This window comes from Macrosteles quadrilineatus, unplaced genomic scaffold (assembly GCF_028750875.1).
Source record: "Macrosteles quadrilineatus isolate MER2022 unplaced genomic scaffold, UCM_ALF_1.0 Scaffold_3__2_contigs__length_128488019, whole genome shotgun sequence".
Taxonomy (NCBI): Eukaryota; Metazoa; Arthropoda; class Insecta; order Hemiptera; family Cicadellidae; genus Macrosteles; species Macrosteles quadrilineatus.
Genome location: NW_026542596.1, coordinates 80308974 through 80435355, shown reverse-complemented (window position 1 = coordinate 80435355; position 126382 = coordinate 80308974). Strand labels below are relative to the sequence as shown.

General features: G+C 34.0%; 7 protein-coding genes and 1 long non-coding RNA gene across 10 annotated transcripts; 4 read left to right on the top strand and 4 right to left on the bottom strand.

The window, feature by feature from the left end:
• The first annotated feature begins 9437 nt into the window (after nucleotides 1-9437).
• On the top strand, nucleotides 9438-17564 carry LOC128990364 (proteasome assembly chaperone 2-like). The gene is made up of 7 exons (XM_054412711.1): nucleotides 9438-9854; nucleotides 11443-11605; nucleotides 12006-12064; nucleotides 12728-12906; nucleotides 14626-14745; nucleotides 16216-16324; nucleotides 17436-17564. Exons 1-7 carry the CDS (start codon nucleotides 9795-9797, stop codon nucleotides 17529-17531), a joined length of 786 nt encoding a protein of 261 aa, XP_054268686.1. The 5' UTR covers nucleotides 9438-9794; the 3' UTR covers nucleotides 17532-17564.
• Nucleotides 17565-18871: 1307 nt separating this feature from the next.
• Nucleotides 18872-22797, bottom strand: LOC128991032 (uncharacterized). Its single transcript, XR_008490585.1, has 2 exons — nucleotides 22537-22797; nucleotides 18872-19164 (listed from the first exon to the last, which is right to left on the bottom strand). It is a non-coding gene; the product is annotated as an uncharacterized LOC128991032 (long non-coding RNA).
• Nucleotides 22798-26915: 4118 nt separating this feature from the next.
• On the top strand, nucleotides 26916-39898 carry LOC128990668 (dihydrolipoyllysine-residue acetyltransferase component of pyruvate dehydrogenase complex, mitochondrial-like). Of its 2 annotated transcripts, none has more exons than XM_054413169.1 (9): nucleotides 26916-27109; nucleotides 29194-29357; nucleotides 33167-33303; nucleotides 34502-34774; nucleotides 35601-35777; nucleotides 36596-36789; nucleotides 38218-38380; nucleotides 38904-39043; nucleotides 39553-39898. In XM_054413169.1, exons 1-9 carry the CDS (start codon nucleotides 27006-27008, stop codon nucleotides 39677-39679), a joined length of 1479 nt encoding a protein of 492 aa, XP_054269144.1. In that variant the 5' UTR covers nucleotides 26916-27005; the 3' UTR covers nucleotides 39680-39898. The 2 variants fall into 2 exon arrangements, with proteins under 2 accessions (XP_054269144.1, XP_054269143.1); XM_054413168.1 differs by having other exon boundaries at nucleotides 29191-29357.
• A 1516-nt stretch (nucleotides 39899-41414) lies between these two features.
• Nucleotides 41415-61041, bottom strand: LOC128990911 (zinc finger-containing ubiquitin peptidase 1-like). Its single transcript, XM_054413561.1, has 11 exons — nucleotides 60952-61041; nucleotides 58598-59266; nucleotides 57375-57492; nucleotides 50996-51111; nucleotides 50127-50295; nucleotides 49299-49422; nucleotides 47909-48089; nucleotides 45888-45979; nucleotides 44957-45084; nucleotides 43902-44125; nucleotides 41415-41968 (listed from the first exon to the last, which is right to left on the bottom strand). The coding sequence occupies exons 2-11, from the start codon at nucleotides 59258-59260 to the stop codon at nucleotides 41924-41926; spliced, it is 1860 nt and encodes a 619-aa protein (XP_054269536.1). The 5' UTR covers nucleotides 59261-59266; nucleotides 60952-61041; the 3' UTR covers nucleotides 41415-41923.
• A 462-nt stretch (nucleotides 61042-61503) lies between these two features.
• Nucleotides 61504-84544, top strand: LOC128989636 (lysophospholipid acyltransferase 5-like). Its single transcript, XM_054411585.1, has 11 exons — nucleotides 61504-61597; nucleotides 69299-69387; nucleotides 69669-69776; nucleotides 71649-71771; nucleotides 72568-72683; nucleotides 73421-73579; nucleotides 73922-74050; nucleotides 75104-75212; nucleotides 76747-76891; nucleotides 79103-79250; nucleotides 80653-84544. Exons 2-11 carry the CDS (start codon nucleotides 69300-69302, stop codon nucleotides 80917-80919), a joined length of 1392 nt encoding a protein of 463 aa, XP_054267560.1. The 5' UTR covers nucleotides 61504-61597; nucleotide 69299; the 3' UTR covers nucleotides 80920-84544.
• A 9890-nt stretch (nucleotides 84545-94434) lies between these two features.
• LOC128990904 (uncharacterized) lies at nucleotides 94435-104147 on the bottom strand. The gene is made up of 4 exons (XM_054413555.1): nucleotides 103840-104147; nucleotides 100280-100388; nucleotides 99340-99485; nucleotides 94435-97097 (listed from the first exon to the last, which is right to left on the bottom strand). Exons 1-4 carry the CDS (start codon nucleotides 103858-103860, stop codon nucleotides 96921-96923), a joined length of 453 nt encoding a protein of 150 aa, XP_054269530.1. The 5' UTR covers nucleotides 103861-104147; the 3' UTR covers nucleotides 94435-96920.
• A 1637-nt stretch (nucleotides 104148-105784) lies between these two features.
• LOC128988766 (FUN14 domain-containing protein 1B-like) lies at nucleotides 105785-126055 on the top strand. Of its 2 annotated transcripts, none has more exons than XM_054410383.1 (3): nucleotides 105785-106176; nucleotides 116422-116623; nucleotides 125618-126055. In XM_054410383.1, exons 1-3 carry the CDS (start codon nucleotides 106007-106009, stop codon nucleotides 125807-125809), a joined length of 564 nt encoding a protein of 187 aa, XP_054266358.1. In that variant the 5' UTR covers nucleotides 105785-106006; the 3' UTR covers nucleotides 125810-126055. The 2 variants fall into 2 exon arrangements, with proteins under 2 accessions (XP_054266358.1, XP_054266359.1); XM_054410384.1 differs by lacking the exon at nucleotides 125618-126055 and adding an exon at nucleotides 122262-122547.
• Nucleotides 114786-119996, bottom strand: LOC128988765 (UMP-CMP kinase-like). Its single transcript, XM_054410382.1, has one exon. The coding sequence runs from the start codon at nucleotides 119772-119774 to the stop codon at nucleotides 119139-119141; it is 636 nt and encodes a 211-aa protein (XP_054266357.1). The 5' UTR covers nucleotides 119775-119996; the 3' UTR covers nucleotides 114786-119138.
• Nucleotides 126056-126382: the final 327 nt, after the last annotated feature.

The following is a 126382-nucleotide window of genomic DNA, read 5'->3' as shown; positions in this document are numbered from 1 at the left end:
ATAGATGAAACAAACTCCCTAATAAGGGAGTATGTTTAATCTACAGTATGATAATACTTTTTCACCAAAGCAGTTTCTTTAAACTGCACTTTGGGCTTGTGTCATTAAAGCAGGATCAGGGAGTTGGTTTATGCATGGAAACTTTGGTCCAAGGTCATAAGACAGGTTTGAGAAAATCCACTAAAAGGATGGATAAATCTGTCCAAATTCTGTGATGTATAATCAAAGAAAGAATGTATTTCAATTTATTACTAAAACCAGCAATATTGCTAGAAAATGCTAAGTAATATAGGTTTGTCAATCTATAACATCTCCAACATTATTATTTGTGATGATTCATTGCTGTACAACATTCAGAAATAAACAGAATTATGTACAACAGTGTGTAAGAACATCTCCTACATGACCCATAAGAAGAATTATAATCATCACAAGACATGAGAATTTAAACCTTGTGTGGTGTGGTGGTGGAGAAAACACTATTTTGAACCAGCAGATACTGCTGATTTTGTTGTGCGAGTGATCAAACAAATGTTTTTAAGTTTTAAAACTTCATATATTTAGATTCATATATTAAGTCATTATCATAAGATAGTTTTAAATGCAAAATTACTATGAAGGAGTAAATATTTTCTAAATATCAAGCAAAGCATTCTTTTCTCCTACTACTTCACACCCAATTGGAGAGTACTGTCGTTCGACTCTCTAGAGGACGAGATCCTAAACATCGATGGTGAGGTGACTGTTTGGAGGGATTTCAATGCTAGCGTGGTGGAATGTGAAACAAAGACTGTATGTTTTAGAGATGGCAGCCAGGCTAGCTCTCTATATCCTAATCACAGGTGACGTTTCCACCATTCAGTATTCCACCATCCGTCACCCCCGGCATGGAAAGATGGTCCCTGACATCTCTCTGGCATCTGAGGCCCTAGCCCACCGGTCACTGACAGGAGAGTCTCTGAGGACTACTCTGCAAGCGACTTATCAGGCAATTGTCTTCAAGGAAATTCCTGAACTTTCCTGAGCTGGGCATATACACGATATGCCAGCTCAGTTCATCCGTCTCAATGTACCTCAGTTGTCTTTGCCAGGGCACATTTCAGGGTTACATAAAAAATTAGCCTGTTGGGGACATTGGAAGTGCCGAATTTCAAGCTACGTTGACAATGCGCCCCACCATCTTCGGCATTTGATCGTTCCATGCCTAAGATTTTCGCCACCGCAGAAAGAAGCCAGTTAACTGGTGGAAACCCAAGATTGTAGAACCCCGGAGAATATGCGTTGAGCTCCAACGAGCAGCGCAGCATGCCAGAAACTGGCCTGAAGCTAATGCTAAATCGGCAGAGCACAAGGCCGCCATGCAAGATCCCCATGTTGCTATCAATTGGAGTAACGTCAGGTGCTGGAAGCAACTGTCAGGACATCCAGAATAATTCTTGAGTGATGGGCTACAAGATTGTAACCCAAAAGCTAGGGACTTGATCACCAACTACAGTCATGGAACCTGTCACCTGTCACACCGTGGCTACTATCATTGTAGCGTTATTTCCAAAGCACCCACCGCTACCAGCGAGGGAATTTGGAGATTAGAGCGCATTACCAGTCTTTCGGGAAGAGGGACTTTTCTCCGCTGTCCCATTCCTTAGAAATGGAAGAGCACCTGGCCCTGATGGCATTCCTGCAGAATTTCTACAGCTTGTTGGTGATCATTAGACTGTTACTTGAGATACAAGTCACTAACTAATACCTGAAGAATTCAGTACTCAATACAGAACTTGTAGTCATGGATTCTGCTATGCTGTAAGTTAGTTGAAACCAATCTTAAAACTTATATTACCATATTATAAACATTGTATATAAATTCGTTTTTTGGACGGATATATAGGCCTATCCATCTTTGTCCCAGAAAAGAAATTTCTCGGGACGGATATATCCGTTTTTAGCCCGGAAAGTAAACAAAGATTGACGGATATATCCGTCCATAGCCCTGGAAGGGTAAATATCTTTAGAGAGTCCCCAATTTCAAGTTTTACATCGAAGTTGTTTTTTTTTATATGGGACTCTTTTTATCTAAAGCATTCAGTAAATCCCAATTTTCATTATATGGCTCTAAAAAATTACCTCCACCTCAGCAAACCTGCCGACCAAGCCAATTTCTACGTGCCTTATTTGATTTTCACTTAAATGTATTTTAATAACATTAGGTTTATCGAGTACCTAGGTTTGCTAATACAGGGAGGGTAATAATAAAGTGTAATTTTTGGTAAAATACTTAATAGCTTAGAATAAAATCAAACAAAAAGAATAACAGGGGAATTTCTATTAAAATATTTTTATTTTCTCTGTATTAAATAATCGCACGAAAACATTTCAATGTATTAATTTTTTTGTGTTTTAAGCTGTTTAACAAAATAGTTTAGAGAGAAAATATTTAATTTTTATTTAGTCCAAAATGAGAAAAACCAAATTTTACCCATAAATCCCTGTTCCCGTAGTTCGATCATGCTCCTGTGCTAACTCGTCCGAACAGGTTTGTATGAAATTTCATTGAAATTGGATTGTTTTTACTCGAGTTATCGTGCTATGAACACATGGACCTATGGACACACACACACACACATATATATATATATTTATATTTTAATCTGAACATAAAAATTAAATATTAAAGTGGTTCCAGGTCCAGGTCTTACCCAGACCTGAGACAGTAATAGCTTATTCTCTATATATGAGAAATTCGCTAAATAGTAGCTAAAAACCAAACTAAAAAGTCATAGGCCTATCACTATTTTAAATAATCCATAAACTTAAAACAATAAGGGATTTCGTGTAACAACCCTTTTCCAGCCTATCAAATTGAAAACTTTGATTTTAATAGTTAGGTGTCTAATAGGTGTCATTTTAATGCTAATGATTGCAAATAGTAATTTTTCTTAAAGAAATCTTTATTTTTTCTATACAACGTAAAAAAAAAAACAATAACCACCTTAGGCTTAAAACCCTTTGTCGGTGGATTTATACACTTTCTTAATTTCCTTTAGGGCTTTGCCCCCTCTAAGTTTAATTTATTTCTAGAGTCCATTATCAAAGATCCTCAATCTTAAGGTCAGAATATCTGGTATGCTGAGGAACTTTAATTGATTGATTTATAATTGAAACTTTCTTTTTTTAAATTGATATGTGAATTGTTATTTACAGTGGCGGTTCTAGGGGCCTTGTTATGGGGGGCTGCCGGGGTGTTCCTCAACAGTAGGGGGTCCAAGAGCTCCTCGCCCGGACAGTTTGCTATTTTTAAAGTCACATTTAAGGTCTATAAACTATGTTCAAAAACCACTGTTACGTATTTATAACAAATATTATGTTTGAATTTATACTTCCAGGTCCAATATAAAAACTACTGGGAGTGGCTTCAGCCTCTGTGCCCCCCCCCCCCCTTAGAATCGCCACTGGTAATTTAACAGCTGTAACTTAAGGTGAATGTTTAGCCACAGTCAGAATGTAAACAAGAGACTAAGCAGTTTACTTGGTCATGATGATTAGTGGCATCATGTAGTAGTTGGCTAAACAGTTTTTTTTTCTTTGCTGCATCACTAGTCCATGGTCTTTTGAGTATTGTGAACCAAAAGACACCAGCTCTAGATGTATAATATTAAATTTATACCTCGGTTTGTGACGATGACCGCAGCGTCACATATACGAGTTAGTTAAGTTCGGAAAGTAAGATTCCCCTACTCTCAGGGGGAGCACTGCGATCGCATGTTAGAGCATGCACGACAGTAGTTACTCTGTGTCATCCAGAAGGAAATGACGCCATTTGGAACTCGCTTTTTTTGTCGTACGCTTCGTAATGCTTGTTCGTAATGCTTGTTCGTAATGCCTGCGTTGGTTGAAAATCCAGCCGATTGTGAAATTTGATCAGTGATTTGTTGTTTTAATACTGTACAAAAAGTTATAGCAATTGACATTTACCGACAAATCTATTATGGGGACAATGTAATGAGTAATTCAATGGTGAGAAGATGTGTTTGAAAGTTCAAAGAAGGGCGAGATACAGTGCATGATGAGGAACAAAGTGGACGTCCATCTGTGGTAAACAATGAAATGATTAATGCAATTAGTCAATGTGAAGATTAAAGAAAACTTTAATTTTACGATACGAGCTCTTGCACGTGAATTTCCTCAAGTTTCAAGAATTGTAATTTATGAGATTGTTACTGAAAAATTTGACTTTTATAAACTTCGCTCACGTTGGGTGCCTAACATCCTTTCTGAACGGGGAAAAACCACTAAATGGGCAGTGCACTTAATTTCTTGACTTAATAAATTATGACAAGAATGGTACATAATTATATACATATATATATATAGCCTATAGCCTATATACATAAATACATTTTCATTGCAGATAGTCATGAGAGACGAATCTTATCATGGGTTGCTTATGATACCTCTGAAACCAAGCATCAATCAATGGAATGAAGGCACACTAACTTACGTTTTTGCAAAAATCAAACCAAAGTAATTCTTGCTATCTCGAAATGCTATGTGCAAAGTTTTCTGGGACAGAAAAGGATTTTGCTTAGGCCTACTGATTTTTTGCCACGAGGCCAAACAATCAATAAAGATGTTTATTGCGAGACTCTCAGGAAATTGCTTCGCGCAATACAGAATAAGCGCCAAGGAATGCTTACGGAGTGGTTTTCTTTCATGACAATGCTTGATCACACACAGCAAATATGACAAGACACTTCTTCAGGGCTTTGGCTGGGATGTTTTTACCATCCTCTGTACAGCCCTGACCTCGATCCAAGCGATTTTAATTTGTTTCACAATCTAAAGTCTTTTCTTGCCGGTCAGCGGTTTAACTGCGATGATGAGCTGAAAGAACGTGTTACCTCGGTTGACTACACAGGCCGCAACATTCTACGAGGAGGGTATACTCAAACTTGTACCACACTATGACAAATGTCTTGAAAATTGCGGGAATTATCTTGAAAAATAGTGTAAGAGTTGTAGATTTTGTAAACATAAATATATTTCGTGTATCTGTACTCGTTATTCTTTTATTTCAAAACCTTATTTTATAAAGCTTGCTGTAGGCCTAAGCATGAAACCACTAAGTGTCTTACAGAGTACCTAGAATATATTATCGCATGAAATGTTTGTTCGATATAAATATTGATTCAAATATTTCATTCGTTATATTAATTTTCTGTTGTTATTACCAACCGGTATATCTAAGAAAGCCCTGCTACTACCGGCATTATCTATGGTACCCTTTACTATGCTATAAGTAATAAGTACCTATTAGGTAATGGTAGGCCTAACTTAATAGGTGACACTTTACTTTAGTAAAAGTATCCTGTTACATATCCCATGCGTTAAATACCCACCACAACCACTATGCTATGTAAAGGTAAATTGCAAAGATATTTTATTTCTTAATTGCTTAATATACCGGTAACTTAAGTTAGGAATTTCTTTTACCTTAGTTATGCCTAAGTGTGAGACCTGTGGGCTAGGAAAGGTCACAAGTTAAGTATGAAATATTTTTTTAAATTTTTGCTTAATAGCCTACCTAAGGCATGTTAGAAGCACAATTAATTGAACATATCTAGGTATTACCATTTATTCTACGTAATTCAAGATGGCCTTGGCCTACGCAATAATCATAGACTTAACTTCATTACGTTAACAATAGGCTATTATTAAAAAAAGGCACTGCATTAGAGTTGCTTATTTGGATAAATCCAAGCAAAAAATTTCCCACTACGACTCATGGCTTATTTTCTCACTCTGTCAACCATTAGTATAAGCCTTTTAAGCCTAACTCGGTGTAATATTAGAATCAAGCTTAATATGTACGGTATAAAACATTTATTCGTGGTGATACTTGAAGCCAATTCAAAACCTAGAAGTATGCCTAGGGGTACAGTTCCGCAGAGAACCTGCAATATCTTATCGATTTAAATATCAATATGGTAAGGCTATATAGTTTTTGGTTCGGTTAGATATAAGCTATTGTTTCTAAAATATATTTTTGTTGTTTAAACGTGGAATTGAGTTATTATTGATTTTGAACTCAACCAAAATCATAATTTATTTTATGAAAGTTAAAAACAAAACAAACAATAACTATCATAATTCAACTTAAATCTTATTAATATAACTTAAGTCAATTACCGCATACAGTTAGAAAATTTATAATTTCTTAACCGTTTTAGTCGCTCAAATTTAAAATAATACCTCCCCTGCAGCAAACCTGCAGATTTCCATTTGCCTGATTGTGTATGTACACTTAAATGTCTCCTTAAAAATATCATATTTAGGCTATGTAGGCCTAAACTTACCTATTTAAATTTGATTAGTTTAACGAGTAGGCTACTTAGGTTTGCTGCAACAGGGAGGGTATGAAAGTGTTTTTTTATTGTAAAATGTTAGTAGTTTAAGAAACGAATGTACTTTCGGCTTTGATCAAAATATGTTCAAAAACATGAAACTACAACAGTTGAATTATTTCCCGTAAAAATAATATAAGAATTTTAAATTTACAATTTTTTGGAATTTTCTCCATGCACAGTAACCATTAGGCGAATAATAACGCTTCATTAAGAAATTATTTGTTTTTTTAAGCTCTACAAAATGGTTTTGGAAAGACGTTTTAAAATTTTGTGTTTGTAAGGTTAAAAAGGGAAAACTTATTTTTATCTTATAAAACCCCCATAAACCCCATAGTTCCCATAGTCCGATCATGCTGGTTTGCGAAGTCATTAGAATAAATTTTTAGGTTGACACGTTTAGCTAACACCAAATTTCATCAAAATTGGATCATTTTTGCTTGTTATTATTTTTAGGCTAGACCTAAGTAAGTTTAAGTTAAGTTATTAAAATTCATCGAACCGAACCATAATTGATATATTATTAATTTGATAAAATATTGCAGGTTTTACCGGAACTGCACCCATGCCTAGGCCTAACTTACTAAATGAGAAATTCTGAGGTTAACTGGCTTTTAAGTTAGATCAATAGTCACATGAATAGCCTACATTTTTATAGATTCTGTTGAGCTATGAATGCTTTAAGCCTAACTTAGACTTTGGTACAGTAATTATGGAAACTTGACTGCAAACTGATAAACCTAACTCACCCTGTAGGCCTACTTAAGCCGAAGTTTCCTAAGTTAGGCACAGAAACGGAGTGCAAAACACAGACTCCTCTACATGTTGTAAGTTAATTTGTTTTTCTGTTATCACTGATGATAAAATATATAGCCTATAGGTAAGGTTACATTACCTTGATCGCCAAGTAATCCATGTAAGTCCAAAAATAGGATTACGCGCGTTTCGACGTCAAAGCGTCATTGTCAAATCGTACAAAAACTTTCTAAACCATAATATGGTCACGTCACAGTCTTTCGGACACACACAAAAAACACATTACCGGTACATAAACTTAAATACATTTAAAAGTAGGCCTACTAAGTAACTAATTTGTGGTAGGCTAACGCGACAGATCTGCTCGCATGCCGAGACTCGACTGCCGAGCAACAAAAATGCATTTAAAAGTAGGCCTACTAACTAATATGTGGTAACGCGACAGATCTGCTCGCATGCCGAGACTCGGCAAGATAGATAATGGTAATGGATGGATAATGGTAGATTAATGTGTTTTATGTGTGTCGGAAAGACTGTGACGTGACCATATGGTTTAGAAAGTTTTTGTAACTTACGATTTGACTATGACCCTTTGACGTCAAAACGCGAGTACTCCTATTTTTGAATTACATAGATCACTTGGCGATCAAGGTAAGGTAGGCCCTAACCTTATATATAGACTTCTCTTGCATTAGGTAAGTTAGGCCTCTTACAGTCATTTAAGTTAAGTTTAAGTCAATGTTAACTTAACTGTTAACCTAGAAGTGCATCGGAATGCGTTGTTAATCGCTTTTCCGCACTCCGCGCCTAGGAAAACCAGGCTTAAGGCCACAGATAGGCTAACTTAGTTAAAGTTTAGAAGAAATTTATCTATTAACTTAGGCCTAGGTCCTTTAACTTACATTTAAGACTGTAGAAAAGGCCAAGGTAGGCTATTACCTTTGATTGCATGCTTCCCTAACTTGATAGGGAACACTCTGTCAGTTACACTTGATAACTTAGGCCTAATTTGTTAGTGGAGGCCTATCTAAGTTTACTTAGCTTATAGGCCTACCGGATAACGTTAAGTTATAGGCCTAGTTTGGTAATCCTTGCTTAGTCTAACCAATCAATTGCCATGCCTCCCTAATCCCTGAGTTCATCTAGCCTAGATCCTAGATCTGACATGGGTGAAAAAATCGCATGAAGGTTTACTAATCGAATCGATAGGTAGTTTCAATCAATATTAGCGTAGCCCAGTTAAGAAACTGTACCCCAAAAACGAAAACCTTTCACTATTTTATATTACAGCATCCAATAACCAACAGGAGACAACACTCACACTGACTGACAAGTGACAACACAACAGAAAACACAACAAACGCGAACCGACGACGACGGACGACGACGTTACGACGATAAGAAAAAAGACACTATGTTTGAAAAAATGTCTCTTAAAAAAAAATCAGATTGGCATAGGCATTATTAATAGTATGCTATAACAATAATATTGAAAATTAATAATATAAAAAGCTCAAGACAATGTTAAAACCAAAACCACTTATTTTTAGAAATCCATCATGCCACCCAAGTGATGAACATTCATACTACATACATACATATAAACATTCATACTAAACAAACATGTAAAAAGTTAAAACATGTAACTATTTAAAATATTTTTATCGATTGTAATACATTTCAGTAGATATTTTTAAATCCCATATTTATTTCCTCAGATGAATATTTTTTTTATAATTATAATTTAGATTTATTATGCATAAAACCATTGACTAATATAATATACCTACACTGTTTACTCCATGGATGAAAGAAATAATAGAATTCACGTCAGTCCCTAGAATTCACAACAAAGTTGTTGCTCGTAAAATGTAAACAAAAAAAAAAGAAGAAGGTAGCTCCTAATGTTATTCTTATGGGGGAAAATTAAAATGGTTTTTTTAGGATTAAATAATAATTACTGAACAAATATGCTTCAACAACGATCCCCGGCATGATATTATACTATAGAATCTTTGTGCAAAACATCAAGTTGATAGATGTAATCGTTCTCGAGTTATTGTAATCCATAGAGATGCTTTTCGTACCAGTATGAGAATTCACTTCGTTCATTCAATTAACCAAAATCAACAAAGAACTATGAAACTGCATGTTTAAAAAAACCTGCAGAGTGCTTATAGCAAGCAAAAGTAAAAACAAAAATAGCATGAGACTGTAAAACATGACATGCCGCACGCAAACGGAAACCAAACAACAAACAAACATGACGTTTTGGTTTTTATTTTGAATAAGGTAGAAGGTAGAAGAATGATCGAGGTTATGTTATGCTATGCAGGTTGTATGTAATGTTCATGAATTTGAGATAGAGAGAGATACCATATTTTGAATTGAATGACTAATGACTAGGATTAATGACTTGAATGATTAAAATAGTCAGAGTCACATATTACACTATCTGTAGACTATACAAGAAATTTTTGTGTGAGTGAGGTTAGATTATCCTCAACCCTGATGAATTTTGTTCCTTGTTATTTTATCTAAATGGAATTCATTTTGGCCTATACTAATTTTATAACTAAATAGCCTATCACTGAAATTAGGGTCTACATCACAAACATTGGTAAACTTAGAGAAATAGAAATGGAATCCGTGGATTTAAGTAAGATAGAAGGTATATGCACCAATTCTACAGTTATACTGGTAAGTAGCCTAGGTATGTGTTGTTATGGCCTTTTTAGGCCCTAAGGATTATTCACATTTTAGTAGGGATGCCTCTTCTTTTAAAGTTTTCCTCAACTTGTGAAGAGTAGACTTTCATATCTATGGTCAAAAACAACCGAATGAAAATATCGATGAATATTTTTTTTTCGATTAATTTATTTCATTTCATAATATTGTTTGGTGTTAAACTAACCTAGGCTAACTAACCAAACTATATACCGAATAAAATAATCGGTTGCACTTTACTTTAGGTCCTACACTCATTTGAATGAAAATATCGATTATTCGATTGTTTCATTCGATATATCGTTTGGTTAGTTAGGTTAGGTTAACCTTACCTAACTAACCAAACGCTATATCGAATGAAACAATCGATATATCGATCGATATTTTCATTCGAATGAGTGTAGGACCTAAAGTAAAGTGCAGCCAAATAATCTATATATCGAATAATCAAATAAATGGACCGATATTTTCATTCGGTTGTTTTTGACAACAGATAAGTGAACTTAAAATGTTGCTACTACACACTTGGGAAGGAAGTTTATCAAGTAGGCTGTGGCAAAAATCTGATCAGAAATCGTGCAGCTTGTAATAAGTCCATCCATGACGTCAATTTCCATCTGAGCTGTCCCCAACAGTGTATCCACGACCACAAAAATGATCCCGCTTATTGGTTCGAAAAAATTTCTGTTTTATCCCGCTTTTAGTTCATGAAAAATTCTCCTTTATCCTGCATGACTTTTTTGTTCAATTCAGAGTGTTACCGGTAGGCTATAAGTTATTTGACGTACGGTCTCTTTTTTTTAAACATTGCATTATAAGTTATTTTGCTACATTCATAATAATCAATTGTGTTTAGCTTTTCTATAAAATTAAGTATACAAGTTAAAAGCAGATGTTCAGTTAACTTTAAGCGTAAAATCCTGTTTTATCCTGCATCCCGCTTTAACCCCGCTCATGGTCTATAAATCAAATTTTTCGGGATAATAATCCCGCTTATAGAAAGACTGGTCCCTGGCAGTGTCTTAATTTTAATCCAGCTTACTGAATAGCGAAAATCAAGTTTTATCTTGCTGTAGGCCCTGGGCCTACTGTAATGAGATCCCATTCACCCTGCATGAATTTTCCAAATTCTTCCTGTGCAATTTTTAAGATAGGCCCAAAACTTACATCATGTCTAAATAGCTTTTCAAATCTTGCTATCATAATCCAGGCAATCATGATTCGTCTTTTCTGAGAAGCGGGAAGCTTATGAATAAGAAAATTAATCGTCATAGTACATCTTGTCATTGCTCTTTTCTTGATGTTTATGGCAACTTACACTTCTAAACTTTCATCAGACCTCCATTCTGCTGCTTGATAACAACACAGGTAACTTCTAATGAACAACGTAGCGCTATATTTGCCTCTTAGGTTGCAATAACGTACTTGTAATCTTAAAAACAGCTTTCAGCTTTTAGCATTATTTTTGTATATAGGTAACAGTGCAGTTAATTAACTTAAAAAACAATCCATATTTTAGTAAAAATATTGGTTATTTCCTCTACTATTTTTATATTTACAGCCAGCAATATCCGTTTCTAATGCTGGACAACTAGCCATGGATTTACTGATTCAGTCAACAAAAGCACAAAAGCTGGGAAACATTTGGCATCAAGCATTTATTCCCTTAATCGGAAGCCATCCCTATAAGGAGGATATTACAGAATTATGCACAGAATTTGAAGGTAAGTTAAGTTCGCCTAGAGTTGAGTTGATACTATTATGTCAGGTTGCTGTTAAATTGATTGGCCTACATTTTCCAATGTAACATTAGTACTATGTTAGTCTCATTTAAGACAAGTCTTTTCCTGTTGAGCTACAGGCTTTATAAAAACTCTAAGGTTAATCATATATTTTCAAAGAGAAATTCTGATAGATTATTTTTATGTAGGCTATTTTATTTGAGCCTTCATTTTAGATGACAGTTTAGTTTTATTCAAAGTCAAGGTACCTAACTTATACATGCAAATGAATTTGTTTTAAAATAACATGTCATTTTAATATAATATATTGAAATTAAATTTTATCATAACTTATAACTAAGTTATATTATAACTTATTAAGTCCAATTCCTTTGTATTCCAGTGTACTACTTGAAGGAACCCAAAGTCATTTTTGCTCAGTTCAGATCACCAGTTTGGGAGGTAAGTCTTTAAGTCAAACTTAGTTTACTCAAATCATAGTACAGTATACCATCTTTTTAGTACTAACTATATAATTCCAATCTAGGAAAAATATTTTTTTAAACCTAATACCCGTAGTCTACCATTACTTATATTGACTCAACCTGATGCCTTACTAACAATGCGTACTTGTACATATTTAAGGTGAATGATTTAGTATGACAGCTTATTTCCTGTGTTGATATTCTATAGGCTTCATAGTTGCTTCATTATACCACACTAATTGATAGGGGGACACAGCTGGGCACATTATAACTTGCATGTGAGTGAAGGATGTAGTGTTGAATGGAGTGAGATACGTTACCTTGTGTAACATTTTTACTTACGGTACTAAGATTAAGACCTGTGTTCACAAAATCTTTTACCTATGGCTAAGCACTAAAAATTAAACACATTTTGCTTGGAGTGTAAAATTATAACCAGAAAAAAACACCAAGAACACCAATATTGTAATTCGAGTATAATATCTGTTAGTATATTGTATATTTATATATTGCAGTCAGGCTAGATCTACTGTAGTTGTGTTGAGTCTTCCACACTAATTTCACATCATCAATAGTTTTGTGATCATAAATAACTTGTGTTTTCTTATAAGAGATTTTACAACAGTAATACTGTTTACAGAACAAGGAAGATGTATTTTTGGATGATTTGATCAAGTGGTTTGAGAGTATTAAAGCTAGCAAGATAGTAATCATATCTAGTTTGTATGACTACGAACGCAACGACAGTCAGATCCGTTCTCCACATGTAAGATGTTGTGTTTGTCCTCACACAACAGGTTTATTGGATTCTGTCTTTGTGTAAGTATATTGCTTATACCACGTTGTGTTTCTGTGTAATATAAACCAAAACTGATTATACTATTACTATTGGGAGTCCTTGGAGGCTGCACAATTTTTATTTCAGCTACGGTTTTTCGATACGACGAAATGAGAGCATTCTATTGGCTGCCATGGCGTGACGTCACTCTCTTCTCTTGAGGGTTGAGATGTCATAGTTTGTTGTTTGTTGACTCAGTTGGATTTAAATAATCAATATTTGTATCTATATCAATTATAAAATTAAACTGTCATAACCTAGAAGAGAGTGACGTCACGCCATGACAGCCAATAGAATGCTTTCATTTCGTCCGTATCGAAAAACCGCTGCTGAAATAAAAATTGTGCTTGGAGGCTAGCTTGCCATCTTGCATTAAATTTCAAACAGCTGCACTGAAGAGTAATATACCATCTCAAAATAGGTAAATTTTTTTATCAAATAGGCCTACCAAAGTGATCATAATTTAAATATATGGGGCACTGTGAGATTAGAAATATTTGTAGTTTTGTAACTGTTTTATAAGCTAGCACAGCTAGGCTCCTAGGACTCTTGAATAACAGATTACTCTACTGTCAAACCTTCTGACAGGTATACATTTGTTTGGAATGGAAATTCATTTGCTAATATTTTTGAGGTTCACTTTGGAAGACAATGTTTGCACAGTATGAACCCTATATTTTCCAAATTTAAGACCAATGATCATGCAGTGGTAGGACCATAAATAAGGTGGGATATGAAATCAGAGCTTGAAACTCGAGCCGGAGCAAAAAACAAAGAATTAGAAAACAACCAACTCACTTCCGTGCAAAACAATATTTACAATTAAAACATAAACAATTTTGTATGTTGCAGATTTTTAAAAATATATTGCACAATCATGTTTCATCATAAGCCTAATTCATCTATACAATAAAATAGCTTAGTTATTCCCTATATAGGAAATTCGCTAAAAGAGGCGGTACCAGGTAATTAAAAATTAAAACAGGTTTCATAGTTTAATTTTGTTAAATGTTTTCTAAGTGAGTTACTTAAGTAAATCATATCAGACCCATCCAAGAGCAAAAGCTTGGCCTGGATCCATCATATCTCTGAATATTTATTTATTCAGTAGAACTACAATCATCCGAATCAATTGGGACCAAACCATTCGGATATTTGGATTTTTACCAAAATTCAGAGTCTTTTAAAGAAAATAGGTAAGTCATGCCGAGCTTTTACTACCGCTATTGCAGAACGTGTCTGCGACAATTTCACAATCGAAAATTTTACGCTTTTGTCACGATTGCGGAGTACAATTTTGATTTTCTGTGACTGGGAGACAATGATGGTGTCCACACGACTGTGGGATATGTTTAACATTTTGCCGCGGTTGTAAAAATTGATGATGATGTTACCGTGACCACGGGAGACGATGATGGTGTCAACACGACCGTGGGATATATTTATCACTTTGCCACAATCGCAAAAACTGATGACGATGTATCCATGACCACCGGAGACGATGTACCGTAATACAATCGCCAGACAGGTTTTGGATTTTTCCACGATCAAGGCTTCTTATGATGCTATTCACTGGGGTTTAAAATTTTAAAATTATTTCTGTAAGCAATTCAGGTAGTTGGAGTTTGAATAATTGGAGTTCTACTGAAATAACATTTATAACCCTTATGCAACAAACTTCTATGGCTTAATATTTGCAGGTCATTAGGAGTGAAGCCTCTGGAGTTAAAGGCAACCGCTGATACAATGACCTCTGGTGTCATGACAGAGACGATGCATCTCCCTGGCGCTGGGTTCACAAAGAATCTACACCTTAAGTGGTATGACTAAGTTAGTTTAAAGATATGCTTACATTTGACAAACTTGTCTTCATTCTTTCATTGTTTTAGTTTGTAGATGTTTTATTTACATAGTAGAGTCTTAATTATTTTTTTTAACCAAATGTTTTTAAGGGTTATGGCTAAAAAATTAACAGAAAAATTGAAAAAAAAACATACAGTTTGGTAATTAAATGGATACGACCAAGAACAATTTTTGAAGTTTTTAGGGCAACCAGTAGGTGTCCGAGACGAACTAGAAAGAAATGGCGTTCAGCGAGGGATTTTGAAGATGGAGCTGGTACTCCATTTTTTGTGCAAAAATTAATTGTTGAATTTTGATTGTACTCTGTAAAATTCCCATTGTAATAAACTTTGTTCCTATTTTGAAAAAAATATATAAAAAAATGTTCACCTCTAAACCGGCTTGGAAAGGTCAGATAAGCAAAATGTTGATTAACACTATAAAAATAATTTTAAAAACCATTGTAAACATGTCAAATCTCATGAAATTGAACATGTTTTTCCGTTGTCAAACCTACGTTATTGAAAGGTTTAAATTTGTCTTCCATTCAAATCACTTAGTAAATATAATGTTCTTAATCTATCATCATGTATGACAAAAAATGTAAATACACCACTATATTAAGCGATATAATGTAAGTTCCCTCACCCGTAGGTACTCTGTTTAATAAGTGAGTGGTAGAGGAGAGTTATGTAGGTATTTTTATTTTACTTTCTGTGTTCCTACAACTATTGCCATTTTTTGGTTTCTTGTAAGTGAATAGTCTACTCTAATCCCTTTCCTATATAGTGTATGTCGACCTTTTGATAGATTACTCGATTGGCCCAAAACCAGCAACTTTGAGTTTTGAAGGCGAGCAGTGCATCCACTCAGACCGTTAAAGACATATTGGAACCATTAGAACCCTCACAATGATAAGTTGATGAACTGTGGGGCATGCAGCCCGCTAAAATGATGAGAAAGTAACACCAAGTGCAAATGCCTAAAGCCTGGAGCACATTTTTCGAGCACAGTCTCAAAAATAGGCAGTAAAAGAAGTGGTCTCAAGGAACACGCTATGGTAAACATCTACCGGTAGTCTGTACGGAAAGAGCTCATGATTTCATCGCACTCGATCGTCTACAGAATTTTAAGTAGCCTAATATGGAACTTTGGATAACCAATGATTGGATAATTGAGTACTAAATGAAGTTCTGCAATAGGAACTCTAAGAGACCTCAATTAGGTGAACAAAAACAAGATTAGATTGTGTGTATTAGATTGTTCAACCATGTTGCAAAGAATTCGCCATACAAAAAGTGTCTAAATTTTCATTTTATATTTTGTCTCCCCTCCGTAGGTATGTCTTAGCAATCAACCGGTAAGGTTAGTAATAGCATTTTCAAAAGATAGAATCAAAGTTTCGTTTTGCTTATAGTTTAAAGCAAATCATTTTGCTTTTGTTCCAGTATTCAAAAGGGGTTTCCTGTCGTTTCACTTTTCAAGTTCTGCTATGATGGAGACAACACACCAGAAGCTACAGAACTGGCCAGTACAGTCGATGGGTGGCTGAATATCGTAAGTGATTTTGGGGTTTTAATTCACAAGCTTGTATGTTCTAAATTTAATTGCAAATACAATTTGCCCTGAAACTTTTGCTTAACGATAGGCCTACAATATCATCTGTTTGGAAAATAACATAATGATAATGAAGGATAAGTAAAACCGATGAGAGTGGGCTTCTTGTTTTGAAAAATAAGGTTAAATCTTCATCGACTATTTAAAATATCATTTTCTTCAGCATGAATAATCATCTGTTTTATATTAGGTAGTATATGCATTGGAAGAATTTGAATAAAATCAGTTCCACCCCTAAATTTTTATCTAATAAATTGCTCTATAAATATGTAGCCTAAACCTCGTGAAGTTTAAAGTTGGGTAAAGATATGTTCTTGTCTAATTTTTGTTATTCTTGAGTAATATATTATTGTAACTGAAATTACATTTGGGTTTTATTTGTAATGAAACATTAGGCCTAGGGTTTTCTTTTTCTAATGGCTATATTGGCTTTTACAAACAATCAATTTTGTGAATATTTCATATAATCTGATTGGCAAGCTCTTTGTAGACTAAATTTTCAAGCAAGCAATTTCCTCTGGATCAGTTGCATGATTATAACTTGGCAGATTCTTGAAGTGTCACCAAAATCAATCACAACTTACCATCTTTTATTTATTTACCGTCTTGTGAGTGAGCATTATAAGTATAAATACATGTTTCACATGTTATGAGCAAATTTGTATTTACTTTAAGTCAATTTGATTACATGTAAAATGCTGGTCAAGAAGTTAGTTAATTTATTAAATTTATTATTTTCAAACCAATGCTTCAGTTTAAGTTAGCATGTATGAAAATACTAGGCTTGAAAACATTAGAGCAATTTGAAGGGGGTATTGAGAACAATGGTTTTTGATTTACTATTCTATGACTCGACAAGTACAAGAATTTACAGTGACTATCCCTTGCAAAAAAAAAAAAAAAAAAAAAAACTGTTTACCCGCTCAAATATTTTTGCTGGCTTCAGCACCTTTTCAAAATTAGATTTTTTCCCATCTAAAACTTTTAATTTGGTCTTATCAATCACAACGATCATTGTCCTCATTCTCTAACTAATTGTTTGTTTCCACAGGTACCGACTGTCAAAGATAAAGCTAAGACTCTAATTCAGCCTCCTTCATGGAAATACATTTTTGGAGGACCCTCGCCACAAGAACTGTTTCCATAAACTATTGTACAATATATTTTTATTATTCCATAACTTTTGTCTTTTTATCCATACACAATGCCGACAATTTAATTGAAATGCCATACAACATGCTGAAAACACTACATACCAGGCACTTGTAACATTTTATATTTCTTGTACCATAATTTGCATCGGCTATCATTTAGCTGCTATTTGGCTAAGGATTATTACAATACATCCTGCAGAGTGAATTTCTATTTGTCTTATTGGAGCTTTAATAAATATTTTCTTAAACATGTCAGATCTATTCCATATTTAAATAACATTAGGGTTAAATAACAACTGAGCTACTAACACGAAGACTTGCAAAGAACCGGTATGGATCATAAAGCATAAAAAATGGCGTTGCTGGCCCGAAAATAAACATTATTTAACATTGCTTAAATCTTAAATGGAATTGTCGAAATCATATGTTAATGCCATTAGTTTAGGATTCGGACCAGCGACGTCATTTGTTTATGATCAATACAGTTTATGTTCAAGTATTTGTGGCTTTTACTAAGTTTGCAGCGGGAAGGAAAAAAGTAATCTTATGAAAAATGTGCATTGCTTAGCATGAAATAGATTTGCCAAATGTTATCAAAATATAGGCCTAGGCAAACCAATAGGTAAGCCATTAAGAAGCAAATTACTTTATCTGACTTACTCACCATAAGAGAATAAAATGGAAATGTTAAGTTTACAACTGTTTGGAACTGAACCATTAAGTTTAAAACTTAGGTATACAGTAGACTCCCTCTTATCCGGACATCGGTTTAACCGGACTACACTCCACGGAAATGACATCTCTTTAACTGGACAATTTTTATCAGTGCATTGGTTTAACTGGACTAAATCGGCAGGAAGTGGGCGGGACTGTAACGACTGTTCTCGTGGGAAAGATTTGAGACCAGTGATCATATGTCTAAATACAATGCTCTCCTAAATTTAAGTAGAATAACACCGTAAACGGTCCGTTTTAGGGGACGTCGGTTTAACCGGAAAAACCGTTATCTGGACTGGCCTTGGTCCTGAGGAGTCCGGTCTGGATAAGAGGGAGTCTACTGTATACACATAGGCCTACTTGTGTAACATTTTGTTTCTATATAGATTCCAACAGATTGTTTTTTGTTTTAATATAAAAATGAAAAAGGAATTTGGTTCTGGGTCTACGTCTAGGTCGTGCCACCAACGCTGATAGCTCTTCCCTATAGGAGAAATTTGCCATACAAGGTAATAAAGTTTACTATTTCTATTATTTCACTGGCATTGAAATTATTCATACGGTAATTGCTTTTTTCATTATACACAGGGTCAAAAATAACGAATTAAACCCTCTCTTCAATAATTTATGTTTTAATATCACACAAAAATTATAGGTAATTTAAACTACAAATCTACAATATCACAACATAACAGATATTAGGACCTAACAGGTACCGGGAAGGATGATGTACATCGAAACAAATAATACTCATTATTAAGTTTTAACTTAACAAAGTTACATTGTGGTAATGTAGCCTAAACCAAATACAAGTTAACAATGTTTCAGATATGAAAGCCCATCTTTCTCATACATTCTTTGTGGGCTTCTATGTAGCTTTGACATGCTGCTTGTCCATTCTTGAGAACACTGAAACAAAAATAAAATTTTGACAATCTTTTAACAATGTACAGTACATGCTAATGCAATTTTGCTTTTCACCATTTTAATGTTTACTTTCTCCCCCTATACATAGTATAATATAAGGAGAAACTAAATTATTTTTGTCAAATTGTTTGAATTTTGGGAGGAAATACCAGTTAATACGTTTAATACTTTCTTATGAAATGGCAACCATACAATGTAGGTATTTGAAGCCAAGTATGAATGGAGATGCCTAAAAGCCTGGAGCACATTTTCTGAGCAAAGTCTCAAGGAAACCCGTCCCAGTCAGTGTTGGGCTCCCCCTCCCCCTAGCCTAAGAAAAGTTGTTTTTAGAGTATGATGTCAATAACACCATCAAATTCCGATGGGGCAAAATAAAAAGATGAGGAACTGGTAATAAGGTGTGTTAGTGTGTCTGGATGCGTACTACACATGCGGTTTAGTTTTAATACAATTTGGCATCAGGGTACTAATTTATATTGGTGTTTTAAAGTTATTTTATGTGATTTTACCATTAAAGCCAATTAAACAAGGGAAAAATCTGATTTTCACTAAGACGGCTCTTGCAGTAAGAATGTATGTTAAGGTGTTTTCATTCCAAACAAAATGGCATCACAGCCAACACTGATTTTCTGCCAACAACCATAGGCTATAAAAATAAAATGTTTAATGGGTGAGGATATAATTTAGTCAACCTTTGTCAAAAAGGCATGTGCTACACGCAGTAATGTTATCAAACTTTTGATTTTTGACCGGCCTTGTCTCAAAATTAAGCTTAGATGTGGCAGATAACAGTTAGTTAATACACTCGCTAAGTTACTAAACTCAGCCTCGAGTGTGACAGTTGGAAATAAACTTATCAATATAATATTATGGGCTTCAGTGTTAGTACCGGTTAGGCAAGGTTAATTAAAAAATAACATAGCCTATTTGATAAAAATACCACAAGATTTTGAATCACATGTATCGGAGAAAGTTTAAATTGTAGTTTCCAAAAGTTTCAGCAAGTTTAGTCACTGCGCTCTGTGTAGATTAGGCTTAGGCTTAATTTTTGGAAAGGGGGAACTATAACTATATAGACTAACAAACAACCCCTACAGTGAACCAGAACTAACAATAAAACTGTTTTTTTTCATAAATCAACAAAATAAACGTGACTTTGCTTCAACAGAATATTGTACGGTGAACAATTTCCTCTAACAATAATAAAAGAAATGGAAAAATAGTAGCTTTTAGGACCTCTAACAAATTAGATAGGCTTATCTAGCTTATATATATCTTTAAAATTTAAAAGGAACAGGTGATGATGTTACCAAGAGAACCGGAGTATATATATTATCCTGTAACAACTGCGATACATTTTGCATCTACAGACACAGAGAAGAAGATATACAGAAGAAACATGCTTCTGGAACAACCATGCACTTTTATTTAGCTCAGGAATGGTGGGGCGCAAATATACTAGTACCGAGTCAGGAAGAGCTCGAACAGCTTTTGTGTACAGCAACAGTTGTACTGTACTGCACAGGCTCTTCCTGTGGCGTGAGCGCTATAGGCTAGTACGTGATGGTGATGGGGGAGAGGAGAGCGGAAAGGGACGACCAATAGAATTTTAAGTAGACACAAGCGACTTTGGTCCTAGACACGACTTAAGTGTACCATTGAATGTTTCCTCCGTAACTTCTCTGTGGCCTAGGTCAAACAGGGCGGCCCGAGAAAATATTTAAAGGGCACATTCCAAAAGCCGCCAAATTGCAAAAATTTAACCGGAAGCCAAATATCTGGTAGGTACCGGTAGTAAGTTAAACCACAACCATACAAATCTAGAAACAAACTTGAAGCTAATAACAGGGTGTCCACAAAAAATTTGTCATTAATTTCCATGACTTTCCATGACTATCCATGACCATTTACCATTAATTTCCATGACTCACGAGCTTTACACGCAAATTATAATATAACATACACACACAAATATAACTGCCTGAACATGTTATTTTGCAGAAAATACTGAAATATGTAATAACAGATAACAATGGAGTACAATAGGTACAACAATGAACTAAAACAAACTGAAAACTCATAAAATAATACAACCGTAATAAATTGAATTGTTGAACATTTGTGAAAAATCCTGAAAAATGCTACAACAGTCCGGGTTACAGCTGACTAGAGCATTGAATGGTCCCCTCAAATCCCTCCATAATTGGAAATTTCCATGACTTTCCATGACTTCTTGCCCATTTCCCTGACTTTCAATGACCAAAATTTTTTTCCATGACTATCCCTGACTTTCCAGAATGTGGACACCCTGTAATAACCATTTGGTCAGTAAAGGTAGAACTAGGATTATGACAGCTCTGGAACAATTATTAAGCAACAATTAAGTTATAAACTTATACCTAACAATAAATTAAACTTCCAAAAAATCCCCAGGACAATAGTTTAAATTTCTTGAAGCTGAGACATGATGATGATGCATGCATTAAACGCGTATTAGTCAAAAACTTATTGGAACAGAAGAATCAGGAAGCTGTTAGGCCTAAATTGCGTCTCAGGGGGCTGGTCAAGAAACTATGAGAACCTCTTCAGCGAAGAAGTGGGGGATTGCGAGAGAGCCCCTCATGTCGATTTAAAAAAAAATATAGCCTAACCTAACCAACCAAACTAGCTGATAATATAAAAAGATATAGGCCTAAGTTATAAAATAAAAATCGAAAGAAGGTCAACTAATCGGAATAATAGCTCTGTTAATTAACTTAGAGCCTATAAAATTATATGCCTCAAATGCTAACAAAAGATGTACAGTAAACAAAAGAAGTAATCACTTTCCAAGCAAAATATTTAACAAGAAGTTAGTGTCACCGGTGGGATTCGATCTGGTGGTTACCTCATGGACATCAGCCGAGTTCTCTATCCACTACGCCACGAAAACCGATTGTAGGTGATTTGTTTAAACTTAACAATAACCACTGATGGTTGCATACCGTATCGTTGCGGTAATGGTGTTCCATCAAGAGAAGAGAGTGACGTCACTTCCCCTACTCCTTCGCAAAAGAGGTTCTCATTGGTTTCTGACCAGGACCCCCGAGACACTAGTATTAGGCCTACAGGTATTTTAAACCTTTTTACAATAATACAATTTTTGTCCAGCTGATCCAAGGGAATGAGAAAGTTTTATGTTTTACCTATGATGAAACTAAAGAGCAATGTATGATTTTGGTTGTAAGACCCCACGTTATATAATTCAGTTACGTAACATAAACTGTTATGGACTTTAAGTTTATTACTGTGTGTTGTAGATTATTGTGTGGTAATTATTTAATCCTCAGCATAATATCCCACAATCTTACATACCATTCATCTCTGGCCATTTTCGTTTCCTTGCAAACACAACAAGGTCTAAGCTTTTCTTTTTTGGCTGGACGACTTCCTGTCGTAATAAATTGGGCCTCTGCTGATGCAATTGCCGACATATTCATTGACATCATTTTGAGAGGAAAATAATATAACTAATGTATGGGTTTATTGAATTGAAAAAGATACACGGAAATATTGACTCAAATCTTTGACAGACGACAAACAAACAGGAACACGAACGACCCACACTGGGCCACACTCCACCCTACTACAAAACAACCAAACCCTAAAAAAAAAAACAGACGACGAACAAACGAAGGTGAAAACGAAAACTCGACGTTCTGTACCCACGAGCACCTCAGCTTCCACAAGCACAGAAGGCCTTGGAACAGTTCCTGGGATAACAGCTATTTGTGTAATAGCTTCACTGTATATCTTTATTGGACCGGTTTAGATAGTTGTTTCTTTCAACAGTTACAGTTGCGAACTATGCATTCGCATTGTGATTTGGTGTTTATTCTTTACTGTTTGTTTGCTTTTGACTTGAGCTGTTTGAAAAGGTGTTTTATGATTATGAAAATTAAAGTGTTGTAAGTGTGCTGAAGCTGATTATTTGTTATTAGGTACGGTATTGACAATTAAATATTTTACGTGCATCAAGTTATGAAGTTTTAAGTTCACTTAACCTATATTTTTCGGATTCCTCAAGAAAGAGTGATTATTAAGCTGGGTTTTCCTAGGCGCGGAGTCGGCTGGCGGAGAGAGGAACGCGGAGAGCGGACTCCACTTGTCTTAGGCAATTTAATGTTACTGTTTTCCTAGAAGCGGAGCGGAATGCCATGTTAATTTCAATTCCGCTCTCCGCGTTCCTCTCTCCGCTAGCCGACTACGCGCCTAGGAAAACCACTGAGCTAAAATTATAACTGGAGGTAGCACTGCCATGGCAGAAGTCTGTCAAAAGCGAGTCGCTGATTTTGTTAGGTTGGTATTGCAGTAAGTTTTCTTATCATAGCAATGACATGGCTTCTTATAACTAGGTTGGTATAGCAGTGAGTATTTTTGTCATACTTGAATACTTTTAATACTTTAATAATTTTCTTTGAAATGGCGACCATACAAAGTAGGTATTTTAAGCCAAGTATAATAATAGTTATAGCAATAATATGGCTTCTTATGACACCAGACTCACGCAAACATGGCGGCTGGCGACACGCATCTTTGACATTCAGTGCTACCTCCAGTTAGAATTATAGCTCAGTGAGGAAAACCCTGCTTTAGGTTAGGTTAGGTGTTTGTGTGTGAATTTGTTAGATTGCAGTTTTGGTAGTGGTAGGTCTAAGTTAACCTCTAAGGTAAACTTAGGACTACTCTTAAAAATAGATAAGTTATTAATTTAACTTTTTTAAAGGCAATAACTTATAAACCTAAACTCCACTGAAAGGCCCAACTAACAATCAAAATAAACCTAGACCTTTGACTATTAATACATCCAATAGTCAATGCCTAGTCGACCTACCACTACCAAAACTCCAATCTAACAAATTCATACACAAACACAACTCAACCTAACCAACAATCATTTCTTGAGGGATCCGAAAAATATAGGTTAAGTGAACGTTTAAAATTTAACAAATAATTCATGCACGAAAAATATTTAATTGTCAATACCGTACCTAATAACAAATAATCAGCTTCAGCACACTCACAACACTTTAATTTTCATAATCATAAACATAAAACACCTTTTCAAGCAGCTCAAGTCAAAAATAAACAAACGAAACAGTAAAGAATAAACACCTTCAAATCACAATGCACAGTTCGCGACTGCAACTGTTGAAACAACTATCTAAACAGGTCCAATAAAGATATGCAGTGAAGCTATTAAACAAATAGCTGTTATCGCAGGAGCTGTTCCAAGGCCTTATGTGCATGTGGAAGCTAAGGTGCTCGTGGGTACAGAACGTCGAGTGAAAAACGAAAGGCAGTGGCTATTCGCACGTCAGACGTGCGCCGCTACCACGCACCCACGCACGTCTGTTCCAAATGACGTCACATTACGTTCCTATTCTAGTAACTGTTATAGCTGTTTGGGAACAGGTTACACACAAAGATAACCTAGTATTAGGAACGGTAACGGTAGTACAGTACCTCATATTGGCCAAAATGGATGGGATCTGGCCAGGGGTGCCCACAGGGGGGTTTGTCGCAAAATGCGACATCAGAAATTTATTTGGGGGGGATTTTATGATTTTGGGGGGATTCAAACTAGTGGTTGGTTAAAAGCACATAAAAGATTAATCAGATAATTTTTACGACCTCCTTAATTTATTACTGGGGTAATTATGCAATCAAAATCCCGTTTGACATTTTATCTTGATTAATAAATCATTTTATAATTGCTATAAAATATATAGATACTTTTATGTGGATATCCACTTTCTGACTCGTATCATGTTTGACAGTGAGAACAACTCCATGCCAACTGCTGTCAAAGGATTATGGTTGGCTTATTAAATTGTATCTGCAATTTGAGTTTGTTTTTACCTTTCATTATGAACTCATTCTCAAATAGTCTCATTGCCTTGAGGACCTATTGATGGTTTTTTAGGTTTGTTTATTATAATATATACTTGATTCATAAAAAAACCAGTATTTATAATGATTTTGCTATTTTTACAACATGAACAAAAACATGAAAGCTTGTGATAATATTTTGGCTCTCCCAAATAGTTATGCCTGTGTCATTTATTCATTGGAAGAAATTGACATACAGTACTGTGACAATTTAATTAAGGTTTTCGATAGGCTATTTTGTTTACGTTAACTTCAAGAATTGAAACACATGATTCTGGATTAATTAAATTGTATTTGTTATTGTCTTTTCTTGAATCTAGAAAGAGCTTAAACCAAATTTTACTAGTCTTAGAATAGATATATAATTATTTTTTATGCCACACTACACTATTTTGACGAACTTCACATGCAAGGATTTTAGTCCAGAAAACAGCTGTTTGTCCCCAGCTTAATCAAATGGGGTTTCATACAGTAGGCCTACTACTGTACTGCCTATATACCACTGTGTAGGCTATGGATCTGTAGGTCAATTCATAACTTTATTATTTCAAATTATCATTTAGGCCTGTGATGTGTTTTAATAACTTTCTTTCTGGCTTCATCGATTGTTCTTGAACGTTCAATCCATAACTTCCTCGTAATCATTTTTTGAAATAAATTCTTCTAATGCTTCAAGTCTTCAAGATCACAGTGTTAGTCATTAAAAATAAATGGCTTCAGTGACACAGTGACAGTGATGGTGACAGTAACTGGAACTGGACATTCTGTTCTGAAAGTTCCCTTTGCATTATGTAATACTGGAACTGGAGCTGGAACGGGAACGGGAAGTGGAGCATTTTGACGTGCGAATAGTCACTTCGAAAACGGCAACACAACACAACATGTGTTATCCGTGGGGATAGGAGGATCTAAAAAAGATAAAAATGATCAAACTAGCGCCAGCTGGACCTGGAGATGATGTAAATACATAGTTATAGAAACTGCGAAAGAAAAAGCTCAGATTAGATACTCAGACATTGAATAAGCTATATTAATTTTTTACCATTATGTACTGAAATTAGAAAAGTTCAATCTATGATATCTTTCGGTATACAGCATAACACAGATCAAAACTATGCCATTGTGTTGGTTAGTCTGTGGTAGACCACAGAGAAGTAATCTAAATTATATTTATTTTTTATATTTATATTTGTTATTTATTTATATTACTTCTCTGTAGGTAGACCTTTCGCCCAGGTCTTAAATCTTAAGCACAATTTTTACTTTCTCCCTCAATACCATAATTGTAAAGAACTTATTATTTTCCTAAAAATTTTCGAATTTGAGTTTTGGGTGGATATTACCGTTTTGGGTCTCCCTGAACCCCAAAACAGTGGTTTTCGAAGTGATTTCTGTCTGAGTATGCTCTAGTGGGGCCTTGGAGTATGTCCGTATGTGTATTGTGTGGATACAGAACTACAGACCACACCTGTTAAATTATTAAATTTTGTATCTAGGTTTTGCTGGTGTCTCCGGAGTTTTTTTCCATTTTTAGAAATAATGGGAATTTTTCCATAAAAACCCATTAAATATCTGTAAAAATTACGGTCAAAAGTTATCGTAACTTTTGTGATTTTCCCCATGAAAGGCTATTAATTAACGAAACAATCGGATTGAAAGCAAGACCATGCAAGACATACTGACTACTGAGGTATCCCTGTGCAGTATCTATTTTTGATTGAGCATTAAAGGGAAATTTAGTGGTAGGACCTACGTAGCAGCTTTGGTCAACCTGTATCACAATCTTCTTGACCCGAGCAGACGATGATTGACCGCCTCTTTCTGCTGTCGAGTCTAGCGAGGGGAGTGGGAGTGTAGTTGATTGAAACTTGTATGGATATTTTGTTGTGACAATGTGGAGGAACGTAGTTGTTAGAAGTCTTATTCGAAAAGATTTTGTTAAACTATCTCGGAATTTACAAGTGCATCTTACACCTGCATTTTTTTCTCAGAGCTGGTAAGCAAAGATATAGGCCTACCTATTTCATAAAACTAAGTTTGATTAACCATAGGGCTAGGTTATGAAGGTCGTTATTGAAGGTTATAAACGAAGTAACTTTCATGAGATAAAATTATTATATTTTTTTGTTGAATTACTAGTTTGTTAATTATACATTTTAAGGTGACTATTTTCCACTGCAGTAACTACACTTCAATGCATACAATAGGCCTAACCCCTAAATAAACTACATAAGTTAAACAATAATTTATAACTGGTAGGTAATTATTTAGTATAGGTGCCTCCAAACGAATTTTTAAATTTCAATGTAAGTTTATAACTGATGTTTTTTTACCTCCTGAATCTAAATATAACTTACCATTATTTGTCACCGCTAATGAATATCGTAAACACATACAACATTACAATAAACAAGGTAAACTTAGGACATTTTCAAGTGGAATGAACTGTGGTCAGTAACATTTTTGAAATAGACTAGTAATTTGAAATGTTTTTCTCAGAATTTTAATTTTACAAAAACAGTATGCAGGCGACATATACTAACAACTCGATTCATTATAGGCTAACCTAAACTTTACCTTCCTAATCTCACCTAACTTCAAAACACTTCAAATGCAGGCACAAATTCACATAAAGCACGACCCACCACCCAGACATACCTAAATAAGAACTACATGTAATTAGTCCACCAGTCAATCTATATCTCCATAATGTGACGAAAACTCCCTTGATAGAAAACATTAATGACTACAGAATAACTTTAAATGTTTCTACAGTCGATGATGCTGTTTAATCAACGATGTTATTCTTCTCATCAACCATGTTACTCTCTTCACTTAACCTGAACTTCTGACGGCGTAGCAAACTATCAATAAGTACCTAACCAACGAGAAGACAGCTAACGCCAGCTAACGGCTAGTGAGAAATTCGACATCCCCACTTCTCCTCCACAGTGCAGTCCCGTACAGTCTGTTAAATTGAAAAGTGACCTCACTATTAAAATCATATCACAAACATAGGCCTAATAAACGATAAGGATGTACGCGAAACACCATGTTAACCACATTTAAATTTAAAAAATGTGAGGAAATAAAAGTGGTGGTAAATTATCAAAACTCACCCTAATCATTGACATACCGCCCACTCCAAATAGATAAGACAATTTTCGACAGGTAATTAAATTAGGCCTATATTTCAAACCAATTTCCCACGTTTTTATTGCTGAAATTAGTTGAGGTAACCTACATGTACACTTAAATTTTATATATATTATAAGAAAATAAAGTTGGCAGAAAATGATCAAAACTCACCCTATTCATTAACATCCCGCTCACTCTGCAGGGACTAGACAACTTTCGACAGGTAATAAAATGATATTGCAAACCAATTCCCCATGTTTTTATTGCTGAAATTAGTTGAGATACATGTAAACTTAAATTGTATATATATTACTCGCCTTTGGCTCGCTGGAGGCTTGCCCCCAGGCCCCTAGGGTGGTTGGTGGATTGTTGGAATTATCCTCGGAGAAAATCTGTTAATGAGTAAAATAATACAATAATAAGTTGGTGAAATACTAAGCACTGTAGTCTAATGCAACTAATGCGTTTTTAATACAGAACAATTAGAGTGGGGGGGAAGGGGGTGTTAATCAGACTTTCCTCGTTTTGTTATGAATCGAACGATACCTGATGAGTCATACTTTTGCCCGCCAAATCCCCTCCAAGTAGACCAAGGTAGGTTGGTCAGGTCGTTGACTAAAGCTCACACATCACCTGTCACCGCCTGTATCTGGATCAGTGTCCTGAGTGATGACTCATCTAGTATCGTTTAATTCGTATCGAAACAAGGAAAGCCTTACAAACATATTTATAATAACCAACCTAACATAACCGCCGCAGCGCACTATACCTACTTGGTGGAGTACGTGTGGCAGCGACACATTCAACTCAATCCTCACGAACATCGCTGCCTTTTGGGAGGCAGAATTCAAAGGCCGCTAAATGTAATCATGCTGCATGCTAGTTGCCTAGTTGGTCTAAAATATGTTTGTAATATTTTCATTAATTATTGTTTTTCAGTAGTTCAACTACTTCACGTCAACTTAAAAGTGCATTAGCTCAGCAACATAATGATTCCCGAAGATTTTATTCATCAAAAGAATACCCTAGCCACAATAGAGTATTGCTTCCTGCGCTTTCCCCAACCATGGAGATGGGTACCATCGTATCATGGGCCAAAAAAGAAGGTGAGCTTAGTAGGAGACTGATAGCCATCTAATAAGCTTGACAGATCTAAATTTAGCTAGATATTTTATGTAGTATCAGGACCAACTTAGTTGGCTCATTTTTTTAAATTTTGCTTTATCTTAGTTCCCTGGTTTTGAAATACATATACAAAAACTTACTTTTACTTATTAATTGTTATAGGAGAACGTGACCATGGGAACCTGTATTGATTTATATTATATCACAAGAAACACAATTTTTAAGCTGAAAATAACAGTGCAATAAATTTCTCCGAGATCAAAAATATTAACTGAATCTATCTTATGGTCATTTAACGTTTTGATTAATTTTTTTTACATTCTGGTCTGCTTGCCAGGTACAAATACGCCAGGTTCTCGTACTACTTAATCTCTTGTCTCTTGCCAGGTACTCGTACAAATACGAGTCACCTTTAGATTTAGGTATACTAAACATAAGCCGGAATGAACATTTGAAAACTGATGAGAAGGAAATGGGCCTATCGAATGATTTTAAGTTAATGCAAAGGCATTAAAAGTACAAATGTTAACAAAAATCTGAGGCATCTAAAAACACAACTGAAGCACTGAAAATTGCAGACCAATATCAGATCTTATTTAGTCATATGTGTGGGGGGTTACAGTTCCCCAAAAACCCTGCAGTATATATTATCAGATTATACATCAAAATATTGATTTTGATTCTGTTCAATATTAATATTGCATCGTTCGAATTTAATTTCAATATTTAAATAAAAACAATAACAAGACATTACTAAAGTTGTTTGTTTATTTTATCCTAAATTTGTTCATCTAAAAATGGTTCAAAGGAGTCAATAAAAAGTGTTGTAACATATCTGACAATCTCACGAATCACATTTGTCACCTCTACAGACTTGAAGTTAAGTTGTCAGGTCAAGATTCGTTTCTCCATTTTATAAAGGAAATTACTAAATTATTCCCTAGATTGCAGGTTTTTTGGTTAAGTTTTTTGCTTGTTTTAATTTTGATTGCTGTTTAGTTTATTTGTTAATTTTTTTTGTTTTTTGGTTAAATAGTTTCAAACACCAGTAAAAATTTAAACCGATACTCAATTTTATGTTTACATTTATTTAACATCAATAAAATATAAACAGATCACAACTCAACCGAATCAAAATCAATGTATATTGATAGTTATTTGATCCGTTAGTATATTACAGGTTCTCTACGGAATTGTATTCTTGTGGGGAAGGCGGGTTGGGCTTTAAGCAGATTTGTAGCTGTATTAAGTGTTTTGAAATTGGTTGGATTAGGAAGGGTAAGTGTAGGTTCACTAACCTATATTTCAACTTCAATAACGTGTAGTAGGCCTACTTATTTTGTAAGGTTAAATTAGCCATTCATCTTCTATCTTTACACCTTCACTCATTGCATTTAGTCCATATACTGAACAGTTCTGGATAAATAACTGCGACCAATTACATTTTTGCAGTTATAAATCTTATTACAGTTCATACCCCACACTTGGTACGAATGGTGGGATTTTCTATTGTGTCCCATATTTTTGAGACACAGTAAAATCGAATGTGATCAAATGGGGAAATTTTCCGAACAATCCTGGTTTTGTCTACATAATATGTTTTTTAATAAGTTATATGTCTACGTAATAACATATTATGGATACTGAAAAAATAAAATGCTGAATAACAATTGAACCTTTATTACAATTTGTATAATGATGCGTGCCTCTTGAAATTTTATTAGGCCCCTATCTGAAACTTTGTTTGATGAAAAGAGATGCTTATTGTGTGACCTTATAATATAAAAGTAATTTGTCAAACCATATACAGTTAAATTCAAGACAGATTATGGTCTTAAACTCTATTAGTGAGAGTTTGTTGTCCATTATAATAAAATAGATATTTCCGCCAACAATAACATAGCCTATACAGAAGGTTAAATACAGAAGGCAATGGTAAAATAAAAAAAAAATTGATAGTAATTCCCTCATCACTTTTGCTTTTTGTACCCAATTTACTTATTTTGTAATTTATGAATAATCTATTTTTGGAATGAAGTCAACTGCAAATGATATTTTAACTAGGCCTATCGTAAACAATGAAATACAACATTTGAATTGAAATGTGATAATTCAATGTACAGTATTTCATTACAAATAAGTGTAAACACCCCACAGTAGAAAACATTTGCCTAGCAAAATCTAATAATTGTTTGTGCTTATAACGATAATATATATTTTAGTTATAAAAATTGTTCCCGCCACTGTTTTTCCTGTGGTATTCGTTCACTAAATTGGACTTATATTTTATGCACCTCTATTTCAAATTTTTCCTATCAGTGGATTTATTTAATACAACTATCCTTCAAATAGCAATGAATTATTTCTCTAAATTTCATAGTACATATTTGCATACTTTATTAAAAAATAAATTTCATGTTTAATTTAAGACTTAAAAGTGCAATTTTCTCTTAAAAACATACAAGCGTCAATGATTTTCCTGAAGGTTGAATATTATCTCCCTAGATGAAATGGCGACCTTGAACTGTAAGACAGTCTCTTGGCTTATTTTGCTAATTATGGCCAGTGATAATCAAGACTGTTCACAGTTTATCAGTTTTAATATTTCTTTTTGAATGCATCAAAAATAAAATGTTTAAATAGTTTCAATGTAATCAATATGATTTTACATCAAGCATCAATTCATTAAAGTTAAATTTTATTTTTTACATTATATTTGTTACATATGTTGTAGGCCTGACCTATTGGTTATTACAATTTTCATCAGTCTACTTTTTCTTGCTCTATGTACCATTCATAGGGCCAGGATGTACGTTGTTAACCTGAATAATACCATACTCGCTAGTTTGTAGGCTATACATGTGAAAAAGTCATCAAGTAACCGGATATCTAGTGGAGAGTGACTTCAGCCGGTTAGAAAGCGACCTGCGCGAAATTTTTAGGGCATGTATATTGAAGCGTTGTTATATGCCCAACGGTTAGGGACATAATTCAAAAAAATTTTAATTTAAAATTCCCATGTTATTCTTATAGAGAATAAATACACTGTTGTAGTTTGCTTGTTTGTGGATATATTTTAATCAATTTGGCAATTTTGTTTATTTCATACTACAGTAGACTCCCCCTTATCCGGACACCTTTTAACCGGACAACACTCAGCGGAAATGACATCTCTTTAACGGACAATTTTTATCAGCACATCGGTTTAACCGGACTAGATCGGCAGGAAGTGGGCGGTACTGAATCGACTGTTCTCGTGGGAAAGATTTGAGACCAGTGATCACTTGTCTAAATAGAATGCTCTCCTAAATTCAAGTCAAATATGTGTACAGTATGAATTTATAGGGTCTGTTTTAACATGTTTTTTGGGTGCGTCTGTTTAAACAGAAACCTTATTATCCGGACTGACCTTGGTCCCGAGGAGTCCGGATAAGAGGGAGTCTACTGTAAGCTATAAACATTCAATAAAACACACCTCAATACCTTCCCTGTAGCAGCAGACCTAAGTACTCACTAAAATTAATTTAACTTAAATCAGAAAAGTCTGACAATTTTAATGGACTGTGTTAGTAGAAATCCAACAGGTAAATTGAAATTCGCTTAGTCTGCAGGTTTGCTGCGGTGGGTATTTTACTAATTGCCTTAGGTACTGGAATAAACTGTTGTTACTTGATATATCACATGCTATATCCCAAGGCCAATCACTCACCTTGTAGGGAGGTGGTTATCTTCCAGAAGCAAAGGAACTTAATTGAATTTTTAAAGGATTTAGAGTATTTGTATTTTGCAGGGGACAAACTCAATGAAGGAGATCTGCTAGCAGAGATTGAGACGGACAAGGCAACAATGGGTTTTGAAACACCAGAGGAAGGATATCTGGCAAAAATATTGGTTGCTGCAGGGGCAAAGGATGTCCCTATAGGCAGGGTAATTCAATTTAACCATTTAGCTTATACCTTCGACATTTACAGTTCACACAGCTAATTTATTCATGTAATTTGTAGGCCTTAATAATCTTGAATATGATTCAATTCAAAGTGGTGTTTTTGTTTTACAATTTCATCCAAAATGTCATTATAAAATACATTAGTTACAGTATTTTGTTATTAAATTAATCCTTTTATATTTATAAGTATTTACCTTTTGGTCTTCAAAATGTCGGAAAAACTTGTTTCTGCATAGAACTTGATGTATTTTGGTAAAATAAAATATTTCTTCGGCTGTCAATCAACTTTTAGGATTGAGATTTTGTTGCAAAATTCATGAACGTAAACTTACTTCAACCTATAAATTGCCAGTGTTTACATTTTTAGCAATGCTTTAAACAGTAAATTTTAACAAATAAAATTAATAAAAAGTTTAAAATACCTAATTGCCACCTTGTGGTCCAAAGTTTGTCCTATTGGATTTAGTGGTGGGCGTTATATAACGTAATAGGATAAATAACACTATTACTGAAGATTCACCTATTACCTTGGTAACAGGTTACTGAGAGTACCCTATTATTTTTTTGTACGTTTCCTGAACCGTTAGAACAAGCTGGTGAAATAACGCCGACCTATTAATCCTAATAATTAATAGCGAGCGCTTGGTAATAGTTGACTGAGAATCATATTATTTTTATAGAGTCCTAGTACCCGAACAAGTGAAATAACGCTAGAAGGAGAAATAATAGGTGTTTAATAGTGTTATTTCACCTATTACAAAAAAAAAAACAACTAAGGAATGTTCCTGACTATTACTGAAAAGTAACGGTATTTCCCATCTCTAATTGGCTTATGTAAATTATATGGATATTGGATAGGACAAACTTTAGACCACAAGGCGTCATCAGGTATTTTAACCTTTTTAATTATTTGTCAATCAATTAGTCCGGAAACACCACAACAAAAAATGAAGTAATTTTTAACTTTTCCACAGTCAATTTGACAAATACATTATTTTGGCTGGATATTTTACTAAAACAATCTCACGCCATTTTATATAGGTAGCACTAAAGGCAATAAAATTTTAAAAGTAGAGCAAAGACCTCATAGTTATCCTATTTGCATCTTAGTTAGATTTATATTTATATTACTATCACAACTAATATGCACTTTTGGAATGTAAATTTTTCCTTTTACAGCTGGTGTGTATTATTGTAGAGAATGAAAGTGACGTAGAAGCATTTAAAGATTTCAAGGACGATGGATCAGTTGCTGCCCCCAGTAAACCTACGACCACATCAGCTCCCCCTCCCCCGCCTCCCCCCGCTGCTTCTACCCCTCCTCCATCTGCCCCTTCCTTTGCTCCCCCCTCCACCCCTTCCTTTGCTCCCCCTTCTGCCTCGTCTGGTTCTAGGGTCTACGCCAGCCCTCTAGCCAAGAAGCTGGCTGCTGAAAAAGGACTCAGTTTGGAGGTAAGTTTCTCATGTTTTGCAATGTTGATTTGTTGGTCTACATTAACTTTACTGAAATTAAACATCACCTACTGAATTAGACCCATCTACAGGGACAAGCTGTCGCCACGTTTTTATTAAAAAAGAACGTAGTTGTGTAGAAGAAGAACGTAGCCAGTTACAGAGCACTAGTGTCAAAAAAACTATTTTATACCTTATTTTTTGTTGCTGACCAGGTTGATGGGTCATAACAGTTGCTATAACTCATCATAAGTCATTCCTTAGGTTTGACTTGGTAAACAAGTTTGTGTATTGACAGAATTTAGTAATTTAGATCAGTACAATCTATAGGTGGCTCACATCAACTACAACAATTTTGATAATAAAATCTGACTACAAATTTTTCTAGTAGACTGGGGATGGAATGTCAGGTTGTGTTAATAATCGAAGCTGAAATAAAACGTTTTGCCACTGCACCAATAGTTGCTCATAGTTTTTCATACTATGATAGTAACTGGTTTGTTCTCTCTCAGCATAGCTGGAAAAATAAAACATAACTGATAAAATATTAAACATAGAAAAAAAAGTATAGGTATGTATTCATATTATAACCTTTTAATTCCAATTTTTCCTATTATTATCCCCTAACTTTGAATATTTCTCAATCTGGCATGCATTTAGTCTCGTACATTCCAGATTAAATGAATTTCACTGTAACTATTAAAATTGAGTATAGTAAATTTTTTTACAATGAGTTATGTTTTGTTAAGAATTTTAAGTTATATATTAACTCTAAGAGCTGTAGTTAAAGTTGTCTGCTCATTTCTGTATTGCTCTGTGTGTCTAGAGCCTGAGTGGGGGCTCAGGGCTATTTGGCTCAGTCAAGGCGGGGGACCTGAGCAAGGCGGGGCCTGCATCAGGGCCTTCACCAGCTGTAGGGGCTGCTCCTGGGGCCCTTCACACAGACAAGCCCATTTCCAACATCCGTTCTGTCATTGCTAAACGCCTACTCCAGTCCAAACAGGTGAGCTTAGATCTTTTTGAAAATTTTTTTATGCATGATTACAGGTAAATTTTAGTATGTAGAAGGGAACATGAAAATTTAGAGCTCATACCTCGATTCAAGCTAATTATTTTTTACTTAGAAATAAAAAGAACTATTTAGCCTTGCAACACATGAATTGAAAACATCAGTTTTTGCTGCAGTTTTGCTGTTTTTTGTTTTATTTTGAAAATTAAAAACTCCCTGGTTAATTACAGGGGTGGATCCAGAAAATTTGTAATTTGTAAGGGGGCGTACAGGCTTTCTCACCCCAAAAATGTTTTAAATAAAATATAGGTACTAATTACTACAGGTTTAGGCTTTGCAGAGCACTTTTAAAATGTATAAACGTTTAAAACCAATAATTAAATATACATTTTCACCCAAATCTTTAGTGAGGGAGGTACAAACCCCCTATGTCTTCCTTGGGTCCACCCCTGGTTGGTTATTTATAACTTCAATAGTTATACTTTATTTGACCGATTTTCTATTTTAAGGAGATGAGAGAGAGACTATATATTTTGCAGTTACATTTGGACGTCGTGGCACTTGAAAAATCGTGCAACAGTCTAAAATTTTATATTGGATGTCGTGCAACAGCTCAAAAATTATATTTTGGACGTCGTGACACTGAAAAATATTATTGGACGTTGTGCAATGCATCCCAAATAAAATTACCTATAACTGATAACTCAAACGAAAGTCACTTGTTTAGGCAGAATATTATTCAGTAAAATAAATCCCCAGGATAGTTTTAATGATATTTACACTGCTTTCTCATGTTTTTTGTGATTCTGCAGACAATACCCCACTACTACCTCACAGTGGACATAAATGTTGATGAAGTCCTGAAGATTAGAACGAAGATCAACAGTTTGCTGGAGAAGCAAGGAGTGAAGCTGAGTGTGAATGACTTTGTTATCAAAGCCACAGCTCTTGCATCAAAAAAAGTTCCTGAAGCCAACTCGCACTGGATGGACTCGGTCATTAGAGAGTTAGTATTGCTTTTCAGATCAGCATAGTACATTCTTTATATAAAGATGTTATCCATATATAAATAGGCAAGCTTTCTTTAAAATCTTTTTTTCTCAGCTCGTGTGCATTGTAGGGAAAATCTACGCATATTTTTGGAAAGATATTTGCCTGTATATGTGCAGAATACCTTTATAAATTGAAATAGGCTAAAAAAAGCTCAAAAAATAATTTTAAAATAAAAAAAATTAACATGGGCTTTGTGGGTTGTCATCACCAACATAATATGAAATAACAACGAAATATAAACAGAAATTCAAAACAAACGGAAGAAATTCCAAATACATGTTTTATTTACAGTGTGGGGTGAAATTATAGTGTCGAGTTTTCGACCACTGGACAAACATTATGCATTTTAGATTTAGGAACCTTCAATACAAAACATAGGCTATTTGATTTGAAAGGGAAATGAAAAGGTGGTTATTAGTTTTTAGACGGGTAGAGTTTGGTGATTCAGCTAAGTTAAGCTATTTCCTGGAATTAATAGATAAAAAATGCATACAGTCATACAGTAAAAATTCATAAAACATAACACGAATATTCAATCCCAATACAAGACTTCTTTAAAGAGTTCCTAATATATTTTTCATAAATTTTCCTTAATCTTTTCTATAAGAAGTCCTAAATTTAGGATGAAATGTCAGTGTGATGTGTTGTCACCTTTTATTATTTATCTATTAGCCTCAGGGCTATATTTTTCTAAGGTAAGCTAGCTAAAATCTATCTCTTTTTTTTGTATAAACATGTTTTGACATCTAATAATGTAATCCTTCATGGGATTAACATCGCTTAGAAGATGAAAATTTGTCTTCAATTGTTTGAAATTGTGATTTAATAAATCCATGTCAAAATGTATTGTCTCGGTAGCAGCGTTTAAGTGCTCGCCTTCAAATTTGATGGTGGCTGGTTTGATTCCAAGCAAGATTGTTTCTAGACCAAGATACAATGAGTTAGCTATCAGTTAGTGATGCTATCGAACAAAAGGTTGGCGTTGCGTTGGATAGTAACAAGACCAGGGATTGGACATTCCCTTACAAAAAACTTTTAAAAATGGTGTCAATGGTGTTGAAACACAAAACATTCAAATGATGATAAAAGTAATCATTTATGCTATTTGAATGTTCCTTTGCTTGACATATTTTGAAGATAAGTTCAAATTTTGAACGGCTATACTATCACGGCAAATATAGGAGTTGGTGACCTCTAAAAGTATAATATCCCTGATAGGCTAGCTTAAGTTTGACGATTGACTAAACAAATATTTATGTTTTGCCTTGACATTTTGTTAAATTTATTGTAGCTTTTTTCAATACAAGCCATCACAAACATTAACTAATAATAAACGTTCAAGAAATGATTAATTTTTCTTGATGTAAGTGTGATTTTGCAGATATCACTCTGTTGACGTGAGTGTGGCAGTGAGTACAGACACTGGGCTTATCACGCCGATCGTGTTCGAAGCAGACAAGAAAGGACTCGTAGAGATTAGCAATGATGTGAAAAGGTTAGCCAACAAAGCCAAGGAAGGTAAACTACAGCCTCAGGAGTTCCAGGTAAGATTTAAAATCTCAAGTTGCTATGTAGAAACACCTTCGTTAATGAAATAGATGTTTTGTAAATTTGGCATTTGTTATATCTTTAATCTTATGTAAGTTACTTCATTTCCATATTTCCCATGTAATATGGTGATACAATCATAATACATCTTTTAAATGACCTAATACATAATTATTTCTGAATTTTTTTAATTTGTTGTATTTTTGTTTCTACCATAAAGATAGATTGACAATATAGGCCATATATAGACTTTCCGTAGTTCTTGTGTCATTTGAGTATGTTTTTATTTTACATATTTTTGGTGTACAGTAATGACTATGACTATAGTAACCTGAATTGTTGTTGAGCAATATTTGACCAAATTGTTCTTACTGGTTTAATCAACTTAAGTAAGTAATTATTATGTCCATCGTTCTAAACTATAACAACAGGTGGTTACCAAATTAATTTGATAAGTTATTCAATTTGTGTTTATGTCTGTGTGAGGAGAAATATAATATTCCAAAATACTTGTTTTAGGGTGGCACAATATCAGTTTCAAATTTGGGGATGTTTGGAATCAAGAACTTCTCTGCCGTAATCAATCCCCCTCAAGCTTGTATACTCGCTGTTGGATCCGTCCAGAAACGCATTATTCCAGATAAAGAATCACCCAATGGGTAAGTCTTCACATTGCATTTACAGTAAGTGGGTTTTTGTTATAAAATCTTAGAAACATCTTCTATCGATGTTCATTTTTTTTTCTTACTAGAGTGTATTTTTAGTTTTTGATTTTGAACTTATTGATCGACCATGCATCTGTTCACCATTGCCTTTGTAATGAAGAATGTTTTATGCAATAAAATACTTATACATAACAACCTAAACCCTAAGAAAAGTCTCGCACTGTCTAAAACTAAATTAAGGAATCTTAAAAAGTTCCAAGTTTCATAATGTGCTCAGACTCAGAGTACCATTTCCTAAACAAATATTAAACTTTTCTAAAATTGTGTCTTCAGACATTACGATATGATTTGGTTGCACTGTAGTTTGTATATGGTACTTCAACATTGAAATACTCATTAATTTAGTTGTGGACATTATGGGACTATGAAACACCCCAATTATATATACTAGGTACTGCTTGAGTCAAAACCACCAATCACAATTGTGTATTTATGTTCCACAGTAAGACGGCAGACATTCTCTCCGTGACGCTTAGTTGCGACCACCGCGTAGTGGACGGTGCCGTCGGTGCACAGTGGCTACAAGCATTCAAGAGTCTACTAGAGGACCCACAGACAATGCTGTTATAGATTGGACAATACTGTATCTTTTAGTTACCTCATCCGCCTCTGTAAATAATCCTTGTCGTGTTTTGAACACATTTTTATTTTATACGCAAAACCTAATTAGCTTTAAAAACTGCCATGGAATCACAAAACTTAATACGGATTTTATTTTAATGCAGATTAAATGTATATAGGAAAATGTATCATTGTTAAAAATAAAGTTGAGAGAAAAATTGTTAAAAATGTTTTAATGAGAATATCCTTGTAAAATCTGTCGATATAGTATAGTATTAGATAATGCTCAAGTTTAGTTTTTATCAAAGATATTATAGTGAATCATGCATTATTAAAACTTCCCTAATTCAGAAACCAATGAAATGTTATCGGTACTTTGAATTACCATTTGTAAATTATTGTTGAATCATGTAAATAGTGGTAGTACATTTTAAAACTAGGTTCGAGATTGTTGGATTATTAATGTATGAAAACTAAAGTTACAACTAGAACAGTAAAAACGTATAACTAGGAAGTTGAAGAATCAATTGCAAGTTATGAACGCTTCGTAACCTAATCGAGCCTATAGCCTCCTCACCATTCTCAATGTCAGCTGGGCCCCTTTACCATCGACTAGTTGCCTTCTCGCCTTGCACTCTATCCAGTGTCCAACAACCCTTGTTTTGTACAGTATGGTCGATCAGATGATTAATTATAGTGAAACTCACATTGTACACTTAATGATAGCACTGTTGTCATTTTTCCAGATATTTCACCCCTCAAAGGACTTTTCTGAATAACATGGCAATGAATGGTAAATGCCAAGTTAAATTAAGTTAGAGCTAATAAGAACTGCAGCCAAGAGTAAATAAAACATTATGTTAGAGTTAGACACAAGCTGAAACATTTCAATATACTTGTTTATTGAAATAATTCCCATCGAACTAGTAAAAGTAATAGCCATTGAATGAACCTTTTAGATATCAATTTAGCAAACAACAGAAACAAGAGGTGACCATGTTTGTTCACCAACATTAAGTGTTTTTATTCGGTAGTTTTCATTACTGCAAGATAAAATAATATTTTATGCCAAGGACTGGACCGAGGGTTTGCAGACCCTTGATCATGTTTTATAAGTTTAACGCTTAGGCAACAATCACAGTTAATAAATATTTTTTGGCCGAGTTGCAAATGCCGATTTTCACTTCACTGTAATTATAGCCACAAATTATAAATTATTTTGAAAAATCTCAAAACCTATGAACTAAACATGGGTAGTACAATTTTTGAATTTTAGTTTCATTGTTGGTCATCAACAACAATAAAGACAATATTGTTGCCACTTATCAATGAATACAAACCTTTTAAGAAGTGAATTGCTTATGGAGAATATTCAAACTGGAATTTTGCCACTCTCTCTTTCTCTCCAAGCCCATTCTTTGTCTTACTCAGTCAGCTGACTTGGCCACACACTCGCTTTAGTCTACATAGCAGCCGCCTTGGGAACTATCAAATATTCCCAGACTGAATTTTTAACAAAGGCATTGTGCTTCTTATGTTTTGTATTCATTGCACTTAATAGCTATGAAACTTTAGAAAGAGGTTTTAGTAAAGTAGATGCTTTGTCTGAATCAGTATCTTATTTCCTCCAAAAGGTCTGAAATGATTGCATATTACCTTCAACCTGCAAAACACTTTTAGTCTTCACATGACCAGACATTCTGAAGCAAATATTACAGTATGGTTAAAAAAATTATCTCTTAGATATACGGTATAATTTATTTTATATTCTAAAAGTATAATGTGTGAAAATCCTTTTTACATGCATAATCAAAAACCAACAAAATTAAAAGTTAATTAATAGTAGCCTAATACCATTTTTAAACTAGATTCTCACAAAATGTTTTGAGATGAACCTAACCCAACATTTTCCTTTGTTTATTCTATAGCTTCTATTTTTCTCTCCTAAAACATTTCCTCGTAATACAGGCAGAATTTTTACAATAAAGGAGGTGGGTTACAAAAAGACGACTTGCGATTCAACTCACAATATAATGAACAAAGGTGCAAAATTGTAATGATTTGATGCAAACGTACTTAAGAGATAATCTCGTCTAATTAAGTGACTAGAAAGTAAGTAAGCCTGCTTGCATAGTAAGCATGTCTAACAAGGGTCAATCCCTGGGCGAGGTCAAGCGGAGAATCTTGGTTTCTGTTCCGTCTTCTAGAGAAGATCCGTGAATCTGAGGTAGCTCTGACGTTCCGCTAGCTCCATCATCGCTCTTGAGGTACTCTCATAGATCTAAGCACTTTACTTTGCTGAAAGAAGAACATCAGTGAGCCACGTTTACATCGGAGTTTGAAACACATGTTTTAAAATTGGTGATGGTCAGATCCGGGTATTGGACTACCGACTAAGTTATAAACAGTTTTTCAAGTTAACATCAGTAATGTTTTCCAAAAGAGGCGGGTAAAGGGGGGGGGGGTGATTAAATACCAAATTTATATTTTTTTATTTAATTTTGTAAACTTAATTTTTAGGTATGTATGATTTTGATGTGTTTAGGGTGTTTTATGAGCATTTTATTTCATTAACTCAACTAAACAAGAAGATAAGGTGATATTGATGTAAATTATCAGCCAGATTCCTAGCTATGGTTAGGCTATGCATTCTTAGCTAAACGCTATGTACCGAAATCTGTTTTTTGCCCATAACTTATTTATTTGCAAACCTACTTCCTTATATTATTATATTATTGGAATCCTCATAAAATTCTGAACAAAGTGGCTTTTTTAAAATATTTTCAGACCTATATATTATAACAATTTATTGAGCGCAAACATACATTTTTTTCATTTATTTTATAATTTTTGAGAAATGTTAACCCCACAAAAATTGTTGAACATTTTTTTTGTAATGTTTTATATGTTTCATTGAAGCCCATAATTTTCCAAACAAAATTATATATAAAACAGTATACTTTACATTGTTTTTAAGTTTCTAAGATACATTTTAATAAAACCCTGCGATTGCGCAATAAATGGGCGAACATTCAGACCAAAACTAGACACTTGGAGGGTTAAAAAAATGTTGGTATGTAAACTTGTAAGCAACTAGTTAAAACGTAACTCAAGAATTATATTAGGCCTAGATGTGGAAAGAATTTACCTACACAAAAAATGCAAGGGACATTAATAAAAAATAATTGTTATTGAGTTTTATTACGCAAGGCTTAAAAAGTTCAAATCAAATAATTCTTTATCCGTTATACACAAAATAACATGTATTGAATAGAGTCAAATATAGGCTTTAAATACATATATACAACTATGACAAAGTGCTTAAAATATATTTTTATATTTACTGTCAACAATATAATCTTTAAAAAGTGAAAAATTTCCAACTGAATATTTAAACATAAATATAACATTATTGCAATCACAATAACATAAGCAGTTGATAACATAAAAACATACAGTAGAACTCCAATTATCCGAACTCCAATTAACCGAATCTCCGATTATCCGAATCGCTTACTTCAACAATTTTAAAAACGTAAAGCAATAGTAATAAGTTTTGCAAAATATCAAAGAATTGTTATTAAACACATTTAGCCAGTGAGTAATTTTGGACTTTGATGGAACACCAAAATTACACACTGGCTAAACTATTAACTTAATAACATGTATAGAACACTTGTTCTAAGAGCATTGTAAACTGTAAAAATGTCCTGATTTAATTTATTATTAATTAAAAGTTCACTTAGTACCGAAAATTAGGATTTATCTTTGAAATTCCCGGAATTCCGGTAAAACTCCGATTATCCGAATATTTGATTATCCGAATGGGGTCTGGTCCCTATTGATTCGGATAATCGGAGTTCTACTGTACATCCATTTCCCGGGCTTAAATAAAAAAAAATAAAAAACAAAGTTGTTTTGGGAGGAAATATAGCAGAAGAAAGCTATTTTGTAATTTGTTTATGTAAGACAGCCAGTCTAGATTTAGTTTAGTTTAGACAAATTTATTTAAATTATTCACAATTTTTGTGAGGATAGCAGGATTAGGCCTACCTGACGTCATAAAATTCTATAAAACATTTTTTTATATTCTAAGACCAGCTAAAAATATATTATAGGAAGGGGGCATCTAGTTCTAACCATAGACAAACAGTTTTTAGTTTACACCATTCAATATACATTTATATGTGCTCATGGATAAGATTATTTGACTTGAGAAGTGTCGACCTACCTGGTACTCTGTGTCGGTGTCCATGATGCCGCACACGGCCACCACCTGGTAGTGACGGGCCTTCATGTTGGCCAGCGAGCGTCGTATGAGCCGCATAGCTGACACCGCAGTGTTGGTGGCTCGCAGCTCGCTCATCTGCTGCGGAGTGTGGCTCGGGTCTAGCACTAGCAGTATCACCGTCTCGTCCCGCAGCACTTCCACACCGATGATGGTCCGACTGTGACCTGTGATCATAATTGGTTATGTATGAGGGGTCAATGGCTTTGAAACTAAAGTTTCCCTGCGTGTTAAAACATATTTTGTTTTGAATTGTAAATAAAGGGGATAAGAGGCTAGCTTTCCTTGGAAGAATTGCAGGTAGGCTATGGAACACACAATATTTTGTCCCCTAGGGTATGTCAAGTGTACAGAGTGTTCACAAATAACATTTGTATGCTACTTCCTTTTATACATGTAATTGTTTGTATAACAAGAAATACCGCACAAAATAAACTGTAAGTGTTTTGAGACTTAAACCAAAAGAGCTTGAAAGGGGAAATTTTTTCGTTGTTAAAATTTAATGACAATATTTTTAACTAAATGAAATGAAAGACAAAATTTGTTAATTTATGAGGCGAAGTTAATCTTTTTTGGAGTGTAAATAAGTTATAATTAGTTAAGTGTAAATAACAATTCTGTCATTGCTATGTGTCTGTTTGGATTAAAATACATAACTTTATTTTTGCATGCAATTTTACTGCATATCCGACTATTCTTAACGATTTGGTAATCCAAACAGGGCTGGATCACAATTGCTTTAGACTCTAGTGTGATTGTGTTTTACTCTGAAAAAGAATGCGAAGCATATCCCAAGTTGACTGGTAAGGAACAATTTTTTTGCAATTTTTAGTTGTCATACTCTTCAAAATTTGAGTATTAACTTTTTGGAAAACTCAGATCAAATTTTAATTATGAATAAAACAATAAAACGTTACAAAGATGTAAATTTTCTCAAGATATTTGATTTGGATGGGTTAAAAATTACCAAATAAAAGGGCGGAATTATTTTTTCTTACCTTGGTGTTGTAAGTAAAGAGGAGGCTTAAAGTCATCATGAGCCTCGAAGTATTGCCGCACCCAGTTGAACAGTTCCGGGTGACTGCCGTTGGCACTTGTAGGTCTATGGAAGTCTACCAACTGGCATCTGGAAACGACAGAATATATTTTGAAAATACAGATTTTAAGACAACAGCCATCAGCCATGACAGCAGCCATCTTGTAATTTATAAACTCTCTCTACACTTGACAAAGTCCCTTAGGGGACGAAATATTGTGTGCAATATATTTTTCTACTTGTTCTATGGCCTACCCACACTTTCAAGGTAAGCTAGCTGCTATCCTCCTTTTTCTACCATTTAAAATCCTGGCCTAGAGCCTTTCCTTAAACAAAACTAACCTTAAAGATTTTAAGACAAGTTTAAACTCATCCTATTAATTTTAGTAATAATGAGACCACTGAACTATTTATGTTGTGTTAATTTCTTTGAGCATTTCATTTCATTTCATTTGAGGATGGAGATTGAGATATTCCTTTCCATATCCAGTGGCAATGATTGAGGGGTTGGTTGCGCACCCCATTTTAAGAGGAAAAGATCAATAAATTATTGTGATCTTTATGCTTAATGTAACTTCATGCAATTGGGTGGTTTTCACCCCTGACGTCTAAAGGTCAATCGCCGCCACTGGCTATGTTTATTCTGAACCTAATCAAATCAAGCTTTTAACAATGATATTCTTAAGTTATCAAAATGCATTACTATGGAAGATCTACATGCCATTCGTACAACAGTGTTAAAAATATATAAACACTAAATATATTTAACTGGTAGTGGTTAGTGAGTAACGTGATCACACATTAGAAATAGTGAAATACACCTACGTGTATACATAGCCTGAATTGAAAATTTAAAAAAATGCATAAATATAATGAAAGGTTGTTTTCATTACCTTATTCTTAAAGATGATAAAACAGTGACAACTTCTGTAGCTCCAATCCACTTACGAGTGTTTGACAATTTGCCTCCGAGCTGGTCGCAGCCCTGTAACAAGCACGTCAGATTTACAATCAGCCACTCGCTGCTCTTCTGTTAGAGGCTAACGTGGGTAAAGTAAATTCTGATTGATGGAAAATGAATGTCACAATTTAAATTGCTAGCCATTAGTAGTTTTCTAGAAAAAATCAAGAAGGCATAAAAGATGATGCAGAAACATAGTATGTCTTAAGTGGATAGAATAAATGTGTTTTTATGTTCGTTTGTATCAATCAATTTATTTATTGAACAAAAATTGATACATGTATGCTACACAATAGGTGCAAAAACCATACAAAGTTTGTCTGCACCATCATGTTAATGAAAATATATACAATATGTATATTTTTTATATAAATTGAAGTTAAATCAGCAATCAACACAGTTCTTTGAATGTCCCAAACATTCCACTGATAATTTAAGTTGACATTCTATAAATTTCTTTGGAATTTAATAATATCACTGTCAACTTGTCAAACCAACAGAATGCAAAAATTTCTAAGTATTTTTTTTTTTTTTTTTGCTAAACTAAAATTAAATTAATTAATAGTTGACAGTATCTTATATATTTTATTATTTGTATTCAAGATGGTTTGCAAAATATTGTGCGGCGAGGAGGCTGTCTAATAACCAACCGTCACTTCAATAGTTTGTCGAATCTCACAAGTGTCGTTTATAGTAGCAGTCGGATGACTGTGGCATGGTGGTTCAATTGGCCAGGGCGCAGTGACAAGTGTATGCACTAAGGTTTTTATATATGCACAGGTTTGATTTATGTACTTGTGCAAACATGTTGGGTTTGTTTATTTGAGGTTTTTGCCGATGCAATCTCAACACCTAGAAGCATCAGTCCACCCAATAAGCTTAATAATGTGTGGCTTAGACATTGGGGGGAGCCAATAAAATTAAATAAACAGTCTCTGGCTTGGGTGAAACTTGATGGCATTAGTGAGCTTAGTAAGGATTGCACAATACATTTGCTTTGCTTCTTTTCACACTACTGTAGTATTTAGAAAGGACAAAGATTTTGATTAAATAAGTACACATATTGTGTTGTGAAATACATATTCCACAACAGACCTTAAGGCCCGCCGCACATTGAAGCGAGGCGAGGTGCAGGCTGGAGCGAAGACTTTTTCGTGTCACCGCACATTGAAGCGAGGCGGGACAGAGGTTTCCTAGCTTTGGTCCTTCAGTCGCGAGTAGGAGGAAGATTTTTCGGACCTTTGTTGATTCTGATTGTTAGTTTAAAATTTAGTTTTACTCTATTCGCTATCCAAAAAAATTAAAACTGTTTTGATAAATGTGATTACCGTACACGAAAAAATTATCAAGCCACGGAGAGTATTTTTTAACTACTGAACTACCAGACCGGTCTTTTAGAGAATATTTTCACGTGTGAACAAACAACAGTTTGACGATTTCCATAAGTTGACTGAAAGTGACATTTGGAAAGGAATGCAATGCTCAGCAACATTCATCTGAATTAAATGCTACATATTTCACTCACAAAACACTAGAAACCCAACGCAGGCGTGAGCAAGGTGCAGGAAAACTGTATTCCAACTACAACGCCGGGGAGGCCTAACAGAGGCTCCAGGCTGCGTGCATCCTCTGCTCAATGTGCGGTGTTCCATTTAAACACGTGTATTACAGAATCAGCCGCGCCTCGCCTCGCTCCAATGTGCGGCGGGCCTAAGTGATAATAACCTAAAAAATAAATTTATAAAGAAATCATTAAGAATTCCCATGTCAGGGGAAAAAGTAAATTATGTTAACTAAATTTAAAATATTTTCACTACTTTATTCTTCTAATACCCGAAAGTAACACCTTATGACTGAGGCATTCAAAAGATAATAGCGTATGATAGTAATCTTTCGGGAGCCAATAACACGACCAGGATAAGGGGCCAGAATATTATCACTCTCTCTCCTAACCTGCAAGTCAAAGCCTTGGTGCCACGCCCACTCAATGTGATGTTGCAATCGGGAAATGGAAGGCATGGCACTGCGTGACGGCATCTCTCCTCTCACAGCGCCCGCCACGGCCCACTGCTTGTACAGCTGCTCATTGTAGCCTGTGTGCTGCAGTAGTGAGGACAACATCATCTGCATGTTCCTACACACAACAAACAATGACAGATGGAAGGCATGGCACTGCGTGACGGCATCTCTCCTCTCACAGCCCCCACCATGGCCCACTGCTTGTACAGCTGCTCATTGTAGCCTGTGTGCTGCAGTAGTGAGGACAACATCATCTGCATGTTCCTACACACAACAAACAATGACAGATGGAAGGCATGGCACTGCGTGACGGCATCTCTCCTCTCACAGCCCCCACCATGGCCCACTGCTTGTACAGCTGCTCATTGTAGCCTGTGTGCTGCAGTAGTGAGGACAACATCATCTGCATGTTCCTACACACAACAAACAATGACAGATGGAAGGCATGGCACTGCGTGACGGCATCTCTCCTCTCACAGCCCCTGCCACGGCCCACTGCTTGTACAGCTGCTCATTGTAGCCTGTGTGCTGCAGTAGTGAGGACAACATCATCTGCATGTTCCTACACACAACAAACAATGACAGATGGAAGGCATGGCACTGCGTGACGGCATCTCTCCTCTCACAGCCCCCACCATGGCCCACTGCTTGTACAGCTGCTCATTGTAGCCTGTGTGCTGCAGTAGTGAGGACAACATCATCTGCATGTTCCTACACACAACAAACAATGACAGATGGAAGGCATGGCACTGCGTGACGGCATCTCTCCTCTCACAGCCCCCACCATGGCCCACTGCTTGTACAGCTGCTCATTGTAGCCTGTGTGCTGCAGTAGTGAGGACAACATCATCTGCATGTTCCTACACACAACAAACAATGACAGATGGAAGGCATGGCACTGCGTGACGGCATCTCTCCTCTCACAGCCCCCACCATGGCCCACTGCTTGTACAGCTGCTCATTGTAGCCTGTGTGCTGCAGTAGTGAGGACAACATCATCTGCATGTTCCTACACACAACAAACAATGACAGATGGAAGGCATGGCACTGTGTGACGGCATCTCTCCTCTCACAGCCCCCACCATGGCCCACTGCTTGTACAGCTGCTCATTGTAGCCTGTGTGCTGCAGTAGTGAGGACAACATCATCTGCATGTTCCTACACACAATACACAATGAGAGATGGAAGGCATCTTGGAACAATTAAAAACAGTTTAAGATCAGATAGAGAAATCATTAACTTTTTTAATGTTTTGATTGTATATTTTATCTTCTCCACTCAGATTAATTTGCTAGTCAGCATATGCCACCTTGTACTAGCCTACCTGTATCCGCAGCCCCAGCCCTTGTCCCCGTAGGTGGAGGCGTAGTGGTCGACCGTGGTACACATGAGAGTGTGGGCAACGTTGGGGCAGCCGCTACTGATAGCGTACACCTGAGGAACTATGTCTGCAACATACAAATAGTATTGAAGCATCATCAAAATTAAATTTCTGTTACAACAGGGTAGTGAGTAGAATGGGTTTACTTCATACAGTAGTCAGTATTAATTTATTGCTTAACTGCTGCCTTGTATTAGAGGAGGCTATGATGATGCCTATTATGTTAGGTGTTTAGCGATAGAGAAGAAACACTTGATGATACACCTAAATGGTGTCTAGCACTGGTCGCTGGTGTCTAGGGCAAAGTCCAACACCAACCCCTTCGTCATGAACTACAGCGCTCACAGAGGAGGAAGACCTTGTGCCCTGTGTAATAGGAATTTCCACACAGTGCTCACCGTTTGGGCTCCAGCTTGCTTGTCACAAGTATATTATCAATTATCAATTTCAGGCACACCAAAACTGAAAGCGCAATGTCGTCCCATAAGCACGTTTACTCTGTACCTTACTTCTATGTAGTTAAAACAGAGCAAACTCATTAGTTTTTGACTGTTATTAGATCAGTGACAAGTAAAGGATTTGAAACTTATCTTAAGAGAGTGAGATTATAAAAACACTTACATTGATGATGTGTTCTTAGAATATTAATGACTTTATTTCACTGTCAAATTAAAAATGTTGATTTTACAGCCACGATGAGGCAAGCATACTCTTAACAACTCTAACTCTTACTCTCAACTCAAATCTAACATTTGATAGTGATATATGTACCTTTAGAGCAAGAGCTGCTATCATCAACACCGCTACTCTCAGCCATCCGTAACTCTATTTGTCTCTCGTAGTAGTCGGCCACTGAGAGTTCCCCCGAGTACACAGCTCGCTGCATGTTGGTGAGGCTCTGCTCCCGGAAGTTTCCTTCGTTATCCATCCCATACTGCGCCTAGAAACACAAAATTTTTGGCTGGAGTTGAAAAAAAAAACTACGAGTGATAACAAGACGGAATATCAAAACAACCAGATTAAACTGTTAAAAGGGTTAAAAAATTGTTTTTTTTTCATTATTCAAATTGTTTTCTAGGAGGTAATTTTGCAAATATTGCCTTCTGAATTTTCAAATTTTTCGACTGATGACAGCTTAATATTTTTTGCTTGTAACTGCAATATATAGGCCTAACATTTGAAAATAATTATTATTGGTGAGTCGGTGGCTCAGTTGGTAGCACCACAGACTTAGGGCCCAAGCCAGCGTTGTCCTGGTTCGGATCCTTCTATTTGCCACTACTTTTTTATCAGTACAGTTAACCCTTGTACTGTACCAGCTACCTCAAAAAAAAAAAAAAAAAAAAAAAAACAATCCAAGGAATTGTTCAAGGGCCTCAAAGATTAGGGAAACAAAGATTTTTAAAGGTGATCACACAATTATAAAACTTATTCTTATAGGCCATAGTTTAAATTTAAATAAAGCTAGATTTATAAACACCAATCCAATAAATAAATTAAATGACATAATCACAGTGGATGAGGTTATAAGAACTCCAATACTTATGCTTCATTTGAATAAAATTACTGGTACAAAAATAAACAATTAAAACAAAATTATATTTTGCGAGACAACGACACACTTTAAAGCAAACACTCACCCTAAGTAGCTCAAACTCATGTTGTTCTCTCAACCTCCTGATCTCTTTGTCTCTTTTCTCCATCTCCCTGGCGAGCATTCGATCACACGAGACGTCTGGGCTGAGCGGCGACATGACTGAAACATAACATGGCTTTTGTAACACTACATTATAGTGTAGCCAAAAATACATTTCCATAAACTGATACTACAGGGAATATAGGTTAGATTATTCTCATTAAAAGTTTGGAATTGCAACACAGATTCTCGTTTATAAAAGATTATGTAACCAAACAAGGTTCCATATAGTTCAACACGACAATCATTATGAGCTAATGCAGTTGATACACCAAGCCCTATAGTGGATTCATTGCAAAGCCTTGTTTATTATATTGCTCTGAAATTTATAGTTAACCACTTCAAATGCTTTGACTTGCTTTGATCACCACTTCAATACACAACTCTAAACTCTTTTGACAAATTTTATCATTCTAAAACACTATCATCTAGATTGAGCTACAATGAGGAGTTTCAGACAAGTAATGATTAATGAATCAATTACTCATGACTGAATCCAAGTTTGGTTTTCCTTTTATTTAATTGTATAGTTTTAACATATTTTATCTTGGAAAATTTTTGTGTTCATTGAGCAGTGCCCTAAATTATAAACATCAAGAAATACGGTAAATGATTTTAAGTTGTTTGTTAATGTAGTTTTATTTTTCAAAAGAGGAGGTTATAAGTCTGTGTGTTTGTTTCAGATGAATATAAAAATTACTGATTTGACTAGGCTGAAATTTTACACAAAGGTACACCAAAAACCTGGGACAAATATGGGGCTATCCTGTGTTTATATCTCCTAAGGCTTGCCCTTTGAATGTCAAAAGTATCGCCTTGGACATACTTTGGAAATTATGTCCAAACGTGAAGTTCTTTGGAAGTCGCTGTAGTAACAATCAGAAAACCACAATATTTACACGATTTACTAATTTACTTGATTAAGGTATGGTAATTTAAGTAATGATTAAAATAATTTACATTTACTTCGATTTTATTATATTTGTTTTATTCTTCTGCATACCGGTAGCTGATTTCATTAACTAGAATGTCATAAAACTAACTTATACATTTGATTTTTGTTTTATTATCCATGGCTAGTCTGTTAAAGAATCACAATATTCTTTTGTGTGTCTTCTCTCTGTTACAAATGTTGGGTAATACTAACATTGACTTTGGAGTCTGAAGTAGACTTCCATATTGTAACCACCACTGTGGCCATAAAAAACAGGACAAAGAACATGAACCACTTATGGAGTGTTTACAGCCTCAAATTATATTTTACTCTTATTTTTGGTAATGTAAGGAAAACATAATCATCACTCTTCAGAGATGCCACAACAGATTCCTCCAGAAAAAATGTATTAATATATAAATGTATGTGTTATGGCAGTTTCAAGAGTAACTGTATCTCCCGCACTTCTTTCTAGGAACCGATTCAACATCGTTTCAGTCCCCACTCTCCCTTGTGCTACCACTATTAATCAGTTGAAGCCTGAAGACTTACGTAGCAAGGAGCCCGCTCCCATGTGTAGCAGTGGATCCACAGGACCAAAAAAATAATCGTGGGTTGAGAAATCCCGTTTTAATCCCGCATGATTTGTTTGTTCAATCCCGAGTGTTATATTTGATGTATCATGTTAAATAGTAGTTTGAACAATCAATATATATAATTCCGTAAGTCAAATTTTTGTAAAGAAATTGTGAGTGACTGGATGGCCGTAGAAGGATGGGAGGGGTCTTATTTTAAAGGTCTTGACGTGAATTTTGAGGGAAAACTATTCATTTTTCTTAATTATGCGCCAAAAGGGTGAAACAGAATAAAATAATTTACATTTAAATAGCATGGGAATCTAATTTTATGTATTTTTATTTAGTGTAAACACAGCTGTGAATGCTGTGATTATATAAATTGAAAAAAAGTTATAACTACACCTGTGCATATGTTATTATTTTGTTATTGTAAAATTGTTTGTGAAGCAGTAAACAACACAAAGTGAAAATTAGATCAAATCTTTTGAACTGTAAACAATTTGATACTTTTAAGCTTAATACTTTACAATGGATTGTTTTTTTGCACAGTAATGTATAATGTCGAAAAACTACCACGCAGAGTTATTGTTCCTCGAAATGAAAACAACAGGCACCAGATTTGGCACAATATTAACCCTCCGAGTGTCATGCGTCGCTGCAGCGACGCGTAACGCACTTTGTATAGTGTCGTGCGTCGCTACAGCGACTCGCGAACACTGTTTACGGCGAAGGCTCTATGACTAACTGAATCGGACTGTACTGGATTGAGTTAGGTATCGTTCTTTCTTTCCGTAATATTCTAAGCTTTCTCCAGAGGTCTGTCTCTAAGCACTATTCATTTTAGTTCCGAAAATATTGTAGCAGACAGCTGACTGAGCTGACGTGCGTGTATTTGTAAACAGCTAGGTTACCCTCGGACCGATGACTGATGTGTTTTATTACATTTATCATTGTTTTAGTGTTAAAAATCAAAAGTAGTGATATACGTGGTGCATTATAAGAAGATTTAAGTGGTTTTGAAGTGCTGGTTGATGATCCTGAAGAAGTAGGTAGTGATATTGATGTAAATTATCAGCCAGATTCCTAGCTATGGTTGGGCTATGCATTCTTAGCTAAACGCTATGTACTGAAATCTGTTTTTTGCCCATAACTTATTTATTTGCAAATCTACTTCCTTATATTATTATATATTTGTAATCCTCATAAAATTTAGAACAAAGTGGCTATTTTCAAATATTTATAGGCCTATAATTTATACAATTTCATTGAGCGCAAACTTATTTTTTTTTTTTAATTTTCGAAATTATACATTTTTTTTACCTAAAAAAATTTTTTTTAAAAAATCTTCCTTATGTTTTATATATAATATTGAAGCCCAAGATTTTCCAAACAAAATGGTATATAGAACAGTATAATTAACATTGTTTTTAAGCTTCTCAGATCAGTTTTAATAAAATCTTGCAAATGAGCAAAAAATAGGCTGACATTAAGGCCAAAACACGTGACACTCGGAGGGTTAATGGAAGAAGAATAAATGAGCATCGGATGAACATGAATTTATTCCTGTGTATAGATTACCACTTTTAAATGAGAGTGCATTACACAGGGTAGGACCAAAGAACGATTTGATTTGGTAAAATTTTGGCACAAGGACAAACCTTCACAAAAGTGGGCATTTATTTAAAAAAAACCAGTGTTTACCCATGGTCAACTATATGTTGCTTTTAGAAAAGTAAAGAGGCCAGATTATGTTAAAATAGTACTAGAATCATATAAAGACCAAGTAATCGACCGAAATGGATACTGTACTACAAAAAACAAATTGTTTCAGAGAGATTTTGTCGTAGAATTAGCAGTTTACAATTTCGATGATGACATTATCTCTATGTGTTTTTCTAAGATAATTTGTCTATATTTAAAGAAATCTATATAGATTTAATTAATAGTCTTAAAGATTGTTTATTGGAAAATGTTCCATAGTTGTAAATTATGATTAGAAAGTTTATATTATAAACACACCGCATGTGCTTTGGAATTTTTATTTTAAATAGAGCAGACATCAAAATGCATTATGCAGGTATGTAATAACTATTATACATATCATAATTTACAAAAATGTTAAATGATAATTCAAGGTAGGGTAATCCATGAGACTAATAATTTGTACAAAATAATTACCATAATATAGGGGCTATTGCCTCTATACAAGCCACTAGTGTTATTAAATTTTGCTACAGTAGTTTAATCAATTGGAGTTAGTTTTTCTCTAAAATTCAGTAGAGAAAATAAAAATAGACGTCATAGCCAATAATCCCGTTTTATCCTGCATCCCGTTTTAATCCCACTCATGGTCTAAAAATCCCATTTTCAGGATAATAATCCCGTGTATGTAAACACTGGGGTATAGCTCAATGCTACTAGCTTTCCAGAGTGCAGCTATGTGTGTCGAATATGGTGTATTTGCTATATATTTTATAAATACGTCAAGTAAAGTTTTATTGATTTAATGAACACTTTTATTGATTAGGCCTATACATGGTTTTTATATCTTTGTATTGAACTTATTGTTATGTTTTTATGTTTTAGTAGGATACAGATTTGTTAAGTAATACCATCTGACTAAAAATCACAAGAACCAAACATAAAGTAATTCATTCTAATCTAATATATAGTGACATGCAAAGAACTTTCATGAACATATGATAAAGCGAGTTAGCAAAAATAATTTCAGATATTTCTAGTCAATTTGCAGACTTCATGAAAAATGACATAACAAATTACCTTCAACATTTACACTATTTAACATAATAACAAGATTAGGGTTGGATATGATAAACACATTAATTACAACAATTTAAAACAAATGTATAGGTAGGGCTTAATACGAAAGTTGTGAATTGTGTTAATGTCATATAATTGCATAGTAAAGTAATCAACTAATTGTAAACTATAAACATGAATAAAAATACTCCCTTAGTAGATTTCCCATCCTTATGGAACAGCTGAAGCCAATTTAACACGTTCACTACAGATCGCCCCATATATGCAACGCTGCGGTCATTGCAACGGACCGAGGTCAATATTTTTATAATATTAATTATTAAATTACACATAGACCGGGTATCACTATAACAGCACACGCAGACCACCAGTAAGGTAAAAAACAGCATATGACGTCACTAATCATCATATACACAGACCAAGTGAGACCACTGCAGAGAATTGAGGGCCTTCAAATAGACTGTTACGAAGATATAAGTGTTTTAATAACATTGGGACACCGATGCAAATATGCAAATATTTTAATGTGACCAGCTGTCGCATATGTGCGTCGCTGGTCCATACGAATGAAAGATTTAGAACTACTGTGGTAGCAAAAGTGTTAATCAATTAATTGTATTGAGTTTAAAAATCATCTTTACAAATTTTACAACCGTAGGTATATAAACAAATGACTAAAGCAATTATAATTTTTAAATATTATAATAATTGGTAGGTCTACTGTAATTAAAATATAGATCCCAAACTTTTCATAAAATCATTATGTACAAGAGCAGGTTAGCTATGAGTTGATTATATAATGTATAATATAAAGTATAAGTTTTTATTTCCTGTTTGTTTTTTCACATTTGTTTCACTTTTCTTCCAAAAAACAATGGAGTTAATTTAAGACATATATTTTTCATCCATCACTTTATGACTGTTTTTTAGGGGTTTTATAAACTCAGAATAAATTAAAATATGAGTGTTTGATGAAATGCCATTGTAGCTAGCTTTGCCATACTATTGGTTTCATTGTCAGGAATATTATTTAACTCTTGGATACTTCAAACAGTTTTCAAGAGTCAAGTGATGTTTTTAATAATTAACTAAACTTTCTTCTAAATAAATAAATCCTCAATCAGGTAGGTGGAAAATGTCATAAATGAATCAAAAGTTATGTGATACAAAGACAGTAAGGAAATGTAACCTTTTATTCTAGACTATCATGTTTTGGAAAAAAATAGTTGAAAAACTCAGTAAAACGCAAAATTCAACCATAGCTGGAATTATTTTGAGAGTCAAATGTTACCTGGTACCTTTAAGGTACCTACGTTCCAAATCTCAGATCAGGATTGTACAACTGGAGTTTTAAACAGGACTAAAGAAAACTGTCTAAAGAATTAAACAAAATAATCCTAAAAATTAGGTACGGTAACGAATTCTCTTTTTCTTATTTTTGTCCTAGACATGAGCTTCAGATTGTTTTTCACATTACTTCAGGCTAGACCTAGGGGTTGCGGCATTATCACTTAGATAAAATCCATTGGTAATCTGGTGGGATTTGAACCCGGGATCTCAGGGACCAAAGTTCCGCACTCTACCTCTAGACCATCTCGCTCCCTAAGTATTGATATCACACGTAATCTGCAGCTTATTTAAAAATATATATTTAATTATATATAAAGCCCAATAATGACGTTGGACACAAGCGTATGATTTTCTCTAATTCCAGGAACTGTAATATGTAGAAATGTAATCAATAGTGGTCATAATTTTTGTTTAAATTTAACAAAATTTACCTATATTATCGTCGTTGAAGAAATAACTAGTGTAATTAAGCTTTAGTAAAATTATTGCTAGAGTTGCTTTCAAGATACAGTACATGGACATAATGTATAACCAATGCTTTAAGCTGAAATAAAAATATAATAAGTGCATTTTAATTTGGAAGCAAGCTTTCAAAATTGCCTTGTAAAGTAAAGAATGGACAGTGCAATGCCATCTACAAGAAAATTGAACATTGTAGCATGAACATTTGTCTTTAATACCTTTTTGGTTAAAGTGGTCTTCAATGTGAGCGCCTAAGTCTTCTGTCGATTTGAAATTCATCATACAACAAATTGGGCACATTTCAGTAGCTTTTTCAACAGAAATGTCTGAGCTCACCTGCAAATGTCATCTTAATAGGCGAAACTTCCTTAACACTAAAAAGGCAACAAATCAAAAAAAGAAAAAATTTGAAACTTTCTGTGAAATGAAAGTTGGGAAAGTTTAAACAAAAAGTGGAGGAAAATGAATAAGATTTAAGGCATTGACACACAATTATAAGGTTCAAAACAACACCGTCACAGAACCAAAGCAATATTCACAAACGGACAACGACAACCATGCAATTAGATTATGGCGAGATAAAGTTAAAAATCATGCATGATTATGAAAAATTTGTAGCCTATCTGCTACAAAAACAAATAACGGGACACTTGGCTGAATTTTCTACTTAGAGTATTTTCATCCAAAATGTCGGCAGTGAATTTAAAATGTATAATGAAGTACTTACTACCACATGAAACTAATTTTAGAAAAATAATTAATTTACTAACACGTTACTGTATTCTACAAAGGATTTACTTGAATACACATACGAAGTGGTAAGAATACACTATAGATCTACTTAGAGCATTTCCCTTGTTTTAAAACATAAAGTAGGGTATATTTTACTAGGCTACAGGCCTATTGGCTTTGAATAGGGTGTAAGTTAAATAGAACCCCACTAATCTGACCTTCCATTATAACCTTGATTATAATAAGGGATCTTTCATTACAAAACTTGGTATTTAAGCTCTTTTATCTTTTAAAAAATCTGATTCATTAAATTATTAAATAAGCTAATGCTTTATCCCATTAAGAAGTTATGTTATCTTGAGATTTAATCACGGCAAAAATATAGTATCGTAGCCTATTGCAGCTAGCAAACTTACAAACCTAGTTAACTAAGAGAGTTCTGTTCATGATTTGAGTTGTTGATCAATTTTAAAGATTTTTACCTAGGGCCTACTGTAACTTTGAACAACTTTTTACTGGCCTAATTTTGTACAGTTTGGCTTAAATGTGTAGTCTACACTCAAAATTAAAATATATCTCTTGCAAACAGGAGATAGTGAGGTTCTATTATTTTTGTTAAAAAAGCTTTTCTTCTACAACAATTTAAAAGTTTATCAACTTTTACATATGCCATTTATTTGTCTCGTAATACTTGAATAGGCTATCTTACCTTCCCAGGACTAAGGATGTCTTTATGTTCAATATTGACATGAAGTTCAAGATCGGAAGCATTAAAGAAGTTCTGTGCACAAAGCGGACAACTGAAAGAGCCTGATGGCGTATCGACTGGAAATGAGGGACTAGTGAGATCAAAGTGTTGCCTATTGATATGCTCTTCTAACTGTGATGTGTTTTCATTGCTATAACTACACATGGGGCACTTCTGAAGCCCCGGTGTCATTAGAGAAGCAGACGAACTGCTGGAGAGGTTCAGTGCTAGTTGAGACCTCCTCGGCGACCATCCTGAGGCACCTTCTTTTTCCAAAGACTTCAAATCACAATACGAGTTATTATTGTTGTTGATATTGTTCGGCAGCCCGTTGTGAGGTTTCATGCTGGCGCTCCAGTTAGACATTTCCTCGTGTCTCTCCGAGTCATCATCGTCATCGATAAAAGTAAGAAGTTCCTGTTCCGGAGTTAGGTAATCCAGATGGGCAGTGTTTACATGTGTCAACATCTCATCAGCTGTCACATCTTCAAGGTCACAGAAAGGACATGACGCTGCACCTTTCAAGTGACACATGACGATGTGCACTCTCATCTCCTCATCACTCAAACCGTCAGCTCCGCATATCTCACAGGAATAATTCAACTCTGGCATTTTTGCAGCCATTACAATCTGCAACGCCATAAGTATTATGCAATTTTAACTGAAAACCACATTTTGTAAATGGATTTAATACAATTAGGATTTACAACTTACATAATACAGAACTGTTGAAAATACAGTGCCTCACTTTTCCATATAGAATGACATAAAACAAGTTAAACAGCTATGCCTATTCCTTCACGGTTCACTGAGATTCTATTAAAGTATGAATTGATAACAGTCTAATCGTATAATGGGTCAAAACAATACTTAACCATGATAAAAAGTCTATAGTCTTAAAACCAGTTAAAAGATGCACTAACTTATTAAATTGACGTTTGGATTGTCAATAGGTACTGTACTATCAAAATAAAAAATCATTAAGTACAAAAGTTAATTTTTCCTACCATTTGCGGGCTAGACTATATTAAAAGAAAAGTTAACTAGAATACAATGCAGAAAAAAATTAAACGGGTACACTTCCATATCTGTTGGCACAAACAACCGGATGAGTAAGTAATATTGATTATTCGATTGTTTAATTTGATATATCGTTTGGTTAGTTAGGTTAGGTTTACCTTAACTAACCAAACGATATAACTTATCGATCGATATTTTCATTCGGTTGTGCCAACAGATATGGAAGTGTACCCAACTTAACATCTTTGCTATTATCGTTAAAGATCAAATAGGCCCTAGCTAAAAAATTATAATTGATCCATACTAGACTATCAATATAATTGTATTAAAATATTGAAAATAAAATCTGTTAGGATATTTTATAACCTTTAGGCCTATCAAATAAAAATGTCATCCGATAATATAGCCTATTGCAGGTTTTCTGCGGAACTGTAGGCCTACACGAGATAATATCTTGATAATACGCTTAAAAAAAGACTTGAAATTTGAATCATTAAAAAGTTAGTTGTAGTAAGACTTAACTGGGGTACACTTCCATATCTGTTGGCACAAACAACCGAATAAAAATATCGATCAATATATCGTTTGGTTAGTTAGGTAAGGTTAACCTAACCTAATGATCCTATCGAATTAAACAATCGAATAATCAATATTACTCATTCGGTAGTTTGTGCCAATAGACATGGAAGTGTACCCCTTAACTTAACTGACCTACATTTCCTTTATTACTGGTATAACTCTACATAGCCTAACATAATCTAGGGCATTGCCTGATTAATGTTTTCCTGGTAGGCTATGTAGCACTTGTTTAGGAGATTAAAAAAAACAGTTTCACCACATCAATATTAATTGTTGCACGTTTGAGATTTATTAATGCCACTCTGGGGCCCATTTCATAATAAAGTACAAACTAATATTATTAGTAAATCAGCTGATCGCCCAATGCAAATCTAATGGAAATTACAAGTTACAAGTTGTAACTTGTAACTTGTAGTTTATTATGAAATGGGCCCCTGGTTGTGCATCTTCATAACTTAGGCTACCTACTCCTTATCCTTATGGGCATGCAATTTCCATTCAACATTCCTTGAAGAACAGATTACGTAAAATTATAGGAGTTGCTAATATACTTATAGCGAAAAAAATATTATGCCCTTAAATTGTTTGAAATTATTGGAGTTTTTACAAACCCTAAATGGCTAAGAAAATCGTAACCTAAAATGGATCTAATAGTGCCATAAACCCTTATTTACGAACGTATTAATGGTTATGGAATAGTTGAATAAGTGTCTTACCGAAATGTCATGAATAAAATAAAACTAGCAGTTCTATAACGAACAGTTTTCGGATATCAAATAAAATTTGGAAGGAATCCAGTTTAAGACCAATTTTACTGACAGATCCTAACGAGGAAACGAGAACGAGATCAAACAGATGGATGCAATTGCAGACGACAGTGTGAAAATTTGACCATAGAGTAAAACTTTGAACTTAAAATACAAACTAAACACATTGGCAAGCTAGATATTAATCCATGACATTATAATTTGTTCTCGAATTTGGTTTTTAAAGTACGTGCGTAAAAAGAATTGCTGCTTCAACTTCCATGCACTTTTTATAGCTCTAAATAGATCATGAGAGAAAAGAGAGAGTTATTGTTACAATTTAAAAATCGTTGAAAGAGAGTGGAAAGCTTTATGGCATAGAGAGAAGTCAGCCATGCATTAAATAAAGAAAAATCATGTTCCTCTCCTCCAGTCATAGTCATGTCAAAACTTAACTAAAACATTCATTGGTTATTGGCATCGAATGATTTTATAAAAAAAACTAAGTTATTTTAAGGTTAGGTTGTAAGTTCTGTTCTAAGCTAGCTAAGTTGTACGAATGATCCAGACATTAGGTTGTTGTTGTTGAGGTACATTTTTACCGGAAAAGAGCAAGGTAATTATTAGCTTAGTAGTATTTTCAAATCATACGAAACGAGCCAATTCCCAATTCACGATCAACATAGGTGGAATAGTAGTTACTTATTCAGGCCTAGGACAAGTTACGGTTAGTTAAGTTGCTGTTTAGTAAGTTAGTAGGCATTGCTAATTAATATCAGGAGTTTGCATCATTTCTAATTATATAATTAATTCATCAGCCAATTCAGTACACTGAAGGCTAACGGGTACAGTTTCTTAACTGGGCTCCCTATGCTAATATCGATTGAAATTATTGAATTGAAAATATTGATTTAATAATCGATATCTTAAAATATATCTATTATAAAATCAAACTATCATAACCTAACCTAACCAACCAAACTTGCTGACGGTGAACAAATCGCATGAAGGTTTACTAATCAAATAGATAGTTTCAATCGATATTAGCATAGCCCAGTTAAGAAACTGTACCCTTCGGCTCCATTATACTTACTCCATGTGATCACGGTTTTTAAAATATAGGCCTAACTTAATTCCTTATTAGGCCTAGGTCAGTTTATTTAAATTAAAAGGAACCGGTCTGTAAAAACTAGAATTATGACGAAAAAACATCACTACTCTTCAGCGCCTTGGCAGCTGTCTTTAGATCTTCGTATGCTGATATCTAGAAGGAAAATCTTTGATCTGATATTCCTACATAGACTGGTCAACGGAGAGATATTCTGCCCGGAGTTGCTTGAGCGAATTGGTTTCCAGGTCCCAGGGGGTACCAGATCGATGTTGGAGCTGTTTGCTAGGTCTTACCATGTTACACTCTACGAACAGCACAGTGCCATCGCTCGCATGTGCAAGCCCTAGGAAACTCTCAATGCCACCTGAAATTAATTAACTGTAGCGCCTCATGTTTCAGGAGATTGATAGTTTCTTCAACTGTAGCGCCACATGTTCCAGGAGATTGATCAGCTCGCTTCCACTTGATTAGTAAGGCCCCCTTCACACTGGGCCACCATGTTGGTGACACCGGTGGCGACACCATGGTGGCTACGTTACATTAGCATTGATTTAAATGGGACATCTTCACACTGAGCGTTTTTGGCGCGTCTGGCCGCGCGACCAGAAATGCGGTGGCTCGGGGTTGCGATTTTCAAAGACACCAGTCTGGTGGCGCCACCACGTCACACTACATGGTTTCTTATCGGACTGTTCACATTGGAGCGACTGGCAGCCCCACCGGTCACTACCAGCGGGCATTACTTATTCTACTATTTTATCTTCCAGACATCCCAGAATCTCATCAAAACTTAAAACACTCATTCTTGAGTAAGAGTAAAACTTGTCAGGGTTATTTATAAGGTCTTGGTAGTAAGTGAAAAAAGTCCCTCTGGTAGGCCTACTTCCATTTCTTAAAAACGGATGAACCCAAAAACTATGTTTTTCTTAGGTTTTCGCGATTTCAAAAATATATGTGCTAACGCACCTCCTTCTTCGACGTCCATGATTACATGATTAAACTGTGAGCTTTGCGGCTGCAGCTGCATTGGTGGCTGAGCTGGTGGTTCATGCACATTTTGACCTATTTGTGGCCCAGTGTGAATAGGCCCTAAAGATGGCCTATCTACTCAAAGACTTCAAGACAAGACTAATCTCTCATTAAATTTGTTAAATGCTTTTTATGTTTTGTTGTCCTCGTTGCTCTTTATTGTTATCTTTGTCCTTATTGTTACTTCATTGTTACTGTATTCCTTTTGTTGTTCTTGTTATAACTGGTTGCACTTTGGGTAGGGGAGAGTGGTAAAAGGTGGGACACGGTATATAGTGGGACATTCCATATAACTTTTTTATCTTCAAAGCCATGTGGCCAGTTTCCCTCCAAAAGTGTTAAGTCATGGCCAACAGTGTGTTTTAAGTTAGTTCTGAAGTTTCAGTCATGTTGGAAAGTACTGAATGACAGTCTGCTACAACTATAGTCTCAAAAGTTACATTTTTGAGGTAAGCAATCATCATTTTCTTATGAAATTAGTTTGATAAGCAGGTTAAATTTGATATGCCTAACATTAAAAAACCTTCTTTGTTCAATAGAAGGAGGTCAGGGATGTCTGAGATGCACTGTTTGGGGTAAAACTTAAAAACAATATAACCCTACATGTGGTACAAGGTGGGACAGTTATTTGTGGTATATAGTGGGACAATGTTAAATAAGGTGGTACAAAGTGGGAAATCGGTACATAGTGGGACAAGCAATTATAATTGATTTATTATACTATTATAGCAATTCATAATAGGCTATAAATACAAGCATACCCATATAAATATATGACATGCCTCATCTGCTTGGTAGGTTACCAAGAATAGGACCTAGGGTTTGTTAAATAAAAAAAGCCCTTAACTTACTTCTCATGGTAAACCCTAACACGGTTTACCCAGAAACACAACCATTGTCATAATTTTGTGTTAGGCCTAGGTATTTTTAAACTGTTTAGTACTTATATTTTCAATTAAACAATTCCTTTCTTCTTTTTTACCTACTTATAACATAAATAGAGTTTTAGCGGGGTCGGTTTTATGCAGAAGTAGACCTACATTTAACTCTTAAAATATAGACACATTCATTCATATCATAGTTATTCATCAAAGAACATTATAGTGAAATTTTACAAAAAAAATTTTTTTTTCAGGTCCATAATGCCGAAGATTTGCCGCAAGAAGTTTTTGGAGCATGCAGAAGATGGAGCAATTTTGAGCCTTATAGCCTAGTTTAATTACTAACTATTTACTATAAGTTTTTACAAGTCACATATATCAATAAATATTTTTATTTGTCTGAAACTGTCTTATTTAAGTATACCTCCTATGCATAACAGGATGTCCCACTTTGTACCATTTATTGTCCCACTTTGTACCATATGCTGTCCCACTTTGTACCATATTGCTGTCCCACCTTGTACCAGGGTCGGTACATGTTGGGATAAGTGGTATAAAGCGGGACAAACGGTTTTTGGCCTTTTAAATATAAGTTAATAATTTTGAAAAAAATATCATTAAAAGAGTTTTAAAAGTGCTTTATTTTTGTGTAAAGATTGTTCTTCTAAGTCAACTAATATTGAAGAAAAAAATGTTTTAATATTTTCGTCCCAGTATGTACCACTCTCCCCTACATTCCTGTTAAAGGGAACATTCATTATTATCGATGATTTCTTTTCGAATATTGATATTTTATTTTACCATCCAATGTATTGTTAAGAACAAATTGAAACATATCAGCTGACAACTACGATAAGGATATAGTAAATATTGTTCAGTATCAACAAACAATTAAAATATATATATACTAGGTGAAACCCGTCGAAATCGACGGTTATTTTCAAGGCTTACGCTAATTCATCTAACCGTAATAAATTGAGTGAATTATAAATATTTTGAGCATTCAGCATTGTTTAAAGATTAATAAGTGTAAAAACAATAATGATATTAATTGCGTTAGTTGCCAAATATGGTTGATCATTCAATGAATAAAATATTTCCCATACTGTACGTAATCGGAGTTGTTAGTATGCTATCTGGTTTCTCTTCCTTTGGAAGAACCTTTAAATAGTATTAAAATCCTATTGGTGGATCTTTGTACTCAAACACTTGCGTGATTTCATCAGTGTAATGCAGATTAATCTATGATTTTATTTGAAAAAGAAATCTATTTGTGGGGAAGACACGTTCTAACTTCAAAGAGAGGTATATCCGTTACAGTGTAAGTTTGATTTTTCCTTCGTCACGTCGCGTCAGTTCGTATCGTACTTCTAAGCCAATGAATAACCCTCTAGCACAGTTTTGAGAAATTATGTGGGGTTACTGGGTTTTATTCTTGAACTTTTAGGGGCCTCCTCATTTATATGGTTGTGCAGCTTCAATGGCAAAAAATAATACGAATGACATAGTAATGTGGCATTTCCAAAAAGCAAAAAATAATGTAAATTGGCTGTTACCTGTAATCGAAGTAACCTCTCTGAAAAGTCTTCAGTATATTGCAGCTTTCCAGCTTAATGACTTTCTAAATCATGCACATATTTCTACATAAATATTGTAAAATGTTTTATCCAGTTGCTGTAAACCACTACCGGTATTAATTTTAGAAAATATGAAAACACGGCTCAAATTGGCACCGTGCCCTTCTGCACTTGTATTATTTTGTAATGTATTACACAATCGAAGATTTTTCCAATGATTGAAAGCATATACAGTATGACAATAATCTTGTGAACCTATGGTGATCCGTCTAGAATAATATGATAAAATATAGGGAAAAGGTGTGAAAAAGGCAGACATCAACCCGTAAAATAGATATTAGATAGTTCAATAAGAAATAATTAATTGTAAGATTTATTGTGATAAAAGGATTTTCCATCGATTTTGTAATGGAACTTTATATTGAAACACATGACATGATTCAGAAGAAAAGCAATTTTAAAATCAGAAAATAGCATTGCAAATACTTCTTTTGGACAATTCAGTAACTCCCAATAAATGTGTGTTGTTTAAAATACAATTTTAAAACTAACAGCTGTTTTATTAAAAAGTATTATCCACATGATCAAAATGTAAACAAATCTATGGAGGGATTTTTAAAGGCTTCTGGGGCAGAGCCTTAAGCGAATTTACTTCGTTTTTCTTTTGATAACTCATCTACAGACCAAGACCTTTCTTTGGACACCTCTACCAAGTTTCTCCACCCAGCCGTTCTCTCAAATTAGTGGATACAAAGTTTCCAATTAAATATTTAGATTCCCCCATGTTAATCTTAAGGGAGAAAACTCGACTTTGATGGAAGATCCTGCCCAAACTAATAAAGATATCAAAAAACGAAAAACACTTTGCAAAACTACAGATCAGGGCAATTTTTTTGACACTTTAATCATCAAAATCGGTCCAAAAATGAGGGAGGAGTTCTGTTCACAAAAATTGGCTTAGCGTATTATATATATAGATATTGAAATGAAACTGTTCTAAACTAACCTAACCAACCTAACTTGCTGTACATATAATTTCAAAATTCGGTTTAATAGCCTATTCCCCATATGCCTTTTCTGTTATCAAACGGAATTTTGAAACAGTAACTTAGCCTACAGCAAGTTTGGTTAGTTATGTTAAGTTAGTTTAGAATAGTTTCATAGTATACATCTATATATACATCTATATAATATTTAATACGCTAGGCATATTTTTGTCATAATTGTTTTAGAGCGGTGGTGCTACCGATCACCATGTCCAAGGTGTCGTTAGAAAGGTCTTAGCATGTAGTTTTGCCATCAAACAAAAAAAACTTGGGAATTCCATCAGGGCTCTGCCCCAGTGGCCTTCAAAGTTCCCGTGTTATTCTTAGGGAGAAAATGTTTGTTTACACTTGAACAGATGAATACTTTGAAATTGACACTAATATTTGAAACAGAGCTGGTTATACTAAAATTGGAGACATGTGCTATAAGGATCTCTTATATTAATACGTGAGGGCTGTTATTTTGTGAACAAAACTCCTCCGTTATTTCTGAATAGAACGTTTGAGGTGTCAAATAATTCGTCTCAATTCGTAGTTTTGTATAAAGGTTTTAGAATTTAAAAACTCTTACCCTTAAGTGCACGAGACGCTCTCAAAGGTCGCATTTTCCCCATAGGAATTACATTGAAATCAAATGTTAAAACAAAAACAGCTGTAGGCCTATATAAAAAGAAACTCACCAGCTTTTTGGGAGTAAATATTGATGTTTGTAATGTTTAGGTTATAGACAAATCCAAACAGTCAATCAGTTTTGTTGGAAGAACAGACAATTTCTTGAGTTTAAAGGAGAATTATTGAAAACAGGAGGGTGAGACAATTAATAGGAAATCTTATTTTGGTCACTTCATCTTTCCACCTCATTTTGGGACGCCCAGGAGGTCTTCCTCCAACAGGGTTCTCTTTCCAAACTTTCTTTATCAATGCATCATCTTCTCTCCTTAACCTCTAGACCTAAATCATAAAAAAAATTTCATTTGAATATCCATTTACTTTTCATAATGGACATTTGCGTAGATTTATGTTTCAATGTACAGGGCCTATGATTTATATATAGATTTTGACTCTATTCAGATACATGTATGTTTTTTATGTGTTATATATTGAATAAAGACTATTTGAATCTTGAATCAACAACCTCTTTGATTTAAGGTTTGTTTATAAATGGCTGTTATATTTATTTATTATTATTTTGTTTAATAATTTATTCTTTTGTTGATGTTTACGATTTTCATCGTTATTTCGTTGCCAGAGTAGTAAGGCTCACTGTTCAAAATTTTTTACTCTCAATTTTCTTTTTTTTACGTAATTAGATTTTTGTTGGCAGTTTTGCCAACAGCATCTACAGCATTTCGAGAAAATCGTTGAAGCCGTTTTTGAGATCTTTGTGCAAACAAACATACAAGCAAACATTGTCTGATCATATTAAAGGGTATACGATTCTGTGCAATTAGGCCTAATCCTTTGCACTAATTAAGATATTTTTTCTTTAAAAACTAGTTTTTAGACATAACAAATGTCTATTTGGTTTTAAGTTTTAATTTAAGTACGTGATATAAAAAAAGATATAGCCTACATACACACACCCCTATATATTATACAGCTTGTACTTTTGATTTCTCTCTCTATTTTAACAATATCAATTTGTTCTTAGCTTGACCCCAATTCACACAAAAATGTGCTTAGCTGGTAGATAATCAGCAAGTTGCATAATACAATCACTATGTAAGCAGCTCCATTTTTATCTGTGTGTGGATGATATAATATTCACAGTCATTCAACTCAACGGATAGTTATATCTAATTAGATTGGACTTTTTATTTTAATTTGATAAACCCAAGTTGTGGTGGTTAAAATGTTTTCAAAAAATTAATGGGTAAATTGTAATTAAACAGTCCTAACTTAGTTAAAATATTGTTAGTCATGCTGCACTAGAAACAGCAGTTTTTAATGCATGAATTGCGGGTTTAAAGTAGCTCTTTTTCTTCCTAGGGGGTAAAAATCAGTTGTTATGAACTCAGTTCTGAACTTTGATTGTAAGCAATCGCATGTACCGGAAGTATGTATGATTGTTTTAGTTTTTATTTGGTTTAAAACATGTTTAATCTATACAATTTCCTTTTTGAACTCTCAGGTGCTAGAAAATCTGCCAGTTATACGATACAAATTTGTTACCTACACTCTGAATGCACATTTAAGTCTGATTTTAACAATAATGAAAGTTATTTGTGTTTTTCTTGAAGAGATTTCAAATTATTTTCCAAATTTTTGTTCAAGATTCATAATTTAGGCCTAATGGTATTTTCTATATATAACTTAGTATAAGATTTTCTACATCATGTATGGCACTAAGCAAATACTTTGTTTTGGCTTCCTTTAACTTAGTCTGTTAGTTGTATGTTATAAGTTTTGACATGAGCACTTTCAAGAATAGTTACCGGTAGCCTACGTCTTATTATAAGACTACGCCTTAAATTCACAGACTATTCTGACCTATATAACGCTAAATAAGTCACTGTCTTAGTGAACTGATTAAAAGTTGGATATAAGTTCTGAAATAACAGTTTTAAGGCGAGTAGTTTATGTTGTTTAAGGAAGAAATGAAATCCGTTAGACTATATAAAGTTTGAGTTTTTTTATACGCTTAAGTCTACTATGAGTTCCGTTGTGTTTCAGGATGGGTGACTTGAGTCTGATTGGTCAGCTCGCTAGCACCGTCGGTGCATCAGAGGCGGCGTTAAAAATTTTATTCTCCATTATTTTTGGTAAGACATAAAAAAAAATGCTATTCTGTTTGAGTTAAGTCATAAACTGCATTTGATCACAGATATGTCTCTTGGCATAACCAATATATCTAGTCATTGTAAAGGTACTGAAGCTAAGGGTGGTCAAGGAAAAGTTTTAAAATTGTAAAAAATGCTTTATTTATTTTAAAGCTTAAATTTAAAAATTCATATTTTACAAAAACCAGGCGTGTACCTGATTTGCTGATGTGTTTTCATGTTTATAATCAATTATCCTTACTAATATTCAATTACACTTTCAGCTCACCCGATTGCTTTATTCCATCGCTTCTTTTTGTATGGAAAAGCACCTGATCTTCAGCATCTCTACTTTACTCTGTGTGGGCTTGCTATTGGAATCTTCAACTATGGTAAGTCAGGCATTAAACCGGGTTTTCCTAGGTGTGGATGAGGTGTGCAGAGTCCGTTTTCCTCTTGTCTAAGGTAATTTAATAGTACTGTTTTCCTAGAAGTGGAGCGGACCATTAAAATTGCTTCTCCGCACTCTGTGCTCCATTTCCGCACCTAGGAAATTGGCATTAGAAGATATCTGTAAACCATGATTGACTATTAAGGCTGTTTGGTTACAAGGGAACTCCTGCGATGAGCTCAGTAGTTTCACAAGTCACCGTATGGTACCACTGTTGCTTTAAACATGGTGTAGAACAAGCCAGGCTATTCAGCCGCAGATTGAAATTTCCAAAAATAAAACAACTTGTACAGAATTCAACGTAAAACGTTGTTATCCTCAGAAATTAGCATATTTTTCTCCACTAAAATTATGCCAAAGCATTTTTAAATGTTGTTTAAAATGACGAGTTTACTATAATATTGGAAGTTTTCAGATTAAATTACAATTGTGTTTTTGAGCCAGATTGTTTAAGAAATTAAGCCTATTGCAAATTTTCACTTTTTTACAGGCTTGTGGGTTAACTACTAACATTTATCAAAATGAACACTTTCAAGCCTTGTAAAACCACATTATTTGTCTAAATCTTTAGCAGCCATACATTTTAATTTCGTGTTTTTAATACTTAATCCAATGAAATTAAATTTTTGAAAATTAATTTTTTGACTATACACTTCACAAAAAAAAAGATACTGTCTATGGATTAATACATTGAGGACATATAATCCTGTACTCCTCACACATAGGGTATTCTTGCAATTCTATGAACCACAAAAGAAACTTGACAGCTTAACACGTTCGCGGTGGCATGGGAGCGATCGCTCCCATACGGAACCCTAATGCCATCCTGGTGGGTGGGATCGCTCCCAAGCTGCAATGCAGTACGAAATGATTTATTTTTAAACCAGGATTAGAGCTAGAAACTTGAAACCTTGCACAGCACTGCTCAATAGTATACTGTATTTAGTTGTGGTGTAGGTTGGTAGTAAATTACCGCCTAAAATCTCCGTCTGGCAATCTCAAAAATCTACTTTTTGTCCCCTCTTTTTCCCTCCATTTGGCAATTCAATTCCAATGGGACCGGCTACGTTCCAAGCAGTGCTGCTATCTGTGGGTGTTTAGCGAACTACTTCGACTCTCGTTGTAAAGCAGGACATTCTCGCACGTTATTTGCTATTCGTCAGACCGAAATTGGAAAGCCAATCACACGCGGCAATCAGGTTTGTTCGACGCTGAGGGCTGCGCCGCACTGGGGATACGCCTGCCATTTGAAGTGCCGCCGCAAACGAGTTAATACTTATTAAGCCTACCTGGATATTTAATAATAGGCTCATTAAAAATTATTCGTTTGTCCATAAACCTATTAAGAGCTCCTTAAAACATCTAAAATTCTAAAACAGAAACAATTACCGATAGTTTATTTCACAAATAAATCTTACAAACTAAATATTTTATATATTACTATCTTACTAATTAAGAAGTGTTTAATTATTAGTAAATTTATTTGGGATTGATTAGCAGGTCTTTTCTGTAAATACAAGCGCCCAACAAAATCAGAACCATTAGGCATCATGTATTTGTTATGAAATTATAGAAAAACACATTTTCAATTGAGAGAAAGTTTTCCCGATTCGAGAGAGCTACTGGTCAATTTTTGCTCTCAATATAGGTTAGGATGGGCTCTAAATCATCAGATTATAGGACCTTCAGGAGAAAAGCCCCACACTCCAGGCAAAGGGATAGACCAACCAAGCCCTTTACGACAGTAGAAATTACTGTATAGTAATTGTTTAAATTACAAGAACAATAATAAAGTTCACTTTCTTTGTTGCAGGATGGGATATATTTCACACCTTTGCTACAATTGTTTGTGTCTACATCGTACTCAGATTAATTGGTGGAACGCTATTTTCTGCTGTTTTAATCCTAATTTTTACCATGGCTTATCTCTTAATAGGTGAGTGTAACAAATTGTCTTAACTTTTACATCTAATCACTACTTTTTTATTAAAATAGTGGTTTAGGTTTACATACATACATTCTTATCCTCTCCTGTTCCGGTTATCTCTGGGTCTGGGTGTTCACTAGGTCTCTCCAACTTCTTCTGTCCCTCCACAATTCCTCTTCCTCCACATACTGCCACTGCACTCCTCTTGCTTCCAAATCTCGTCACACCTCGACAATTCATCTTCTTCCAGGTCTTACTCTTGGTCTTCTTCCATTCATGTGAAGCTCACTCATTTTTCTGGGGGTTTTATCATTTTCCATTCTTCTTAATTGACCAAACCATCTCAACCTCGATTTCTCTATTCGTTCTCTCAAACTTTCTTCAACTATTCCTCTTCTCAACTCTTCAATTCTAATTCTATCCGATCTTATTTTTCCCTTTGAGACCTCTTACTCTCTCTTGGTTTAGGTTTAAAAGACTTGAATTTTAATACGATATTAGTGATTTCTTTGTTTGTAGTGATCGTAATGATTGTTTGTAATTTTTAGTGGATAAACTTTTATTGTTTATACATTCCCTTGTGTTTTGTAGCTATGTATTTTAATTACTTTGATTACTAATTTAACTGCAATATAATTTTCACTAACTACTTTTTAAGGTAAATATAATGAAAGTAATGGTTTCAGAATAGAACAAATAAAAAGGTTACCTTGGTTTGTTTAACCTTAATTGAATGAATGAGTTTCTTTTTCATTTACAAAGTAAAACATACATTGCACCCGAGTTTCTATCTGGTCTTTTACAGGATATTACGTGACAAGTACGGAAACTTACGACATCAAATGGACAATGCCACAATGTGTGTTGACCCTGAGACTTACGGGACTGGCTTTTGACTTGTATGATGGAGCTCGGCCACCGGTGAGATATACTAAAGTTTTTAGTCTCAATTTTTTCAATTTACAATGTCATTAAAAATAAAATAAAGTAAGCCTATACCAAGAAAGAAGTAGCATAACAAATTATTTTAAAATTCCCGCATCACTTGGCTGATAATGCGCATTTGCCAAATTTTATGAGTAATCATTCAAACAGATTCAAACATTTTAATTAAATAATGGTGGTCTTTTTAGATGCATTAATTAATATAAAACAACCCTATGTTTTAAATGGTGGCTTTCACCCCCCTCCACTCCTACTTCTGATTTTGTTCTTCCTCTGTTCGATCACAACAACATGATAATCGTTAAATTTAAAACCTCTGTAAAAATGTACTAATATTCCTTATAACAAATCTTTAAGTTGATTAATTAATTTCTCTTGGATAATCCATTCAGCATTACTTGCTTCAGGAGTAAACTACTCCTTCAACAATATTGAAGGAGTAATTCCTGAGGAGAAAGTGAAGAAAGAGCCTTTTCACTAATATCTTGTGAAGATTTAACTTACATATTGAGAAATACCCATTGAGTAACCAACAATCATATCCCCTTAAAAATCAAGCTGTCAAATTTGTAAACGTCATTAATTTTATGTTTGAAATTATTGTTTTGTAATATACAAGTTGGTAACAATAACTAATTATCTTATAAAATAACCCATTAATGAAAAATAAGTTTGATTTTCTATTACTTAATACAATTTATTTTATGTTACAGGAAAGTTTGTCTGCGGAAAACAAAAAAGTAGCCCTCAGCAAGTGTCCGTCAATTTTGGAAATCATGGCTCACTCGTACTTTCCTGCCAGCTTTTTAGTTGGCCCTCAATTTTCCATGAAGCGGTATCAAGATTTTGTCGATGGAAAGTTTAGAGGATCTGTAAGTATTATTGTGTTAGAAACCAATTGAGCTTTGTATTGCAGTTCAGTCTGAACTGTTTATTTGGTTTTTACTTGTTATCTTTAAAAATGTGATATTTTTCTCTTAGTGTAGCATAGTTTCCAATAATACTGTCTGATAAATACAAGGTTAATTGTTTTATTTATTTTTTCTGATGTGAGAAATTCACCTTTCAATGAATTTTATAAATTTATTTAGTATCTGTCAACGCCTACTTTGAAATAATAACATTTTTTGTTAGGGAGGCACTAATTGAAAATGATAACTTATTGTAGTAGAATGTTATAAACTATTATGTTTGACACAGAATGTACATTTCAGGAGACAGGCCTACCAGACTGTTTGGGAGCCGCTGCTTATCGTAGTCTCACTGGAGTTTTCTACCTGGCTATCTATCAGTTGGGTTGCCTGTACTTCCCTGACGACTACCTGATCAGTGAAGAATTCCTGGTAACATACTCTTCCACAGTCTCTACCACCTATACTCCACCCCCACTCCCCCACCCGTACTCCTCCCATCAATCCAGAACCTTTTTTTAACACCAATGGGTCATGGTTTTTATGTTTGAAAACAATTCATCTGTCTTGTCGCCTTCACTACAATGTGGAACAGCTGTAAAATATTGAGAAACTAATGAACAATGTGCTGTATACAGTACTAGTTGAAAATAGTTCACTGACAGATCACGTCATGATGAGAACGTCTCGACAAACCAAAGTAGTATTTTTTAGTTGTGATGAGGAAGGCTCATTAAACTACCTTGAAGGGTTAAAAGTAAATCTCATATTGTTTTTATTGCTTTAACAAATTTACCTACGACTGTCTTTTTAAGTAGCCGTTTCAGTTCAGTTCTTAGAATTGAAAAGTTTCACATAAAAGCATTGTTTACTTTCATAACAGCATAGTTTTACTCATAAAAACACGGATAAAGAACCAATCAGGTACAAGGATGGAGAGAGAAGAATTAAAATTGTAATGATTTGAACTTCAACTAATCAGCTGTTCAGGCCAATTTAATTGTTAGTTGAGTGGTGCAATTAGTGTTTGGTACAATGTTACGTTGCATCACTGTCAGTGGCAATGATAGGTTATAAACGAAATCATAACCTCTCTTAGAAGTTGTGAGTAGTGATTTTAGTAATTAAATACTGTCGTAGGTCAAGTATTGTACGCAACTCGTGTAAATAGTGTTGACGACACTCGTAGAAGTTTTTAAGGCACTCACCAAAGATCGTACCTTAAATTTTCTACTCGTGTTGTTTACACTTTCTTTACACAATCGTTGCGTAAACTACTATTAACTGATCTATGTTCCATAAATATTACATTAATCTTTTTGACTGCATCAAAATACTTGTATTAGTGGTGATTCTGTTGCTGATGACATATCTTACTGTTTACTAACAGTTTACTTAGTACTTGTCAACTAAACAAAGATAACATTTTTCAAGCCCATCTTAAAACTAGTCAAAAATTGTCGTATGGTTTTCATTGTGTTTCAGTCCCTGGGAATTATAAAAAGACTGTTCTACATGGGCATCTGGGGCCACATTGCGTTGTACAAATACATCTGTATCTGGCTGCTGTGCGAAGGTGTCTGCATTGAAATTGGTGAGTTGGTAGCAAGTTTGGCTCACCACCTGACTTTTGTCTGGTTTTATTCAGAACTCTCGGGCTTTCAATTTCAAGCAATTTGAATTTTTTTGAAAGACTTAGACTAGCAAAGAGGTGACTAATAATTTGGTATAATTACCTCCTCAAGTAGTCCAAATTTTGTTGATGTAAGGCTAAAAACCTACATGTTTCACTGTCACACACACACAATAAATAAATAGCACGAACAAGCATTTAGATAGGCCTATCACACGACGCGGACTATCTACTGCAGTCTACTACCTGCGCCGAGACCGCCACGTTGTGTGATAGGCCTATCTAAATGTTTGTTTGTGTTATTTATTTATTGTGGGTGTATGACAGTAATGTCGTTTATGTTTTTTTACCATGACGATGCCGTACTAACGGTGAAGCATGTAGGTTTTTAACCTAACATCAACAAAATTTAGATGATTTCATCAGGTAATTATATCATATTATTAGTCATTTATAGTAATCCAGGGGCCACCAACGTGCAATTTAAAAGAGATGTAACGAATACTGGATGTTCCACTTTCTCAAGTATTTCAATGGGGGGTTTTCTTCACAAAAGTAGACTAACTGCTTTTGAGTTCCTGATTATGTATATACAAAAATTAAAGCAGAACCCTGCAAATTTGTCACCCATGGGACCAGGTTTTCCATTGGATTAGTTCCACAGGGTACCAATTCTACGTTGAGAACCAGTTCTGGTTGAACCATTCACGTAGAAATGGGCCATTTCTGATTTTTATTCCAAAATACTTTAAGTACTGATGATATTGAGGGATCTTTGATTGTCTAAACTTTGTGACTTTTTACTCTATACCAATTCTAGATTCTCCTAATTCAACAGGGTGTCTACTGGTTACTGAGGTCACTTTAAAGTAATTGATTTTACCACGGTTTAGGGTTTGACTAAATTCATTTTAAGATCTCAAAAGTCATGGAAAAAACGGTCCTAACTAAAATAAAGTTTCCTGAACCTGCCTTTACTTTTGCACCGTGCATGATTAAGTTGATAGTGCAGTTTTTATCACAGAGCGAAGATATTTTGGGAGCAGGCAAAGAGTTCAAAATCGTTACGGCACAAAATATTACCATGCAAAATACAAAATGCCCAACCATTTTCAAGACACTAAAAAATACTACATTATCGGTACCAAAAATGTTGCATCTTTACGTCGTCCCCTCTAACATCATTGAAATTTGGTTTGATCAACTGGTAGACACCCTGCAGTCAAGAAAATGTTGTCATCGTAACATCAGTTCTCTTATTTATTTATTTATTTGTAAACGGTTGCACCATTTTTACAGAAAAATACAATTATTGTCTTACAAGAAAGAAGAAAACAAAAATCACAGGCCAGTACAAAAGTAGTGAAAAAAAAAACTGGAAAACAAGACTTCAATAACAAGACATTTTCTTAAAGAGATATCGTTTTAAGACGTTATTATTACAATACCACAATCTATTAATTATTTTTGTAAGCTAATCTTAACATGTGTTTAGGACTGACATACAACGGAAAGGATGAGAAAGACAAACCTAAGTGGGACGGCTGTGCTAATGTCGACCTGATGAAGTTTGAAGGAGCCACCAAGTTCGGACACTATGTAGAGTCATTCAACATCAACACGAACCATTGGGTTGCACAGTAAGTTGTGGAAAATTGATATAGTTGAGAATTGGACAGTAAAAATCTTAAAGACCATTTTAAAATATTAAAAAAAATTTCAATTTTAAATAAGTACACTCTATTGTTTACTCAGCTTTAACCAAGTCAATGTGTTGTTTGTATCATCTTTGCCTCAAGATGATATTATAAAATGCGATAAAAGTAGCATATCATGATCAACGATATAAACAGCTCATGGATTGCTGGCTCAGTGTTGGCGGCATGGTCTAGCTCCCCCCACTCCTGACTGGCAGAATCCGCGGCAGACCATACACTTACCATTATAAAACGCACCTTTTTAATTGCTGGTCTGTTAAAATATATACCTATAGATAAATATTGCTAACGCATGTAAAATCCTTTTTACTATTCAATGCTTTGTCTTGCAGAAAATAACCCATTATCAAATTCTTTAAAAATACACATTCACTAAACTCGATTTTAGATGTTTTTAGACAACTGATATTGCTAGTTCAAAATTGTAAACGGTAAAATAATAAGCAATTGAAAATAAATAATAGAAAGTGCAATCTTTGTAATTTCCAATCTGTTCTATTATACAAAAACATTTTACATATTAAACATTTCTGAATCGATTAATATTGTTAAGGTTTTTCCACTGACCTATGTTTGACGTAAATGTGATACTTTTTTCTTTCACTGAGCGATGAAAATGTATACTACAAAATAGGTCACAAAACAGCATTATTTAATGTTTTGTCAGCCAATTTTTCAAGTTCTTTATAGATTTTACTTGTAGATAGAAAGGTAGAATTGTCTGCTTTCAGAACGGTTTGGCAATCAATAGCAGAGGGTAGATCATTTATATAGATTAAGAAAAGAAGGGGGCCAAAGACTGAACCTTGTGGCACTCCCCACTCGACTATCACTTCATCTGACCATCTTCCTTTAATACAAACTGCTTGTTTCCGATTTTGCATGTAGCCTCTTAAAAATATAATGGAGGACCATTAAATCCATAATATTGTAATTTAGAGATAAGAATATTTCTGTCACACCAAGTGCGTTGAATAGGCATCTCTATCTTCTTCAAAACCTCCACCACCTTCCATCTCACTACTCTCTTCTCCACATGCCTTTTTACCTTATCCATCTTCTTTTATCCATCCGGCCTTCTCCCCTTTATCACCTATTAATTACTGTATCTCCATTTTTTTAAACTAATTTTCTTACATTCCAAACCATACAAAATTTGCTTGGCAGTTGCAAGCGCCAGGAGATGAGAATCACTATAATAGTTCTCAGCCAAAGCTCCTCAACCAACATTATCAAACTTTTTGTTGAATTTTTAAAAATGAGGAGAGTATTGAATAATCTTTCAGGGAGGATCAATGCTAAAGAACCTATTTAAAGCAAGTCAAACTTGTTTGATCAACACCTCCTCTTAGACAATTAATTATCAATCATGTTTCCTCAGTTGAGTTTGAATATGACATAGTTCAGGGTGGCCACAGACTAGGAATTCTGGGACAACCAGGTCCATTTTCAATTGTGCATTTTTGCAAACTTTCTGTGGTCGTGAAATTATGTGCCTGGCTCAGTTCGACCCGAGGTTGGCCTGATGATCATTTTAGACCCATATCGGTGGGGCCAACTGTCGATCTAACCTAACCCGATAATATCGGGAACCTGGAGACCCCTAGTTAAAAGGTACACTTAGTGATCAGGAATCACGACGGGAAAATCCGGTTTTACCACAGAAAAACCAGGGAAAATGTATGAATATATTCAGAAGTTCCGTGGCTTCCCTGTAGTAGCACCCCTATTAAGTTGTAAAATCCTGTTAAATATCCTTTGGTTTTTCATATGCATGATATGACTAACGTTTTCGTGATGACAGTCACATCATTTTGTAAATATTATATGTCCTGTGTTCATTGGGTTCTGTCTGTATAAACTTTAAGTGTATTTAACAAATTGTTTTAATGAGGATCGACCTGGCTATGTGACCGTCGTCACGAAACTGGTAGTCATATGACAAACCAAATGATATTGAAAAGGTAACAATTTATTTAACAATTTAAATCTTCAAGATCCAGTAGTAGGAAAATGAAGTATATAGTTTACCATAGACCTTATTGCCTCGGTCCATGAGCTTATTGAAGTTCAATAGCTTCCTAGTTATGCGATTTTCCTCTTACATACCTAATCATGTTGTACAATTTGCAGGTATATCTACAAGAGACTCAAGTTCCTGGGCAACAGATATCTGTCCCAGCTAGGAGTGTTGTTGTTCTTGGCAGTGTGGCATGGACTGCACTCTGGCTACTACATGTGCTTCTTCCTTGAGTTTACCTGCCTTGTAATGGAAAAAGATGTATGTTCTGCAATAATATTGTTTGTATATGGTACATTTACTTTCTCCTATACATTGCATATGCAGAAAGTATTTTGATCGACATTTTGGAGTTTTGGATGGACAAATCCGTTTTTGAGTCCCCCTGAAACTAGAAAACTGGTTTTTGAAGTTGTTTGTGTGTGAATGTGTACAGATGTGCACCTGTGGTCCGATTTTAATGAATTTTGGTATGTGGTAACTTGACATCTCTATGTCACCCCTCTGGTTACCCACAATAATTGTTTAATTTTTTGCTCACAAAAGTAAGTAGTAGGATGTTCAATTTTAATGTTTATCTAATACGAGAAAGTGTGTGATAGTTTTATGATACCATTTATTAAAAATTGTTTAAAATAGTTTTATTGAATTGCTGGCCATTTTATGGAATATTAGGCTGAGCAATATTAATGATGCACATCAAACAGGTGATGAATTCCATTTTTTCAGAGTTAATAGGTAAATTGTTAAAAACATTATACTCCAGAGTCCTACTAATCAAAACTGATTGGGATCAACACCTGTTAAGATAACTAAATTGTTTAAACTAGCCGGAAATTCACTAAAATTAGATTAAAATCAAAACCATGTATTTTTATGTAAACGATTTGTTCTGCCCGTGCCTCGCCCCGGGGGACTTGAACGCAGAGAAGATATGGTGATTGATTCTTCACTGCCAATGCAAACTCTGGTTGATTTAGTGCTTGTTATTAATGTAAATTAATTTTATCAATACCCATGTCACAAAGAAAAATACTCTACAGATGCGTTTTTTTCCCAGTTGGAACAGAAAGGATCTGTCTAAACTCATAGTTATCATGTCACTTAATTATTTACAAAACATTTGTCTGCAACATCAATTATTGCTTTGTTTCTAAAATAAACAATATTGAACTTATAGGTAAACAATCAAAACAGAATCCAAAAATTTAAACACAATCCCACATTATCAGAAAAACGTTCTGTTACTTCTCTTGGTGCAATATGGAAATCTATAGTAGAATCTTTGACTATGGTAGAATCAAAAGGTTAACTCAAAGAAAAGTAAACAACAAACTAAAATAAAAACAAATCTAACAGCTGATGTATCTTCAATATTTAAAATGTTATTAAATACAGCCAACAGTGTGATTAACAAGAACCAACAAAACGATGATTTAATTTTTTTTATATCTACGCCTGTAGGGTTTTTATGACTTTTGTTTGGGAACGTTGTTCTTGGTTTTCTTGTTGGCTTGACATCCTCAAAACACATAGCTTTATTTTCCATTTAAATACACACAGAGAACCTTTTATCCAACAAGTAGTTTGGATTAGTGGCACTCAGGTGTTAAATTCAACAATTTCTGGTAATAGTTAATATTTACAGTTACTGTTGTTGCAGCTGGAGTCGATGTTGGCACGCAACCAGAAGGCACTGGAGTTCCTGTCACAGCCGGGCTTGAGTCACGCAAGGTGGGTCGTCCTCAAGTTGTACACGCTGGTGTTCATGGGCTACTGCATGGCTCCGTTCGTGCTGCTGTCCGTACACAAGTGGTTCGCTGCGTTTGTCAACACTCTGTTTGTGGGACACGCGCTGTGGATGGGCTGGCATCTGTACCGACCTCTCGTCAAGATGATGCTGCCTCCCGCCAAGGAACGTACTAGCTGAACAAGTAACAGTCAACGTAACTGTACATAGCTCAATACTAGGCTCAGTGGAGGAGCAGCCGAATAGTCAGGACGATGGGTTGTAGGAATACATTAGCATGGTTCTACTTAAACACTTTTTGTAGCTCATGGGTAATTTTGGAAAAAAGATAGAGTTTTTGCATCAACAACTTATTACTTTTCCTGTATTTGAAATTCGCTTAACCTAATTATGATAGCACAACCCTGGCTACTTAAAAGTGCGTCCTATTTTTGCTCTTTGTTTTCAATATATATGAATTTTATATAAATGTTTATTTGTATTAATGCTATTCTGTTACCAATACTAAGGTAGCTTTTAAAGTTTTGTATGATTTGTAATGTAGCAATAGCAATACTGATAAGGTTGTTTGTGTCAAGACAATAATTGACTAAATTATTTGAAATTGTGTCGAGGACGTTGGACTTGTAAACATGCAATGATTGTACCAAAGGATTTCAGATATTGAATATGTTTACTAAGCAAAGTACAATGCCTCACAAGGTGGAAGTAAACAGCCATAGTTTATTAGGATATGTACAAAAACTTGTTTCATAGTTGATTTTTAGAATATGAAACCTTGACGTTATATTTAAAATTGATAATTTTGTTCTTAATTTCTCTAGATAATTACAACGAATACGAAATAGAAGTATTTCAACATTTAAGAATGATCCGAATCCGACTATTACCCCTCCCTAAAGTACACCAATCATGCCCATCACAATCAGCTAATGTTTTTTTTTTATAAGGGTTGATTTCTTTACAATTTTACAATATGTAACTGCCATTAATAATATCTTTTGAACATGTTGACCTCTTTGTCTTTTAAACTGATCTGTAAAACTACTGAGGTGTTAAAAAATATTCACACTGCCAATAAAGAACATTCCAAAAATAAAATTAAATGATCGCTAGGTAAGGTATTCAAAAATGTCAAATGCTCGTTAGATTAATCGGCAAATTTTGGATTATTAAGGGCTGATATTTATAGTGTATTGTTTAACATGTTTACGTTATGGAAACACTATATTTGGGCGTACTCCTTATGTAATTCAATTTGTTTTGATTTAAAAATCAATCTAATGCATGTGCATTGTGCAGTTGGTATTTAGGTTTGTTTAGTTATATTTGACGTTTTATCTTTATTTATATGTTTGAAAATTAGGTATTTCATTGACTATTAAAGCTGGTAATGTCTTAAAATATTTATATTCATTTTTGATAGTTTACTATATAAAAAAATAATATTTAAACACTTAACTTGGTACACTCTTGCTTCATTAAATCACTAGTATATTTCATTATCTTGGTCACGCATTCACTGTAAGTGCAAAGTACACAAGCAACAATTTGAAAAATTAGTTGTGATTATTTGATCACAAACTAATTTGTTAAGTTTTGTTAATGTTGTCCAAAAGAATCTAATTTGCAGTGTGTGTTCTACCTTGGAAGCTATTCATTTTATCTTTGCAAAATCAATGACTAATCTTAATATAATACACCACTAGCAATATCAAATATATAGTTTAAAATCTGTGCTAATATTTAATATCTAAGTTGTTGCTGTAGTATATAGTTTTAGAGCTATATTTTTGTACCAGATTTTGCATGTTATGTATTATTCAGAATTACATAAAGAATTATGAACGTTAACATTTGTAAAAAATGAAATATATATGTCAGCCTTGTTTACCATTGATTTTATAATTCTTAGACTGAGTATAGGTTTTGCATATCTACCAAACTGAAATTTTACGTATATGTAACACAATCCCACTCATAGTTCATCCACCTTGAGCTAAACAGTGATGTTTATAAATTTTTTTAACATTAGATGAACATGGGTGATCATTTTGTAAATGAGTTGTTTTGAACAGTGTTTTAATCATAAATGTTGCACCCACTCTAAGCAGCTGAGTGATAGAGCTAGCCTAAAAATCGGATGATTTTATTTGATCATGTAACAATTTTCACCTTGTTTAATTAGAAACTAGGCCTCATATACTACATCCTTGGCTTTCGACTGTCTTTGAGCTTTGGATAAATTTTTCAGGCAAAGAATCAGCTAATCTTAGGCAGCTACACACATATTAACACTATCCCCTAATCATTTATCTTTGCCTTTAAATATGTTCTCTGGTGTATCAGCGTTTCATGAATCTAATATTTCCTTTATCAGTACTTAACATTGATGAAGAAATTCAACTTATAAAACCAAAATATACTGTAAGGTCGAAGTGTTATAAGATGAATTTTAAGGGGTATGGGAAAATTTTGTATTATCGAGATATTCTTATTCTTAACAAAGGGGTTCATTTTATTGAGGTTTAATACTGCCGTTATTCGTCTTATAGAGGATTCTCCTCGCTCTGAGTGAATGACTGAGGAAGGAAGAGGGATGGGTGGGGTTTCATGTTGGGACAAGCTTATGTTAGTTTTTAAAACTACACACTTTGGAGATTAAGATCATGAGGAATTTGTCATATAAAGGTCGCATTTGTCTGAGGTTTTGTGGTTAATGAGTCCTAGCCCATATGACAAACAAATTCATCTTATGGAGGTTTTTAACCTAATTACTAAGTTCTATAGAGGTGTTTTTAACATTGACCTCTATGAAAGTTTCAAGGGATTTTTTTTTAAATTCGTCTCATCGAGGAATTTCTTTACCGAGGTTCGTACTAACGTGGTTTGGCAGTATTGTCTTTAAAAATAAAAGGGTTCTTTCCCTTTATAATTTTAGTTAATAGTCTACGAATCTAGAATGTCATCAATAGTTTTTGTGTCTTTTTTTATTCCTCCAATAAATATATCTAGAATGTTTTTTTTTTACAAATATAATTTGAGTTAAGGGTACTGCAGTTTCTAGACCAAAAATTATATAGGTTTACCATCAGAAAAGTCACACAATTTGATCGATATTAAAAATAAAATAAATTGCTTTAGGTTTGAAAGATGAGTTTTGGCAGGTCAAAATGTAATGTTAACCTAAAGAAAAGTCAAAATTATTGAGTTATTCAGGTAATCCCAATAAATATAGCATTAGGTTGGCTTTAGAAGTTCTTATGTGGCAAATTCATTTATGATGGCATTTAAAGACAGTGAATATTAATTAAAACCTTATTAGACTTTTTGGATATAGATACCTTGGGAAGTAATTAAAAATGCATAAGGGTTAGAATATTTCAATTATCGACATTTCCCATGATAAAGCAATGGAAATGTGTTGTTTATAAATAGTCACTTAGCTTTTCTTCTTACAATTATAAGAATAACCTTTGCCATGTTGATATAGGAAGCCTATGGAAGAGTTTAGCTATTTATAATCTAGAATACATTTTAGTCTGAGATAACTTGAACAACAAACGTAATCTTCTAGCAACTTCTTGTTATTTCTCTCTACCACCTAGGCATTGTTATTTTAACTTGTTTTGGTTCCTATTCAGTTATATGCCATCAAGGAACCAGTTTAAGCAATTTTTTTGTAAATTCTTTTGTTTCTATTTATTGCACCTAGCAGTGTGCTCTCTTTAGAGGTTTTATTTTATTAGTTACACTTTTATCTGTATATGTGTGTTTGAGTTGTGTTTTATAAAATAAAAGATTATTTAAGAAATTTTAGTGTCTTATTCCAAGATCACCTTTGCAAATTTCATCTGTGGCGTCCCAGGGGGGGGGGGATGGGAGGGATATATCCCCCCACCCGAAATATATTATATTTTATTAGCTAACATAAATACATTTTTAGGCTTTAAATTCCACATGTCTTCCGGGGGGGACCCCGGACCCCCCTTTTTTCTGTAGGATATTCAATACCACCAGACCCCATGGTGGTCATCCCCCCCCCTAATTAAATCCTGGGACCGCCACTCAATTTCATCTTATTTAAAAATATTTTACCTGGTCTCAAAAAAAGGGGGATTCTTAAAATGTATAGATGAGTTTTGTATGTTAAAATATATATGTAATAAATCAGGGAGGCGTTTGTATTATAAACACAATTTTTCACATATAAAAATTTGTAAATTAAAACCCTTAGTAAAGTAGAAATGCTGGCCCATTGAGACTCGAAACCATAAATGTGGTAATTTGATAATTAAATTGCATAATTTGTCATGTTAATAATTGAAAATCAAATTATCAATAACTTATCCACTAATTTTATAACCTGTGGATAATCACAGTTTATGTCAATTTGTATTTTCAATTGATAAGTTTAACATTTAACAACTGAAAGGTGGGGTTTAATGAAATATATTGACATAGGCCTACTGCTGAAACTTGACTGCAAATACACCTAAAACAAATTTTGAATAAAGATTTATTTTTCACAATGTTTACACTGTTTTGTGATTGTTCATGTAAAAAATAGTTAAGGTATATTTACATATTCTATCAATACAAAAATAATAAATAATATTAGATTTATTACATGACTTTGTTCATAACATTGGCCAGAATCAGATTCACCTTAAGTCTCTAAAAAAAATAGTTTATTTCATCACTAGAAGCAAAAGTGGCTCTTTTTGCTACGCAATCGTACTTAAAAAACACAAAAATATGATTAAGTACCAAAATGACACTTTCGCTCTGTGTGAACAACTGTTTTCATTTTACTGTGGAAATAGCCTTCTATAATCATTACAAAATTAGACCTAAATTTGAGGTTATACAAAGTCGTCTTACATTTTTGTTGGTTGTGCCCACACACAATTATACTATAGTAGTATACAATATCAACTGTGAAAACCTTAAAACCGGGAATGAGCCGTAAATTTGTTCAAAAAGTTATAATAAATAAAACTCTAGAGAGCCGTGAATTTTGCGGGACGAGCTTTGATAGGAATCAGCCAAATTCAATACTCGATTCCTCAAAACTTTATACAGGTGATGTCAAAGGAGTCGTCAATCATCAATACTTTGTGACTTTAAATTCAATACTAATTCCAGAGTCTTCTTGTGATTGCGGCGCCATCATGGCCATCTCCCGCGATAATGTCGGCACCTTGAATATTCAAAAGGCACTTAAAGTAATTTCTCGCAGATGTATCTACAATGTTTGATCATTTCTTGCTGACAGGCAGTCTCAATAAACTTTTAATTTATACATTTTTAACATGTTATGTTAGTTAATGTTTATAGTATGTTAACTTGGCTAATGCAATGTATATTGGCATTTTTTCTGAATAAACATGGAGATAATGTTATCCATTGTACAAACTTAATTGAGGGCTTTAACAGTTGTGTGTTCACTCCTTTGGGGCAGAGCCCAAAGGACTTTTTGAAAATGTAAGGTCAGTTTGCAAATCTACACACCTATGCACATTTTGGTACCTATATAATATGCCAGGTTAAATCTTAAAACAAAAAAAAACCTTATTGTTTACAATTAAAGTTTCATAGCGTATTAATAACATAGTTGGACATGAAAAACCTTGAAACACTGATAATGAAATTTGAGCTGGGGACCTATTAGACAACCAAAAATACCAGATAAAACAAATCAACGTCCCAAGTCTAATAGGTTTGGAAGGCTTAAAACACTCATGTACTGGATCAATGTTTACATTAAAAATAGCTTTATTATAAAAATAAAATCTTGGTGTTTAAAGATAAATTAAATAATTATTTTTTCACAATGGTAGGATAACCTACAGTGTTAGATGATGATGTGGAAATGACTTGACAAAATTACATTTGAGAAATACGTAAGAGGTATAAAACGGTTTTAGCTTTGGGTAATCAATTATCACTGCTTATCCCTTTATCAAACAATAGATTTAGGTATAGTTATTTGTAAAGTCATTATTCCTTTTGTGACAAATCGTTGAGGAAATTGAGGAAAGGTCAGTGACACTGGTATCCTGCCTTGTTTAGTGAAAATCTTGTAATATAATTGAATGTTAAAAACTAACTTTTAGCAATATTAACAAAAATGAATTAACTCTTAAAAGTACCTTTTATTAGTGAAATATTACATACCGGTATTTCATATAATTAAATTTCTGCTACAACTCCAAAACCACACGAATAATGTATAGAAACAAGTAAAAAACCTTGAAGATTTCAATTTGAATGTTAATGTTTATCATTTTCAAATTTGTGTAATATTCACGTTTTATAGTTTTTTCTTCTTGATAAATTTAAACTAACTATTTTTCAATTTGTTAATGTTTTATTCTAGTTTAATCAGTTAAAAACAGGAAAACATTGAATTCCAGAGTTATAAGCTACAGAATTAATCTTTTTATTTTGTAGAAGCGTTAACAATAGACAATTATCTTTATTTACACATTTATTAAGAATAGTAGTAGCAATTTACAATTTTTTCTACATGTGTGGTTGAGGTGTTTTATTGTTTAGTCAGACACACACAAGATCTGTTGATGGAATTCTTTTAAAGAGTAGGAAGGTCGATTAAGTGTTGGTGCATTTTGCCACGCCTTGTAAGGTTATTTCTTATCGCAAATAACACAACTTCCTGGATGTAGAGTGCTACAATGGTAAGTACTTAGAGTGACCTGAATGCTTCCCTGCAGCTGTCGAGTCTGTGGAGTCCTGCAGTTATTCTGACTTGGCATGTATAAAACGCTTATTGCAGTTATACTCAAGCTTTGCGTTTGCAATGGGGGGAGAACACAGTTTGATAAAATTTGCTTCTTTAAATTTACTATAGTATTACCCTGGTATTACACATCTACCATAGCCATAATGTTCTACCAATTCACCTAAACAATAGAGAAAAATAAATTCATCAAATATTCGTAAAATATCAGTAATTTTTAGGAAAAAAACATAAACATAACTGTAAACAATCCTACTTTGACAGTTCTCATTGTGTATCACAGTTTTTTGTTGCTGCTTAGTTCAAATTAGCAGAATTCATAAATGCAAAAAAAATAATAGTGCTAGTTGGTAAATCTTATAACTTTTTAATGCTTTTCATATCATAGAACCATTTTTTTTTAAGTTGAAACAGCTCACTAAATTCTTTAATCCCCTTTAAATATGAATACTCAATGGGGAACTACAGAGCCACTGGGACGGAGCCCAAAAGGATTTTTGAGATAAGAATATGCCTATATGTTAATCGGGAATGTGAGCTATCATCATGTCAAATTTCAGCCCAATCCGTCCAGTAGTTAATGCGTGATTGAACTTAAAAAAAAAAAAAAAACAAACACACAAACTTTCACATTTTAGTAAGATAAGATGTGTGTCCGTTAGCGCGATAACTCGAGCAAAATGGTCCGATTTTGTTAAAATTTGGTATAAGCGTGTAAACCTACATTAATTTGAGTTATATCACAAACCAGTATGATGATCGGACCATGGGATCGGGGGTTTATGTGGGGTTTTATGGGGTAAAAATGAGCTTTTCCCATTTTTGACCCTAAAAGCAAAAAAGTTTGCAATTTCTTTCTAAACAGTTTTGTAGAGCTTTTAAAAAAATAATGTAGTATATTGAAGCTCTGTTGTATGCCTAAAGGTTACAGAGAGAATAAACAAATTTAAAGTTTAAAATTTTCATATTATTCTTATGGAAAAAATTAAAACTGTCGTAGTTTACTTCTTTATAGAAATATGTTGAAAAAATTTATGAAATTAATTTATTTCATCCTATACTATTAAAGTTTGGTCAAAAACACTTTTTACCTTCCCCAAAACAGCAAACCTATAAGTACTCGTTAAATCTAATGTTATTTAAATTGGGAATAAATATGTATTATTTATGGAAATATTTTTATAAAAATGTCATCAGACAAGTTGAAATTTGCTTAGTCTGCAGGTTTGCTAGTTGTTAGTGTTAGTTGCTAGTTGTTAGTGGCAGAGGTTCCAGCCCATGCTACAAGTCCATATCTCATGTACGACTCGAAAAGTGTTTGCTACTTTTGTAGTGATGTCATCTGTTGAATTTTTTTATGTTAAAGAGCTTAAACTGAATTAAACTTAATTTAAACTTAACTTATTTTTTTACATTAGAATACTTGTTCAGTAGCTTCATAAAGATTTAAAGGAGTTTTCTTAGTATAAGGGCGCATGAGATTCGAGATTGTAAAAATAATCAAAGTAGGAACCAGTTAGTTATAGTCTTAATGCTCTATGTATGAAGTTTTGTAAATTTGTAATCTGGTAAGATTTTTAAACTAAAATAACTATTTGTCCACACTCACACAATAAGTACCGTATGTAATTATTAATTAACAAAGTGTGTTGTGAAAACACAGCTGATGTGATCATCACAAGTCAGCATGTTTGCTCGTGATTATCACACAGCCGAGTTAGTTGATTGTTTTGCCTTTGTGAACATGTGCTCGAAGCATGTCCTCTTATCTTGATCCCTCAAGTGTTTGTGTTTGTACACAAACTGCTACATGCTACATGTCACAGAAGAGCTTTCAATGTTGATGTTTTTGTTCATCCAATGCAAACCCAACCAGAGATTGATTAAAGTATGCCTATGTTTACCATGTTTATTGTGATATGAATCAAATATGGTGAAAGCTTATTATCCAAACACTCTTTGTTGGACATACTTTTGGATAAGTAAATGGTAACAAATGTGTATGAGATGTAACTCAAAACCCACTTCAGACCTTAATCTACTTATGTTAATTACCTATACTTACACTTGCTGTCCACATTTTGTTTCTGACACATTTTGTTTTTGTTTTTGTATTGGTTATCTTTGTTTGTTTTGATGAGATGATTATGATAAAGGTCTGCCATAGACTTGGTGAACTCGGCATGCGTTGTACACAACACCTGACTGAAAATAGCTACAATCGAAAATGTTACTATCTTTAGGTACTACCTCCAATTGGAGTTAAATTAAAATAAATTTACAAGGTAATGTCAGAATAGTTTTTACTACCCAGACAGCACACTTTATCCCAGGGACATCCCATAGTAGTCCCATATGTCCTGAGAATGTCTCGGGATATGTGCGCTATCCTCAGGATATCCCGCAAAATCCCGGGACGAGTACGAAATCCACAGGATATCCTACAATATACCGTAATGTCCCGGGATTTGTAAGTTAACCTCAGGATATCCTGTAAAGTCCCGGGATATGTACGAATGCCATAGGATATCCCAGAATGTCCAATGACATCCCGGGACATGTACAAAATCCACTGGATATCCTGTAATGTCCCGTAATGTCCCGGTAACAAACTGAAGAAAAAAAATACTATTACTGATGAAATGTACAGTATATCTAAATTTAAATGTTCAACAAGAACAAGGCCAATATATAATAATTTGTTTTTTTCACTAGTGCTTTCAGAAACTTGGTTTCCATCTTCAGGCTGTGTTTACACTAGTACAAAAAGAAAATATTTACTTAATAAATTAATTTTAAACAAAGTTAAAACAGATGATTTAAAGGATATTGGAAAAATAAAAAATAATATTAGAAAAATTAATCTTTTGAATTTTGGATATGTTACAGTGTTGTTCTTGATGTAATTATTTTCAGTAATTCCGAATTTATAATTGGGCCGTCTTCATTATTTAACAAATAATTTTGGTCTGTTTTTTTTTCTAAAAATAAGATTCCCACGCATTAAGATGTTGAGGTTTTATAATTTATTTTAAAAGTTTAAGGTTTCCCAGATTGAAAATATGTCTTGTTAATACTATGGCTAGCAAGGGTTGACTTTACTTTACTGACATATTACTACCACTGAGTTCAGGAAAACTAGAGTTCTATCATAGTTGTGTGAAATGTGAATTTAATTCTAACTTTAAATTAATAAAACAACAAAAAACTAATTTTAATCATATAACAATCAATTATTACAGTGCTAATCTAATGGTGATTAAATAATCTATATTCAAATACCAGTATCCTCTCCAACTACCAGAAAAACAATTCAACTACTTGAGGTCTAAACAGATTAACAGAATCATATATAGCCTATACTGTAGTATCAAAAATATTTTAAGTATTGCGACCATTGCAACTGTCGGCTACTCTTTAACCACTTGAAAACACCCATAATCAACAAGCGCAGATAGCTCAGGAGGTAAGGTAAGAGGCTCACAAGGCGAAGGTACCAGGTTCAAAACCCGTCTGGACCAAAAACTTTTTTCTCGTTTTTTTCTTCAAAATTTGTGTTTATTAACTATTTAATCAATTTACTAAACTTATAATTAAGCTTTTCATACTAAATCTATATTATTTTGTGTTTTTTATGTTCAGGACAAGACCACACTTTATCCCAGGGACATCCCATAGTAGTCCCATATGTCCTGAGAATGTCCTGAGGACTACCCTGGGATGACCTCGGATGTCTCACGGATATGCGTGTGAGCTTATCCGTAGGACATCCCCGGGCGGGGACATTAGGCATTCCTGTGGATATCCTGTGATATCCCAAGTTGACCATAGGACCACTATGGGATATCTTGCATATCCTGTCGCAATATCCGTGGGATGTCCTGAGGAGAAAGTGTGCTGTCTGGGTATATTATTGGATAAACTACAATTCTTAAATTTACTACCCCCCTCTGAAACTGTTGGGGATCGGATTGCACACTTCTCAGCCTTTGGGGATTAAAGGGGAATAGCTTAAAGGCTTCTGAAAACCACAAATGGAATTTTCTCCAAATCTGGGTTTTTCCAAATTATCTTATTAGATTAATCGCTATGGAGTTCAGAGTTGATTAAAGCTTTTCTAAGAACCAGTACCCTGTAATACGACTCATACAGAGACCAGCACTAAGTCAGTTTATAGTACTGTCGATTATTATAAAAGAGTTTTAAAAATATCATATAACAATCTTAGGAAAAATATTATGTTCTTTCAGCTTAGGAAAAATACAATTGTGGGTTAACACAGATATAGGTAACAAAAAACTACACTACTAGATATAGGTAACTTAAAAGAGTACACATTCATTGTGTACAGTTCAAATCACAAATTTCGAAATTGCACACTTAAGTAATATCAATATCTAATGTACAATCTCTCGCTATTATGACATATTGGTGCATGTCTGGAGCTGTTGTTGAATGTAGAAGGCATTGTTTTGAATAATGTCCGGCTATCAGATTCTACTGACAATTGGAAAAATCCCACTGATTATAATAAATTCTCTACAAAATAGGAGGAACAGTAAAGTAAAGTTATTGAATATTTCCTAATGCCATACTTGTTCACATGTTTCTAGAAATTGAAATATAATATACAGGCTGTATAGCAGTAATAATGGATTGATTAAATTTAGGATACAACATATAACAATTAATTAGTAGGTAGTTAAAGAATTTCTTACAATTTACTCATCCAACCATTTAATTTATATTTTATAAGTATGATTAAATAAAAAAAATAAAAACATTTTGACTTGAAAAAGTAACTGTGTTTACTATTATTTTTCATTCCTCCGAATTAATAAAATTGCAGTCTTTTGGGTTAAAACACAAAACAACCATAAAGAAATTTTTAGTAATAAGTAATTACCCAGGAAATGAAAAAAATCAATCTTGAAATAGGGTACTCAAAAGTCAGATTTTCTAATATCAATTTTCTAATTGAAAAATTATAGTCTAAGTTAAACACATTCAAATGTAGGCCTACCCCAAACCCCTATTGTATGAAAAAGACAATTCTAATAAAAAAATATAAAATAAACAACTGTGTTATGAGTATGCCAATACATAGTAATTGTATTTGTATGGAAGTCCAACAAAAGCTTGTTACACAATGCAGCAGTGTATGACTTCCATTATCTTCACAGATTATGTAAATGTTAAACAGACTCATCTGTAGACCTTGACCTATGATTGTTGAGGGCAATTAATTGTTTCCATCTCTTATTCATCAGCCCTTAGCATGAATAAGTAATGATGAAGCAGTGTGAGCATGAATTTGAAACTCTGAAGAGAAAAGATGACTCAACTGTTTTACTAAGATTTTGTACCAACAGATATGTTTGTGCAAAAATGTATGCAAACACCTACCTAAGCAGTAGTTTTTTTTTTTATTTTATTTACCAGGAACAAACATATAGGACCTAATCAGGAACTACCTTTAGTTTACATTAAATATTAAAAGTCAATGACAGATCCACATTTGACAACAGTTCTTATCATGCTGCACCTTCACCTTATCTAATCAAAAGAAGGAAGTGAAGAAAGACAATACTGTAATGCTACTCCAGAACTATTAGAACAGACCAAGCCAAAACACACCTTAGCAGTTTGTCATACCTTCAAGTGTAACTCATTTCAAATGCATTCCTTATTGGATTGTTGCCAAAGCATTTCAAAGTAATATTTTGATCCTAGGAGTTTGCAGTGGAAATAAAGCTATGTTGACTTTTTCATGTTAACTTCCAATGCCTTGAGAAAAATATAGATCAACTCTATTAGAAGAATAATAAATTCTTAACTTTGAAAGTGATTCATTCATAATATTTTCCATATGATAAAATGTTTAAATCTTCCAAGAGACAAAGGTCAGAAATTAATCTTTGGCCTGTTCTCTAAAATAATTTATTATTGTACAGAGATAAATATTTCCATCATACTTCAGTTTTGTTGTCAATACAGTTTTAAAAATACCCAAAATGCACAGTAAACAGTAGTTAATTATGTACCTAATGTGAGGCAAAACTGTAAACCCAACAAATTTTTAAGTTATCATTAATCAGCTTAAAGCTAATAGCTAATTAAAATTGTTAAAGAAATATAAAAGTTCGAAAAAATTGATTTAAAATTATTCAAATCGTATTTGTTTTGCATAGAACGTGAAAATTTCAACCAGTACCGTTTGTGCGACAGGCCTGTTCGGTTTTGTAAATTTTTATCGTTTAGTAAATATTATTTTGTGTTATGAGTTTTAACTTCGACGATTTACTTTAGCCAAGATTTATGTCTGATGATGGCATTGTAATGTCAAAACGGCCTTAAACAGCAGTTACAACATTTGAGCTGTATGTCGAAGGTAAAACCTACTTTTTAGTGATAAAATATGTATTTATTTTATTTACGTTAAAATTGTTTTCTTTATATTCCTCAAATTATTGTTCGAATATTGACCTGTGTGAATTAATTTTTTATGTAGATATAATTTGAAATTTAAGTAATTTATTTTGAGTTGCTGTATTCTAAAAATATTATCAATTACTCCATGAACCAAGTCACCATTGAACAAGTTTCAAACATAAAGAACAAAACATAAAAAATATATCCTGTTTTCATGTAGTAAAAAAAAAATACTATAAATTTATCTCTTACTCTCTGTGGCAAAAAAATCTGCTGGAGTGGAGGACATCAGTTATTTTTTTTTGCTTTTGTGAATTCATCTGTTGATTTTGTTGCAGAAAATTTTCCCAATAAAAAAATATATTATTGCATTGCTATCAATAGTTATTAAACTTGAACTAGACTAGTAGAATACTTTGTAATTTAATTATCACCAAAAATGTTCTTGGGATCAGTAAAATTGTTATGTATAGGGTAAACAAATAAAGCATTTTAATAGGTACAAAAATAATATTTATTAATAAGTTCTTGCATATAAATTATGAACATTAAACAAACAATATAAAATTACAACACAGGGATTATCCAGTTAACAAACAAAACAATATTCTACACTATTTATCAGTCTTAACCTTATTACACGACTATGGAATACATACAAGTATTAGCAGTATTAGGTATAGTGATAAAGGAGCAGCCATTGAGAAAAAAACGTAAAATATGTCCAATCGGGGAAGATCACACAATCATAACATTTTTTTTCAAGATCAGTAGGTGTTTTGATCTATCAATAGCACATATAAGAAAATCTAAAGTATAATATAATGAGATGTAACCAAACAATATTATACATGAATAAATATAAATTCCAATAAAATAAACAACTAATAGAAATATAGAATGGATTGAAATTAATAGAATCCAAACAAAAAAGAGGAAAATATGGTTCAAATTCTTATAAATATATTGCTGTATAATGTTTGTTTCCCTACTCTAGATTCCTACTCTAAGTTTGATTTATTTGCACCTACTTACTTGTGGTTGTAATATTTATCAAATTTATAGCACTCAAAATTAAACATAAATTATACTGTAAACATTTCCTTTTAATATATCTGATTAAAAGTTAGGAAGTTTACCAGGAATTGTTTAGGAAATTGACGGTAAAGCTGACTTACCTGTGAATTTCCTTAACAATTTCTTTTAATATAAATAGGCATATTAAATAGGGCTGTGGTGTAAAATTATTAATCTTATCATGGGCTATAAACGTTACCATAGCCATTTTTAATGGTAGTAAAAATAATATGTTTCAAGATTTCTTGTAATGAGTATAACATGTTAGGCCTACTGTACATCAATAGCACTCTCTGTGGTACTGTTAAGAGCCAAAACGATAGGAAGACTAGCTCTGCAATGGAAACAGCAATAAACATACCTTTGCACAATTAACATTTCTGATTTCTGTAGTTAAGTTTTAATTTCATTTAATGTTTTTAGTTTTCATATAGGTCAACCTGAAAACCAGTTTGTAATCAGAGAGCTGTTGAAATACAAATTTTTTATTATGTAGCCTATTTATTGGAGTATTTTCTTTTTAAATATATAAAAAAATAAACTGAATTATCAAGTTGTTTAAGTGCAATTGAGTGCATGATATATTCAAGATTCAAGACCAGGGTTGCCACCGTCCCGATTCTGCCGGGACAGTCCCGATTAAGGTTCCTTATGCCGGCATTTAAGCCTATGTTAATCGGGGCCATCATGTCCCGATTTTTCTTTAACCTAAGGTGGCAACCCTGTTCAAGACTCACCTGACGAGTAAAAATGTAATTGTTGTAGCAGCATTGCACAAATTCTGTTTTTACAAAATGTTATTTACAGAAATATAAAAGATTACCTACTAACTGTGTTTGGCTACAATCTTGATATAAAATTATTTATTCTTTTAACAATCTATTGCACAGTTAAAAGTTGAGTATTTTAATGAGGTTTTGAATCTATTATTTAAAACTAAAAGACCAACGCTAAAAATTACTTCAAATCCAAATGTTGTAGACTATACCATTTATTTAATACCAAGCAAATTGCTTAGAGACAAATTGGAAATGGGGATACATCTGTAGGGAATAGATGATTTTTTCACGATAAAAAATGTATATTGATATAAAATATTAATTTTTCTTTTTACTAATGGTGAAATTCTTGATAACTTCCATGCGAAGCAAAGATAAGCAAAACATGATCAAAAACTATATTTACAACATATGCTTTACATTCAGTATTGTTGAAATAATGCACTGGCCCAAGAATAGGGTAAAAATCAAAGCATCAAATATACATTACGGCATGGAAGAGATCTTGTCTTTACAGTGGAACCTCTTTAATCCGAACCCCCGTAATCCGAACGTCCACTAATCCGAACCCCTCATTGCTGTACTCTATACAAAGGACAGCAGTTCTTAACTGTATACTGTATTTAATTTACAGTACTGTTTATTCACCATGTTTACTACTGTATTAAAATAAACACTGTATTTTACTTTATAAAACATATTTTCACTTTTCCCAAAATAATGTTGATCAATTTTAGCCATGTTTTAGCTATTGTTATGTAAAAACAACAATATGTTCTGTAATCCGAACTATTCAATATTCCGAACTACCCCTGGTCCCAATTAGTTCGGATTAAGAGGTTCTACTGTACTTCAATGCATGTCAAATATTCACCCATTTAAACATTGACAATCACACATCTAACACTCACACATAATAATTAAATTTACAGAGGAAACGTATCCCAGTCAAAATGTTACTTAAGCCTAACAAATAGGAGTCTTAAACTTTAACACTAATTGTTCCCCTTATAATACTGAAAATATAAGGAACGTCAATAGTCTAAGTTGTAGTACCCTAATATGTGTATACAAAATATATTCATGATGTAAACTAAACACTAAGTGAGAGATGAGTAAAAAAATTACGTTTACAGGCTAATAATCTTGAAAGCAGTGACTGAGATGAAAACGACTGCCGCAACCATGAACTGGAACCCCAGTGGAGGTGAAACAGCGTAGGACAGGAGGACTGCGACACCAGCGACTTGTGCAGTCAACAGTAGCAAAGTCAGATACAACAGCAATACAGCTGACAACGATTGAATCTGCCACAGAAATTTGAGTTACGCACAACTGTGAGAGCTTACAAAGAGAAAATACTAGCATTGTGTGGATTCCAATGAAATTGTAAAATAAAAACCGAATACACTACAGCTTTTGGATATTTTTGGGCAAGGTATGCATACTGTAAAATCCTACTCAGAGACCTTGGAAACAAACCTTGTCCGGAACTTCGTATGTTTGAACCATCAGAAATTAGAAAAAAATAGACAAATTTGAAAACATTGTGAGTGAAAAATAAGTAAACTACAATAATATAAGAAATGATAAAGGATTTTGAAAACTATCTTAATGTACTAGAAGAACCAAGAAAACACTGTAGGCTATGTTAATAAAATATTTTATTCATAAAAAATATATGGATAAAATATTTTTTTTCCATAAACTTAAAAAGTGAATAGTGTAAAATAAAATAAATACATCTAACAAAATGCAACTAACTTATCTTGTTATAATATTATTGGAATGTATAAAATTTACTTGAAAAAATCTTCTACCGGTTCCACTTACTACGCAATCTGTTTATAAAGTGTCATTTAACAACTTCCCACTATCAAACCCTGTGTCAATTAATTCAATCACACTCCCCCACACTGTAATACTGGCCCTACCAAAACTTAAATAACGTTTATGTATGATCACAAATCGCTCTTTAGTCTAGGCCTATACCTCTAACTTTGTTGTTCACTATTAAAACACACATCTCTAAAATGTATCCATATATACTTTTCATGTGATCCTGAATCGTTTCAATCAATATTTCAGCCATTACAAGCTTCAGATAATAAATAATTAATCATTTTATTATTTTATCAAGTTTTCTTCTTAATGTTAATTCCACTACAATAATTTGTGTCTCCTGTATTTTCAAGGGTAGTAGAACAAATTTATGCAACGTTATGAAATCAAATTGAGAACAAGATAGTTTCACACGCTTGCATTTATGAATCTGCTGCTCATTGTTTGATTATAGCTGACATATCACTTGCAGCTAATTGTGCTTGGGTTTACTCAAATTCTGTCTAATAGTAAACGTGTAGGGTCATAAAATATAATCTTTGGAGACTACTTTCTTAATGTCTAATAGATGTAACAAGATGATAAAATTTTAACCAAATAACTCAACATGATTCATTCTATTTTATACAATTAAACTTATCTCTATCCATATTTTTAACAGTAAATAATATAGGCTTGAAAACCGAACAAGAGGTCCTCAAATGTTGCCTACTATTTTTAGATTGAACAGTAATGGCTGAAACAATGACCATTTAGAAAGAATTAGGCAAATTAGCCAGATATCCAGTTAGCTTAATGGACTATCAGTGCTTTAAAATTATCAATATTTATTTCTTCATAAACAGTTTTACAATACCGGTATCTTATTTTTTTTAAACTTAATAAAAATTCCAAAGCATTTTCTTTTTCAATAGAAAATTGGTAATAGTTGTTTATAGGTAAATTGTCATTCGTTTCACTATTTTTTTTTTATTGAAGACAGGCACTGAAATATCTATTCATGCTATACTGTAATATATTTATTACTGTAGTTATACTGTAATAATATTTATGCTTATTTTTGTGTGTTTCACAGAACCAAAGCTTGTAAGTTTGTTCGCAATTATTGTGCAAGTTTGTTGTGTCGTAAGTTGTTTGTAAGTTTGTTGTTGTTGTAAAATTATGATAATTCTTGCAGGCTACCAGTCTACAAAAACGGCGGGGATTTCTGCTTCCCGTCTGCGACATTTGCAACCATTATGCAGATATTTTTGCTTCTGACCAGGAAAGGCTGCTTATGATTAAAACATTTTGAAAATTTTTTTATAACACATTCCTGCAGCATGTGGGGTTTTGTTGTGACTTTACTCACAAAGTTAGTATTGTTACCCAGTTTCAAGAAATCTTTAAATAAGTTACCTTTTTGTTTTGTAAAGGTAACTTATTACTCAACAATTGCTATTGGCCATCACAGATTGGCATTTGCTGAACAACGTAGAAAAATATTTGACATTAAGGATGACAGAGATATTGACTCTAGGTAAACTAACCTGATTTTGATTGTTTAATATTTTGCAAGAAACATAATTTAGTCCTCTTTGATGTGCAGTCTGGAATTGTTATTTGTGACCTACGTAGCCAAGGACTGCCAGGACAGGTGAACTGACCCAAACTCAAAAACTTGATAAAATGTGAGCGAGTCTGATTGAAAAGAACTATTTGACTAACCTGTTTGACGGCGGCATCGAGGGTTTGTGAGAGTGAAGTGCGAGAGCTGAGTAGCCACTGCAGCTCGTAGCAAGCACTGAGCAGGTCTGGCAACTGTCTCAGTCGACTCACCGGTGTCACTGAGCTTGACTGTTTACTGCTTGACACTGGGAATAACAAAACAAATAATTATTTTTTCATGTCTTCTTAGGTTAGTAATCTGTAAAAAATTAAAGCATAGAAGAAGCAAATAACGCTCATCGGAAAACAAAATATTTTTTTGAGAGGAAGGGTATTTAGGTTAGGCTTTTCATTTACTGATACACACGAAGACGGTTCCCTAACAAAAAAAATTTAAAAATATCAAGATCGTTTCAAGATCAAGATAAGATTCAGTCATTAAAGTGGTAAATACATTGACAACTAACACAATAAATTAAAAGATATTTTGAAGCTTAGCCTAATCTCTGTTTAAAAATTTATGTTGACCTCTGAGCTTTGTAGGCCTACATTAGAATTCTAAACATGGAATTTTGCCTCACCTGAACCACCAATGGTAATTCCCTGATATCTCAAGTACTTTGATTACCAAACACTGGATACAAAATATGTTTTCATTTTACCTGGATTGTTAGAGTTGAGTTTATCCTTGAATCATCACTTTTACAATAATTATTAAATTCACATTGACAATTGAAATTTACAGTCAATCATTTAAATGTGTTTAACACTTTTGCTAATTTGTATGTTTCTTTTGTAAGGGAATGAGGTAAAAACTCTGATATCTTTTTTTAACTAGCATTCGGTTAAAAGCACGATGGTAAATTGCATCTTCTTGGTAAAAAAAAACCCCTACGCATGGGATCGAACCAGCAACCATCAGCGTTCTAGTTTGAATGTATTTAGAATTTTAAGTTGATCTTAAACATTCTAAAAAATAGTTTAACATTTTAGAAGTTACCTTGATGAGAAAATGCCCTCCTTTGGTCTTGTGAAAACACACACGTTTTCTTGTCTTGCTCAGCCCAGTTTTTTTGGGGCCTTACACAAGATTTGCTCATGGTGGAATTCTAAAACAAAAACCAATTGACAGCCAAGCTTTTTGTATTTTACAGTTTTGTAAAAACAAAGAAAACATGTAAAAAACTGAAAACAATTATTTAGTACCTAATACAATTAAAAATACGCTTTAAATATGTTTTGTTGTCTATTTTACTTCATATAGGTACAGTAGTCCTATATATTATATTTTAGAAATACCTAGGACTACTAATGCAACTTTTAAAGTAATTTTTCATCATAGCTCCTATGTAGGTCAACTGAAAATGCAGAATCCAAGTTAACCTCGTTAGATGACGTAAAACAGACCTTGTAAGACTTCTGTCAATGTCCTCTGTTACATAAGTTAAAGTCAATAGAAGGATAAAGAATAGAGAATGCCCACCACCAGCTATCTTAGCACATTAGTAAAGTCATTAAAAGATTAAAGTTAACCTACATTTGAGTGAGAAACTGTGTTTGATAAAATTATATCTCTTTCATACGTGTGACAAATCGGAACAATTGAATGTGCAATAACAGTCTTTAATTTATTTTTGTGCAAAGCTAGACTAACATAAAGTGGCAAGCTATACTTTAATTCATATAAGTTTAATACAAAACTTAATAAGTTTATTTGATGTTAAACGCTTTCACATAAAGACATTGTTGAAAGCCGTTGATAGAGACACAATAGGTGGATGTAAAGTGTGTTGAATTACTTAGGTAATCTGGTACAAAAGATGTGAAAGCTGCGTCAACTGATAATAGCTTCTTAAGGGTAATTTAAAATCATAATTTAGTAATTTTAAATCCTCTTAAAAGTCTAGATAAAAATATAAGTTGCTTATTTGGATCATTAATATACAAGCCACTAGTAGTCCTACTAATATTATAAATGAGAAAGTTTGGATGTATGGATGTATGGATGTATGTTTGTGACAAGTGAACGCATTAACCACTGGACGGAATTTGCTGAAATTTGGCATGATGATAGCTCACATTCCTGATTAACATATAGGCATATTCTTATCTCAAAAATCCTTTCGGGCTCCGCCCCAGTGGCTCTATAGTTCCCCATGTTAACCTTATGAGTATTCATATTAAAAGGGAATTAAATAATTTAGTCAGCTGTTTCAACTAAAAAGTTGGTTCTATGATATGCAAAAGCATTAAAAACCTACAAGGATTACCAACAGGGTGCAGCACTATTATTTTTTTTAATTTATGACAACAGCTAATTTGCAACCAAAAGGTGAGTGAGCGTAGCGAACGAACTTCAACCTGGAGGTAAGTTAGCGTAGCGAACGAGCTAACCAGAAGGCAAGTGAGCTCAGCGAACGAGCTTCAACCTAAAGGTGAGTGAGCGTGGCGAACGAACTTCAACCAGGACGTGATTGAGCCATGCGAACGAGCTCACTTATGAAGTAAAAACGGGGCAAAGCCCGCGGGTCCAGCTAGTTAAGAATAAGTTACAGCAAAAGAGTTTATAAAGACACTTTTTATCAACACTAAATAACTTAAGTTAATTGGTTGTGGTTAAACAAACAGCTAAGTTTTAAAGAAACTACTGATCTTAATTAGGCTACATGATGATTATAAGAATTTTTTTGAAAGATAAATTCACCTCAGGGGTGGGTTCCAATGTATCATGGGGCAAAATTTAAAATTCATTATTATTAGCTTTTTACAAAAAAATTATACTAAACAATTAAATACGATTAATTACATTATTGGTAGGTCATTTTTTACGGGTTTTGTGGCTTTTCAGACGCTCAGTAAACTTAAACTTCACACTTTTTCACAATTTCACACTTCAGGAAGTGCGATAAGGGTGCGCTCTACCTCAGCTCGGGCTTTATTAGCTCTATGTTGCGCAACTGAGCAGCGCTGCGAGAAGCGCTTGCAGACTTTTTTTTAAATCCTCTCAAATTACTCAGTTAACTTTAAAAAAGTTTTCACCTGAAGAAGGTTCCTTAACTTACTCCTTAGATTCAAATTTATGACTCTGTTGTTTTAATTTTCTTCTACAAATTCATTTGTATGTGTAAAATGCTTTAGAAAAAAGCTTATTTAGAAGTATTTACCAGTCACTTCTCACTTAAAATTCTACTACTACCAAAAAATTAAAAGGATACAAGCCTACAAAAATAATAAATGAATACCTATATTAACATGGTAAATATATTTTCAATCGGTTAAGAACTAAGCCTACAATGACGGAGATCCTAAACCCTTGCATTAGCGTGCGGTAGACAGGTACATTACAGCACACTCTTAAGGGTGAGTTGGGCGTTGTAAAATCTTTACCCTGGTAAATGTATAAAACCTATGTAGACAAAAACCCAAGCTTTATAAAACATTTCTAAAGTTATGGGAAATTTAATAAGTTTACTGTAAAAAAAATAAAACATTAAGCAGTTTTACAAAATAGCCTAAATGTTTGTGTTTTTAAAAGTTAAACCTTGGAAACTAGGTTTACCTTGACTTAAAATTTAATTTGGAATTGTTGTCAATTTTTTAATTAGTTGAGAAGTTGACTCAGTTTGATGGTTAACTTAGTAAATACCCCCGCCGCAGCAAACCTGCAGACTAAGCGAATTTCAACTTGTCTGATACATTTTTACTGAAATATTTCCATAAGAATTAGACATATTTATTCCAAATTTAAAAATTTAACGAGTGCTTAGGTTTGCTGCTACGGGGAAGGTAAAAAGTGTTTTTGACCATACATCAATAGTACGGTATAGGATGAAATAAATAAATTTGCCAAAATTTATTAACATATATCCATAAACAAGTAAACTACAACAGTTTTCATTTTCTCCATAAGAATAACAAGGGAATATTAAATTACACTTTTTATAGTTTTCTCCGTGATCGTTAGGCATACAACAGCGCTTCAATATACTAAATTATTTCTTTTTTTAAGCTCTACAAAATGGTTAAGAAAGAAATTGCAAAATTTTTTGTTTGTAAGGTCAAAATTGGGAAAACCCCATTTTTACCCCATAAAACCCTGTTACCATATGTGGTCTGATTATGCTGGTTCGCGAACTCGATAGCAAAAACATAGGTTTACACATTTGTACCAAATTTCATCATAATCGGATCATTTTTGCTCGAGTTATTGCGCTAACGGACACACCTATATTATGAATTTGAACGGATGGTGTTTTTGTCCTCTGGGGACCTCAAAACGAAAAAGTAAATCCGTCCCGGGTCTAGGTCTTACCATGAGACCTACGGTGATAGCTTATTCATTATATGGGAAATTCGCTAAAAGTATAACTTAGGGCCTTTTCAAAATAACTTAGGCCTAAGTTAATGTGGTGATCTCACTGATAAGGGTAAGGCTATGTTTCTTCAATTAAGTTAGTGGTAAAGAAAAAATATAAGAAGCATAAATTCTACCATTGACTATTGAAAGATTCTACATAGGCTAAGTACAGCTTCAAGTCTAGTAATAATTATTTATCTTACCAAAAATAATGAGATTCTCATTGTTGATATCTTGAGTGTAAACACAGTAAAAATACACTACCAGTCTAAAATAAAACACTAGGTAAGTTAATAGAATGTTGAACAGAACGATTCGTGTCTAAAATAGTTTTGAACTGAAGGCACTCTTTTTACTTGTCAAAACGCTCTCAATCGTCCTCTGCTTCTGCTTCTCTCCTAGTCCTATTCCTGGCAAAGGCAAAGGCACTGCACATCAAGACAACTGAACTCAGCAGAACCAGAACTGGAACTATCCAACTCCAACTATCTCTATCGAAACCACTTCGAAACGAAACAGGTTCAACCAATGACCAATAATTATTACGAAGGGGAGAAGAGGATCAGGAGGCCGGCTCGTGCACTGTGGGAGTGGGTGGAGGGGATAAGCAGCTGAGTTCATTGTCAACAAAACAACATCAACATAACCCAACCCTACTGTCGTCCCTACTCCCATCCCATCCCATGCTCGCGCACACGTACGCATCGCATCGGCATAAACATGCTGAGATCACGTGATAGCTGATTACTGATCAATCAATCACTCAAAACTACTCTAAGCAAGAAGTGTTATCGTATTCCCCAAGGGATTAGGAAATGGTCAGAGTTATTATTCTAAAATGACAAAGAAAAATTGCAATACTAAATATCCGGCGTTAACATTATCCGGTATTGTGTTATTAATTAATTAACATAATAAACTTATGTGTTAACATTACAGTATAAGGTGTTCACATATCCGGTGTTAACAATAGTTAACACAAGAGCTGATATTAATTTAACAGCATAATTCGATAACAAGGATACAAATTGAATATTTATAACATAAATATTCCTGTTCAAGTATTCGTGGATTGTATGTTTGCCAACCGAAATAAACTTGTTACTTGTGGGTGTTCGCCTCCGCTGTCCAAGAAAGGGGGCTCGTCCGGATTTATGTCTTCACATCATTTTTAGTCATCAGTAGCCTCAAAGAAATCTTTTATTTTGCAGTAGGGTCTTGTTAAGAAGAAGTCTTTAAGTTTATTTTTAGAGCCGTTTGTGTTTTGAATATTTTTAATTGATCTGGGAGGTGGTTGAAAAATGTTAGTCCTATGTATAGTTTGTATGTCTTCTCTCTATATTGTTATGTTTGATGTTAAGGAATGGATGATGGTTTCGTAGATATAGAAACTATTGACTCACTATGTCACTAAAATTAATGTTATTTAGATAGGAAATAAATCTGCATTTTTTTTAGGAAATATTTTAATAGAAATCCAGCCAGGTAAATGGAATTTCGCTTAGTCTGCAAGTTTGCTGCGGTAGGGGTATTAAAAATCTCAATTTTTATTTTTTATTCCCTTATCGTTTAAGTTGGGAACCTCAAATAAGGCGTCATTCAATCACCATAATGATTTATGACCGGACTCCCTGTATATCCATAAACAAGTAAACTAAAACGGGGTTTACTTCTTATATTCTCCATAAAAATAACACGGGAATTTTAAAATTATTTTTTTCTCCTTTACCGTATGTTTTGTATGTTTTATGGCAATAAATTATTTGATTTGATAAAGAAACAAATAATAAACAAAATACGAAACCCGTCCCAACTAACCTTGAATACGTTGAGCTGATTCATGTATAGAATAAATAAACACCATGCCATAATATAAGCACCATTATATTACTTCATCTATGATCCATGCAAGGAACATTACTCCGCAGGGAAGGGCTTCTAATATACGCTTGAAATTTTAAGATATGATGAGTCCTTATACTTAAATATCCTTAGTCAATGATAATCAATTGTAATACTAATATTAAGGCTAAAGAAAATAATTTCCCACCCAATTCTTGGTTTGGTACGAAAATCAGAAGAAATCGAAAACGAACTTTTTTGTCAGCTGATAATGGTCCAGCTGACTCAGACAGTGAGTGTCTAAAAAAACCAAACAAGATCCAATCTGTGTCGTCTGCTGTTGTGATTGTGATTGCTGAGCAAAGGATTTATTAAAGTAGGCTATTGCATTTAGATATATTAACACTAATATAAACGTATTACCAAGTTGATTTGGTCAAATTTCGTACACTTTTGAAATCGTGGTATTATATTAGTATCCCCTAAAATTTATATCTAAAAAGTTATCTAGTCAATTTATTTTTAAAAATGACATCACCTTTCAATAGAAAATCCAAAGCTTCTAAGGAAGAGGAGAATTCTGAAATAACCATCCAAGATGTTTCCAAGGAAGCCCAAAGTCTAATTGATAAAGTTATTGGAGATGTTGGGAAAACTTCAGCTACACAGCAGTTGATTTTGGGAACTGCCTCTGGATGGTGAGTCATAGCCCTTACATCCAGCCTAGGGATAGGTTTTAGCATAGATAAAACATACTCCCTTAGGTTTTAGTTTAAGGCCATCAATTGTTTTCTTTCTAAAAGCTTCTCGGAGTTAACTTCCTCAATCCAGTACCTTGTAATGTCATAATTTATAATTCGATTAATTTTTCATTAGCAGGTTTAAGTATGTAAAAATATTTTGTTTTAATTTTAACCTTAGTTTTGATGTCGTTAAAGCCCCGTTTAAACGAAACTAGTTTGGCTCAAGTCACTTGAAATAGGCTACAATAGCCTAGTAACTTAACCTGTCTGCTAATACTGGTCTCTTCTAAACACGGCTTAAGGTTTTTATATGGCTACAATCCTAAATGAATTTACAGCAATTGAACTTTTAAGATCTATTTTAAATACTAGGAGTACTTATGCCCCCAATTGAAATCCTTCCACTCCCCCCAAACGGGTGCACCCTCTAGGTTGAGAACCACTGCTCTACTAGAAGACTTAAGTTAGGAATTAAAAAAATCTATTTTAAAATTAGGCCTACAGTGATAGCTAGTCTGGTATGAATCATAAAATTTAAAGTTTGCTCATGAAAAAGTGAGTTAGGTTTTCAAAGGTTCCAATTTAAACACAGATCCTCCAGAGAATTTCACAGCTGCACTTTACTTTACGTCATACACTCATTCGAATGAAAATAACTTATCGATTAAGTATTCGATAGTTTTATTCGATATATCGTTTGATAAGTTAGGTTAGGTTAACCTTACCTAACTAACCAAACGATATATCAAATAATTGATATATCGATCAATATTTTCATTCGAATGAGTGTAGGACGTACCTAAAGTAAAGTGCAGCCAATTTCACATATTATAGGGAACAAGCTACCTTAGGTATCATGGTAAATTCCTGTACCCGTAACCGATTTACTTTTAAATTTAGATTTCCCCTGAGGCCAAAAACACCTGTTCAAAGTTATATTCATCTAGGCTATATTTATATATGTGTCCTTAGCACGACAACTCGAGTAAAAGTCATCCAATTTTGATGAAGTTTTGGTACCTAGGCTACTATAATCAAGTTCGCATACCAGTATGATTGATTTATGGAAACGCAAATTTCGGGGTAAGAATTAGTTTTCCCCATTTTTGACACTCAAAACAAACAAATTGGCAATCTCTCTAAAACTTTAGAGCTTAAAAGGAGCCAATAATTTAATACATTGAAGGATAACTTATTTGAACGCCTAATGAAATGAAAGTTAGGGCCACATGGACCTTTCTTACACTTAACCTGTACATTAATACAAATATTTTAACAATTTAATCAATTTATAATAGGTTGAACAAAACGGAAATCATAGATACAGAAACCTAACTAAAGAAAATTACGTGGGCTACCTACATCTTAAATTATATACTAATATACACACCTGTCCAGTGATCAACCATGCACCTAAGACAAACTGACCATGGCAATATGTTTAAAATACCGGTACATATTTTTTGCGCTGCCACAAACCGGAAATGGTTAGGGGCCTACATGAAACTGTAAAAATTTAGAATTTCCATGTTATTCTTATGGAGAATAGGTATAGCTTGCTAGTTTGCCTAGTTATTCTGATCAAATTTGGCAAATTTACTTATTTCATCCTAAGTAATTAACTTTTTACTAAAAAACACACCTTCGCTGTAGCAGCAAACCTAAGTACGTACTTGTTTAACCTAGTGTTATTTAAATATTGAAAGAATCTGAAATATTTAAGTAAAAAACCAATCAGGCAGATGGAAATTCGCTTAGTCTGCAGCTTTGCTACAGCGGGGGTATTTATCATTGGCTTTGTAATGAAAGATCGTAGTGCATTAAAAGGCATATTTTTGGTGTTTATTTCAATAGTTTTTACCATGCATCATGTGTTGTTTTGGTTCTGCCAAAGAATCAAAATCTTACATGGGACAAAAAAAACATACCTTAAAGGGAAGTGATTCATCTTTGCTTAGGTAAAGCCCTACCGGTACTTACATGTAGGGGAGCCTAGTTAATCCCTATTTGACACTCTACATTTATTCAAACATGAACAGTTATAGATAGCCTAGCAGTAATCTAGGTTAACTTGGTTACAGTGATTTTTATAGCAATTCTTCTGCCGAAACTTCACTTTTGGGGTTGAGACGAAACTCTTGTTATCACATCTTTCCTCTAGTTTAAGTAATAGGCCTACTTTTTGTGCATTGAATAGATTTTTTTTTAACTTTACCGGTACTGTTTAAGTTAAACAAAAATACAAAAATCTATGAGAGTGTAGTTACAAAGCACCACCTCCTACCTATACCACAACCAATAGCACTACCTTTAGCACAAAGTATTTTTAATTATAAAGGCTACCATGTTATTTTAATAATACCAGTCGTAATATTTTGTGTGTCTTATAACTATCTGGGAATGAAATAAACTATAGAGCGTTATCAGGTTGCTCTACACTTACCAGTGCTCGAATCGCTTTGTGGTTTTTAATACAACAGACATTGTTGTGTGGGAGATTGTGTTGTGTTCGTTTCGTAGCTGAACGACGACTCACTTACTTGGAGCGCTTCTCCAGCGGCTCTCTCGTACCGCCCCTGGCATTGGGAACAACTGTCATCCCCTCCACAATGATGTTACCTCGTCCGACGTTAGCGGTCTTTGCTTTAACCAAATCAATGTATTTGGGGTGACAGTAAAAATATCACCCTTAGGCCTACAAAAATTGAAAAATTGAAAATTGACCCGTTACAGTTGATGCTTCTCGGCCCTTGTAAAAGTTTTAACTAAGTAAATTGCATGTTGGTTTATAACATGTCTTATTAAATTTAAGTTTCTAATTTTTTTTTTTATTGCCTGTACTATTAGTGTATTTTTACACTTTTATCAATTCAAATCCTGGTCTTGTTAGCAAGCGTCATAATACATTTATTTATCTATCCACTACACAGCATTGATAGGCCATTGTGTGTAGTTAAAGGTAAATGTGATTGTTGAGTGAATGAGTTTATGGTTCGTTACTCACTATGATAAGCTGGTTCTTCTGCCAGGAACTCATACTGAAATATTGTTAAATTACTGAATATATTTTTATATACTGTTCCTGACTTCTTGTTTGCTTGCATACAGCCTGTTCGGTTTGTATAGAACTTCCGGCTTAGAAAACTTGATGTTCACTGTTTGACGTTGAAGTTCTTGCAATCCACTAAAATTGCTCCCTTGATCCATAGTTTGGGAACCCCTGCATAATGTGATAAAAAGACTCTTTTGTTGGTTCAGATCAACTGTGTTATAACCTTGCTAAGCCGACACAATGAAAATCTGTGTTGGCCGGACAAAGAGTAAAAAACACTCAAACACAAACATACACATCCACCACAGAAAACTTGCAGACACTTTACTTTTCCTGAAAAATGCCTGATTATTCTCTACATTAATAAATAACATTAGGTTTAAAAAGTATTTAGGTTTGCTGCTACAGGGAAGGAAAAAAGTGTTTTTTCTGGTAGAATGAAATGCAGTCGCATGCTGTGACCCCTCATTTTAAGTCTTGTTAAAAGAAAACGTTTGGTGTAATTGAAAGTTTTTTTTAAGACCACAATGGTGGCCTTTGTATGTAACTGTATCACATAAACTTTTAACACATTTCTTTAAGCCTATTTTGCCCGTTTGCAACTTTAAAGGATTTTAGACCGCCATTATGCACAGGTAGGTCGTAAAGATATTTCAAACAGACCAAACGTTTCAACAATACCTTTCAAATGAGGGGTCAAAAGCATGGGTCTCTGTATTGAAAGATTTGGACTTGAAGGGGGAGGGCGACAAAATGTTGATTTCTTACAAAAAGCATGGTGAAGTCCCAAAATTTATCTTCAAGCTGTTTAAATTATTTTTAAATTTTTAAGACTATTTCAACACTCTGTTTATAAAGGTTATCAAGTAAAGTAAATAAATTTGCCAAAATTTACCAAAACATATCCATGAACAAGAAACTACAACAGTTTACTTTTTCTCCATGTGAATAACAGTTTTAATGTTAAGGGTTTTGGAATTTTCTCTGTAACCTTTAATTGAACAACAATGCTTCAATATAGATAATTATTTGTTACTTTGAGTTCTTCACGACGGCTGTAATTAAAACTGGGCATTTTAATTTTTAAGGGTAAAGAATTTGAAAAACTAATTTTTTTAAAACTTTAAACCTTGTTCTGATTACCCTATTTTGCTGGTTTGCAAACTCATTTAAGATTATCCAGCCCTAGACATTCATGCCAAACTTCATCAAAATCGGACCAAAATTACTTGGGTTAAGGCCTTTTCATACCGGCGTACTGGACGTACTGTACGTTTGGTACGTTTTTTTTCAACAAATCGCTGCCCATGATATCATATGAGCTCTTTCACACTGTGCGTAAAGAACGTACTGTACGTCCAGTACGTACGCAATGGTTTTGTGTGAGCGATTTTTCTAAAACGTACGTGGCGTACTGAACACTTCAAAACCACGTGCTCAGCCAGTGTTACTTGTCTGACTGCAAACGAACAAGTGTACGTTTTGAAAGTTTCTGTGCGGTGTGAAAGGACCGCGTACAGTACGTACTGTACGTACAGTTCGTCCAGTACGCCGGTGTGAAAAGGCCTTTAGCTTGTTCACATACACACACACATATAGGCCTACGTATATATCAATTTAACCAATGGTTTTTTAGCCTCTGGAGACCTCAAAGCGCAAAAGTAAATTGGTCCTGTGTCTAGATCTTGGGAAATGTTTCCGTAGAGATCCTTCGATATATTGTCAAATGTAATTATTAGTTTGATAGGCCTATTTATAGCGTACCAGTTATAGTTTTCAAGCAATAAAAATATTGATTGTACATTTTTCAAGACCACTTTTCATCCTGTGCTGTGGCGGTTAGGTTAGATTGATTCAGTTTGGCTTAGTTTAACGTTTTATAAAGACAATTAAGGTAACATTGATCAAACAAAAAATTACATTTTGTGTGGCCTATTTGTTAAAGAGATAAATTTACAATGACGTCAATTTGTATTCGTTTCTTCTTTTCCATAGTTCCATAAGCTAAACTAACTAAAAAACCACGCCACAATACACTGTAAAATAGAGGTGGGGAGTACTATATTTTTAAAGCCCCATATAATTGAGCGGAGCGAGCGAAGCGAGCGAAGCTCTTATACGTCGACTCTTATGCATTTCATAATACGCAAACTCCTCCTAGACGGCTGAATCAATCGTTTTCAAATTTTGCATGGTGATAAAGACCATATCGGTGAGTGCCAACATCTATATGGCGTTAAAAAAGTCTCTCAGGAATCCGCCCCACTGGGTCTCAAAGTTTCAATGTAATCCTTATGGAAGCGGTATTTGACACATAAACAAAAACATATGATCAGCTGTTGACTTTTGAATGCAGTAGATAAAGAAATAGCTGATAGCATTATTCCACAGATATTAGAACAGAAACGGTATGGATCATAAATATAATCAAATGACGACACTAGCTTTAGGTCGAGGTGGTCCGTGACGAATCAAGTGGTGAAGGAAGTAGTAAAGGTGAGCAGTCTGGAGTGTGGAAACTGTTAATGACGATTAGATTAAAGTACTGTATCTGCATTCCTAAATTTCTATGGGAAGGGAGGAAAACAGGTCCGCAACGTAGGAAGTGGTGAAGGAAGTAGTCAAGGCGAACTGTCCGGAGTGTGGGAACTGTTTATGACGATTAGATTAAGGAATCTGCAATCATATTATGCTATTGGAAGAGAAGGAAACAGGTCCGCGACGTAGGAAGTAGTGAAGGAAGTAGTAAAGGCAAGCAGTCCAGACTGTGGGATCTATTTATGACTATTAGATTAAGGTATCTGCAATCTTAAAATGCAATAGGAAGGGAGGGTAACAGGTCCGCGACGTAGGAAGTGGAGAAGGAAGTAGTTAAGGCGAGTTGTTCGGAGTGTGGCAACTGTTTATGACGATTAGATTAAGGTATCTGCAATCCTATAATGCTACGGGAAGGGAGGAAAACAGGTCCGCGACGTAGGAAGTGGTGAAGGAAGTAGTTAAGGCGAACTGTCCGGAGTGTGGGAACTGTTTATAACGATTAGATTAAGGTATCTGCAATCATATTATGCTATTGGAAGAGAAGGAAACATGTCTGCGACGTAGAAAGGGGTGAAGGAGTAGGTAAAGGCGAGCTGTTCGGGGTGTAGGATCTGTTTGTGGCCATTAGATTAAGGTATTTGCAAACCTATGATGCTATGGGAAGGGAGGGAAACAGGTCTGTGACGTAGGAAGTGGTGAAGGAAGTAGTAAAGGCAATTAGTCCGGAGTGTGGGAACTGTTTATGATGATTAGATATAGTTTAGGTATCTACAATCCTAAAATGCTATTGGAAGGGAGGAAAACATGTCCACGAAGTAGGAAGTGGTGGAGGAAGTAGTCAACGCGAGCTGTCTGGAGTGTGGGGACTGTTTATGGTGATTAGATTAAGGTATCTGCAATCCTAAAATGCTATGGAAAGGGAGGGAAACAGGTCCGCAACGTAGGAAGTGGTGAAGGAAGTATAGTCAAGGCGAGCTGTCCGGAGTGTGGAAACTGTTTATGACGATTAGATTAATGTATCTGCAATGCTGAAATGCTATAAGAAGGGATGGAAACATGTCCAATACATAGAAAATGGTTAAAGAAGTAGTAAATGCTATCCGTACGGAGTGTGGGAATGTTTGTGGCAATTAGATTAAGGTATCTAAAATACTAAAATGCTATGGAAAGTGATGAATACAGGTCCACGACGTAGGAAGTGGCTTAGGAAGTATTTAAGTATGAGCATAGTGTGAGATCCGCCTGTGGCAGTTAGATTAATGTATCTTCAATCCTAAAATGCCTTGAGAAGGGAAGGAAACAGGCCCCACGTCGTAATAAGTGGTGAAGAAAGTAAGGCTGGCAGTGCAGAGTGGGGAACCGTTTGGGCAGTTAGATAAATGTATCTGTATTACTTAAATGCTATGAGAAAGGAAGGAAACGGGTCTATGACGTAGGAAATTGGGAAGGAAGTAGTAAGGCTAGCAGTGCAGAGTGTGGGAACTGTCTTTGGCAATTACATTAAAGTATCTGCAATCCTAAAATGCCAAGGGAAGAGAGGGAAACAGGTCCACGACGTAGGGGGTGGTGATCAAAGTAGTAAAGGTAAGCAGTGTTAAGTGTGGGAATGGATTAATGTATCTGCAATGCTAAAATGCTACAGGAAGAGACTGTAGACTATATGTTAAAATGATTACGAAGCTCGAATCGATACATATTTTCGATACATGCAATCGTTTACAATCGAAATTTACAACTGAGTTGACAACAGCTGATTTTTACTCCATAGAGGCTAAAAACGATTTTTACTCCCTTATTATTAAAAATGCTATACTTAGATCCCCGCAACGCTTGCATTAAAAACGACTGTTTTACTGCAGTATGACAAAAAAAATATAATATGAACCCTGGGGTGGTGATTAAAGTAGTAAAGGTAAGCAGTGTTAAGTGTGGGAATGGATTAATGTATCTGCAATGCTAAAATGCTACAGGAAGAGACTGTAGACTATATGTTAAAATGATTACGAAGCTCGAATCGATACATATTTTCGATACATGCAATCGTTTACAATCGAAATTTACAACTGAGTTGACAACAGCTGATTTTTACTCCATAGAGGCTAAAAACGATTTTTACTCCCTTATTATTAAAAATGCTATACTTAGATCCCCGCAACGCTTGCATTAAAAACGACTGTTTTACTGCAGTATGACAAAAAAAATATAATATGAACCCTGGGGTGGTGATTAAAGTAGTAAAGGTAAGCAGTGTTAAGTGTGGGAATGGATTAATGTATCTGCAATGCTAAAACGCTACAGGAAGAGACTGTAGACTATATGTTAAAATGATTACGAAGCTCAAATCGATACATATTTTCGATACATGCAATCGTTTACAAATGAAATTTACAACTGAGTTGACAACAGCTGATTTTTACTCTATAGAGGCTAAAAACGATTTTTACTCCCTTATTATTAAAAATGCTACTTAGATCCCCGCAACGCTTGCATTAAAAACGACTGTTTTACTGCAGTATGACAAAAACAATATAATATGAACCCTTGATGACTCCGCTCAATTTTGTGGATGCCTCTGCGAACGCCACCTAGTATTAGCCTAATATCAATTGCAATAGTTTTATTGATAAGTTAATATTCAGTATTAAATTAGCTTTCTATGTTTTCTGAACTTATATTTAATTCTCTCCGCCACATATAGAGTCCTACCTTAAACATTATTTTATTCGTTCTAGGCATTAAAAGCTAGTTTAGTTGTATGATAAGTTTAAGTTTTCCATTTCAAAGGTAATCCAGAGTCAATAAAATTTTATCCATTCACTTAGAGTTGCCTGTCCGTGGCTTTAAAATGTTATTTTTTTCATATAAAACATTGTTTCTGTAGTTCAGCAGCTGTTAAGGCAGTTCTAAATGTGAATTTCCAACGTTATTTAGATTTTAAGAAATTAGGAAGGTAAGAAAAATACAATTGTTCTGATCACAAATTTATTTTACATAGATATTGAATTAAAACAGTATAATATTGGCCTACAATATTTTGATCTAAAGGGCACACCATAAATTACCAAATTGCATCTACAATACATAAAAATAACCCTGGACAATGATAACACATGATACTATTTAACATGATAACAGTTAACAGCATTATGAGTATTTAAATATGTATTATATACGTATATCAACTATCAATGCAAGTGTTATCTAGTCTACTAAATGCAAGAAGTATAAATTAAATAATAAAAGATATAATAATATTCACAATTGTATAATAAAGACAATTTTTTAAACCCTCAAAATACTTTTTTAGACATTCACTTAAATGATTTTAAACTAGTAAATTAATAATATCTTCAATAAACAAACACAGATAAATGATTTAAATATGTACTTAACAAAAAAAAATTGTTATAGGTACACGTAACAAGAAAAATTGTTATACACATATAAACGTTATAGTAAGTCAATCTTGCACAAAAGAACAAGAAGCCTCTAATTGAAACTATTCTATCCAGAGAATATATCTTTTTGCAATGTGGATACTTCTTTTGTTCTTTCAATTAAAAAATGAAAAAACCCTGGCATGACTTTACATTAGGAATTGCAGTCATGCCAAAGACTTACATACTCAGAAGCTGTTAGCATAATCTACAGTAAACTGTTTGTATACCTAATATGTCACAGTAAATGAAAGTAAACTTCTTCTATCACTGTAACTCCCCTTAGTAGCACATTTATCTGTACCATTCTTATCGTGCTTATAACCACTTTTTTAATTGAATTCATTAACTTAACACATAATTAACAAACCACTTAGTTAAGCATCAATAAACTTTTACAATCATAATTCTTTTTACAAGCCATCCATTCAAGTTACCAGTCCTACTTGTTTGTATATCGTGGACTATATTACTGGTGATCTAATCTGTTTTATCTATGTCATTGGCATGATTTTACAAGGGGACAGTTTTTAAAATTGGATCTTAATTAGTTTTCCTAGTCAAAAGGTTTTCATATAATAATATAATAAATACTGTACAGTATTTAGTATCCCAATCCCAAGCGACAGACATTTATCACTTAATTTTTATAATTTTAAAATGTAGGCCTATGTAGTAGGCTATCTACTTAAACCTTTTAAGTCAATAATAAATTATTACATTAACCAAAATAGCCTGTGTCTTTAAATATCATTAATAACACATTTTACAAATACCAGCTTAAACTATAGGTTACATCAGGTTGATTTGAAGCATGGGAAATTTTACTTTACTTGTATTACAGCATGGACTAACCTTAACGCAAGGTTACTTACTAACTAAGGAAATATTTAATCTATGGTTACAGGTAAGTTAACATAACATTTTAAAAACTCGAATAAACTAAAAGATTGATGTAATTTACACATCAGTTTGTCAGTAGGCATTTAAACAAAATTTTCATCTCCTTAAAAATACCATTGGCGTTCAAACAAAATTATAGCACACCAAAGGTTAGGAATGTTAGTCATTGATGGAAGACTAAAAGGGAATGAATTTTGTAAGATTTAACTGTGAGTCATACCTTGGGTTTAGAGTTTGTCACACAGCCCCAATCCTAGGTTATCTTTTTAGGCTGACCGGATACTTGATGATGAAAGTGGGGAAAATGGCAGCAGTGGCTGTCGGAGGAAGTATTATTCTTCTGCAAGTGGCCAACCACAAGGGCTACGTAAAAATCAATTGGGACCGCATTTACAGAAATGTTGAGGACCAGGTTGAAAAGATTACCGAAGATGCATCCACCTCCAAGAAGGGGCCGAAAATTCTGGACAAAGTAAGTAAATATAAACATAGGTATTTATGAAAAAGATCCAAATTTAGATAGCCTATAATGGTTTAGTGTGTAAATTTTGCTAGACTTGTTAGCAGTTTGACTCGACAGTAGCATTTCAAATCACTTTGAAGTCTAAAAGTTCAAGTTCCTGATTACCTGCATTTTATTTTTTTGCTTGGGTTTTTTATTCATAAAAAAAACTATAAAATCATTTACTAAGACTTTTGAGTTTGAAAATACTAGCTAACAGTAAACAAGGATTTATGTTTGAGATTGAAAATTAAGCTTAGTTTAAAATTAAGATTTCAATAAAAAAAAAATATACAAATTAGTCGTCAAAACTTCTTGTTCTTTGTCATAAAACCTAGGTTCACAACACAGATTAACTTAAATACATTTGAATATTAGCCTATAATTTATTTGTTACCGTACTTAAGGCCCAACCTACTGTTACCTTAACCCTCGAGGAGGCACGTCACCAGTAAAACAGGAGCGGGTGCATGCGGAGTTTTATTTCGCAACACTAAATAGCACAAATTTTACCCATTTTACTTGTTGTTGTAACGAAATATTATATTAGGCCTAACTTAAATGTTGAATAACCTAACCAAAAACCTAATTTCTTTGTTAATAAAATTATTTTTTTAACTTAATATGAGTAATTATTTCAAATAAACATAAGTTATTGAGCAATTTTCTAGTATAAAGGTATCACTGTCGGTGTTACGAGAGAGGGCGCGTGCTGAGTTTTGTTCCACAATAATACATATACATGCAAACAAAATATATTTGATAATAATAAATGAAATAATACATTTAAACATGTTTATAATTTCGTATGTATAAAATATACACACAGTTTGACAAGAGCGCATGAGGAAACAAACTCTGCGCTAAGGACTACCCGCACGCGGAGTAAACCTCCGCAAACTGACACCGCTACACTGAATTGCAACTGACAACAAAATGAGGAGGAATTCGGGGGTAAAAATTGCTTAGGGGCATTCCCGGGATAAGGTGCGTTAAGTGTAGAGCCGGACACGACTGCCGACACCCATTATGAATATTTATATTAACAAAAACTACTAGTGCAGAGGAAAACTCCGCAAGCGCCCGCTCAAGTGTTAAAATCAAATTATAAATAATCCACAGAGACGTAGATAGAAAAAAATGCTTTCACTAGGCTAGGATGTTTTCTATGGATTATCTCAAATCGCAAACAGTGTTTTATATAAAAATGAAATGAAAATGCTTCTTTATTGAGGCAAACTTAGGACCTCATGGTCCTTTCTTACAATTAACCTCTGACACAAAGAACTGAGTATACCGTATATGTGTTATATGGTACGTTTTGAACTAAAAAATGAGTATTTCAACTTAGGCCTATTTGATCTTAATAAACATTTATGTTTGAATGTTTATAAAATATAAATTTAAAATGTTTTATTAAAATGCCTCTTACCATCCTTTGTAAGTTACTTGCTGTAATACCTGGGTTATAAGGTCTTTTCTATTGATTACCTATACTAATGTTTTTGCTTTTTTCATTAGCTGTAGTCCTATAGTATAGGCCTTAGTTTGATTTAGCTGTAGAAAATATGTAGCATGCTGTGCATTAAATGTTTATGAATAAAGAGTAAATTGACCCCGAATGATGAATTCAAACAAAGCTGAACTGTTCAAAGTAGCAATGTCAGTTAGGACTAACTTATCACCTTTAAAACAATAAAACAATGAGCAGTGTTATTTATTTAGGAAGTAGAAAATAAGCAAGATTTGTTTTTTAAAACCTTCCTGAAATTTAATTTGGATGAATAAAATCTAACTTTGGCATACATGTCTCTTAAGTAGGCCTAAGTAAAAAAAAAAAAAAAAAATAAAACTAAGTTTAGCCTATTCTTAATTTAGGCCTACATGAAGAAATCCGAAAAAGATAACTAAACCTACCTAGCGATATTTATATGATAGTTTTTGTTTAACTTAACGGACAGGAATGAATTTCTATTTTACTTACACCTATTATAAACAGGTTTATACGGTAATAGGTGAGCATGTAAAACATGGATCAACTTAGAACTTGGGAACAGTGTAAGTTTAAACAAACAAAGGCTATAAAATAAGTAAGTAGGCTATGATATCATGGATGGTTATTTTACCAATGATCCCCATCTAGAGTATAATCTAGGCTACTAGCCTAAATTCAAAACCAGTACGGTACCACATAGAAATTCAAATCATGAAATAAGTTAAGCTACTTAGCGTTCCTGGTACCTACCTATAGAAAAGCAAGCTTACCTAATATATTTAATCACAACTATTGATTATAGTGTTTTCTTGAATATAGCGTGACAAGCCTTGTTAAGAGTGAAGCCTAAGTCCTTGATTCTGGTATGAAATTCTACTGGCCTAGGCTAGCTAAGAAATTATTAAATGTGTCGTAAATTCTTATCTAAGTTAACTTCAATATAAATGGTGCATTAAATGCAAAATCCAGTGTTTTCCTAGCTTGTTCTGTCTAAGCAACATCTTTAAATATAGCCTTAACTTCATCAAACACTTCCTCAGCACTTCTGCCAGCATCAACACGCCGGACCAGGTTTTGTTCCTTGTAGTATTCAATAATAGGCATTGAATCATTCACAAATGTTTGTATTCGCTTTTTGAGGCTTTCTTCATTATCATCAGACCTTCCACTTCCTTCGGCTCCTCGCTTCAAGCACCTTTTGATACAAGTGTCTTGCGAACAATCGAAAAATAGTACAAAGAGGAGTTCAACCTTTTCTGCCATTTCCTTGTTCCAACCCTCCATGTTATTCTTATTCCTTGGAAATCCGTCTATCAAGAATTTTTGTTTGCCCGAATTTTGCATCGCTATTTCAATTAATTTACAAGTAATTTCGACAGGAACTATTGACCCATTCCTGATGTGCTCCTCAATCAACTCACCATACTTTGTACCAGGCTTACTTCTTTCCTCACGTAGCAAATCGCCTGCTGAAAGATGTACAAATCCATACTCCTTGACAATATTGGAACATTGTGTACCTTTACCTGCACCTGGGCCGCCCAAAACAAAAACCACTTGAGGCTTCAGTGAGTCTCCCATTCTTGAAATGTATCTGCAAAACGAATGCACTAAATTCAGTCTCATAAAAATTTTCAATTACCAACGCACACAGATTATAGATTTAGTTATGTGTATCAATGCGAAAACACCATAGCAACTATCATAATCAACTCCTAGGTTTTTGAAGGGAAATCGACGTTGCAAATAATTAATTAGGCCTAATTGCAATTCTGACTCGATACGGTAACGGTAAAGTCAATCAGTCAGTTCCGTGTTCCGCGTCTGCTAAGGGCCGGTTGCTTTGCTTCTGCTCTCAGCTGACTGCAGACAGCCGAGTTGGCAAGTAAAAAGATGTACTACCAACTGCTTAAAACAGTCAATTATGTACACACATTGTTTTTACAAATGACATATATAAGTTGTTTTAAAATTATCGATTAATTTATGAATTATTGTAAATTATGTAATTACTCATTATATTGTACTTGAATAGCAAACGTAACTTAAAAAAATGACAAAATCAATACGAATATAGGCTAAATTAGCGGATTACAACCATTGATTAAACCTATGACTAAACGCATAGCTTATAATCAATGACTAAACGAAAACGACTAAACTAACCATTTTAACTTTCTATGTAGCAAGTACGTAACAAGTGTCATTTAACCGTCGGTCCGTCTGCACAATTTGTTTTTCAGGATTAGTTTTGCCAACAGTGTCTTTTGGAGGCTTCTGATTGACTATAATGAAGGTTTACTAATTGAAAAATTAGTTTTGTTCATAAAATAAAATTATAATTGCCTCAAATTCAATTTTATAATTTTTATTATGAAATTAAACTGCCATAACCTAACCTAACCAAACCAACCAAACGTGCTGATAATGAAAAAACCAAATGAAGGTTTATTAATCGAAAAAATAGTTCTCTTCATAAAGTGGAATTATAAATGCCTCAAATTCAATTTTATAATTTTTTAATTATAAAATTAAACTGTCATAACCCAACCAAACTAACCAGACTTGCTGACAATGAAAAATCGAATGAAGGTTTAAGTAATCGAAAAAAAAAATAGTTCTGTTCATAAAATAAAACTATAAATGCCTCAAATTCAATTTTATAATTTTTATTATGAAATTAAACTGTCATAACCTAACCAAACCAACCAAACTTGCTGATGATGAAAAAATCCAAGACAAAAAAAAATAGTGCCATGGTTGAGATTTGAACCCGGCTCCTTCAATTTATCAGCCCGGCACTTTATCCACTATACCACCGAGGCCGATGGCATCAAACCGTATCGTTGCGGTAATGGTGTTCCCTCAGCCAATCAGAAGCCTCCAAATAACATTGTTGGCAAAACTAATCCTGGAATACAAATTCAGCGGGCTGTCTATGAAAGTGATCAAAGATTAAACTTGCTTCGTTACTTTTCTTGGCAACCTTAACTTTAAACAGTAGCTTTGACAATTGCTCATTGATATTTGCTGTCATGGAGACCTAGCTGTATTAAAATATAGTTAAGCATTTTGGTCATTTGTCACGTTTTCCAAACCTCAACGTTGGATTAAATAACTGTGTCGATCGGAGAAAAAATGCGCTGATACAAGGCTACAGTGGCCTTGGCGCTGATAGGCCTTATAAGATTTATTGTGTATCTAGTTTGTACCCCTTATTAAACTTCTGATGTTTTTCGGAAGTGTAGTGTATTCTGTGGAAGTGTATTCTGGTAGTGTATTCATATTCATAAGGCGACGGTAACATATAAGCCTTGTTGTTTGTGAAGCGACATCAGCATTTTATTGGCTGTTTGATTTACGTTTTTTTATTAAAACAGTATATCGATCAAGTACAGGGCGAAATATGGGTGTGATTAGTTGAAGTTTTTATTTTGCTTTTGGGTATGTGGACAATGTGGTGTACCTATCATACAGACATGTGAACAAATTTCTTGACCACAAATGGTTCTGATAAGAGTACTAACTGTTATTTTAATTGTGAATGTGTGAAAATATTCCTTCAATGTGTCGTAGTTTATGCGTTTTCCTACCATCTTTTGCCCCAAGAAAGCACCGGCAACCAACAAGACCATCATCATCGTGATCAAGATTGAATGAAGATAGTGAATTCTAGTGTTAAAAAAGAGACAACTTTTCTTGTGGTGTTTGGACAGGATAGTGTTATTCGCAACAGATTTTTTCCTTTTTTTAAGCTCATTATTTTTATAGAAATTGAAATGTTACCGGTAGTGGTTGTATTTGTTTTATTGTTTAACGTTGACCATTGTAATCGGGTTACAACAGTTTAATTCTTAGAAATTGTCTGCAACCCCATATGAAAGTAGTTTTAATTAATTTGTGTTAATTAGATTGTGTGTAACAACAGGCAATAGACAAACATCTTTATTTGTAATATATTTCAGAAATACATTAGCGTCAAAGCCGTTCAAATAACTCTTAATTCGTTTATTTTGGTTACTGATTTTTAAGTTTAATTGCTTAGTGTATTGATGGTTTTAATTCCTGACAAAGACATACTTTGTTATTCTTACGTTACATTACTTGTTGCAGGTGACAGAATTTTTCAAAAGCAATTCTTACTTCTCTGCTAGCTTCACAGGTGGTGTGCTTATTGGCGTCGCTTGTTCTTGAAGTGTCAAGTGCTTATCGTTTTCTGTCGACAAACCTGGAGATATCTCTTAGTGGATCTATTTTTTTGTCTTCTCTAGCTAACATTCAAGTTCTTTTCGGATCCAACTTTAGTATTATTAACTTTATGTATAACTTTTTTTACTAACATTCGACATAATTTGTATTTTTTGTATTGTTAGGTTTATCAATAAAAAAGTTATTGTACCATAGTTATTTTATTTTCCCCATTTGATTATACTTGAATTAAATTAATGGAAGGACTTAAGGAGAGGAAAGAGTTGGCATCTTGTTTCAGAAGTGTATGTTTTGTGTTATTGTTTGAGGTAGCTAAATTATGAGGATTGTTTGTAACCTAATTCACTAAAGCATTTTTCTCCATACACATTGTCCACAAATGGTAGATTTCAGTAGGATTTGACCCCATTTAACACAAAGTTAACAAAGAACATAATTAATTTATGCATTGAGAACCTGTGGCTTTTCCTTGGCCATCAGCTACTACAACAATTCTGAGCAATAGAGCTGGAGACCAACTAAAATATTGGTGAGGGAAGTGCAGTATCTGGTGCCAGTGTAGATTAGAACTAGCTTGCTCCATCCCGATGTCAGCTTATTGGAAAATTACAATATACAGACGACCGTCATAATGAAATACATTAGTTACTGTAACATCCCTTAATTTAGTATATTTGAGAGAGTTTGAGGTAGAAATAATCCTTGTCTATACTTAATCTATACACAAAATTTTGCTTGAGGCAACGTTAGCTGTTTTAATAAAATTTATTTAAGTAAAATATTTAAAAATGTTCTTTTGTTATTGAAAAAGAGATACAAATTTTTATTGTTTGGATTTGAACCTAAAATAAATTTGACCTACTCTGGTGAATGTGGAGACCCTATAGAATTGCTGTTCTTAACTTGTGGTACAGAGACTTATACTTGTCTGTGGTTGTGGTACAGTAACTGAATCAGCTCAGAACAATTTATTAAAAAAAACCCATTAATTCTGACCCATCAGCAGCAGTAGGCCGCATGCAGCTCCTCTGTAAAGAGGCTTTTTAAAACCTCCTTCTCACTGCAGGAGTTGGTGCAATGCAAAGGAGTTCAACTGGGGAGAGTCAATGAATACAAAACAATGAATACAAATCCTTTAAGAAGGGCAATGCCATTGTCAAAAATTCAGTCTGGAAATATTTGAATTTTGGATAGTTCCCACGTCGGCCCCAAGGTAGACTACCGCAAGCGCGCGGCCAAGTCAGCTGACTGAGTAGTGAGTGCGAGAGTGAGACAAAGAATTGGCTTAGAGAGAGAGAGTGAGTGGTAGGGTAGTGCAGCAGTGCAGCTGCCGTGCGAGGATCATAGCGGCGGCCGAGTGAAGCTCATTTCGGCGGCAAAATTCCAGTCTGACTATTCTCCGCTTCTATAAAGGGTTTGAATTTATTGTTCTAGACCAGTCAAGTGACTGAAACCATTGACTTTGGATAAAAAAACATCTGTTTGGACCAGCTGTTGCCAATTTATATTACAAGTTACAAGTGTAAGACATGGTTGAATGAGCCAGTCACAGAGTGCTGGTGTCTGAAATTCTTTCTAGTTAGTTTTGTTACATTACCTACTGAGGTAGTTGATGTGACATAAAGATGGCTTACACTAAGTCGTCCTGTCAGATTGACTTCCGGTTCAAAAGATGATGTTTCTGTGTATACCAAACATGGGGATGGGATGTCTAGTTCTAGAAAGTATAAAATAGTCAATGATTGAATACATACAACAAGTTTTAGTGGACTTTAAGAGCAATACTAGATAGATTACCTCGACTCTACCACCTGATAAAATAAAGGAGCAATATCTTGATTAGAAAGAGTTGACTTTGTTAGTATTTTCAGAATTGTTTGAAAAAACAATTCTGAAAATAGAATCGGTACCTAACACATCGACACTTGTAGGACAAATGATCGTAAGGGCATATAATATCTGATGTACTTACGCCCTTCCTCTTGCAAGCGACAGCTTGTTACTTGGCCATATTATCGTATGATTAAATGTGGATGGTAACCACCATACACTTAATAAGACTATAAGAAGTTAAATGTAACAAATATGTAGTTGGAAGAACTATTTCTATACTGTTTTAACAAGACAGTAAATATATAAAAGATGGTTTAAATAATGCTGATCGATTTCTGCTGGACTCTCCAATAATCAATCACCAGACCCAAAGGTGAATGAATTTTATAAACATGTACAATGAAATAAATAAATTGACCAAATTTCATGAAGATATCCCCAAAGAAGCAATCTACAACTACAACTATAGATCGGCCGCTTGGATAGCTACATCCTCTAGTGCTCTATAGCATTGGTTAGCATTAGCGCACAGGTCGCTATCTAAGCGGCCTAACTATAATAATTTTTCACTGTAAGAATAACATTTCATTGTATGACACATTTAACATACTACTTTAGGTCCTTTCTTGGTAACCATAATACATTTTTGACATGCCTTCTAAATCATTACTCCTTTTAAGCTGATTAATTAATTTGTCTAGTTTAAAGCTTTTAAAAAATAATTTGGGCAAGAAACTCAAAAACTTATATTCTGGGACCAACCTCCCTCCCTGTAAGAAAAATGTATTATGGTCTGATTAGACTGTTTCAAGAATCTATTTAGATTGATTTTTTTGTTACACAATTTATATAGGTTTTAATAAAATTTGAGTTTTTTTGATTAAGGCCACTAAGTTTGTTTTACAGGTTCCTAAACAAAAAAAAACAACGTTGCCTGAATAAATAGCAGATTTTCCATTAAATTTAATTTGAGAGGTCCTGACAATTTTGATTGATCCTGTCTTTTAATTTACCCACCACGGCTTTTAACTTTTATTTTTTTGGAGAATACCCAAAAATATTCCATGATTTGTCATTTGCCGGCAACACTCTTTATAAACCATCAGTATTTGGCGAAAATTATATTCACTTTTTTTTGTATCAGTGGTTGTGTTTGTAAAGACCTTAATTTTAAGCAGGGAAGTAAAAGAGTTTTGTGTTGTTGAAGTTTCAGTTCCGAGATCCGAAATTTCTGGGTTTCACCTCGACTAATCTTTTACAAATATAAAATTCATTTAGCAAGTTGTTTCAATAAAAAAAAGTTAATTTGCACTTTTACCTAAAAACTAAATGATTATTACTTGACATACAAAATCTTTTTCATAAAATCTTATTTTGGAGACCTATTAATTCTATAGTAACAGTTACTATCACATGCTTGCTTTCAGGTTGAGAAGTTTGTGGATCGCAAACTAGACAAAGCCGAGTCATTGCTGAAGAAGAAGGAAAGGAAAGCAAAAATGTGGTTCAACAAAGTAACAAATAACGAGGACGACATTGTTTTCCACGAGATCCACGTGTTTATGGCTTCTTTCTTCGCTGGAATTGCAATGGGAATTGTTTTTGGAAAAATACTGTAAAGAAAGCACATGATAAACAAAGCTTTCTTATAAAGCATCCACTTTGATTAGTAACACGAGATGTACTTAATACTTGTAAATACCAAATGTTAACATGTAATTTAAACCAAACTATCCTGTTACTATGCTCGCAATTCAACTTGTATACCTTATTGATATTTTTTAGCTTATTATTTATAACCTTTTATTATACTCTTGTAATTTTCAGTATTGTTTTGAATAAATAAAAATGCTTAGACACAATCATTATGATTCCCGTTGTAGTTGAACTAAAACTACAACTACTTACGCTAAAATGTTACTTCATTATAATGAATTTTAGCCTCGTACTCGAATTTCACATTTAAATAGGCCTACTATAAATTGGTTTAAATACCTGCATTTATGCGATCCTGTTTGTAGCTGAGTTGCTACCGGTTTCAACTCACATAGGAGTCATCTTCAGGCTGTTAAAGATGTCTCTCGCTTCATTTGATGGTCGTAAATTGATAATAAATAAATAAACAAAACACAAATACATACCTAAGTACATAAATAGTAACCTTTAGGGCTAAAAAATACTGAAACGGTAGG

What these genes read in the sequence shown, in the direction of transcription:
- LOC128990364 (XM_054412711.1), top strand. Translation starts at nt 9,795, where the DNA reads ATGGAATCCGTGGATTTAAGTAAGATAGAAGGTATATGCACCAATTCT. An exon ending in CCAATTCTACAGTTATACTG is followed by an intron (nt 9,855 to 11,442) that starts GTAAGTAGCCTA and finishes TTATATTTACAG; the next exon opens with CCAGCAATATCCGTTTCTAA. An exon ending in TCAGATCACCAGTTTGGGAG is followed by an intron (nt 12,065 to 12,727) that starts GTAAGTCTTTAA and finishes TACTGTTTACAG; the next exon opens with AACAAGGAAGATGTATTTTT.
- LOC128990668 (XM_054413168.1), top strand. Translation starts at nt 27,006, where the DNA reads ATGTGGAGGAACGTAGTTGTTAGAAGTCTTATTCGAAAAGATTTTGTT. An exon ending in ATCATGGGCCAAAAAAGAAG is followed by an intron (nt 29,358 to 33,166) that starts GTGAGCTTAGTA and finishes TGTATTTTGCAG; the next exon opens with GGGACAAACTCAATGAAGGA. An exon ending in TACAGCCTCAGGAGTTCCAG is followed by an intron (nt 38,381 to 38,903) that starts GTAAGATTTAAA and finishes TACTTGTTTTAG; the next exon opens with GGTGGCACAATATCAGTTTC.
- LOC128988765 (XM_054410382.1), bottom strand. Translation starts at nt 119,774, where the DNA reads ATGAGACTGAATTTAGTGCATTCGTTTTGCAGATACATTTCAAGAATG.
- LOC128988766 (XM_054410383.1), top strand. Translation starts at nt 106,007, where the DNA reads ATGACATCACCTTTCAATAGAAAATCCAAAGCTTCTAAGGAAGAGGAG. An exon ending in TTGGGAACTGCCTCTGGATG is followed by an intron (nt 106,177 to 116,421) that starts GTGAGTCATAGC and finishes TTATCTTTTTAG; the next exon opens with GCTGACCGGATACTTGATGA. An exon ending in GGCCGAAAATTCTGGACAAA is followed by an intron (nt 116,624 to 125,617) that starts GTAAGTAAATAT and finishes GCTTGCTTTCAG; the next exon opens with GTTGAGAAGTTTGTGGATCG.
- LOC128989636 (XM_054411585.1), top strand. Translation starts at nt 69,300, where the DNA reads ATGGGTGACTTGAGTCTGATTGGTCAGCTCGCTAGCACCGTCGGTGCA. An exon ending in TATTGGAATCTTCAACTATG is followed by an intron (nt 69,777 to 71,648) that starts GTAAGTCAGGCA and finishes TCTTTGTTGCAG; the next exon opens with GATGGGATATATTTCACACC. An exon ending in ATGGAAAGTTTAGAGGATCT is followed by an intron (nt 73,580 to 73,921) that starts GTAAGTATTATT and finishes TGTACATTTCAG; the next exon opens with GAGACAGGCCTACCAGACTG.
- LOC128990911 (XM_054413561.1), bottom strand. Translation starts at nt 59,260, where the DNA reads ATGGCTGCAAAAATGCCAGAGTTGAATTATTCCTGTGAGATATGCGGA. An exon ending in ATGAGTTTGAGCTACTTAGG is followed by an intron (nt 50,296 to 50,995) that starts GTGAGTGTTTGC and finishes TTGTGTTTCTAG; the next exon opens with GCGCAGTATGGGATGGATAA. An exon ending in ACACCGACACAGAGTACCAG is followed by an intron (nt 41,969 to 43,901) that starts GTAGGTCGACAC and finishes TTCTTCTTTCAG; the next exon opens with CAAAGTAAAGTGCTTAGATC.
- LOC128990904 (XM_054413555.1), bottom strand. Translation starts at nt 103,860, where the DNA reads ATGAGAATCTCATTATTTTTG. An exon ending in TGAGAATCTCATTATTTTTG is followed by an intron (nt 100,389 to 103,839) that starts GTAAGATAAATA and finishes TTTTTGTTTTAG; the next exon opens with AATTCCACCATGAGCAAATC. An exon ending in GAGGGCATTTTCTCATCAAG is followed by an intron (nt 99,486 to 100,279) that starts GTAACTTCTAAA and finishes TGTTATTCCCAG; the next exon opens with TGTCAAGCAGTAAACAGTCA.